This window comes from Engystomops pustulosus, chromosome 5 (assembly GCF_040894005.1).
Source record: "Engystomops pustulosus chromosome 5, aEngPut4.maternal, whole genome shotgun sequence".
NCBI classification, from domain to species: domain Eukaryota; kingdom Metazoa; phylum Chordata; class Amphibia; order Anura; family Leptodactylidae; genus Engystomops; species Engystomops pustulosus.
Genome location: NC_092415.1, coordinates 174,184,149 through 174,297,737, shown reverse-complemented (window position 1 = coordinate 174,297,737; position 113,589 = coordinate 174,184,149). Strand labels below are relative to the sequence as shown.

Genomic DNA, 113,589 nt, shown 5'->3' with positions numbered 1-113,589 from the left:
TACAATCCTGGAATATAAATATATTTTCACAGTTCTGCTGCTACTAAAAACACACACACCTACCTACCACTGTCTGCAGCTTTCTATGGTCAAAATTACAGGTAGACACTATTTACTTATTATAAATACGAGATATTATAATTGCACTTTCAGGTCTCCTGCCTTGTATTTATATAAGTGTTAATATCTAACTTTAACTCTTTAATTAACCAATTCTGGGTACTCCCCCTGTCTGATATCCGGAAAATGCTTCTGTGCAGTCCCACTGACTTTGGACTTTGTATATACGATGGCGGCTGATGGCTGGTTCAAGCAGCATCATTTTTATTTCCTAAATTGCGTTGTGGCTCAGTGGTTAGCATTACATCTTGCAGTGCTGGGGACCTGGGTTCAAGTCCCAGGGTCAACATTTGCAAAGAGTTTGAATGTTCTCTCCGTGTTTGTGTGGGTTTCCTATGGGTCCACTGGTTTTCTCCAACACAACAAAACATACTGGAGCCCCATGGGGACAGGGACCGGTTCGGCAAGCTCTGTGCAGCCCTGCGTAATCTGTGTGCGCTGTATAAAGAAAAATTAAATTATTTTATTTTGTTCCCTTATAAAAGAATGGCTGGACCATTATACAACCTCTGGTTTCAAGCCCTCATCCTCATAGACTGTAAGCTCTTGTGTCACCCCCTCATCCTCATAGACTGTAAGCTCTTGTGTCACCCCCTCATCCTCATAGACTGTAAGCTTTTGTGTCACCCCCTCATCCCCATAGACTGTAAGCTCTTGTGTCTCCCCCTCATCCTCATAGACTGTAAGCTCTTGTGTCATCCCCCTCATCCTCATAGACTGTAAGCTCTTGTGTCACCCCCTCATCCTCATAGACTGTAAGCTCTTGTGTCCCCTTCATCTTCAAAGACTGTAAGCTCTTGTGTCACCCCCTCATCCTCATAGACTGTAAGCTCTTGTGTCACCCCCTCATCCTCATAGACTGTAAGCTCTTGTGTCACCCCCTCATCCTCATAGACTGTAAGCTCTTGTGTCTCCCCCTCATCCTCATAGACTGTAAGCTCTTGTGTCATCCCTCTCATCCTCATAGACATAGACTGTAAGCTCTTGTGTCACCCTCATCCTCATAGACTGTGAGCTCTTGTGTCACCCCCTCATCCTCATAGACTGTAAGCTCTTGTGTCACCCCTAAATGTTGTTGTTTTTTAAATAAATAGCCAAGTTCCTTGAGGTAATTGTTTTAATGCATGAATAAGCAAACACAGCTATATTTCTGCTTGAGTCATATGTAATCATTTATAAAAATAAAACTGGTATGTGACCACTTTCCAGTAACCAAATGCAAAAAGTTTTGTCCTCTACAGATTTTGCTACATAATGTCCATTTCACAGAGTGTTTATTATTACAGAATAATATCCTATAAAAGTGTTGTCCAGTTTCAGCAAATAATTTATATTGATTAATGAAAAGTTAAAAAGTTTTCCAATATACTTTCGGTGTCAATTCCTTGGTCATGTGATGTCACACAGGTGCACGAGCCGTTATTGTCTCTGAGAGTAATCAGAGCTGTTTGATACTAACTGCTCCTGCACCTGTGTGCCGTCACATGATAAAGAACAGATTTCTATCCACTGGAAGTAAACATAGAAGCTTTCTATAGAAGGACAGCAAGCAGAGATCTAGAAAACCATGAGGAATTGATACAGAAAGTACCGTATATACTCGAGTATAAGCCAACCCAAGTATAAGCCGAGGCCCCTAATTTTACCACAAAAACCTGGGAAAACCTATTGACTCAAGTATAAGCCGTGGGTGGGAAATGCATTGGTCACAGCCTTCCCAGTATATAGCCTGCGAGACCCTGCCCCATAGTATATGGCCAGCACCTGACCCCCAGTATATAGCCTGCCAGCCCATATCCCCCAGTATATAGCCAGCCCCCTGCCCCAGTATATAAGCCGAGTTTGGGGTTTCAGCACATTTTTTTGTGCTGAAAAACTAGGTTTATACTCGAGTATATATGGTATATTAGAAAATTGTATAACTTTTCCACAAACCATATCAGTTATTTGCTGAAAGTGGACAACCCCTTTAACTTTATTCAATAAGTACAGCCAGAATTACTGATCTCCCATTTACTTGGAAATGGTGTAAACTTTAAATAAACCCATAAAGGATCATGAAAATGTTATATTATTGTGACGTCATCCAGATCAGGACTAGGATTGACTGTAAAGTAAAACCATTTGAACTTTGGCAAATCGATGTTCTTATAAACGAGTTCCTTTTTGATATCCTATAGAATCCTCTTCATGATCTTGACTATTTCCATATACAAGCTGTTCTTTTGGAAGGTTATGAGAGCTAAAAAAAAGAAGAAGAAAATTGACTCTTTAGATCTAACTGGTCACCATTGCAATCTGTGAGCAGCTTGTTATAGAGCAGGGAGAGCTGAGCAGATAAAGATGTTGTTTTGGGAGAATATAACATGTCTTTGCTCATTTATATGTTGCTCTTTTTTAGTGTTGCAAAGTCATGACATTTATTCTTTAACCTTTTAGAACAGTGGACCGAACCTTTTCGTAACCAAGGACCAGCTACACTACACACACCCCCTTTCCTGTAGCCACCCCTTATTATGCCCACTCTCTGTGGCCTCTGTACACGGCTCTGTAGTGAAGACATGATGATGTCATCACATTGTGCCATCTCCCGTGCCACATACAGCTCCTGCAAAACTAAAAAAGGGGAGAGAATTGGAGGTGGGCTACATAGAAAAGGCTGCAGGCAGGAGGGCATTGTAAGTGGGAAGGTTAGAGAAATGAGGGTATTATAATGTTCCCTTTTCTGTAGCCCCTTACAGGCCACTTATTTTTTACACAACATTTTTGGCCTTGGTGTTTTGGTGTTTTTTTTTGTTGTTCTTATTTGTTGCTGTGCCTTATCTCAATCACTTGATTGTTGTCTTCTGGTTGAATCCTGTCTGGAAATGTAATGGCCCGGAGGACAGGGCATTACAAACCAATTAGCTCCAGTTGGCCTCTGGCGAACTCCGTTAAGCCGAGCTAGGTAATTTTAGCCATTGCCAATGTATGCATTCCTTATCCTATGATACCACCAAATGACTTGCTTTTGTACTGCAGCTGACGTGTAATCCTGCAGGAAGTCACCTTTACATTTATCCATTTACCTGTTATCCACTGCTGTGTTTGATCATCTGCTGCATAAAGAGACTGTGAGTTTATGTTTATTATCCCTGTCTCCACGGATGATCCCTGGCTGCTGCAGTTAACTTCATGGGCCTCACCTTCACTTTCGGACCAGGGATCCCACACTACAAGTACACCAGCAGTTCCCCAGGGGAAACCCTTCCACTGCATTGCGGCCATTCCCTCTACTTGCATCCCCTTCACTGACCCTGGTGGGTGTGGATGAAAGCCTGTTCACCTGGACCAAGCCACCCATGACTTTGGCGCTAGGCCAGCCACTCAGGTACCAGGGAATCCAGCTGCCCCCACACCAAGCTCAGGCCCTGGTAGGTGGGCATTGCAGAAACATCCCTATGAGACTATCTATTCTTTGAGTGTTGTTATACCTGAAGATGTACTCTTGATCTTTCTGCATTTACTACCACTGATTATCTTCCTTATCACAACCACACAGATTATTTATGTATGACTTTTGTTATATAATTATATATAATAAACACATATGGTGAAAAAAAAACTCATTTCTTCAATCTTACGAGATTTTCACTCTATATCTCAATGCCTCATCACAGCAAAATAGAAGAACAAGAGCTGTAGGAGGCCCAATGGCCTGGGTGACATATTTAACATAATATATATAGTATTGAAAGTGCACTAAAACAAACCCCCAAAATTGCCAACTTGCTCAGTTTTTTCATCCCTACAAAACATGTCTTTACTGCAGATGATTGCATTATTTCTATCTATTATTTCAATAATATTTAAACCACCAAAAAAAAAATTGATGTAAGAATCAGCCCTACATTTCTATATATTGCATGTACCTTGGAATACCATTGGCCTCATGAGTATGGTCTTGAAGGTCCATATTCCGTGTCTCTGGTAACAGGAAGCAAAGAAGACCTCCAATGATGGGGCCACTGCCGTAAATTGCCATAGGTATAGCCGGGTGATATTTATCCAGAAGACTTATAAGTGGAGAGATTATCCCCGCTACTCGGGCTGTCATAGAGCACAGTCCTACTCCATTTTGCCTGGAATTAGACACAACCCCACAGTGAAACATAATAAAGCTTCAATACAAATGTAAAAAGCATATGAATAATAAAAAGATCATGTAAAGAATTGAAACAAATCATTTTGACCGCCAGAACAATGGGGCACATATAAAAAAGGTGTAGTCCACAACAACTAATTACAGTGCAGTTTTCATATTTCAATTAGAAATAAAAGCTGTACTATGATTGACTACGGTGGAAAACAAGGATACCTTGTATCATAGAAGAAGTTTCCTTTGATCTCAATCAGTGGAAAAAAGCCTGAGGCAGAAGCCACAAACCTAGAATGAGCAGAGTTTAGGCCTCTGGATCTCTCTGGCGGGCTGTGAGGCCTGCAAGCAAAACTGTGCCAGGTCAGACCTGGCTTTTAGTCTTGCGCAAAATCCAGGGAACAAATGTTTGCTTGTTTCGCAGGCATCGGGTGGTCTGCGCGCCCCTCTATGCCCCCTCCACGCTCACAAGGCGTGGATGTGGGGTATTCACGTTTTTAATTGCAAATTCTTGCACTGCACTGCAAGAATTTGTGATTATTCCACTGCTTCTCCACGAAAAACTGGCTTAGAAGCAGTGTTAAATCTCTCTCTATATATATATATATACAGTCCCAACACAGTAAAGAAGGTGCAGGTATAAAGAAAGTCGGGACTTTTGACCCCGAATTACTGTGCATATTATTGAATTAGGGACACATACACTTACTCTTTTTTTACCCCTTTTTTTGTACTATTTCATATACTTTATGCACTTTCTTTACTGTGTTGGGACAGTCCATGTACAAACAACCATTGTTCTTATGAACAGGGAACATAATTCTTCAGCAGTCACAGCATTAATTCCCTTCCCCTCTCCTCATTCCTGCATTGTTCAGGGTTAGTGGGCCGACGGTAGGGATGGGTTCCAGTCTGGGTGGCAGTCACTTAGGGCTGCGGCCCCGAGTTGAAGCTCTGTAGGGTGCACTAGGCCCCACCTTGGTCCCGATAGGGCGAAATATGGACCCCCGCACTCAATGCCCTACAGAGTGCGTCATCCTCACCACCCTTTATTTCTCTTTTTGTACACAAGCAGGGAGGACCTCTAGAAGCTTAGGAGGATACCCAGAAGCTTGGGATATATGGCTCCATTTGGTCCGTTTTTTCTGTATCGAAGACCCCCACTACCATAACTTTCTGTCCACCTGACAAAGTATGTGGTCTCTGCTTGAGAGGTTTTTGTGACATTACCTGGAACTTCGTTCTTTGATGATGGTATGCCAGTTTCTTTTAAATGATTGGTAGTCGGTTTATGACCGCGTATTTTAATATGATTTATTAAACGTTGTGTTTTATAAATTTGTTTTATCCACCATTTGTACTTTTCTTTAATACCAGTACCTAACTGAGACCTGTGTCATTACTCTCATCAATTGGAATCCAGATCTGTGACTCGTTACAAAAACTCTTAATCTATGGTTTTAATTTAGAGCATTGTATGGCATTGTAAGACAGTCTTCTTCCAAAGTTAGCCATTGTTTAGTTTTATGAATTGTTCCATGAGTTATCATCTGTATAAAAATGAGTGACTTTAAAAAAAATTGCAAAAAAGTAGCAAATTTTGGCTTAGAACTTAGACTTATTAGCTTAGAGCTGAATGTGACTTTAAAAGACTTTTTGCAACATGTTTTAAAAAGTCACAATTTGACTAACACCACATGTAACGAATAACGAAAAACCACTCAGATGCATCTGACCAGGAGAAAAGCCCCAAAAAACCCAGACAAAGCCAGGCTTGCGTAGTAAATTCTCTTTGCACACATGGAAATTTTGGAGTCTTCGTCTTAGATTCTCTCTAAGAGTGTTAAATATTACATTATTATCATTATATTAATAAATATTTTATTACATTTTGCATTTTACTCACCTGATGATGGTGGGGAACAACTCTGCGGCATAAATATAACATATAGAAAAGGAGGCAGCGATAGCAAATTTTCCAATAACTGCCAGCACCGTGATAACGACGGGCAACGCTTGAAAAAGAAATACATTTTACAACTTACAATCGCATCAATGCATTGTTACACAAAACAGACATAATAATATAAAGTTGTACAACTAAACGCAAAGACACTGACACGTGATACTCACAGAGGAACATTGATGCCCCCAATCCCTTCTTCTCTAGACATCATTTATTGGATAAGAGTCAACTACTTAGTTTTATGATTATATTTCAAAGCAGTTCACGTCCATTGTCATTGTTTACTCTCCCAAATGGTGCTTACAATTCTGATTCCCGATCAGTATGGGGCTTATTTACTAAGGGTCACGGATCGCACTTTTGGACTGTTTAAGAGTTTCAGGATTTGCACAACTTTGGCAGGTATTTAACAGGGGTTTGTGGTGGGATTGTGTCGCACGTGATGGAATTGTGGCGCAGCTGCACTGCTTCCATGCAACAGAAATCGGGGGCGTTCCATCGGACAATCTGACTGATTCGGACTGAGCGCGGTTTAGGATTCAAATTGTGTCGCAAGACAATGCACTTACATGCACCAGAAAGAAGAAGGTTAACTCTGGCAGATCTGAGCGGGGAAGCGACACATGCAGGATATCCAGCGCACAATGTTAGTGATTCACGCCAGAGTGCATGATCGTCGGACACTCTGTACTTCGTGAACTCCAGCGGCCTGATAAGTAAATGTGCCCCTATGTCTTTGTAGAGTTGGAAGAAACCCAAGCACCCAAAGGAAATACATACAAACATAAAATGAACACACAAACTGCACACCAAAAGACGACACCTTGTAACAACTACGAGTAGTGCTAAAGAAAAGTACAATCTGCCCTTTATTGCTAGAGCGTATAAATGTGCTTAGTGGTGGCCTCATAATGTGTGAAGGCCACATTTACCAGTCCACTATTTTGTGGACATGTCTAACCATATTATTTATATATGATGTAAGGAGCTGTAGTATAACTCAGGACAACAGTTTTATACCATAATCATGTACTCAGGACAGAACGGTTCCCCAAAGATGCAGGGACTCTTTGCATCATCAGTTACTATTATACTTGGAGTCTCGTTTTAGGATGCGGTCTATGAAATTCTACCACAATTCACAAACTGAGCATGTTGGTGTGTTTTATCCCTTACAGATATCTTCCTTTATGATCTATCCTTAGTTTTGGTTTCAAAAACTGCATCCAAATCAAGTCATATAAAAACATCCTACAAGAAGGAAATCTATTACATGATGATGATGTGATTTCTTACTTTTTGGTATGGCAGTAATGATGAGACAAACAGCTCCTCCTAATAAAAGACACAGGGATTGACTTATTCTTCGTCCAATGATTTGCACTATGAATATGGATCCGGCACGAGCTGGGATTTCTACTGCTCCGAATATAAGCTGCGTGAGATATATGTCTAGCCCAAAGCTACCAACGTTCAGACTTAGCCCATAATAGACCAGACTGTTCACAAACCTGTAATCAGATCCAAAAACGAACTATAAAACAAATATTAAAAGGGGTTAAGATTCTTTAATATCCTAGGGAATGCACAACTTCCCAATGAGGCCTAAGTGGAGCATTGGGAATTCCTGGTCACTTGGTGGGGGGTTTTCCATTTTCTCAATAGGAAATTCTTGTTTCCATCTTCTCATAAACCCAGGAGGCAGAGCAGTCTACAAATCTTAACCCAACTACAAAACAACCCTACTACACAAAGCTTCTCTGAGGGAGGAATAGGGAGTATGGGTAAACGATTTTCTGGGATTCTCCAGAATTAATAACAGGGAAACTTCACGGAACATTCTGGAACCTGATATAGGAAGCTTTAGCTCTGTTCTGTAAACGGGATTCAAACTCTGCTGCCCATATTATATTTAAAGAATGTGGATATAGCTGATACATTTCTACACTGATGCAATATACTATAGGATTAATTCCAAGGCGAATTTTTAAAATATTGCCTCAAATATTTAAGCATAACCATTTCTTTGAAGCAAAATGTTTTTATTTTTGAAATGGATAGAGCAGGTGAAAATAGTAGACTTTGTAATATACTTTCTTTTTTCTGCTCTTCTTTCTCCTGTAGTGAACAGTGTCCCTTCAAAACATAGGGATAAGGGAAAGAGGCTAATAATTCACTCTTTCCATACCTAGAGAATATTTCCATTGATAATGCAACTATCTGAGATGATTGGACGATCATAATTTAAGTAATTAGACACTTTATCAGGTTTCTTTATCTCTCAGCTGTCAGTGGACAGAAAGCTGATTTACGGAAGCTGGTTGAGGAAGAAAGGCAGAAGAAAATTAATACAGGTGGTCCCCTACTTAAGGACATCCGACTTACAGACAACCCCTAGTTACAGACAGACCTCTTTACTATCTGTGACCTCTGGTGAAGCTCTCTGGATGCTATTACTATAGTCCCAGGCTGCAATGATTAGCTGTAAGGTGTCTGTAATGAAGATTTCTTGATAATCCTTGTTCCCATTACAGCAAAAAAAAATGTAAATTCCAATTGTCCCTGTACCTCCAGAATTATTTTTTTTTTAAATAAAATATACAGTTCCGACAAATTCAACAAACCTATGGCACCTATTTTGTACGTAACATGGGGACTGCCTGTCTTGGGTATATTACAAAGTTTACTATTATCATCTGCACTTTGCATTTATGCAATTATGTTAAAAGTTTTCGAACAATTTAACTTTAAACCTTGACTGCAGTAAATACAATTTTTTAAAGTCTTCTGAGGCTTCTCTATAGAATTGGTCCCTATGACTCCTGTATGTGTTGAAGGTTGATACCTTCCATACCGGACACTTGTTGGTGTTCCATTAGTTATAACCACTAGTTTTGTCATGATGAACTACCTGTTTTACTACTATTTAGTTATGTTTTCCTTCCAGAAACCGTTTATTGATGATTGACCTAAGAAACAATGCTTAACTGGAGGACACACCATGGAAGCCTCCTCAGCACTACCAGGGTACGCTTCTTTCATCCATGTGTGATATATTAACAAGAATACTGTGTTAATGAGACAAAGAGGTATCAATTGTCTATGATGGTCTTCAGAAGACTGTGATACATGAAACAGCTTATGCATCAGTTTCTTCATTGATCAGAGACAGCAAACTAAACAACTTTGCAGAACCCTGACTAATCTCTCCTTAAGTATCCACCGTTCCTATGCAGAGGTATGTGTTCCTCTAGTTACAGACTACATTCAATCTGAATGTGATCTGATCTTGTAGTAAAAGTCATTTAAATTTTGTCACATAGATTGGGATAATCTGCTTAATGGATTCAATTAAGACATAAAGGGCAGATGAAATGAAAGATCGCTACTGGATTAGACTACATAAATGTGTTTGTAGTCTGTAACTGTGGAGACATAAAATGTTACAAAGACATAAAATAGAGACAAAAAATAGAGGCAAAGTTGTTTATCTCTTATTTTAGATACGCTGTAGCTATTCAAAGCAGTTTCCTCATCAAACTTAAAGGGGTTTTCCCTTCTGGGCATTTATATTTACTTTAATTCATTTGCCATATGTAAACATTTCTTCAATTGGATACGACCACCTCACATTTTGGCAGTGGTGGCCAGACATGCGCTATTGAGCCCTGCCGGACCATCTGGCTTCAGCGATCATTACCACAGGACGGCTGCGGGACATGCAGTAACCAGACATTTGATATACAAAACCTTTTGTTTCTTTGTGCAATCCCTCCAGCAGAGGTGGCCGTATCCTAGGAGTCAGTCTGGTTTCTATGGGACCATATCACTACATTTATGAGTAATTATCTTTTTTTAATGACATCTAATTGAAGAAATGTTTATATATGGCAGATTAATGAATCTGAATTTGAATTCCCAGACGAGAATACCCCTTTAAATAGTTATAGGTATTTTGAATCTCCATGGAACGAAAAGCTCCCACCCAAACCTGTGGTGAGAAATTATTATCTGTAGATCCTCATGAGCAAAGATTGCAGGAGAACTTACCATACAAAGCTCATGACGATGGTTACTTTTCTTAAACTGGGAATTCGGAACAGATCAAGCATAGTTCCAGATTTTTGCTTTTCTTCTTGTGACTGAGACAGAAATATTACAATTACATTTTTGAAAATTTACTATTACAGCAGTATACAACTCTTCTGTAAAGTCTCATCCATTTAAAGGAAACAGGTGACCATGTTTTACCCCACTAAACTACAAGCCCCCCTTCTGTGACACATGAAAGATAAGATTCTTATCTTTCAGATTACATCAGGCTTATGGTTCTGTGAGCTACAGAGCTGGACATACAGGCAGCTAAAAATAGGGATAAATAATAGAACTGACACTCCCCTGCAAATACTATACTTGACTCTACTCATGTGAAAATGAGGGGCGTAGCGTCATTTTTTCCTGGGAGAGATTTTTTTTAATAGGAAAATAAGTGAGATTTCATATAAAAGTGGGTATTCTAGAAAGTACTAATCATACCCTACCCCATGGGATTAGTAGTTTAGTGGGGTTAAACCTGGTGACTAGTTCCCTTTAAGATATGGATATAAAATTGCTTTTACTTTGTTACTTTCTTACAGTGCAACGGATAAGCCAACAGTAAACCTGCTATGGGTACGTCCTATATGGACCCAGCCTAGGAAAATGACATATATGAAATATAATCTACAGAGTGTAACAAAAAAGATTGGGACGGTGGAATATTTCACAAAATACACATCAGATAAAAAAAAAATAAAAATATACATGCACATTTTTTTAAAAAATCTATCCAATGATACCAAAATCGGCCTGTACCCCCACCCCGTGTGTGGGGTAGTGCTGGGGGGGGGGGGGGCTTAAAAATCTTGAATGGGGACCCCCATTTTTATTACAGATTCAGATTCCCCAGGAAAAATCACATTGATTTGACACACAAATTTGGTGACAGTTGGTGCTGTAATTGCCAAGATCCGAAATGTGTGTAAAAATGTTGAAAAGGGGGATATTTGGATTAAAACAAATCAGATCCAAAATCCAAAAATAAAAAGCTATCCAATGTTACCACATTTGAGCACTTTATGTAGAGCATTTCATATCTGAAAATTTTGTAGGCAACAAGAAAAGTCCCTATGTTCAGATGAGGAGGAGACTTGAAGGGATGTTCCTAGCCCGTGCTGCCCCATAGAGATGAATGGAGCAAAAACATGTGTGGCCGTCTGCTCCACTCTAGTTGGGGTTTCATCACTGAGACCCCCACTGACCAGCAAGTTGGCCCTATGCTGTGGATACGGCCTATGGTAACTTGTATCCTGGGAAACTCAGGCAACAAGTTGCAGAACGAGCTCTGCAATGTGAGTGGACAGGGACTCACATTAAACCAGCCCCAAAGAGAATGTATAAGGATGTAGTTTCTACATTAAAAAATTGATTCCCCCCCATCTTACACCTGGAGGGTAAAAATACAGTGTCAACTTTAGTATTATTAAATTGCTTTTTAAGGAATTATTTGTAACATATTTTTTGTTTTGGATCTAATATTTTTCGAGATATCCCCATTTATGAACTCTTTTCTACCCATTTTCAGTGATTACAGCGCCATCTATCAGTGAAAACTGACTTGTAAGTAAGTGAATGAATCGTAGATTGAATCAATGTAGTTTTTCCTGAAGAATCTGTAATAAAAAATGGGGGGTCCTATTTAAGATTTTAATGTCGCCCCCGCCCCAACCCCATTTTTGAAAAATATTGACGCATATATTTTTACTTTTTCAATCCAATATGTATTTGACAATTTTTCCACTGTCCCAACCTATTTGTTCCACCTGTATATGTAGACTACTACACGTTTTTTGTCTTCATGTACTGTAACTACCGGTACATTTTCCATTTTTATTCTGCCACATATTACTACTACCCATTCATGTCTACAGTTCCCATGGATGCCTCTTATGTTTCTGTGATAACAGACTATGTTCAATCCCTATGTGATTTGATAATGTAGCGAATGTCTCTTTCAATTTTATTATTATTATTAATATAATGATCAATGATATAATTCCAACCAGCCCAATATAACTAATTGGAAGTAGAAGGCAGTATCGATGCCGGATCAGACTACGGAGATCAGGGTTAGTGTACGGAGACATTTGTACATCAGTCAATGAGTTTTATTGCAATTACTGTATAAAAGTCCATTGGGTGGTTCTATGCACCTTACCCCCATAATTTTCGTATAATAAGTCTTGGCAAACATATTATCGACATGGTAATTGACTCAATTGTATGATCATGCTGACCTCTGTTATGTAACATTAGATGTCAGGGTCTTACCTGTATTAATAATTCCTCTGGAAGATTCTGTCTGTTGATAGATGCTGCTTTTTGAAGGATTTTTTTTGCTTTCTCATTTTTACCTTTAGTTAAAAGCCACCTTGGCGATTCTGGAAGCAACCTGTAAGAAAATACTGTTAGAGCCAGATCACACCTCAGTTATCAGAAAAGGTGTCAATCTTATTTCTGTTTAGTCTTCACTACTGGTTTTGGATCACAATTTGCTTTCGATCTATCAAACCAACCACATGCTTCATGCATCACAGAAAGGTCTTTACCACCCACCATTATAGAGAAGAAGTTGTGGTTATGACTGGGCATAAAGAAGAGCTGTGTGTATGTGTGTGTATGGATGTAGCAGCCCTGAATGTGTTCATGTGAGTGAATGTAGCAAGAGGTGTGTGAGTGAATGATTGTAGCAGAGCTGTGCGTGACTAAATAGATGTAGCAGAGCTGCTTGTTTGTGAGTAAATGGATGTAGCAGAGCTGCGTGTGAGTGAATGGATATAGCAGTGCTGTATGTGAATGAATGGATGTAGCAGAGCTGTGGGTGAGTGTAGGGATGTAGAAAAGCTGTGTGTGAATGTATGGATGTAGCAGAACTGTGAGTGAATAGATGTAGCAGAGCTGTGAGTGAATAGATGTAGCCGATCTGTGTGCTTTTCGCTTGTGTGTGACCAACAGGGAATTTTTAATTGGTGCCAAATATATGTTTCCTTTTCCTGGAGGACTAAATCTGAGGTGCATCTTATAGTTAGGTGCGTCCGAAAAAAACAGTATATCTTCATTATCACTAGGGCACCAATAAGAATAATTTCAATCTTATATATTTGCATGTTGACTTTTCTTACCAAATATAGAAGAATAATAATCCTGTGGGTGCAGAACAAGCTATTTGTAACAACCTCCAGTTCCTAATGCCATAGCCCAGTCCGGCCAGAACCATCTGTCCAACCGCAAAGCAGACATGACCAGTGATGGTAGCAAATGCACGGTGAGAGGATCCCACCCACTCAGCAACTGTAAAATAAAAATGTAATTTTTAAAAAATACCTTTTTGTCAATTGGTAAGAGCATTCGGCATAATGTGGATGTTATGGGGGTGTGTATCATAAAAGTTAAAGCTAGTTTTTGTTGTAAGTCATGTGTTCTCCTCCAAAAGGTAAATACGCCTCTTTCTAGTACCACCAAAATGAAGCCACCCTGGAAGTCAACTCAATCCTTGAACCATAACCAACAAATGGGCTCTGGTAACAACCCCCAGAGGCTGTCTTGCTCATTAGCATAATTTCAAAGTTGATTTTAGAAGGAAGGAGACCAGGGATAACAAATAAGATTACCACAGTCACAGTGGCTGGTTGCCTTTGTGCAGGGCGTGAAGTGAGGAGCATGACTACAGGTTCTAGCTATACAATGAAATTGAGTAATGCTCCTCCTTTCATGCCCTGTGTGATGGCCTGCAGGACGGGGCATTACGGACCAATTAACTCCAGTTGGCTTCCTGGCTAGCTAACACCGGCTGATTACCTCTGTTAAAGAGAATCCGTCATGCAAAATAACCCCCCTAAACTAAATATATTTTCATAAACTGCCATTAGAGAGCATTGCCTCTATCCCTTCATTGTCCCTCTACATGCCTGTAAACCTAAGCAATGAGGTCCTAAAGCTGTATGCAAATGACCTGTGAAATGTCCAATGAAGCATTAGCATATTCAAGCTGTCCAGCTTATTCATGACTGGGAGGCACAGCCACACCCCCAGTGCATGACTGACAGCCTGTATAATGATGTGCTTCCTGGTGCTGGTGGCCACGCCCCCTGCAGCCTGTGTGTGTGTTTAGGAGAGATACAGCAGCTCCAGGCAGCCATGTTACAGCAGAACATGTCAGATTCATGTGTGTGACAGGACTAGTGGCAGAGACCTGATGACAGGTGTCCTTTAAGTCTAGCCATCATATCTATTTCCACTGGATGCCTTTCTTTTATTCCTTATCCTATGCTACCACTTAGTGGCATTATGTTGAATTACATCTGCTATGTGCTGTGCCTGAGTTTAGAGGGTTAAAGTTCTTACTATTTATATTAATTGTTTAATTATGTTATTTTTGTCTGCAGCCAGTCATTAGTTAGAGCCTGGAAACCCTCTAAAGTTGGAAGTGTATGTAAATTCCCTCTAAATGGATTTCAGGGTCTTTTGTCCAGTCTTTCTTCAGTGTATCTAGAAAGCAAGCCTACAGCTGCCGTCTCCCTTCAGAGGGATACTACTCTTCCAGACTCTGCCCACTCGATGTGAAATTTGCGGCTGTTTTTATTTCTACAACAGGCAGGCTGACGTAAGAGCGCTGATGTATTATAAGTAACCCCCTATGAGTTTATTGTTCAACATCCCTGTCGCCACATGTGATCCCTGGCTGCTGCCACTAACACCACGGCCTCCCTTTCACTGCCTGCTCAGGGGGATCCATCACTACACCGAGAGTTCCCCAGGGAGAATCCTGCACTATTGCGGCTGTGACATAACTCTAGCGCTAGGCCGCACTAGAAGCCAGCCACTCAGGTACCAGAGAATACAGATGCCCCCACACTGCAGCCAGGCCCCGGTGAGTGGATGTTGCACCTGCACCATTCCTTATTCAATGAGTCATCTTTGAGGAAATCTACCATCAAATCTAGCATGATAAACCAGGGACACTTACTTATAGATCCATACACTGTGACTGTGGTAATCTTCTTATATTTGTTATCCATGGCCTCCTGCCTTCTAAAATCAACTTCTCCTTTGTAAAATGATGGTAATAAACCAGAAGGCCTATGGGTGCAGGTAACAGAGCCCATCTGTGTAGCGGCTTCACAGGCTGTTGCACTGTGCTGGAGGAGGTCTCTATCCACCCAGGGCCGCATCTGCCATGAGGCGAGATTAAAATATTTATATATGGTCCATATTCTTCTTATACCAGGGAGGCTGTGTATATTTATGTGGGGATAGATTTTTCTTATACTGGGGGGCTGTATATGGGATGGGTGCAATATATTTACACTGGTCAGGGTAGCACTGCATATAAAATCATATGTGACATAAATAACAGGGTGGAATATACAGGCAGTCCCCGGGTTACATACAAGATGGGGTCCGGAGGTTTGTTCTTAAGTTGAATTTGTATGTAAGTCGAAACTATATATTATAATTGTAGATCCAGACAAAAAATATTTTGGCCCCAGTGACAATTGGAGTTTAAACATTTTTTGCTGTAATGGGACCAAGGATAATCAATAAAGCTTCATTACGGATACCTTACAGCTGATCTGGGACTATAGTAAAGCATACAGAGAGCTTCACCAGAGGTCACAGTGGGTAGAGGGGTCCGTCTGTAACTATGGGTTGTCTGTATCCTATTATAGGATAGAATAGATTACTTTGCATCATGTAAACCAAATGTTTGGGGGTCTGTATTAATAAATTAGGGGTGTGCATGCTTTAATTCCAGTAGTGTATATAAATAAATGAAGGGATACGGTAAGTATCTGTGGTATTTTTAGGGACACCGGATGGAAATGTGCTGCACAGAGTTGAAGATATCCGTCCGTGAATTCACCTTTGATGCTTCATGGAACCCAGAATAAAGTCCTCCTGATGAAAGAGATTGTCATCTATAAGGTACTAGATGCCACTAATGACCTGTAGCCAGTCACACAGTGTCAGGGAGCTGTCTGTAGGGATGTTAATTGTTAGTAAGGTTTTCAGTATTTACTGAACAGGGAGCGGGAAGGGGGGTGTCCGATGGTGCAGCATTTTAATATTCGCCTCAGGCAGCAAATATGCTAGAATCGGCCCTGTATCCATCCCCCGCCTCCTGCTCCCTCAGCACTCCCTCTGCCTGCTGTAATCTCACACAGTGGGAGGGGACTGCTCCTGTACAGTGTAACAGCCTGTAAAGCTACAGCATGAGGGAGAAGAGGCTCTGGTAAAGCCCCTCCAGTAAATTTTCTTTAATGAGAAATTGCTGACTAAAACACTAACGCTGGAAGACGCCATGTGTTAACGTCAGAGGGAATTGTATGCTGTGGGGACCACTGAAAGGTGGATTATCATATCGGGGCATATTTATCAGGACCTGAAAAACCGCAAAAGCTAGATACCTGATGCAGAAAATTGGGGTGATTGGTGATTATGACTCGCCATATCTAGCACTGACAAGATACAACAGCAAAGTATAGGTAATAAGGAAAACATAGGAATAGTCGGCCAAACTAGAAGACTGACAAACTGCAACAAAAAACATTGAAAAAAGTGAATTTTACCTAATACAAGGTTATTAATCAGGACTCCTGACATTGCGACTCCCACTATACATCGCAGCGCTGTATAGACGTGAAAATTTGTAACAAACGAAGCTCCGAGTCCAAAGGAGAACATCAATAACATGGAGCATAATATAACAGGACGCCTCCCAATCCTTTAAAATACAGCAAGAAATATCCATAAAATGTTAATTGTTCCTAATTTACACACACAATGCTTAGCATTACATCCTGTCATAGATTTATGTCTGCACCGTTAATGTAAATCATAGACCCCAACTAGGCCCAGGGGATTCTACACTTGTAAAAATAGTCTTTAGTTAATTAAACATTACATTTGTGTCTCATCTATAATGAGTCCATTTACATTTTTATGTTCTTGGGGATCTACATTGATTAAGATTCCAAACATATTGTTTAAATTTAAGCAATTTGCTAATTTTTTAAAATATTTATTAAAAAATATATTTTATCTTCCAATTAAGACTCTCATTAAAAAATTAGTGTAGTAAATGTGTGCGCATAGTAATTATGTTATGCTAATGCAGTCATTGCAATACTTACCTGTCTCCTAAGGGGCCAAATATTATAGATCCAATAAGAAGTCCCAACATGTAAATGGCCTGGGAAATGTCAGTCTGCTCTTTTCTGTGACACACCAGGTTGAACTGAATTGCAGTACAAAAATACTTTAATTGTATTAAACATAAAACAATGCTGTATACCTTTTAACAACACTAAATATAGAATTTATTAAAGATGTATTAGCTGTTCTTAACAGAAACCTGCTTTGTCAAGCATGTTATAGAGCAGGAGGAGCTCAGCTGAGCAGATTGTACATAGTAAACTGCGTGCAGGGCAGCAGATTACAGTGAATGAGGAGCGGAAGAGATTGTACAGTGTTCTAGACTGTGGGCAACATGTTATAGAGCAGGAGGAGCTGAAAATTGTACATATTGTCCTATCTACAAACAGCATGTTATAGAGCAGGGTGAGCTGAGCAGATTTTACATAGTGTCTTATCTGCAGGCAGCATGTTATAGAGAAGGAGGAGCTGAACATATTTTACACATTGTCCTATCTGCAGGCAGCATGTTATAGAGCTGAGCAGATTGTACAAAGTTTCCTATCTACAGGCAGTTTCCTATCTACATAGTGTCCTATCTGCAGGTAGTATGTTATAGAGAAGGAGGACCTGAGCAGATTTTACATAGTGTCCTATCTGCAGGCAGCATGTTATAGGCCAGGAGGAGCTGAGCAGATTGTAGATATTATCCTATCTGCAGGCAGCATGTTATAGAGCAGGAGATGCTGATCAGATAGACATAGGGTCCTATCTGCAGACAGCATATTATAGAGCAGGAGGAGCTGTACAAATTGCACGTGGTGACCGATCTGCAGGCAGCATGTTATTGAGCAGGTGGAGCTAAGCAAATTGCACATGGTGACCTATTGGATGGCTGCATGTTATAGAGCAATGGGAGCTAAGAATTTTGGACAATCTATAATTTTTTTTCTTTCAATTGTGCAATCTGAACCAAATTCTAAAGGGGTATACTCCTCACAGGTATTTGGATGTCATTAATACCTCTTGGTACATAGAGAGGAAAAAAACACAGCAATAATAATAAAAACAATTAAAAAGCTATACAAGTATTACTGAACTAAGGATTGAGCCTGCTACCTGGAGATCAGACAGCATTTTCATGGTGACATGTTCCCTTTCTAAAATACAACCTGTATAGGTGTCTACAAAAAAATCTACTGATATTCATGTGCTTTGTATGTTCTGTGACACATGCAGCACTCATTCTAGAAGATTTCCTCACTGAAAAAGACTGCGATCACAAGGTTAGAAATATTTGAGACTTTTCCGCTTCCTGGATAGGGGGGTTGTTTATGGCTATAATTGGCAGGTGAGGGACATCTGCTTTGCCAATATCTTTGGTTAAATCCTGTATCTCAGCAGAATCTACAGTTCATGGTTTACAAGCGATGATGAAATGTGTACAGACCTCTGTGACCAGTGTGGACTTCTGCTGTGACGTATCGTACACCCATCCACTCCGGCAATCCTCCGTGTCGTTAAGTCCATACCTCCGGATGGATTCAATATCCCAATCCACTGGAGTGTACATGAGGCATTGCTCGTAGCTTCCATGTTCATCACGTGGAATAGTTAGATTCACCTGCTCCTCTTCTGTTAGATTTGGGCTTATCTCCAGGATCCAGCTGCTATTACAGTGGTGAGGTACAGAGATTCCCATAAACACTTGCCCAAACATGTGAAAGGCATTGAAAAAACTAAGAAAACACAACATAAAGACTAAAAACTTTTGAAACCGACCAAATTCCCCAACATGTTTAAGGATTTCCCCAAAGTCCGTCATTGTCAGGTGGATCCCAGGTTGTGCGAAAGCTCAAGTAGGGCAGGAAGAAATTAATGGTTAATCCTTGTCAATGTGCCACCTCGAATAAACCAAAGTCTCACATTGAGCCCTTGGTTTGTTTTTATGCAGCACTTAGTCATTTATGAGAACTTTGCCTGGAGAGACACAAGACGCTTGTCATTTTATAACTAGAGTGTGAAGAGAGATGTGAATGGAGCCTAACTCATAGATCCAGGGACCGTGTGTGTGGTAATCTTCTTATATTTGTTATATCCATGGCCTCCTTCCTTCTAAAATCAACTTTTACAATTATGCTAATGAGCCAAAAGTGCTATGGAGGGCTTTACCCCCATTACGGCCCTCGTGCTTCAGATTTACAGGCAGTTACACTGTGCAGAACAAGTCTCCTCCAACCACCTGCTCTCTCCCTCTGCCTGTGTTATCTAGAAGCAGCAGGAAGTACAATGCTCTGCTCATTGTAACAGCCTGTGAAACTACAGCGCTGAGGGGCTCCCATCCTTCCAGAGCCCTTCAGGCTCAGTAGCATAATTATAAAAGTTGATTTTAGAAGGACGGAGGCCATGGATATAAGAAGATTACCACAGTCACAGTGCCTGGATCTATGAATAAATGTTCCTGGTTTATCATATTGGATTTTGATGGTAGATTAGGCTATTGAGATGACAAGTACCAAGCAATTTACTCTATGCGGGAGATTTATCATCTAAGTCTAGTAGAGCAGAACTGTTTTAGTTGCCCATGGCAACCAATCAGAGCACAGCTTACATTTTCCCACAACTGTTTATAAAATTAAAGCTGAGCTCTGATTGGTTTCCATGGGAAACTAAAACATTTTTACCTCAGAAACGTGATGATAAATCTTCCCCTTTGTATCCATAACTATGGTAGCTTCCAAACTTCATATCTAATTGTGACTGTAACCACCAAGCCTTTGTAATTGGACCAGAACAAATATTATAGTATGAGGTAAGGTGCTGGGGATCCAGTGCCCTAACATTGCATAGTTATAGCTGATAGGACAATCAAGTAAGAGTAAAAATCCTGCAGGAAAGAAATTACAGGAACCTTAAGGGAACCTATCACCACATTAAAGTAACAGCCTCGTCAGGGAGGGAGTGATATATCCTTTCTAGAAATCCCTCTTCTATGTGAAATCTTACCCATTCACCTATACAATCTCCAAAGTAATGTAAAAATGAGTGGAGATGAGTCAAGTTTAGAGGCTACCGGTCTATGTGTGAAGTCAGATGCCTCCATCTTCGGTTCCTTAGTACTGTAGTAGTTATAATAATAATCTTTATTTATATAGTGCCATCATATTCTGTAGCGCTTTACAAATCATAGGGAACATACACTCACCGGCCACTTTATTAGGTACACCATGCTAGTAACGGGTTGGACCCCCTTTTGCCTTCAGAACTGCCTCAATTCTTCGTGGCATAGATTCAACAAGGTGCTGGAAGCATTCCTCAGAGATTTTGGTCCATATTGACATGATGGCATCACACAGTTGCCGCAGATTTGTCGGCTGCACATCCATGATGCGAATCTCCCGTTCCACCAGATCCCAAAGATGCTCTATTGGATTGAGATCTGGTGATTGTGGAGGCCATTTGAGTACAGTGAACTCATTGTCATGTTCAAGAAACCAGTCTGAGATGATTCCAGCTTTATGACATGGCGCATTATCCTGCTGATCATCAGATGTTGGGTACATTGTGGTCATAAAGGGATGGACATGGTCAGCAACAATACTCAGGTAGGCTGCGGCGTTGCAACGATGCTCAATTGGTACCAAGGGGCCCAAAGAGTGCCAAGAAAATATTCCCCACACCATGCCACCCCCACCACCAGCCTGAACCGTTGATACAAGGCAGGATGGATCCATGCTTTCATGTTGTTGGCGCCAAATTTTGACCCTAACATCCGAATGTCGCAGCAGAAATGGAGACTCATCAGACCAGGCAACGTTTTTCCAATCTTCTACTGTCCAATTTCGATGAGCTTGTGCAAATTGTAGCCTCAGTTTCCTGTTCTTAGCTGAAAGGAGTGGCACCCGGTGTGGTCTTCTGCTGCTGTAGCCCATCTGCCTCAAAGTTCGACGTGATTTGAGTCACTGTTGCCTTTCTATCAGCTCGAACCAGTCTGCCCATTCTCCTCTGACCTCTGGCATCAACAAGGCATTTCCGCCCACAGAACTGCCGCTCACTGGATGTTTTTTCTTTTTCGGACCATTCACTGTAAACCCTAGAGATGGTTGTGCGTGAAAATCCCAGTAGATCAGCAGTTTCTGAAATACTCAGACCAGCCCTTCTGGCACCAACAACCATGCCACGTTCAAAGGCACTCAAATCACCTTTCTTCCCCATACTGATGCTCGGTTTGAACTGCAGGAGATTGTCTTGACCATGTCTACATGCCTAAATGCACTGAGTTGCCGCCATGTGATTGGCTGATTAGAAATTAAGTGTTAACGAGCAGTTGGACAGGTGTACCTAATAAAGTGGCCGGTGAGTGTATACAAATATAATATTACATTACAGTGAGTGCCCTGCTCGCAAGAGCTTACAATCTATGAGGATGAGGGGGTGACACAAGAGCTTACAGTTTATGAGGATCAGGGGGTGACACAAGAGCTTACAGTCTATGAGGATGAGGGGCTGACACAAGAGCTTACAATCTATGAGGATGAGGGGGTGACACAAGAGCTTACAGTCTATGAGGATGAGGGGCTGACACAAGAGCTTACAGTCTATGACAGTGATGGGCAACCTTTTGAGCTTGGTGTGTCAAAATTCGCCAAAAAACCAAGCATAACTCGGGTGGTTTGTCACCTTGACAAAAAAACATAATTTTGTGATATTTATAGTTTAAATAAATATGTATACTATTTAACTTCTAGGGTACTTTAACCGTAGGTTGTCTGATAGATCCTACCATGTACTGCCATACTACAGTCTGGCAGTATATTGGGATTTTCCCAATCATCTATTACTATGTGCAAATCGCACATTGTAATAGATTGGTTACAATCAGACACGTGTGTAAATGCTTAGTAACCTATGAACTTTCAGTCATGAAAGTTCACAGGTTATAGCGAGGGTGCAGGCACCGCTGTCTGCATTTTCTTCATGCCCTCTTGGCATGGAGAAGGTGTGAGGAGCAAAATAATCACAATGTCTGGCGATTTGCAAGGCGTTGCAATTATTTCAGGGCTTCTACGTCACAAAACTGACACACAAGCCCAGATGACTGTCTTCTATCATACAGTGCACTCACCTTACTTACTGTATGATAAGAGTGGTTGTCCTCCCTGGCCCCTGCTGTGGAGATGGTCAGTGTAGAGGTGGCAGCTGCTGGGACATGACACAAGGCAGCAGTGATGTGGACTCTGACTGTGCTGCCTCCCTCCCCCCACCACAACTATCAGGAGCTGCAGAGGAGCCTCCTGGGTGCATGGCCAGGTCACCTCTCCATGCTGATACCTGTCCTGACTGGAGACACTAGGCACAGCCAGTGTCGGACTGGAGTACCTTGGGCCCACCAGAGAAAATTTTTTGGGGGGCCCACCCTTCATGTAATGAGAGACTACCTAACTACTCCTAATTGAAGTGTAAAACACGTTCTGGCGGATTAATTAGAAACATCTAACATTAGATGCAGGGCCAGAACAAAGCCCAGTACATAACTGCAGCATTAAGCCAAGTTCACTATATACATCAGAATTACAGAAATACAGCACCAAAATATGCTCCATACAAACAGAAGAAAAGCTTAGTTAGAAGGTGGTTGTAAATCCACTAACTTGTTAAAATGAGACACAAACCTAAGAACAACATCTAAAGGGTGCTAAAAAAAAGTGTCCACTGCAGAAAACCGTGACAATATGCAGTCAAATACTATGTCTACAAAGGGGGTTCTGCAGAGTGTTACCACACTAACCACTACACTCACCGGCCACTTTATTAGGTACACCTGTCCAACTGCTCGTTAACACTTAATTTCTAATCAGCCAATCACATGGCGGCAGTGCATTTAGGCATGTAGACATGGTCAAGACAATCTCCTGCATTTCTCCCGATCATCAGTATGGGGAAGAAAGGTGATTTGTGGCCTGTGAACGTGGCATGGTTGTTGGTGCCAGAAGGGCTGGTCTGAGTATTTCAGAAACTGCTGATCTACTGGGATTTTCACGCACAACCATCTCTAGGGTTTACAGAGAATGGTCCGAAAAAGAAAAAACATCCAGTGAGCGGCAGTTCTGTGGGCGGAAATGCCTTGTTGATGCCAGAGGTCAGAGGAGAATGGGCAGACTGGTTCGAGCTGATAGAAAGGCAACAGTGACTCAAATCGCCACCCGTTACACCCAAGGTAGGCAGAAGAGCATCTCTGAACGCACAGTACGTCGAACTTTGAGGCAGATGGGCTACAGCAGCAGAAGACCACACCGGGTGCCACTCCTTTCAGCTAAGAACAGGAAACTGAGGCTACAATTTGCACAAGCTCATCGAAATTGGACAGTAGAAGATTGGAAAAACGTTGCCTGGTCTGATGAGTCTCGATTTCTGCTGCGACATTCGGATGGTAGGGTCAGAATTTGGCGTCAACAACATGAAAGCATGGATCCATCCTGCCTTGTATCAGCGGCTCAGGCTGGTGGTGGTGGTGTCATGGATCCATCCTGCCTTGTATCAACGGTTCAGGCTGGTGGTGGTGGTGTCATGGTGTGGGGAATATTTTCCTACCTGAGTATTGTTGCTGCCCATTTCCATCCCTTTATGAGCACAATGTACCCAACATCTGATGGCTACTTTCAGCAGGATAATGCGCCATGTCATAAAGCTGGAATCATCTCAGACTGGTTTCTTGAACATGACAATGAGTTCACTGTACACAAATGGCTCCACAGTCACCAGATCTCAATCCAATAGAGCATCTTTGGGATGTGGTGGAACAGGAGATTCGTTTCATGGATGTGCAGCCGACAAATCTGCGGCAACTGTGTGATGCCATCATGTCAATATGGAGCAAAATCTCTGAGGAGCTTCCAGCACCTGGTTGAATCTATGCCACGAAGAATTGAGGCAGTTCTGAAGGCAAAAGGGGGTCCAACCTGTTACTAGCATGGTGGACCTAATAAAGTGGCTGGTGAGTGTATATGGGTGGATAAAGCTCTGTGCAGCAATAGTCACCGGACAATACAGATCTGACATCACTCCTGACATGTCTGTCTGAGTATGTCAGTCCATGTATTGCTGTGTACAGTGGCTGTAGCTCTTTAACCCCTTTCTGACGTCCGCCCTAACAGTATGGCGCACATCTGGAGAGGGAGGACAGAGATGGTTGACACCACATACACACACACATACACCGAAAAATATTTTAGCACCAGAAGATGGCAAAATGAAGAATTTTTGTTTTGTACAGGAGGTTTTTATTTTTGGAAATGTATGAAAACATTATAAAACCTGTACAAATTTGGCATATCCCAGTGATCGCACCGACCCAATGAATACAGTACATATGTCATTTGGGGAACACAGTGAAAGCTGCAAAATCCAAGCCCGCGAGAAAAAGCAGGAATATTATATACCATCACTATGAAGTGCAATTTGTTACCAAGAACACAAGCATCACACAGCTCTGTACATGGAAAACTAAAGAATTTATAGATTTTTGAAGGTGGGGAGCAAAAAACAGGAACACAAAAACCAAAAAGAGCCATGTCCTTGAGGGGTTAAGTAAAAGTCTTATTCTCCTCGTAGAAGTCACAGAACATGAGAGATGCTGCAGAATTGTGAGTTTAGGGGTAATACCAGGACCTACTCTAAATCTTACTTTCATCTTCTTCTATGACCTAGCCCTCCATGGCAGCTTCTAAGCCGCCAGGCCCTTTTTCTGTCGATTTTAGGCTCGCCTCTGTAGCCGGTATCCTTATCGTGGCCATTACAGTCACAGGTTCTCCCCCCCCCCCCCCGCCCCAGTACAGTCAAAGGTCCTCACCCCCGTCCTCAACCCCGTACAGACACAGGGCCCCCTCCCACCCCAGTACACTCACAGGGCCTCCCTCCCAGTACAGTCACAGGTCCTCACCCCCGTCCTCAACCCCGTACAGACACAGGGCCCCCTCCCACCCCAGTACACTCACAGGGCCTCCCTCCCAGTACAGTCACAGGTCCTCACCCCCGTCCTCAACCCTGTACAGACACAGGGCTCCCTCCCACCCCAGTACACTCACAGGGCCTCCCTCCCAGTACAGTCACAGGTCCTCACCCCTGTCCTCAACCCCGTACAGACACAGGGCCCCCTCCCACCCCAGTACACTCACAGGGCCTCCCTCCCAGTACAGTCACAGGTCCTCACCCCCGTCCTCAACCCTGTACAGACACAGGGCTCCCTCCACCCCAGTACACTCACAGGGCCTCCCTCCCAGTACAGTCACAGGTCCTCACCCCCGTCCTCAACCCCGTACAGACACAGGGCCCCCTCCCACCCCAGTACACTCACAGGGCCTCCCTCCCAGTACAGTCACAGGTCCTCACCCCCGTCCTCAACCCTGTACAGACACAGGGCTCCCTCCACCCCAGTACACTCACAGGGCCTCCCCCCAGTACAGTCACAGGGCCTCACCCCTCTCCTCACCCCCCTACAGACACAGGGCCTCCCCCCCACCCCAGTACAGTCAAAGGCCCCCCCCCCCAGTATAGTCACAGGGCCTCCCCCCCCAGTACACTCACAGGGCCCCCCACCCCCAGTACAGTCACAGGGCCTCCCCCCCAGTACAGTCACAGGTCCTGCCCCCCCCCCCCCAGTACAGTCACAGGTCCTACCCCCCCCCCCCCCCCCAGTACAGTCACAAGGCCAGTACAGTTACACGGCCTCTCACCCAGTACGGTCACAGGGCTCTCCCACAGTACAGTCACATGGCCCCCCCGCCCCCATTATAGTCATACCTTTGTTTATATAGCGCCATCAAATTCCGTAGCGTTTTACAGATTCTGGGGAACATACAAATAAAATAAGACATTAAAGAGTAACAACAGGCATGTGAGACAAAGGGCCCAGGTCCCCCTCCCCCCGAGATGCCATCAAAGGGCCCCCCCTCTACCAGAGAAGCCATTAAAGACCCCCCTGCCCCAGAGCAGCCATTAAAGTCCCCCCATCCATCCCCTACAGCAGCCATTAAAGCCCCCCCTCCCGTCCCCTATAGCAGCCATTAAACCCCCCCTCCCATCCCCTACAGCAGCCATTAAAGCCCCCCCTCCTGTCCCCTACAGCAGCCATTAAACCCCCCCCTCCCGTCCCCTACAGCAGCCATTAAACCCCCCCTCCCATCCCCTACAGCAGCCATTAAACCCCCCCTCCCATTCCTACAGCAGCCATCGAAGCCCCCCCTCCCACCCCCTACAGCAGCCATCAAAGCCCCCCCTCCCACAGCCATCAAAGCCCCCCCTCCTCCAGCAGCCATTAAAGCCCCCCCCCCTCCAGCATACATTAAAGCCCCCCCCCCTCCCATCCTCTACAGCAGCCATCAAGGCCCCCTTCCCCCTGGCTCTCCCAGAGCTGCCATGATGCCATCACAGGGCCGAGAGCTGCCACTCACCTCCGGCTCCGGGTGTAAGCTGTTATGCGCACGCGCTTCTGTCAGGTGCCGCACGCTACTGCCCTTCTCACAAGAGCTGCGGCGTCCGCGCTCTGATGCTGGCGGGGGCGGCGCTTGCGTACATCGTTGTGCGCAGCGCGTCTCTCTGCCAGCGGCCCTGCTGGGGAGTGTCCAACTCCCAGCTATGATCAGGTGCTGGCGGAAACAGCGTCCGCCAGCTCCCGGTGGCCCTGGCAGCCCGACTCCACTTCTGAAGTCAGCGTCGGTACTTAGGGCCCACCGGAGGTTTCTCCGGTAATCCGGTGGGCCAGTCCGACGCTGGGCACAGCTTACACATGGGGAGGGGCCGGCCCGGGGGTGGAGGAGGTGGCGAGAGTGCTGGAAGCTCAGTGCAATCTCTCAGCCTCCTGGCTACTGCACCTGGTCATGTAGGATGAAACTTAAAGGGGTATTCTCGTCTGGGCATTCACATTCAGTTTCACTAATCTTCCATATATAAACATTTCTTCAATTGGATGTTATTTTAAAAAATGTTCCTGTGTGAAGATAATTTCCTATAAACATAGCCATGTTGTGAACGAGATGGCTTCCTCGGTTACGACCACGTCACACTCTGGCAGCGGTGGCCAGACATGCGCTATAGAGTCCTGCCTGACCACCAGGATTCAGCAATCATGACTACAGTACGGGTGTAGGACATGCAGTAACTCCTGGACATTTCATATACAAAACCTTTTTGTTTATTTGTGCAATCTCTCAGGCAGAGGTGGCCGTATCCGGGGAAGCCATCTCGTTTCTAAGGGATAAAATGACTACATTTATGAGAAATTATCTTCACAAAGGAACATTTTTTTTAATAACATCTAATTATAGAAATGATTATATATGGCAGATTTATCAAACTGAATGTAAATGCCCAGACGAGAATACCCCTTTAACTCTCAGGCAGTCGCGTGTCAGTGAAAATGGCTTCGCGTGTCAGCACTGACACGCGTGTCATAGGTTAGCCATCACTGGTCTATGAGGATGAGGGGTTGACACAAGAGCTTAAAGTCTATGAGGATCAGGGGGTGACACAAGAGCTTACAGTCTATGAGGAAGTCAGTGACATGCCTCCTGCAGCCTCTAAACTTGCCCAAAATTTGCTGATTAACTGCACATTATTATTAGTATTGGGGGGGGGGTACTTTTATTCCTCATCCTGTGCTAGGAATTCATTTACGGATACTCTATCTCTCTGACCTATTGATCCTCACGAGTCAGATCTAACAATGAAGTTCAGGTCACCAGAGTTTCCTGCACAGTTATAACAGAGGTCATAAAACTCTCACCTAGAGTACAAAACAAGTCCATAAATATCTGCTTAAAACAATCCTGCAGATATGGCAAAAAACTGTAATATGTAGAAGTGTGCAAAATATTAGTAAGAACTTGATGCTGCATCTTCTACATTTTGTTCACAAGACATTTGGGGTTTATTCAGGCGGCTTTCTGGGGGGGGGGGGGGCGTACATGAGGCCGCAAATTTGCCAAATGTGCCACCGTTCCGCGGTGTACACCGGGAAAAGATAGAGCGTTGCTGTTTCTTATGGAGGGGAGAGGTTTTACCTCCTCCTCCTCTCCAGCACAAGACGGGCATACTGCGTGTGAATGCACCCTTATACTGTATAGGTATGACAAGGTCTTACACTGTGCGGATCACCTGGTGCATGTACGGCACATACCAGAGCGAGAGAGGACACCAGGATGCACTATGGGAAAAACACAAGCACTGATGCTCCAGGCAATGTTCCATGGAAGATCCTATTTCCTGTAAGTCATAGAGATCTTACTTTGACATTAAGTTTATACTCAAACGTTACACATGGACAAGGTAAGGCTACATTCACACTGACGTATGCCCGCGCAGCTACAGCCATGCATGTCTATGTGCTCTGCCCATGCACACACTATAATGTGATGGTGCTATCCTGGACATATCATTAATGAGGAGGGCCCTCCTGGAAATATCATTGAGGGGTGGGGCTCTCCAGTACATATCATTAATGAAGGGGGCACTCTCGGACATATCATTAATGAGGGGGGCTGCTGTGGACATTCTATGCTTATACTTACAGTAGGTCAATATGTTTTCACATTTTTTTGTGGTAAAATTGGTTACCTCTGCTTATACTTCAGTTGGTATATACAGTACCTTTATATTTTAGATACACTCACTGTAACTATGTGTAGTTGAGCTTTTTTCCCTAAAATAAAAGCACCGAATATAATGGTATAGTTTTGGGGGAAAAGGAGCAAAATATTTTTTTTGTTATAAACAACATAATACATCTCAATTTCTGTGTTTTTTAAGATTACAAGGAAACCGATTCCTTCTCTAAGAGAGATCTGATTTTGGTTATGGTTATCGATTAGGTGTTTGTATGTGAGATTTAGAGAACATTGCAAGTATGTTAAAACTTGCTAGGGGAGCCCCGAAATTGAATGACCATGATAGGAGGTCCCATCAGGGAAATGTGTCCCTTCTGCGGTTTTGTGGTTTAAAATTTGTTCCACCATTGAGAAATGGAGGAGATAGACAAAGAGCCGAAGAAGAAAGTCAAAAAATGGACCATTAAAACACACTACAGCCTTGCAGCGTTGGGGTCCTGCGTTCAAGTCCCATCAAAGTCAACATCTGTAAAGAGTTTGTATGTTCTCTCTGTGTTTGTACATACTGGTAGGTTGATTAGATTGTGAGCCCCATGGAGACAGGGACTGATTTGCCAAACTGCAGAATCTGTAGTTGCTATATAAATAAAGGAATTATTATTATCATCAACAAATAATAATCAACAACCAAAATGATGAGTGTTTTCCTCTGATTTGGCATAACCCACTTGCTATGATACTGTAGATCTTTTGCTGCCAGATTACAGGTTTTGTTCTGACACTTGGTGCGTATTCCATATATAGGCAGTCCCCGGGTTACGTACAAGATAGGGTCCATAGGTTTGTTCTTAAGTTGAATTTGTTTGCAAGTCGAAACTGTATATTTTAGAATTGTAGCTCCAGAAAAAAAAAAAAAAAAATTGTCCCAGTGACAATTGGAGTTTCAATATTTTTTGCTGTAATTGGACCAAGGATTATCAATAAAGCTTCATTACAGACACTTTACAGCTGATCATTGCAGCCTGGGATTATAGTAAAGCATTCAGAGAGATCACCAGAGGTCACAGTGGGAAGAGGGGTCAGTCTTTAACTAGGGGTCGTCTGGAAGTTGGGTGTCCTTAAGTAGGGGATCGTCTGTACAAATAGCCTGTATATATATTTTTATATTAACATATTTTGTACTATTAAGTTCTATTTTTATGATATGGAGCATTGGGGTTTGCTGCATCCCTTGTGATTACTGCTCTTTTCTTTGGTTAAAAAGTAATGTGTGCTTCAAGGGGGGACATGTATCTTTATTTCTGCTAGTTTAATTGTCTAATTTTTGCGACGTTTGCTGTCGTTTTTCCAAGTGCACCTTGGTCTGCACCTTGTGCCTTACTTATCTTTATTTTCCAGATGTTCCATGTGACTTCACTTATGTATCACCTTTTTAGCTTATTTTTGCAACTTTTTAGGCGCAAATCTGCACATGGTCCAGGGCAGGTGCAAAGGAAGGATTTTTTTTTCCATTTACCCTGTTTTAACATGTAAATTGGAATTATTTCACATACTTTAAATGTTTAACATTTTGCACATTAACCTGTTGAGCATCGAAAGTTTAGGCTGTTTTTCATAACTCATAAATTTTTGCATTCACGTTTTATTGAAATGTATTGGTTATTTCTACGGGTGCAGTCACATGTGGCACACTGGCCGTTTCAAACACAGATTTGCCTTATTACATTGCCGTCAACATGGCCTTTACAAAACACATGTGTTAATGCAATGTTAAAACGGTTAACACATTCTTGTATTAACATTATGATAACCTGGGTTATCAGATGCATTTTGTAAACACAAAGTTGAGGCAAATCTCTTCTTCTCAGCTCTTGTGTTAGGTTTGAAAATGCATTTGTTAACAGCACGTGTGACTCATAGGTTGTCTTCTCCCTGGGGTGTGACTAAAAAGTTCTTAAAAATGCAGGAAACTGTCTCAAATCTCGAAATGAACAGTACTGTCTACTCCTATATAGATTCCCCCTCACATGGCTTTTGTCCATGTGGATTTGAGACATTTGAAACAAAAAGTCTCGAGAAAAAAAAAAAAGCCAAAAGTAACACTGACAGATTTAAAGGAAACCTACCACTTTTTAAACTTTATAGCCGGCGCAGGGAGGTACGCTTTCGGCGCTTACCATGCGCGCGGCTCTCCTTCACTTCCTATGTAGCCTCGCGCACGGTCGCGCGCATGGTAAGCGCCGAGCGCGTACCTCCCTGCGTCGGCTATTAAGTTTAAAAAGTGTTTTAAACCACGATACCGCGGTTTAAAACACTAACAAAAATAAGCTCCGGCACCAGCTCACCCTGAGCTGGTGCCCGGTATTTCCATCTGAAACCTGCCACTTCAAGTGGTAGGTTTCCTTTAACATGCAGTGTCCGGCAGAATTGTGTTGGATGCCCCATGTTAAAGGTGCACCAAGTAGTTGCATTCTGTTAGAGCAGTGCAGGGGGCGCCAGATTAATGAAGAACGTGAAATCCTGAATCTGGCGCCCCCTGCACACTACACAGGTAACTGCACACAGTACAGACACGTACATGTGCTCGTTATTACGTAGCTCGTTGATGCTCATGTTTATCTTGCTTTGCCATACATCATGTCTTATTCAATTTTCAATGATTGTTTCTAAAGTATGTCATTATGTAGCTCATGTCTTAGTGTTGTGATATAAATACCTCAAATTTGCAGGAAGGTTTAGATTGTAGCATATCCGCAGTTATAGTGGGTAGGATGGTGTATGGGGGAGGCAGCATTACAGGCTCAAACCTTCATTCAGTAATACTTGTATAGCTTTTAAATTGATTTTATTATTTTTGCAGTGTTTTTTTTTTCTCTATGTACCAAGAGGTATTAATGACATCCAAATACCTGTGAGGAGTCTGCTCTATAACATGCCGCCATCCGATAGGTCACCATGAGCAATTTGCTTAACTCACCAGCTCAATAACATGCTGCCTGCAGATCGGTCACCATGTGCAATTTGTACAGCTCCTCCTACTCTATAACATGCTCTCTACAGACAGGACACTAGGTACAATTTGCTCAGCTCCTCCAACCTTCAAATAGGACACTATGTACAAGTTGCCCAGCTCCACCTGCTCTTTAACATGCTTCCTATGGATAGGACACTAGGTACAATCTGCTCAGCTCCTCCTGCTCTATACACACAGGACATGGGTCCCCACAAATAAGGAGTTTTATAAGATTATAAATAAATATCTATAGTGGTGTAACAAATCAGACAAATGGACACAAGCAAATTATTAATTGTTTTTATTTAGACTCTTTTCTGTTCACTTTAAATTAAAGCCAATAAAAATCAGATCCCCAAATTAATTTCTCTTTGCCTTGAGTGTTTAAGAGTGGTAGAAACCCATAGTTCCATACTCAGTAGTATTCTCAAATAAGGCAACAGTAACAAACAGGTATGAGAGGTGGAGCTGACCCCCCTGAAGTGACAAAGGGATCACCCCCCGTATTCGGAGGTGGCCCCATCAGCACTAAAGAAGGCAACTAACACTTTCACATAAAGATAAAAAGAAATCCAAATTAACCATGTGCAGAAACACTTTTGTTCGCTGTCGGTTACAAAGCTCTGACCCCTCGGTGCGTATGTCATTACACCAAGTTTAGAGACTTTTGTTAGACAAGATGGAAAAAAAAAAGTAATACACATTGTTACAGCTCCGAAACAAGCCAGAGTTTGATTCTTTGGCAGTAGTGGTTCTGTAGGCCAAGAGAAGCATTAGAAAGAGGATGAAGAAGCAGCTCAGAAGACAGCGGCTTAGCTGATACTGAGCTGTGCAAATCCTATGAGCTTCCCATCATCCGGAATGTCAGAAGGATCCACCCCAGAAGCCTGGAAAGAGAAGGTGGAAGAGTAAGGCTCTGCTGTCCAACATATAAAACTTGTCTAGAAATATTACAGAATTTGCTTCTCAAGTTCATGTACTACACATGCCGGTGTCCTGGCAGCAACCCAACTTCTGCCCAAAGGAAAAATCATCCTGGCGCTTCCTTAAAATCCAATTTCTTTATTCAAAAATACATTAAAATTAAATGATCATGTGCAGGCCGACACCTCTTGTGCAGAGTTTCATCCTTAGACATAGCACAACCAGGGATATGCTGTGCTATATTTCCCTCCCCCCCTTGAATGGACAGTGACAGCATTGCGGTCCGCCCACAGAGTACGCTCAGCAGAGGTCGGGAAGGCATACAATACTTTACATCCATCCCAGATAGGCTACAATGTCCTCCGCCGAGTGTATATGTTGTTTAGCAGGAGGGAAAGACACAGCTTGCCGTATATGACAAAAAGAATGGCTCCATCTGCTAATGTATGTCCATGTACAGGCAGTCCCCGGGTTACGTACAGGATTGGTTCTGTAGGTTTGTTTTTAAGTTGAATTTGTATGCAAGTCAGAACTGTATATTTTATAATTATAACTCCAGACAAATTTTTTTGGTCTCCGTGACAATTAGATTTTAAAAATGTTGGATTGTCATAGGAACCAGGATTAACAGTAAAGCTTTATTGCAGACACCTGTGATAACTGTTACAACTGATCATTGTAGCCTAAGGATAAAGTACAGTAAGTTACCAATTACTAGAGGTCCGTTTGTAACTAGGGGTCGTCTGTAACTTGCCTATACACACTCAGCGTTTACGTCGGGAGCTTTCCTGCCATATATCCTGAGTGCATGAAGGAAAAAAAATGTGGATGTAGCCTTGGTAAACTAAGCCCTGGGCACTTCGTAGAAAATGTGACCATGCCATTGCACTTCACAGCTAAGTAATTTTGGGAGAAATCAGTCTAAAGCCAAGGCAGGGTGTGTTTGTTTTCGATCAACCACTGCCACTATAAAGGGGTTGTTAAGTTTCAGTAATCAGATGGTATTGTTTATACAATGAGAAGTTATAGAATTTTATAATATGTGTTTCTGTATCAATTCCTTGTGGTTTTCCTCATGCTAGATGTCTACTTCCAGGAGGTTAAAAAAAATGTTCATGTTCATTTGATGGATATACAGTTTTTCTCCTGTGTAATCTTCACGATAATGGACTGGTTCTTGGGTCGGATCAGACAAACGCATCTGCTCAATTTACTGATACGACTGCTGAAATTATATCTATTTTGTTTCACTAGTGGCCACTTTCCTATATTTTATAGTAGAACATGCTGACTTCAGTTCAGTTCTCCTACATTCTGGCAGTCATCCCGGACATCGTGACCACCATCACCTCTATTTGGTAAGGACGGGTTCTAATACTGTTATATGTTTAAATACTACTAATTGCCTTATGTTGTTGAGAACAGTCCTCCCCCTTTGTTTATTACACTATACTGTCGTCATGTCCGGATATGCCTGCCTTCTTCCGCTATACACCATCTGACAACCCTGTTATATGTAATACAATGACCCTTTAACTTTTTTGCATATTTGTTGTTATTTGTATGCTAAAATAAAGTTTATTTAATTCTTATCTCCTTTTGACTTATCTTTGCCTCACTTCCTCCTCTCAATTTGAGAGGTACATTAGGTAGTACATTCTGGCTAGTAAATCCTGTGGACATATGTTCAGAGAGTCCTGCACTAAACAGTTACAGAGGGCGTAAAATTACCTACCAACTTAAAGGTGACGGATCTGTTAGTCTGTGGCTCTTCCACAATCTTCTGTAAATTAGCTGCAACTAAAAACAGAGTATAGATAAATTACAGTAAGTACATGACGTGCGACACATAGGAAACGTCATGGACATCATTGTTCTTAATTTGTTTAAGAATATGACAGACTATGGAGGTCTCCAATACAAATCACTAGACATGCACACAATCACAATGACAATTACCTATTACTAAATCTCTTCCATCTACAAGGCCAGCGGAGACCAGCTCTTGGGAAACACCATCTGCTGTATCTGTAAAACACAGTTGGTTTTTTCATTAAAGCTCTAACATACAATAAACTAATGTAAAATGAATAAAATTTGGAAATATACAATGACATATTTAGCAGCATATTATGGCCGCTATCATTATTATGTATATAGAGGTGGTTCAATTTGGTACAATTGCTGTATCGTCTTGCTGACTGATCCCATAATCAGAGGTATTCAGAGCCATACAAGGCCCAAATCTCTGTTTGTGTTAAAACTTTTGCTTAAACCTGGGCCTGCTATATGACCTCCAAGTAATATGCTGTAAGAAATACATTGACCAAGTCAAAAACATAATTCTAAATTACCGTTTTTATACGCATATCCTCCTACAAAAGTATACAGTTAGAAGGGCTGCTATAGTATATACGTGAAACTGCAGCAGTGTAATCATTAGCAGTAACCAGGGGCGTAACTACAGGGGTAGCAGCCATAGCAGCTGCTATGGAGCCCACAGTGTCAGGGGGCCCCGACATCTGGGGTATTTGGTGTGAATATGCTAAAAGTATGTACCTTATATACTCGAGTATAAGCCTAGTTTTTCAGCACAAAAAATGTGCTGAAAACCCCAAACTCGGCTTAAACTCGAGTCAAAAAAATAAATAAATCAAAACTCGCCTTTCTGGCGGCACCCGTAGATCTCCTGTGCGATCCATCCGGTATTGTTGTGCTGCACGACGGGGAAGGGGGGTGGGGCTATATACACTGGGGCAGGGGCAGGCTGGCTACATACTGGAGAGGCTGTGACCAATGCATTTCCCACCCTCGGCTTGTACTCGAGTCGATAGGTTTTCCCAGTTTTTTGTGGTAAAATTAGGGGCCTCGGCTTATACTCAGGTCGGCTTATACACGAGTATATACGGTATTTGTGATGTGTATATGCTCTAAATGTGTTTGCATATGTGATGTGTATATACTATGTATAGGATGCATGGGTATATATGGTAGTGTATGTTTGTGTGTACAGTATTTTTCGGACTATAAGGCGCACCATCAATAAATGCCTGCTAAAACGTCTAGGTTCATATATAAGGCGCACCGGAGTATAAGACGCACCTGATTATAAGGATGAATGACCAGCAGGTGGCAGACCTGTGCAGCTGTTGTCTGTAAGTACGGTTCATATATAACGCGCACTGGACTATAAGGCACACCTTTGATTTCCAAAAAATACGGTATATATGAAGTGTATATACTGTATGTATATTCTTAAGTGGTAAGTGGGGCCCCATTCAGAAATCAGCTACGGGGCCCTGCCTTTCCTAGTTACGCCACTGGCAGTAACCGAGAGTTTGTGGCCCCCTGTGAAGACTGTGTGGAGCCTTCTCATTCCTTGGGTGCCCAAGATTGTGACCTCCATAAAAGGGGTCGTCCAGGAATTGCGTGGTTGATTAGATTATATTCTCTCGGAGGTAAGTAGCAGTCTGGATAGGCGTAATAGTATAGACCAGGTCAGCCTCAGTGACGTCATTTATAAAATACAGAGCCCATCCAAACATTCCCCTTCCTCATTGAAACCCTACAAAGCTTCTCATCAGGGGTCTAGCCAGATGTAATGTTTCTTAGTGCCACTCCCCGCACTCAGTATGACACGGATATCGCCCTCATGAGTAGGCATCAGTACTGCCATGCCGAGTCCTGGAAGTACCACTATGTTATAATACAATCAATCCAACCCCTGATAAGAAACCGTAATAGTTTTTAAAAACACATTGGGGGGAGATTTATCAGAAGTGCCAGAGAACACCAGTCATAGCAACCAATCATAGCTCAGCTTTTATTTTCCCACAGCTGTTTATTACATGATTGGTTTCCATTGGTAACTAGAACTAGCCCAAGCACTTCTGATAAATCTGATGAAAAGGAATGTTTGAATAGGTTTTAGCCGGGCTCTTTATTTTACAGGAGGATTCAGATGCTACACTGACCTGGTCCATACCATTACCCCTAACCAGGCTTCTACTTAAAAGGACATCTACCATCAGGATGAAGGGCTGTATGAGCCTGAGGGGCTATAGGTTTCATAGGTTTTGATGGTGCCTGGAGCCCCTCAGGCTCATTTACATACAATATTTCATGTGGGTGGTAGATGTCCTTTAAAGGCGTCCCCTCCCTCAATGTTGGCAGCGCGATATTGAGTTCTGCCTATCACCTAATCACTCATCTCCGTCAAATGTGAGACCGAAGACATGAGCAGATGTCTACATGTATCGGTGTCTTATTCTGCTTTTAGTAAGTGAAAATGTAAGTTTTCAGAGTCTGAATTTTTCTCGGGGAAGGAGATCCACAACCTAGTCAAGAGTGTATGGCTTTACCTTCATCCAGTACTTGGCCATGCAAAAACTTACCTCTACCAGGAGTAAACTCAAACCGGATATCGTTCAGCTCTTTCTTTGTGTTTCTAAGAAAACGAGAAAAGATTGTGAAAATTCTATGCATTAATTTTTTTCTAAAAAGTTACAGAAGTGAAATATAATGTTCTAAACACAGAAGATGGGAAAACCCCTTTAATGTACAGCACTGCCTGCACTACCTACTAAAAATACCATATTTTTCACAAATACAACTAGTGACAGGTACCCATGGAGCCCTATTAACTAATAATCGTTTCCCTCATATCCCCCTAACTTCAACTTTATGTTATCCTACCTGTATCAGAGGGGGAGTATCCTGTTCATTCAGCCACTCCCATCTACTCCTCCCCACGTCTTATGCCTCCTTACTATTCAGCACTTCATGTCATGTGACCAAGGTGATGTCATCTAAGGTCCTTTACCCAATAAAGTTACTGGGTAAAGAAAATGTTAACATCAACCCCATGTATGTATCTGATCACATGAAATCACAGCGGCCTCCATGGACTTTCTACTCTTCCCCATCCTCCATGGAGGCTGCTGTGATTTCATGTAATCAGATACATACATGGGGTTGATGCTAATGTTACTGGGTAAAGCAAATGTTGTCATCTAAGGTCCTTTACCTAATATCAGCCTAGTCACATGTCATGAAGTGTCCATTGGGACAATGTCAATGTTGTATAGTGTGCTTTGCTTGAGAGAGTTTTTTCTACCTCTAATAATAAGTAAACAAAGCTGTATACATCTCTATATGAATATTGGTAGACGGTCCCCAAGTACTAGTTCCATACAGCAGTATGTCCTAGTGGCGAGACCTGTTAATCAGAAACCAGGAGGCAGGGACAATGCAAGTAAAATTTAATATGCAGAACCCCATTAATATCATTGGCTAGTTGCACAAGTTTGAAACTATTTATTTAACATTGCAGTCATGAAAATAAACCATGGCAATGCTTTTTAAATCAAAGTTTTTTAATGAAGTATTTAGTTTGGGTGGGTTAATTTAAATGGCAGACTCCATTTAAGCAAATGAACTGGTCAAAAAATACATTAAGAAAATATATATTGTAAAATATTTGTCCTGCTGTACACAAGGATTGTAAGTACTGTTAATTGCTTTTGCATTTTTAAAACCGAATTGATATTGAGGGTTTTGTATGTCATAATCTATTCGACCAGCAGGGGTCACTGTTGTAACTGAAGAGGATGAAGCAGAGTTGTAAAATATATCTGTATCTGTATCCAGATACTGAAAACACAGAACTATCAGTTCTTCGTCTAGACAAAAAAAAAAGAGTCATAAAACCAAGGGGATAGTCTGCATTCCTGCAATACTCAAGAACCTCTGATGTTTAAAACAATACAAAAATAACTACCTTAATCGTAATACTAAACTGATAACAGCTTTCGCTTCTTCAGGTGTAGGAGGCACAGTTGCTGCAAGGGTGGCCTGTAAAAGAAGATCGTACATGTCATACACATGGGCTTATAAGGCGACATACAGTGTACATACAGTAGGTAAGGAAGGGCCTTTAAGGAAATCTACCATCAAAATCCATCATGATAAACCAGGGACACATACTCATAGATCCATACACTGTGACTGAGGTAATCTGCTTATATTTGTAATCCATGGCCTCCTTCCTTCTAAAATACACTAATGAGCCACATGAGATGTTACCAGAGCCAAACTGTGCTGTAGATTCACAGGCCGTTACACCTCCTCTTCCCCCTCAGCTCTTCGACCTCCCTATGCCGGATATAATCTCACAGTGGGAGGGGGAGAAGTGCTCCTGCACAGTGTAACAGCCTGTGAAGTCAGAGCATGCAGGGGCTCTGGTAATGGCTTCTAGAGCCCTTTGGGCTCATTAGCATTATTTTAAAAGTTGATATTAGATGGAATAACATGAATAACAAATATAAGAAGATTACCACAGTGCCTGGATCTATGAGTAAGTGTCCCTGGTCTACCATCCTGCATTTTGATGGAAAATTTAATTAAATGCATAAAGAATGAGGTTCGCTGCTCACCTGTCCAGATGCTGGGACAGGGACAGACACTTGTGAAGGTGGAGCTTGGCCAGATGACTGAGGTAGATTGGCTGTAGGTGGTGCTGGAGTCTGGAGAAAAGCGGAGCTTGGCTCTGTTGCAGGAAATATCTAAGAAAAACACAAGCCCACTGTTATTATTTCATCTGTTTATTATATGACACGTAATATAAAAAAATAAGATCTTGTTAAAACATCAAGGGATCAGAGGACAGATCCCGACTCTGCATGATTCAATGGGAGTGGTTTGTCCAGTCTGCTACATTGCAACAAACCAAAATTGCAAACAGAACTGCACTGTAGATCTTCGACGCATAATATGTAAATTGTTAAAGCACCATAAAAACCTTTCCATTGCAGGAGGGGTTTTTTTTTTAAGCTTTTATATAAACCGCTTCCACCCATACAAATTTCTAAGAGTCACTAAGAAGCCTTAGAGAAGGCAGACGGCTTTCTACATCAGTCCAGCACAAGTACTTAGTACTGCACGGGTAACAGCAGAACCTCTGCTCTAACAGTCCGGATCGGAAAAAGATCCGATCTGGACTGTTTAGCCTCTTCGGTCAATGTTGACTGTGGGATCTACATGCTTTGTTGTCAATCTTTCTCCATTATTGCTACGGCCTCCGAGTTCACCATGTAGCAGACGATTAGGCCCTCCCATTCAGATGAGGTGTCTAATAAAGAAGTATTGAAGTTTATTATACAAGTAATTAAAAGATTGCATGTGGACTAAAAAATTTTTAAAATAATTGAAAAAAATAAGTAAAGCTTCTAAAAAACAAACAAACAAAAAAAAAAAAAAAAAAAAAAAAACCCTATTTTTATATTACAGATACGGTTTGTGTATCCAGTGCATATTGTAGAACCAAAGATATGAATTAGAAAAGCGACAACATTAGAAGTTCTCACCTCAGAGTTTGGTAAAGAATCTTTCACACGTGGAGACTGAGGGAAGAGACAGAACAAGGTTAGAGCACAACATTATCACATAGCTGTAATACACAGCTCCGTCCTGTCCGACTGGCAGGACACAAAAGAAAATGTGCTGATTTCTAGTGCAGGCTCCATATGTTACATAACAAGCTTTAAAGGGGTTGTCTACTGAAAAGTTTTACCATCTTCCAATATAGTTTCTGTATTAATTCCTAACAGTTTTCTAGATCTCCGCTTGCTGTCATTCTAGGGAAGCTTTCTTGTCCCTGGTCATGTGATGTCAAACAGGTGCACGGCTCATTATACCACAAAGAGTAATAAGAGCTGTGAGTTATAACGAGCCGTTCACCTGTGTGACATCACATGACCGGGGACAGGTTTATATCCACAGGAAGTAAACAATGAAGCTTCCTGTAGGAGAGATCTAGCAACGGATACAGAAAGTGTAACAAAAACGTATACAATTTTCCAATATAAACAATATGAAATATTTGCTGCAAGTGGACAACACTTTTAAGGTGGCTATTTACTTTCAGCTTATCGACTCCACATGTGCTTCTCTGATGGTGGATAAGCTCACCTATTACAATATAAATCGGACAAGTTAAAATTTAATACAGCCATTTTCCCCGATATCTTCATTCACTAGAGATTTGGCGAACATACTGTGTGTGGGCGGGCTAAGCAGGACTTTCACTGTCCATCACTGTGAGTGGGTGGTACTCAGGGCTCTCCCAGTCAATCACTGTGTGTGGGCGGGGTAATCAGTACTCTCCCAGCCAATCACTGTGTGTGGGTGGGGTAATCAGGACTTTCCCTGTCATCCACTGTGTGTGGGCAGGGTAATCAGGACTCTCCCAGTCAATCACTGTGTGTGGGCGGGGTAATCAGGACTCTCCCAGTCAATCACTGTGTGTGGGCAGGGTAATCAGGACTCTCCCAGTCAATCACTGTGTGTGGGCGGGGTAATCAGGACTCTCCCAGCCAATCACTGTGTGTGGGCAGGGTAATCAGGACTCTCCCAGTCAATCACTGTGTGTGGGCGGGGTAATCAGGACTCTCCCAGCCAATCACTGTGTGTGGGCAGGGTAATCAGGGCTCTCCCAGTCAATCACTGTGTGTGGGCGGGGTAATCAGGACTCTCCCAGCCAATCACTGTGTGGGTAAAAACTGTGTAATCTGGACTCTCAACATCTCTCCTTGTTGAGTCTTGTTGGGATATAATAAGCAGTAGAAGATCCAAGACAAGAATTTTCTACTCACCCTAAGTTGTAACACAGCTGCTTTGCCCTCCTCACTCTCCTCATCCAGCTCATCGTCGCTCCACTCCCATCCTCCATCTTCAGTTTTATGAAGCCGACCACTTGATCCTGGAACTCTCCGAACCTGTCAAAGCACAATGTAATGACACAGTTAATAGGAAAGTAGCACACAAAGCCACATTATCATTTCACTATATTTTTACTCTCTACAAAATTTCCAGCTTCATTTTCATGCAAAACCTTGAAATGTCTGTATATATAGTGGCAGATCTACTTTTTCAGACTTTGTGCCCCAATGCTGGATTCTGTGAGACAACAGGACAGACCGAAAGTGAACACATGGGTAGTCTGGAAGTTCTCACCTTTTTGGCTCTCTCCGTGATGCTGGGGGCCTTCTGGAGTAACCTCTCATGTAAGAATTCTTTGTTCTGTACAAAAAAGTAAAAATGGATCAGACTCCATCAAAGATCACAGCAGAGAATACGAGACACTGCAAGAACAATCTGTCAATTGTAAGTGAATACTTATTCCGTAATATCATGCGGCTCACCCACCAATGTCCTGCAGGCTACAAGGAAGGGTGCTCAGCCCATTGTTTCCTGGCCGGAAATTGCACATGGCCCTGAGCATGAAGCCATGAAGCTTAGTCTGCTAAGCATTTTCGCTACAGAGAAAGTCTTTGATTCTCTGAGACTCTATGCTATGAGAGGGGAGAAAGAGCCAAAGTGTGCAAACATCTACAGTGTTACATGGTGTCTGGGCACTTACAAGCAATCCAATATAAAGGCAGAAGAAAAACCAAATAGAGACTGCTATGGTGTTCACTTTTTGGAAAATGTAATACATTTACAGAAGATTCTTCTGGAGAGACCTCTCCTACAGATCTATGGATTGCCAGCAGATTTCTATTTTTAATAATATGTAGACTCAAAATGTAGGTGACATTTTTTTTTGGCTAACAATACAGTACATTATCCATTTTGATGCTAATAAGCTCTGCATTGCTTTTAGAGAGGCAGAATGTCTATTTTCCTGAAATAGATGTAATAAATGGATCATCTTTCACTAATAAGAGGATGCTGTCAGGATGGAGGCAATAACAGCAAATCTCAGTCTGTTCACAGTCCAGGGTAATTATAGCTGCAAGTTTACAGCTGAACGACCCACAAGATATTCCTCTATATAAACACATGACGTACCTTTGCTTTCTGGAAGAACTTGTGCTTCAAAAGTTCTGCTGCTGTTGGCCTACAAAATGCAAGATGTCCAATTATAGGAACACACCGAAATCACAGGTCAGCTGCTTTATAATCTATATATTCATGTATACAGGCAATATGTGGATGCTTGGCTCCTCATGGGAGGTAGTAGCGTATGGCTAGGTTTAGATATTGCTTTGATCTCTCCATTGTATCCTTACAATAGAGGGCTAAACGTATCCCAGGTACCTCCTCTGGTTCAGCCTCTTCCCCCCGGTAGTGTAAACCAATCAGTGTCTGTTGCGGATGTTCCAGGTATCCCCTTGAGTAATGTAACCATCCTTTTATGAACCAATACATCACCAGGGAAAAACACATAGGGGGAGATTTACTTACCCGGCCCGTTCGCGATCCAGCGGCGCGTTCTCTGCGCTGGATTCGGGTCCGGCCGGGATTCATCAAGGTAGTTCCTCCGCCGTCCACCAGGTGGTGCTGCTGCACTGAAAAGCATCTGAACGCGCTGGAGTTCACCGGCTCGGGCTGAGTGAAGGTAAGCGCGTCCCAACACATTTCTTTTTTTAAATGCGGCGGTTTTTCCGAATCCGTCGGGTTTTCACTCAGCCACGCCCCCCACCCCCACCCCCATTTCCGGGAAAACGCGAATCGGGCCCTTAGTAAATGACCCCCATTGTATACGCTCAGCGGAGGCCAGGGATGGATGCCATACAGTTTCATCACTTCTCCATTGGCCTCTATTTACCGCCATGAGAATATACGGTTCTTTTCAGCAGGATAGAAAGACACAGCTTCGGGCAACGCAGGCAAAAAAAAAAAAAACAAAAGATGCCTCCATCTGCCAGTGTACATCTATGGACACATGTAAGATATACACCAGGAGTTTTCTTGACCCACACACTTAACTTGTCCAAAAGCTGTAATGTGAATGTGGCCTAAGCGACTTGGACATTGAGAGGCTGTCCTTGTGATATGTATAATGACAACCCAGGGCCGCATCAGACATGAAGCGAGATGAAAATCATTTACATTTTCGTATTAGGCAGTAAAAAGGCTAGAAGCAGCCAAAAACTTGTCACCACACCACTTGGCGGCTAAGCTAGTCACCCAAAAGTTCTGATCCAAAGTTAAAGGGCAAAGATCATCTTCTGGTTCCGGTGCACCCCTCTCCTACCCATTTTCACCCCCAAGCACCTCACACTCAGTACCGATTGACATTCTTGCTACATTATATTACAATATCGATGTCAAACATCACATTCAAAGCATTGACAATGTTACCTCTTTTCTGGGTCTTTTTGAAGGCACGAAGAAATCATCTTCCTAAAAGACTTTCCGTACTTCTTCAGCATCTCCTTATCCTGTACACCAGTCTCTAGAGTAGGAGGATCATTCTGGAGTGTCAGCATTAATACCTGGGATAGGAAAGGCAAAGTATTACATCCTAGAAACATAAGCAAAAAGGGACAATAATTCTCTATTGAACAAAAGATTGCATAGAAAATTGATGGACAAAACACTAAGGCTACCTGCATACAAAACATTTTCTTTCCACCAATCCATCAGGACTTTTGTTCGTTTAGTGTCCTGTGATTGTGACTTACATAGAAACTAACAAATCAAGTCCAAGTATTAAAAAAAAAAAATAAATAAATAAATATTAATCTTTAGCGATAAAGACAAGGTTGCAGAGGCATCAGAGTCTATAGGGGGAGATTTATCATTAGTCCTATGTAGCTACTTGGTGTGTAATTGTCACAAATTTTTGTGCAAACATTTTTGCAGGGTTTTTTTTTAGCAAGAAAAAATGCAACTCTAAAGTCACGCAATGGCGGAAAAAATACACCACAGTGTGCAACACCACATTTATCAGCTGAGAATTTTCAAAAGGACGCAAATTTAATCGCAAGACTTGCTCAATTTTGAAGTTTTTGCTCAATTTTATGTTTGAGGTATCTGAGAATTTCCTGTGCAAAAACATCGCAAAAAGGCAGAAATTGAGCAGATGTTACACATATGTGTAACTGGTGCAGTCTATTCGCATAGAGCACACGCATCAGAAGGCATTTAACACTGCACATACACAGGAATATAAATCTGACTGGTGGAAACCTGCCAGTCTAACACATAGACAACTGCTCAAAATCCTGCCTAATGATAAATCTCCCCCTATGACTTATCTTCATCTCTCCCCATATGACTGCTGTCACTAGCAAGTGTTAGGGTCTCAGAAAAAAGATCCCCAATATGACAAGTTGCGACAAAGTTGGTAAAAAATATATGACAAACCATCAAAAAAAAAAACAACTACAAAAACATGTTTGTTTTAAAACCGGAAACAAAATGACACAAACAGATTGTGTAAATCCCATACCTTCATCGGAGGGTATTTATGATATGGAGCAGCTCCTGTAGCTAATTCAATAGCTGTGATTCCAAAACTCCAAATATCCGCCTTAAAATCATAACCTCGGACCTTAAAAATAAAAATGACACACAAAGGTTAAGAGGTAGCATCAAGATGTTTGGAAGTGATTGAGAGGAGCAGATGGGGGAACAGGTGAAGAAGTTGCTTAAAGGGAACCTACCACCACAAATCTACCTATAAAGGTAGATCGAGTGGTAGGTGGATCAATAGGACGTGAGGATAGCCCTTTTAAAGGGCTAATCCTCACGTCCCCACACTTTTTTGTTAACTTTTATTAGACATTTATGCAAATTTACTTATGCGGCTACTGGGGCGTGGAGTAGCCGCATCTGAGGTTACACGAGGCGGCTACTCCACGCCCCGGTAGCCTCTTTTCCCCTCCTACTCACCCATCTTCGGCGTGCAGCTCCGCGTAGCTGCACGCCCTCGTCCAGCGATCCTGCCGTCTGCGCAGAAGAGCAGGCCTGCGCCTGCGCGGTCACTGCTCCGAAACAGGCGCGGGCCTGCTCTTCTGCACATGCGCAGACGGCAGGATCGCCGGACGAGGGCGTGCAGCTACGCGGAGCTGCGCGCCGAAGATGGGTGAGTAGGAGGGGAAAAGAGGCTACCGGGGCGTGGAGTAGCCGCCTCGTGTAACCTCAGATGCGGCTACTCCACGCCCCAGTTGCCGCATAAGTAAATTTGCATAAATGTCTAATAAAAGTTAACAAAAAAGTGTGGGGACGTGAGGATTAGCCCTTAAAAGGGCTATCCTCACGTCCCATTGATCCACCTACCACCCAATCTACCTTTATAGGTAGATTTGTGGTGGTAGGTTCCCTTTAAATATAAGCAATGTAGTAATGAATATTAATGTTGTGACTAAAGGGGAACAATTCAACATCAGAAAATCATAAAACCCAATTATCCACATTATATCGCCCAGAACTACAATATAAATTGGAATTTGGAAGACTTTGCTACTATAAAACAAGCAAAATCTGCACTTTATTTGGATTGTGTTGAAAAATCCCTTCCCACAAATTTATATTCATTATTATAAGTTATAATCTGACATCTAGGGGGTCCCATTGATGCCAAATGAATTAGACTTAATTGAGAATAGTAGACCCATTGCTGCAGAATTGTGAAAATTGACAGCTACAATACCTGCTCCATGACCTCAGGTGCCATCCAACAAGGTGTGCCCACAAAAGTCTTTCTGACTTTATTCCTGGTGATGTCACCTCCTGTGGCTAGAAAAGCGCTGACACCAAAATCTGCAAAATAAGAGGATGTGTTTAAGCATTATATTGCCCATGAGTGCCAGAGGTGTCACCCAGAGCCAGCTCTCTGGGCATCCAGGTCATCACCCCAGCAGAGTTTGCCCGACAGGTTGAGTGACTTGAGGCCTCCTCCTGAAGTGCTGGGTAGCCCAGGATGTTCTGCATTCAGCGCCATTTCAAAGCAACACACCCTGGGCTTCCCAGGACTACATGAGGAGCAAGGAGCTGTGGACAGGGCTGGATCATATTCGCAGCTCCTGTCCTGTGATTCTTTATGTTCAAGGGGACCAGGAAGGGAAGCTATAATGATCATCCCAATTTCCCCTTCTTTCAACGGTATTGGTGTCCTCAAGGCGCAAATATGATTGAAAGCTGTGGTAGAGCAAAGAGACGAAAGCCGACGACCAAATTACTGCAACTGCACTATTTCATTTTCAAATTTCATATTTTATTTCCAATAAAATATTTCTTAAGAAAATGTTAAAAAAATAAATAAAAAAAATAAAAGTGGGTTTGTAGCTGTAGTTGGGCACTCGGCTCTAAAAGGTTCACCATCACTGAACTAGGGGGTCACTGAAATTGCTAGTGCCTACATTTTTTTGGGCCCGCCGCCAGTCAGTGCCCCGGCTGCCGATATCGCCCCATGTTAAGTTGACATGCTGTACATATAGATCTAGTTATATGTACATAATAAAACATGTGCTCTTCCAGTCACATGCATCTGATTCTATCACATTGAATACATAAACCATTCAGGTCAGATAGTGAAGTGGCATAGGCTGCTACTATGATCCAAATGAGAAGCGATCTAACAAATAATGGAAGACTGCGAATCTTGGCCGCTGGAATGTGTTATTTCTAAAGAATTATGACAGCCAGCAAAAAAAAAAATTAAAAAAAATTACATAGTCAGCATAGCAGGAATATTCAGTCAAGCACAGCGCCTTCACATCTAGCCAAGAGGAAGGAGGTTTTACTTCCCTTTAGGGATGAATGTTTAAAAAGTAGGATGTATGTGCATTTATACATACATTATATATACACATATATTACACACACACACTAAAAGGGATTTTCTGAATTGTTGGAATTTTTGACCCCACTTTAAAGAATGCTGTAAAATAAAAAATGACCCATCTTAGGCCCAGTTCACACCGATCTTGCGACATTTTCTTCAGTCAGAAAAACGATAATTTATTAAAATGTCCATTGATTTCAATGGACTTTTCCATAAATCTCTATTTGCACCGCTTACATTCATGCTTCCATTATGGAAGTGGGAAAACATCGTATATACTCGAGTATAAGCCGACCCAAGTAAAAGCCGAGGCCCCTAATTTTAACACAAAAACATGGGAAAAACTTGAGTACAAGCCAAGGGTGGGAAATGCATTGTTCACAGACCCGCCCCCCCCCCCCCCCAGTATATAGCCAGCACCTGCCTCCCAGTATATAGCCTGCCAGCCCATATCCCCAAGTATATAGCCAGCCCTCTGCCCCAGTATATAGCCAGCAGCGGGGGAAGCCGGAAAGGTGGGTTTTGATATATTTTTTCATTCGAGTATAAGCCAAGTTTGGGTTTTCAGCACATTTTTTGTGCTGAAAAACTAGGCTTATACTCGAGTATATATGGTACATACATATAATTTTTTTTTCATGTTATGTAACAAAAGCAAACAAACACTAATCCCCGACCCAGATGAAGCCAATTAAAAGTCCTTTATACTACTATCAAAATCGCTTTAATGACAGAAGAAAATAATGGAGGTCCAAAAGCAGATGTGAAGTGGACCACAGCTCCAAAGCCATGGCTCTCGTTACCCAATGACTCTGTACACAGAGACTACAGCAGTTACATTACATGGACAGATCACTACCAAATATATCTAGGGGGGGGGGGGTAGGGGGCTTACATTTAGAAAATATGTCATTTATCACCAATAATGTTCTCTTATTAAATACCTAAACAGGTTTCCATTTGTTCAATTTTATGTTCTATTTATGTATTCAGGATTTAGTTCTTTCCTTCAAGATGGACACTATGACAGCCAATAGAGGCCTTTTAAAGCGATTCTCTGTACCAATTTCTTTGGATTTCAGAATGTCCATCACTATGAAATTCCTTGTTTCTCTCCCACATGATCAGTATAGGACATATGATGAACATCACGGAGCTCGGCTTGTATGTTACATGGATACAATAACGGTGGGCCTACCCCTGCACGTTGTGCCACAAGTGCTGGATTACATACATTTAGTGGCAGTAGTTTAGCAGGACATACAGACATATACCGTATATACCGGCGTATAAGACGACTTTTGAAGACAGAAAAATCTTCTGTCTTCTCTGGGGTCGTCTTATACGCCGGTAATCGTCTTATACGCCGGTAATGACGGCGTATAAGACGATCGCGGTCGGATCGCGCTGCATGGAGAGGGCTCACGGGCTGAGCCCTCTCCATAGCCGGTAAGTCTTTGCTGCATATTGCAGCAAAGGCTTACCGGTAACACCCGCGATCGGTGCTAGCACCGATCGCGGGTGTTTTCACAGCGATGGCTGCCGGCAAAGCTGCCGGCAGCCTCAAAAAGATGCGCATGGGACATACTCACCGCGCCGTCTTCTTTCTTCTGCTAGGCGCCGCCATGTTTTTCCCCGGGTCGGCGCCTAGTATGACGTCAGCAGCGGCGCGTCATACTAGGCGCCTGCCGGGGAAGATCAATGGCGGCGCCCGGCAGAAGAAAGAAGACGGCGCGGACATCGGGGGAGCATCGGGGTGAGTATATGATTATTTTTTTTTAAATGCTGGGCTGTATACTACTGGGGGCTGTGCTGTATACTACTGGGGGCAGTGCTGTATACTACTGGGGGCAGTGCTGTATACTACTGGGGGCAGTGCTGTATACTACTGGGGGCAGTGCTGTATACTACTGGGGGCAGTGCTGTATACTACTGGGGGCAGTGCTGTATACTACTGGGGGCTGTGCTGTATACTACTGGGGGCTGTGCTGTATACTACTGGGGGCTGTGCTGTATACTACTGGGGGCTGTGCTGTATACTACTGGGGGCTGTGCTGTATACTACTGGGGGCTGTGCTGTATACTACTGGGGGCTGTGCTGTATACTACTGGGGGCTGTGCTGTATACTACTGGGGGCTGTGCTGTATACTACTGGGGGCTGTGCTGTATACTACTGGGGGCTGTGCTGTATACTACTGGGGGCTGTGCTGTATACTACTGGGGGCTGTGCTGTATACTACTGGGGGCTGTGCTGTATACTACTGGGGGCTGTGCTGTATACTACTGGGGGCTGTGCTGTATACTACTGGGGGCTGTGCTGTATACTACTGTATGCGTTGGAAAAGGGGTAGTCTTATACGGCGAATATATCTTAAACTCTATATTTTAAACAGGAAAGTAGGGGGGTCGTCTTATACACCAGGTCGTCTTATACGCCGGCATATACGGTACACAGAAAGTCCTGCAGACCGAGGGTCATGTGACTCGCCGGTAGCAGTGGCAATAATGGCCAATCCCTTTAATGTTACCCACTTTTACTGCAAAATATACCGTATAAAAAAAACATGTAGATCCTCAAATATCAAATAAAACATAGAAATCTTACCTGCTATTTGCACGGAGCCATCTTCACCCAAAAGTATATTACCAGCTTTAACATCCCTACAGACAAATATACACAATATGAGATAAGTTACTGTCCAATAGTACATAAAAGTGTGGTTATACAAAAACTTTAACTATGGGGTTTTTTTATAGAGGTTAGGTCACCGCTTCTGAATTGTCCAATTTAATAAAATCGGTAAATCTCAAAAATAGTAGAACTTCAAGTTGTGGCGTTTCGCTGTTATTTCTCCTAGGAAATTATGTAGTTAAGCCAAGTGCAGGGATCCGGAACAGGTCTTATTTGTACCTTTTAAAAAGTTGTCAGACTGCCTACCGCTGCTTTATACAGAATTCACAGAATAAGGAGAACACTAAACATAATTCGGATAGCAAGAGCATGTATCCCACCTCGATAAAACAACAAGATACAGGGTTTAAAGAGAACCTGTCATCACATTTTTACAAATACAGCTAGTGGCAGGTTCCCATAGAGCCCTACTAACTAGCCAACACCCTTCTTTTAGCTAAAAATTGTTTCCCTTACATCCCCATAAATCAACTTTATCTTAGATTACCAGGCATCGGAGGGGAGTGTCCTGCTCAGCATGGCAGGATGATGTCAGAATGTCGTCATCTAAGGTTCTTTACCCAGTGGGCCACTTCATGTCATGTGACCAGAGTGATGTCATTTAAGGTCCTGTTTGAAAAGTCTAGCCCGTGTTTGTATCTGATCACATGGCAGTATCAGGGCATGATCATGGCATGCCTCCGTATATCTCCACTCCTCCTCAGACAGTAGTTAGTAGCTGAAAATGTATTTATATTCCAGAATTGCAGCTGTACATTAAGCACTATGGTGCACAGGTGTGATGAGATCTCTACAATGCACTGCTGAACAGCTCCTCCCCCTGCTGTAGCAGCTTCTGTTTAAATACTACAGTAGTTGCTCAGGGGGGGGGGGGGGGGGAGGGGATATGCTGTCTTCATTGACGAGATCTCATCCACCAGCGTGCTTCAAGTCCAGCTACAGTTCTTGAAATAAATGCATTTTCCACTCTTGTTTCTAACAATATAGACAATGGATCTGTGACAACGCTCTTACATATAGGTGTGGATTTGAAGAACCCAATGCAAAAGGACTGCAATATTGCACATTACACATGTATGTAACAAACCTCCTACAGGTTCTAATTTCTAGAACCACATAATATATTATTTTATAGAAGAGAGTCCCTATGCTTGTATATAGTAAAGGTGGAATAGCTGCTGCCCACAAGCGTATCTAAAATTGTTTGGCCAGCTTAACACAAAATACTACATGACTTGTCACACGAGGACAGCTCAGTCACCTAAATTGCCAGTTATTTTAGGATTATGAGAGAAATGCTCTGTAAATCACTGGGACTCAGCAATGTCACCAGCCCTCGGTGGAGTTACATACTGCATTGTCAGAGAGATCCCCTAAGCTTCCATGTGGAGGACTAGTGACAAGTTAATTTCTTTGCATTTACAACCAATATCACAGAACAATATTTTATTTAAAGGGAGTCTGTTGGGTCTCAAATGCCTCCAAAACCAATATTATAGCTATGTAGGAGCCTTAAATCGGGAAAAGAAACGGTCCCCTTTTTATTCCCCTCCAATAGCCATGATGGAAAGTGGAAAACTGGAGTAAAGCCCTAATAAATCTCAACCCACTGACTATCCAAGAGGATTGTCTTTGAATTGCTCCATTGATTTTTGGCCAAAATTCTATGTTTCTGCTCCCTCAAAAGGCTCATACATAATATTAGTTTGGGAAGCATTAAATATCCTTTGGGCTCCCTTTAAGAATATATATTATACACACATATAAATATACACACATATATATACACTCACCGGCCACTTTATTTGGTACACCTGTCCAACTGCTCGTTAACACTTAATTTCTAATCAGCCAATCACATGGCGGCAACTCAGTGCATTTAGGCATGTAGACATGGTCAAGACAATCTCCTGCAGTTCAAACCGAGCATCAGTATGGGGAAGAAAGGTGATTTGAGTGCTTTTGAACGTGGCATGGTTGTTGGTGCCAGAAGGGCTGGTCTGAGTATTTCAGAAACTGCTGATCTACTGGGATTTTCACGCAAAACCATCTCTAGGGTTTACAGAGAATGGTCCGAAAAAGAAAAAACATCCAGTGAGCGGCAGTTCTGTGGGCGGAAATGCCTTGTTGATGCCAGAGGTCAGAGGAGAATGGGCAGACTGGTTCGAACTGATAGAAAGGCAACAGTGACTCAAATCGCCACCCGTTACAACCAAGGTAGGCAGAAGAGCATCTCTGAACGCACAGTACGTCGAACTTTGAGGCAGATGGGCTACAGCAGCAGAAGACCACACTGGGTGCCACTCCTTTCAGCTAAGAGAAGATTGGAAAAACGTTGCCTGGTCTGATGAGTCTCGATTTCTGCTGCGACATTCGGATGGTAGGGTCAGAATTTGGCGTCAACAACATGAAAGCATGGATCCATCCTGCCTTGTATAACCGGTTCAGGCTGGTGGTGGTGGTGTCATGGTGTGGGGAATATTTTCTTGGCACTCTTTGGGCCCCTTGGTACCAATTGAGCATCGTTGCAACGCCACAGCCTACCTGAGTATTGTTGCTGACCATGTCCATCCCTTTATGACCACAATGTACCCTGTAACATCTGATGGCTGCTTTCAGCAGGATAATGCGCCATGTCATAAAGCTGGAATCATCTCAGACTGGTTTCTTGAACATGACAATGAGGTCACTGGACTCAAATGGCCTCCACAGTCACCAGATCTCAATCCAATAGAGCATCTTTGGGATGTGGTGGAACGGGAGATTCGCATCATGGATGTGCAGCCCACAAATCTGCGGCAACTGTGTGATGCCATCATGTCAATATGGACCAAAATCTCTGAGGAATGCTTCCAGCACCTTGTTGAATCTATGCAACGAGGAATTGAGCAAGTTCTGAAGACAAAAGGGGGTCCAACCCGTTACTAGCATGGTGTACCTAATAAAGTGGCAGGTGAGTGTATATATACACACACACACACACACACATAATACACACACATAATACACACACTGTATATGGGAAAACCATTTTAATTATATAGATATGCTTAAAATGGTTTTCCCACTAAAAAAAAAAAAAATTCACTGTAAAATCCACAAGGCTGGCAGAGAGCTGTACTTGCCCATCTGGGTCAGTCCCACATAACTGGAGTAGTAGTCACAGACTACTAATCCATTTCCTGCCATCATTCAGGGTGCATTCGCACGTGGCGTACCATGCGTTTGGCTGGTTTGAAAGCGTTTTCATTATTGCTAGAAGTGTAATCAGCGGTGTTAACAATGAGACCCCACAGCTAACACTTCTAGCAATGAAGACAAATGCTTTCAACCCAGCCAAATGTATGAACGCACCCTGAGGCCCCAGAGCTTGAAACCCCAGGAACCACAAACTTAAAATTTTAGGAAAACCCACTTATTGATGTCAGGTCCCATGTATACAGCTTGCAAATTTATAGGGGTATTCTCATTTCAGCAAAGTAATGTTATTGTTTTTATGATAAAAAGTTATATAATTTTCCAATATACTTTCTGTATAAATTCCTCATGGTTTTCTAGATCTCTGCTTGCTGTCATTCTATAGAAAGCTTCTATGTTTACTTCCAGTGAACAGAAATCTGACCATGATCACACAGGTGCACGGCTCGTTAGTATCATAGAGAGTAATCAGAGCTGTGTGATGTAACGAACCGTGCACCTGTGTGACCATGGTCAGATTTCTACCCACTGGAAGCAAACAATGAAGCTTCCTATAGATAGACAGCAAGCAGAGATCTAGAAAACTGAGGAATTGATACAGAGAGTACAGGCAGTCCCCGGGTTACATACAAGATAGGGTCTGTAGGTTTGTTCTTAAGTTGAATTTGTATGTAAGTCGGATCTGTATATTTTATCATTGTAATCCCAGCCAGAACTTTTTTGGTCTCTGTCACAATTGGATTTTAAAAATGTTGGGTTGTCATAAAAATCAAGATTAACAATAAATCTTCATTACAGACACCTGTGATAACTGTTACAGCTGATTATTGTAGCCTAGGACTAAAGTACAATAAATTACCAATATCCAGAGGTCCGTTTGTAACTAGGGGTCGTATGCAAGTCGAGTGTTCTTAAGTAGGGGACCGCCTGTATATTGTAAAGCTGTATAACTTTTAATAATAAAATAATAACATTAATTTGCTGTAATGGAAATACCCTTTAATGTGCACATACTTACCAAGCAAGGTAATCTGCATAAAAAGGAAAAATCTAAAACTGCATCAAAATACTATAAAGGCTTCTGTGCTCACACGCTGACTACATATAACTCCATAGAGTAATTACTCTGGTTTCTGAAGAAACTTTCTCACACCCATAGCTCAGGTGTGTCACATACAATAAAGTTGTGTGAGCGGTAACTGAAGATGAATGGAGCACAGTACGGGTTACACCGGATCTCATGTTACGAGTGAGAGTTCTCACATTATTAAAGAAATACCAGGAGTAAAATACTACATGGGAAGAGAAAGAGTTGTGTAGAGTTTGTATCTAGATGCCACTACTAGAAGTGTGGAGGGCCGCAAATGAACGGTCTTGGTCCATGCAAACGGGACCGAGAGCTGGTCGAACCCGAGCACGTTGGTGGCCAGCTGACCCTAGGGGTGTGAAAATTTGGTAGAGAAGGCAGACTACTCGAGCAAGGTTGTCCATTGCCCAATCTGTGAACTGATGGAGAGAAGCAGAGCTTTGTGATAGGCAGAATTACAAAAGTAGGAGCAGAGTAAGGGTGATGTCACACATGGCGTTTTTGGGCCGTTTTTAGTCAGTGCGTTTTCAGACAGTAAAAAATGCATCCGTTTTTTAAAAACGCATGAGATTTCTTTTAAAAACTACTAAACACGGCCCAAAAAAGTGCCAAAAGCGCCATGTGTGTCATCATCCTAAGGAACATCTTGACAGAACTCTCAGGAGGGACTGAGAGTCCTGTCAGGATTTACTTTTTACTCTGCTCCTAATAAACTTATACAGACAGTTCATGGGTTATGTACAAGATGCGATTTTGTAGGTGTGTTCTTAAGTTGGACCTGCAAATATCACATAGGCAGACGCAAACAGCCTGGCACCACCCGTGTGACAGTAAAGATCCCAAAGTAATGACATTGACACAGTAGGGGCCCTCTTTCTAAGGTTTCTTAATTTTGGATAATCCCTATTTCTTAGATGTTTTCTTGACAACTAGGTGATTACAAAGGGTTTTCCTGCTGGAATGATCAATGATCAGTTGTGCGGAAACCTAGTAGCAAGTGACTAGTTTACTTCTGACACAATCTCAGGAGGAATTGTGCATTACACAGTAACAATACAACAGATTTTCTGTGCATTTCATGATAGGGTGGACCCTCTAAATATTAAAAAAAAAAAAGAATTAAATACTCAGGGTTTAGAGAAATTCTCTTCAGAATATCAGGGGATGCTTGTTGGAGCAGATTTCGAAGCCTCAATTTTTATGCAAACAATCCAGGGATGTTACAGTCTCCAATAAAATAAACAGGAGGCAGATTTTAGGTCCGTCTTCTGAGTAAATAAAGGTTTTTTTCTAACCCATACCAAAAATTCATATGCTGAAAATACAACATAAACCAACCTGTGAATCTGTCCATTTTTATGTAGATATTCAAGTCCTTCCAGAACTTCTTTGAGCATTGTGGCAATGCTTGCTTCATCCAATACCCCATTCTTGTGTTCTCCTTTTGCTACTATATGTTTGATGATGTCTAAGACGGATCCTGTGGAAAAGGGGAAAAAAAAAAAAAAACTTTAGTCATCCATAATTTTCAAAAATTTCATATCTCATTTCAATCTCCATGGAGCTGACGGAGAACACCAAGTGGCAAATGAAATTGCTGAAAGGTCCTTTTTAGGCAACAGATTTCTAGTTTTGTTTATTTGGTGAGCATAATTTTGCCATGTCCCGGTAAAGAACCCTACAATCCTCATTCTCTCTTTTGCCACCCGCCAGGTTACACATAACTTCTCTACATCAACATTGAAATTACCATATATACTTGAGCATAAGCCTAGTTTTGCAGCACAAAAAGAATGTGCTGAAAACTCAAACTCGGCTTATACTCGAGTAAAAAAAATTATAGGTTTTACCAGGTTTTTGTGGTAAAATTAGGGGCCTCGGCTTATACTTGGGTCAGCTTATACTCAAGTATATACGGTATTCTGAACTATTAGAGCTTAACCACATTAAACAGATTCTATATACGGAAGAAGTCCAGCTCAGCATTTTATCCCCCAAGACATGCAATACAATGTGCAAACTGCAGAAAGAAAAAAACAATATTAACAGGAACACGAGTATCATTAGTCAGGCCTGGCTGGGTATATGACTGCTGTACAACTCCTGCCACGGAGCACTTTACAGGTGGAATGAGGATAAACCGGGGCTGGAACGTCCTTCACTAAATTAATGTATAATGATTGTGAAAGAAAAAAAAAAACTGATGATATTTTTCATACCATCATAAAGAAGACATAACAAAAAAAAAAATGAAACCTTTAATTTTCTACTCTCCCTGTCCGTCTGATTCTCACACCCACAGATAACTGGTCATATCCACTGCAGCATCAGGGTTAAAGGGATCATTACTACCAACAATAGTCATTATCAGTCTAAATGATTAGGGATATGTGCCTTATGGGACTTCTCCACACATAAAAAGTGTTGTATATAGCTGGGGAAGGCGTGGCTTTAAAAGGAACCGGTCATCAGAAATTGGCCTAATAAACTACTTCCAGTATGTTGTCACGCAGTTGAACAGTTACTAGTTGACATTTCTTTAATGCCCAGTTTGGTGGCATAATCCACAAAGCAACTTTAAAGTGAGATGTCAGATGTATAAAGTCAGGGAGGCAGAGAGTTTAACACTGAAGTCAAGCTCTCCCTGCCTCTGAACACCTCCCCTGTGACTGACATCACACGGCGGACTTTATCTGCTAAATAAATGTCGCAGGACGCATAATCATTAATTTACAGCGAGCGGGATTTTCTAAGGCGGGGAAAGTCGACTTCAGTGTTAAACTCTCCGCCTCCCTGACTGTAAAACAATATTACATCTCACTTCAAAGTTGATTTTCTGCATGATGCCACCACACCAGGCCATGAATGAAACGCCAACTAGAAACTGCACAGCTGCTTGACAACATACTACTAGTGGTTTATTAGGCCAATTTCTGATGACAGGCTCCCTTTATAAAGAATAACCATCATACACTTATCTCCCGGCTTCTGCTTGGCACCAGCGTGCAGCCATCACTCCCGGGTCTCCAGAGGCCTGCAGCGCTATCCTGCCCGCTACAACATTTGTTTCATGCAGTAGCAAGTGCGCAGCTGTGGTCAGGAAGGCGCTGCCGACCGGCAGTTGAATGGGAGCGGGAGAAAGGTAAGTATATGCTGTTTATTATTTTTATAGTCTCCTCATCCAGATGTAAAACTTCTATATACCTGGTCAACCCCTTTTAAAACAGTCCTAACATGGCAGCAGTCCCATAGCAACATACGAAGCAGTGTCAACATGCCCACATTGACTGCTCTATCTGCACAAGAAACACAGGGACTGCAAGTTGGGAGCTTCGGTGCAAAGAGACACTTTTCTCCATCCAATGGGTAACACCAAGAATTTATCATGGAAAAATCCATTTAAGAGATCAGGTTTCAAAAATACCTCAACTAGGGATCCATCTCTTGGTTTTTATTTCAGACATCACTCACCTCCGCTCAGCAGCTTCATCACCAGCCAGAGCTCATCCTTAACCACAAACGACGTATAGTAAGACACAATGTTGGGGTGGTGGCACTGACTCATTGCCTGGATTTCTTTCTGAAAAAAAATACAGAAATAACGCAAATATAAAAATTGTGCTTATGGTTCATTTTAAATTTATAATTCTAGTAGATTACAGCCATAAAATATTGCACATTTATTTGCAAAATAAAAACAGAAAATGTTTATATTTTAATGTCTGTAAAATTTTACAGCAGTATAATTTTTGATAAATGCAACGTTATTTGGAGGCCATACCCACCCAAGGCAGTCCCGGGGTTACACACAAGATAGGATAGATAAAGCCTGAATAGGTCTGGTTATTCACTATTACTTGAAAGCCATGTCATATAAATAATAAAAATGATGTGACTTGTGTAACAGAGATTATATAAGATTATAGATATTGATCAGATGTCAGGCAGAAGTTATTGTTTTTTCCAATACTGCAATTTAGACGCGTTATCAAAACGACAGCAGGAAACCGCAAAGCACAGGTCATTGTTACGGGCTAAAAACAATGCAAGATTCAAAGTGACCATAATGGGGACATTTTACCAAAGAGAAATATAGCAAAAATCAGGGATGATTTTATCCTCTTCCAAAAGCAGCGTCACACTTGACCATGGGTGGTGTGTGGTATTACAGCCAAGCTCCATTCTTCCCGATACAGCAGAGATTCCATACCAGGCACAAACCATGGTCAGATGTGTAGAATTCATCAGATTTTGAGCTTCACAGATATTATCAAAACAGCAATTACACTTCTCTACAAATGGAAGATCTGGTTAACTGTCAGCAAGTCATGATAATAATAATAATAATAATTCTTCATTTATATAGCCCACACAGATTACGCAGCGCTGCACAAAGCATGTTAAATCGGTCCCTGTCCACATGGTGCTCACAATCTAATCAACCTAACAGTATATTTTGGAGTGTGGGAGGAAATCAGAGAACCCGGAGGAAACCCACAAAAACACGGAGAGAACATACAAAGTCTTTGCAGATGTTGACCTGGGTGGGATTCGAACCCAGGACCACAGCGCTGCAAGGCAGAAGTGCTACTCACTCAGCCACTGTGCATCCCACCTTCAAAAGAGCAGCTGCCGAACAGTTTATAAAGCCCCCTTATAATGAAGTCCCATTCCAGATGACATTTTCCAAGATTACGGTAGAAATGATAAATTGTGACAGGTTCAAATTGATGTTTTATGTTCAAGGAACCTGCTGAAAAGGAGTTCAAGAGGTCCAAATCCTTCCCTCCAAAGTATGTAGGGTCATAAACCTACTAAATGACGCAGAGAAACATTTTCTTATGTCTATGCAAATTAGTCAGTAAGTGTACTGGATGGGGGCCAAAATCGGCCACTTATTATGCATATGATGCCATGATTTTGGCTGTGGGGTGGAGCTGAAGTTTTGCATACACTTCAACACTACTGTATTTACACTAAACTTTTCCCCTAAATCCGCACGTAATACATACTGGGGCACATTTACTTACCCGGCCCATTCGCGATCCAGCGGCGCGTTCTCTGCACAGGATTCGGGTCCGGCTGGGATTTAAGATGGTAGTTCCTCCGCCGTCCACCAGGTGGCGCTGCAGCGCCGAAAATAATCTTAACGCCCCGGAATGCACCATCCCATAGAAGGTGAAGGTGAGCGCTCCCCAAGCGACACATTTTCGGTTTTTAAATGCGGCGGTTTTTCCGAATACGTCGGGTTTTCGTTCGGCCACGCCCCCCCGATTTCTGTCGCGCGCATGCCGGCCCCGATGCGCCACAATCCGATCGCGTGCGCCAAAAACCCGGGGCAATTCATGTACAAGCGGCGCAAATCAGAAATATTCGGGTAACACGTTGGGAAAACGCGAATCGGGCCCTTAGTAAATGACCCCCACTGTGTGCAGATAACAGTATACAGTCAGGGAGGCCCGAGCAGCGATACAGTGGGTATACAGTCAGGGAGGCCCGAGCAGCGATACAGTGGGTATACAGTCAGGGAGGCCCGAGCAGCGATACAGTGGGTATACAGTCAGGGAGGCCCGAGCAGCGATACAGTGGGTATACAGTCAGGGAGGCCCGAGCAGCGATACAGTGGGTATACAGTCAGGGAGGCCCGAGCAGCGATACAGTGGGTATACAGTCAGGGAGGCCCGAGCAGCGATACAGTGGGTATACAGTCAGGGAGGCCCGAGCAGCGATACAGTGGGTATACAGTCAGGGAGGCCCGAGCAGCGATACAGTGGGTATACAGTCAGGGAGGCCCGAGCAGCGATACAGTGGGTATACAGTCAGGGAGGCCCGAGCAGCGATACAGTGGGTATACAGTCAGGGAGGCCCGAGCAGCGATACAGTGGGTATACAGTCAGGGAGGCCCGAGCAGCGATACAGTGGGTATACAGTCAGGGAGGCCCGAGCAGCGATACAGTGGGTATACAGTCAGGGAGGCCCGAGCAGCGATACAGTGGGTATACAGTCAGGGAGGCCCGAGCAGCGATACAGTGGGTATACAGTCAGGGAGGCCCGAGCAGCGATACAGTGGGTATACAGTCAGGGAGGCCCGAGCAGCGATACAGTGGGTATACAGTCAGGGAGGCCCGAGCAGCGATACAGTGGGTATACAGTCAGGGAGGCCCGAGCAGCGATACAGTGGGTATACAGTCAGGGAGGCCCGAGCAGCGATACAGTGGGTATACAGTCAGGGAGGCCCGAGCAGCGATACAGTGGGTATACAGTCAGGGAGGCCCGAGCAGCGATACAGTGGGTATACAGTCAGGGAGGCCCGAGCAGCGATACAGTGGGTATACAGTCAGGGAGGCCCGAGCAGCGATACAGTGGGTATACAGTCAGGGAGGCCCGAGCAGCGATACAGTGGGTATACAGTCAGGGAGGCCCGAGCAGCGATACAGTGGGTATACAGTCAGGGAGGCCCGAGCAGCGATACAGTGGGTATACAGTCAGGGAGGCCCGAGCAGCGATACAGTGGGTATACAGTCAGGGAGGCCCGAGCAGCGATACAGTGGGTATACAGTCAGGGAGGCCCGAGCAGCGATACAGTGGGTATACAGTCAGGGAGGCCCGAGCAGCGATACAGTGGGTATACAGTCAGGGAGGCCCGAGCAGCGATACAGTGGGTATACAGTCAGGGAGGCCCGAGCAGCGATACAGTGAGTATACAGTCAGGGAGGCCCGAGCAGTGATAAAGTGAATATACAGTCAGGGAGGCCCGAGCAGTGACAGTATACAGTCAGGGAGACTACGCTGTGATATGGCAAGTATACAGTCAGGAAGGCCGAGCTGTGATACAGTGGGTATACAGTCAGGGAGGCCAAGCAGTGATACAGTGAGTATACAGTCAGGGAGGCCGAGCAATGATACAGTGAGTATACAGTCATGGAGGCCCGAGCAGTGATAAAGTGAATATACAGTCAGGGAGGCCCGAGCAGTGACAGTATACAGTCAGGGAGACTACGCTGTGATATGGCAAGTATACACTCAGGAAGGCCTAGCTGTGATACAGTGGGTATACAGTCAGGGATGCAGAGCTGTGAAACGGTAAGTAGATAATTGAGGATGCAGAGCTGTGACATTTCTGTTCCCCAGCAGGGCACCCGTATAGTAAAATCCATCATCAATCTATAACACAAGAGAAGGAGAGCCGCTACTTTGTGGATCCCATATAGCACTCCATGTTTTAATATGTTGACATTAATGTGCTGCAATAATTATAAGTGAGTGGGTAAAGGTGAGATATAATCTTACATATAGTAGTACATGAGCAAAGGATGAGTCATATGCTACACCCAGTAATGTAAAGGTTATTTTTGGAACAAAACATAACTGGCCTAACAGTGGCACCGGTCTTTACCCATCACTAGACGGATTAATGCCTCTCCTCTGTTCAGCATTGATGGGCATTGCTGGATAATGCCAGAAAGCTGCCTGGCATGTGTGGAGCTTGTACAGATCAAACTACTCATCGGAGGAATTTTCCTAAAATAGGCAGCTGGCTTATACCTGACAATAGGACACAAGCAAAGAAAAAAAAAAAAAAAACAATCCCTAATAACTGGACCGAGGGGCATTAAAAAGGAAAAAAAAAAAAAAAACACTATTTCCCTACCATAGACCATTAACCAATTAATGCTTGGAAAACACGGTACCGGAACCACAGCACTGGAGCTCAGCATTGTAGTCATCTAAGAAGGTGGGAGATTTGAAGGTTTATACCAATATATACTATGCTTTCACCAGGTTGTAGCTCTACCGGATCATGGAGATTAACTTATTGGACCATTGCCAAGAACACAAGTGGAAAAGTAGGTTTTTGAAAGTTTGATCAAAACTTTAACTTTTACCATTCTGAATAATTTCAGTACTTAATAAAAAACTTTCTCACACTACCTGCCTCTCTTCTAGAAGTGTGTGGCGAGTCCCGGGGAAGGGGCAGCTGTAGCAGCCTTTGTGTGCGCGTTTCACAGTTTCTTCTCCTCTAGACTCATTCAGGAGTGATGGAGGGGGGTGTTGTGGCCTAGAGGAAAAATGCATGAGGAGACCGAGACACAGGCACACTTGCTGCTGCAGCTGCTTCCTTACCCCCGTGACTCACCACATGCTGGCAGAGAGCAAGGTAATGTGAAATAAAGTTTTATTAAGTACTGAGCCGATTCAAAATACTAACACAGGCATTTTTAAACTTAGTATAACAGACTCTTGGAACCAGTCACCAGTTAAAAATGACATTCCTGGTGACAGGTTATCTTTAAAGATACCATTGTGAAGTGTATCCTTTAGGAGGTTATCCTAGGAATTTTACAAAGAATTTCTACTATTGGCTTCCTTTTGTCATCTCTAGTGCCATATATGCCATATGCTCCGCTCCTACCCTGACAAGCAGGGCAAACATTTTTATAGGTTGATATTGGTAGTTGCAAAAACAGCTCTCTGCTAGAGCAAACACAGCTTATAAAGATGGAAGTGCTCATTGCTAAGAACTTCACATCAATTGGCACTCTACAGGGTTAATAAATGTTTATTTTGTATATATCATTAAAAAAATTATTAAGTGCCATGATAGACAACCCCCTTTTAAGGTAAAACATTCTTAATAGGGGGTATGAAGCTATCAAATATCTGCTTATTTCCATAATAACAATATATAAAGGGCTGCAGCGGGCATAAGGTTACAGCATACAGTCCTCACCCGTAAATACCAATGCAATATCAATGGAAATATATGGAAACAGGGGAGTTCAAGGTTTTTTTGTTTTTTTTGTTTTTTTTTACATACACCATTTTTCCCCAATCTGCCAGTTTTCATATGACGACCAGACATCCCCTTTAATAGCAGCAACAACATTTATTAGACATAAGTAAAAAAAAAAAAACTGGCATAGACAAATCCCAGAAACTTCTACATAAGGTCTGTAGGCACTCAAGGAAAATAAACACAGCAAGACGCTTCTCCGATGCCTTCATCTGCAGCGTTGGTGGCTGCTTTTTATGGAGGGAAGTGACAGGTTCTGTTTAAATATTAATCATCTCAGCGCAGGTCTGTATTATATATCACAATTACATGGTTTTACATTAACTAAAAATTGACATAAACAACCTCATGTGATATGTGTAAATTCAATTTTTAATAAAAAATAAATAAATAAAATAAAATAAAAGAAGAAGATCAAAATCCATTTATTTTAGTATTAGGGGGAGTAGGAGGAGAATCAAGTTTACTACAGCCCTTTACTTCCTCCCTGCTGGTGTCAATTATAGGATCATAGAAAAGAGAAGGTTCTTGAATCGATGACCCAACTAGAAACATTGGGGAACGTTGGTGTGTAGGAAGGCACAAGGTGTCGTTGTGGATGGTGGATATTTGCTGTATTTGACAGCGTGAGGGCAGAAAAGGTGCACCTATACCAGTGGGGGTCGCACCCTCCCCCTGCCGGGTCGCACCCTCCCCCTGCCGGGTCGCACCCTCCACGGACAGCAAAAAAGACATCAGCTGGTACAGGTACAGCTTCGTATTATTTTTCGTCCCTATAAACATTATGATCACACTGGAAATTGCCATAGATGCAAAAACATTCACCCACAGCCAATTCAAAATTTATTGAGAAGTTGATCTAGAAAGCGGTGGATTGTGGAAGGAGACTGGAGCACGATGAAGACGCCTACAAAACCACACAGACATAACATACATACTGATAGTGGGCGTGCGAGTCACATCAGACCCAATATCTAGTTACAAATTACCATTTCATACCATATTTTATTGCAGCCGGTGATATTTTTTCAATACGATACACTTGTCTGCCCCTATGAAGGTGAACATGGTTCCATAAAGGAAGCAGGGGATATATGTAGGCCTGTGCTGCTACTGGAGGCTGCAAAGAGGTTAAATCCCGTAACCACAGAACGCACACAATGGAAATGAAAAATCAGCTGTTTGATGTGGGGTTGTAAACAGTGGCTGCCGGACGGGAATCACAAGGTCCATGAATAATAAACAGCATCACATTCCATTCACTTCAATCCATTTGATAAAGACGGCATGCCGGACGGCAAGAGCTCGGAGATGATGAAACAAAAGCACGGGCACCTCCCCTCCCCGATCAGCCGCATATAGGGAGCCATTCAGCCGCTCTACAAAGGAGCCAAGTAATCTGGGGTTTGGGAACCGGTGTCGCCTTAGTAAAACGAGATATTCCAGGCCCAGGGTGGACACTGCAACCACCACTACTAGATGGGAGACACCAGAATATCACTTCATTAATGTCACAAATAATAACAGCTATACAGTGCTATAGAGTGGGCTTTACTATAATGTACCACCAGGTTCTGTTACATGGGTGTAAATCGGGCTTATCCAGCTTTCTAGAATTTTTAAAGGCAAAAATTGAGACACGGACAAATCTATAGCAACACACAAGGTAAATGTTTCTGTATAGTTATGTGTGTTATAAGTGATAAAGGATTCCATGTTATACTATAACATCACTGAGGCCTGGAGCTATGACCTAACAATATACAATCTAGGGCTATATTCTGCTTATTCAGCATAGGATAAGATATTGGGACCGGTCACTAGCTAAAAATGACATCCCTGGTGACAGGTTCATATTAAGTCCCGTACTGAAGAGGACCAGCGTTCAGCAACGGAATGGGGAGTGCGGATATTGTTTGTTTGTTTTAAATAGGCTGGGCATACTCGGGGGCGTGAGATGGCTATATACCAGGGGGGGCATGAGCTGGCTGGCTAGCTAGCAAGCTATATATATATACACCAGGGGGGCATGAGCTGGCTGGCTAGCTAGCAAGCGATATATATACACCTGGGGGGCATGAGCTGGCTGGCTAGCTAGCAAGCGATATATATATACCAGGGGGCATGAGCTGGCTGGCTAGCTAGCTATATATATACCAGGGGGGGCATGAGCTGGCTGGCTAGCTAGCTAGCTATATACCAGGGGGGCATGAGCTGGCTGGCTGGCTAGCTAGCTATATACCAGGGAGGCATGAGCTGGCCACCTAGCTAGCTATATATACACCAAGGGGGGCATGAGCTGGCCGCCTAGCTAGCTATATATATACCAGGGGGCATGAGCTGACTGTCTATATACGAGAGGAACATGAGCTTCCTGGCTATATACAAGGGGGTCATGAGCTGCCTGGTTATATACCAAGGGCGCATGGGCTAGCTAACTATATACTGGGTGGAGACTGACCAATGAATTTCCCACCATAGGCTTTTGCCGGTAGTGTGTGGAGAGTCCCGTGCAGCCGGAGCTGGCTTGCTAGCTAGCTATATATATATATACCAGGGGAGCATGAGCTGGCTGGCTAGCTAGCAAGATATATATATACCAGGGGGGCATGAGCTGGCCGGCTAGCTAGCTATATACCAGGGGGGCATGAGCTGGCTGGCTAGCTATATATATACCAGGGAGGCATGAGCTGGCCACCTAGCTAGCTATATATATACACCAAGGGGGGCATGAGCTGGCCGCCTAGCTAGCTATATATATACCAGGGGGCATGAGCTGACTGTCTATATACAAGAGGAACATGAGCTTCCTGGCTATATACAAGGGGGTCATGAGCTGCCTGGTTATATACCAAGGGGGCATGGGCTGGCTAACTATATACTGGGTGGAGGCTGTGACGAATGAATTTCCCACCATAGGCTTTTGCCGGTAGTGTGTGGAGAGTCCCGTGCAGCCGTAGCAGCCTGTGTGTGCGCGCAAGTGTCTCTATCTCTTCTCCTCCATACTCCTCATCAAGCGCACCAGTCATGTGTATTGAGATGGCAGGGGAGGAGAGGAAGAATGCATGACTGAGACACTGGCACAGCTGCTCTACCTCCAGGGACTCGCCACACGCTGCTGGCATGGAGCCAGGTAATATGAAATAAAGTTTTATGAAGTACAGCATAGCGTAAGTTATTGGGACCTGTCACCAAATGACATTCCTGGTGACAGGTTCATATTAATGTTCTGTGTGTAGTGGTTGGCCCAGGAGGACAGAGAACACAGCTCGAAGTCTCACATGGTATTCCCGGGGACTGCTGAAATCAACCATTCAAGTATTAGGGGTAACTAATCCGATATGCATATGTAATCATTGACACTGTCCTGAAATACCTACCCCTTTTAAAAAGGTAAAAACATATATAAATAAAATATGTCTACTACAGGGCATTGGACAAAGTCATTTTCAGGGCAGAATTGGGATTTCACATTACCAGTAGTTCATCCATGCTGGTCTGGCATTTTTCTAGATTGATCCTCTTTATAGCCACTTTCTCTTTCTTGGGCATGCAGTATGCAGCTTGGACCACCGCGGTTGCCCCGCTACCTGTGGACCAAAAACATAAATTTGTTAGAATATAATATTTAAAAAATAAATAAATAAATTTGCAAATTTACATTGTAAAGGATCTGTGAAATCATAAATGTACAATATATAGAGATATAAAAATGTACACATAACAAAGCAGATCACTATAAAGACAACCTAGCACAAGACAGACTGCTGGGTCTTCCTACTGATACGTGACCCACATATGAGGTGCTATGTACACAGCCAATACAGAAGTAGATAAATAATGGATGGAGTCAATGACAGCAGGATCCAGCCAAGCTTCTTACTATACTGCCTGACGGAGAGCAAAGCATTATCTCAGAGCCCACTATAGTGGGTGATCCCCAATAAAATGTCACATAGTCAACCATGCTCTTCCGAAATAGATCCACCACACAAATTTACATTTCCATCCAATTTGTATTGCTAAAGGTGGTCAAATCAAATACATAAGCATTTCCCAAGCAGGTCTGTTATAAAACAATGAAGGACGACAAAATATATTTAGTTTTACAATTATTGTCTACTTTTGCATATAAAACAAGTATCATAAAATACAAAATCTACCATCAAAATAAAGCATGATAAACCAGGGACAATTACTCATAGAGCAGACACTGACTGGGGTATACTTCTTTTATTGGTTATCAATGGCCTTCTGCTTTCTTCTAAAATCAACTTTTACAATTATGATGAGAGTCTGAATGGCTCTGAGGGCATTACCAGAGCCCATCAGAGCTGTAGCTTCACAGGCTGTTACAATGCAGAACGAGTCTCAACCAACCAACTGTTCTCTCCCTCCTCCATCTGCCTGCGTAATCTAGCATCAGCAGGAAAGGCATTGACAGGAGACTCACTCTGCTCATTGTAACAACCCGTGAAGCTCCAGCTACACCCACAGAGCCCTTCAGACTCATTAGAATAATTATAACAATTGATTTTAGAAGGAAGGAGGTCATGAATAACAAATATAAGAAGATTACCACAGTCACAGTTGCTGGATCTAAGTGCACATGGTTCATCATGTTTGGTTTTGATGGTAGATTTCCTTTAATGAAGCATATAATCAAAGTTAACCATTATTACCCATATTACTAATTTCTGATTATTCTACTCTGTGAGGAGATAAGATTAAGCAAAATATACTCTAGGTTATGTAAAAGCATTACTCTTCAACCTCACATCCTTATCTATCTGTTTTGAACAGGCTTAAAAAGCATTCAAAAGACACTACTCACTACAGGAGAAGAAAGGAGCAAAACAAACTTTTCCTCTGTTAAATATTTTGGAAAGTTTGCTATTAATCACTTGCAAAATGAAATTCTGAAATATTAAATAAAAGCTTCAAATCATTTGTTACACTTCAAATATTCTGTGGCTCACAGATCAGCTTTGCTCAATAGACTGGGACAGTGCGCAGAGCCGTCTCCTCATTATTATGAGTAGAGGATGTGCAAGTCCGTTTTAAATTGACTGAACAACAGGAGCTTTAGTAAGGCTACATGCACATGACCATAGCTTGCGGATATATATACGTCCCCCATAGGTCGGCAATGGGCGCATGGATCGGTACGGATGCTCCATACCCAGGGAAAAGATAGGACATGTCCCCATTTTCTCCCCATATTACGGCGCCATGCGTCACGTATCTCTATCGGGAGGTTCGAGCAGATACAGCACAGCGGGCACACGTGAATGTAGCCTAACACTGTACACTAAACACATATACAGGCAGTTGTATTCTTAAGTTGAATTTGTATGCAAGTCGAAACTGTATATTTTATAATGGAAGTTTTAGACAATTTTTTTTCTTTTGCCCCAGTGACAATTGGAGTTTAAAAATTTTTGGTGTAATTGGACCAAGAATTATCACTAAAGCTTCATTACAGACACCTTACAGCTGATCATTGCAGTCTGGGACTATAGTAAAGCATCCAGAGAGCTTCACCAGAGGTCACATGGGGCAGAGGGGTCCGTCTGTAACTATGGGTTGTCTGTAAGTCGGGTGTCCTTAAGTAGGGGACCGCCTGTATAATTATGGGTATGCTTCTTCTGTCACTTTCTGGTCTGTGTGGGAAGCTGCAGCACTGTGGCCCTGGAAAATCAGGACTTGCGATTACTTGCTAATGTACACACTGGTAGATCGCAACAAACCAAGCCAAGATATGCCAACCCCAGGAGTATCTGGCACATGTCGTACTCCCACAAATGTAATATTGATGACCATGTCAAAAGGGTTGATCCTTAAAAACCCATTTTTATTCCCTACTCATCTGGTCTGAAATACAAAATTATGCCCACATATATTTACCGTAAAGGCAGAATCTAGCAGAATTATTTTTAGTAGTCAAAAACACATTATTTTGTTACCATGGACACTTTTTTGTAACCAGCAAAAGGGCCAGTGATTGTTCGGGGCTGTGTGTCGGACAGATTAATCTCTACTGACCGCATGAGATCATCGGATTTGTAACACACATTAAAATGTTCCCGGTATGGCTTCCAACTCAGATTTTCAAGACTTGTGAAATTATTTTTTTTTTGACACCTGAAATTTTTTTGGACTTTTTGAAAGGCGTAATATCAATATAATTGCTAATGTAGGCCTGGAAAATTTTGAACGAGGTTTAAGAGCCAGAGAGAAAGCTAGGAGCTAAAAGAAACACTTCTAGTGCTAGGTCCACCCAGTAATATACAAGCCTTGGGGTACTGCCCTCAGCAATTAGAATAGTGGTGTAGGTCTCTTTAAAAGGGGTTGGCCACTTTACCTCACATTTCTGTAAAGTGCGGGGGCAATGCCCTTTCAAGTTGATGATTGCTTTAGGTCTGATACTTAGCATCCCCCCCCCCCCCCCCCCAACCTACAAATCGCTCATCACACTTGCTATAATTTTACTACTGTTGTATATGCGGCCACTAGTTCCGGTCAATAGTTGTTAGGCCTCTATCACACTTGCGTTGCAGATCACGTCAGAGTCTGATCAGGGAGCGATCAGGATTTGGTCAGTGAAAAACTGACATTTTGCATCAGAGTTCAATCAGTTTGTTCAGCGTCTGTTTTTCATGTGCTTTTTTTGGGGCATTTTCAATGCGTTTCTCACGCGCAGATAACGCATGTGAAAGACTCAGGACTGCGGTCTATCATTTCTATGGCAAATGGTCAGTGAAAAACACATTGCACTTGCATATGTCTCAGAGTGCAGTGAGTTTTTTTGATGCATCTCCATAGACTTGTATGGTGCGTTTTTCCCGCGCGTGACTTGCAAAAGTAGAGCATGCTGAGATTTACATGCGCGTTAAAAAACCGTGCGTGTCTGCGTGAAAAAGATGCAAGTCTGAAAAAAAACATTGATTACAATGGGTCAGAGTGCAACGCAAGTTCTGCACGTCAAAAGCACGCGGAGAACACACGCGTGAGAAACACAAGTGTGAAAGGGGCCTTAGTTAAGATGCCATAGAATTAGATTTTCTTCAGTAAACCTGTGAAGGACCTGGTCAGCAAAGGGTTCACAGGCAGAATGATGCTGGATCATATCCCACGGGGCATGACAGAAATCCTGAAGGATGTGGCAGAGCCCCAGTTTGGCCAACGTGAGCACTTCCAGGCGGCATAGAGCTGCTTTTATAACAGAACGCTCCTGTTCTGTGGTTACATTCCGTGTTCTTACTGAACACGCTAGGGACGTGCGAGCGCCGAGGTAATGACATGTACAAAGCCAACAAGGCATTTTCCTCACAAAGTTTCTGTCACGTCTGAATGAATGCAATGCAAAATAAGAATTCTTTCATTTGTATTCCTCGATTAGAAAACAGGTTTTTTAAGCAAGAAAATTTAGATACCATCACAAAATGGGGCCCCATGGGACGGCGAGCTAAGCAACAGGGCCCACACGTTCAACAATCCCCTATTTATCCAGAACCAACACACTAAGAGTCATACAGAAGTCCCAGTGATGGGTGACATGATTGATTTTGCCTCGTCAGACATGAAGAAAATTGAAACTCGTTAACAGCATAGTCGTGATTCATCAGGATTCAGATAAGGATATTGATGAATCAAGCAAAACCAAAGCACTTACACAGGATTCTTACACTGCGGGTCAATACATCAGGACGACTACTGACGTACTGCAGCAGTCTCCGGACGCATAGGAAATTAGTTTTAGGATTACAGTGGCTATAGGAATGAACAACCATGGTTAAGAACCAAAACTAGCGCTATAAAGAGTTTTTGGTCATGTGACATGAAGATCGCTACTTTACATTTTTGCTTTTGTGGAAGAATCCAAATCGGGATGGATGTTAGTTTGTAGGTCACAATGTAACACAGCGTCAGAGTAGCACTAGCTTGTGACCGGTCTGTAATGTGGTTTGAGGTTGCACGACCAATGCTGCCGTGCCGTCCTAGCCGTATAGTTTCTTTATGGATCCTTTCAACAAGCGAACGCACGTCAAAAATCAACGGAAGCGACTTATCCCTATTAACTGATTCAGAAAGACAGAAAAAAAATGTATGTATATTCCAGGATTGTAGCTGTACTTTGAGCACTGGTGTGTGAAAGCTCTTGGAAGTACTGCTGCACAACCCCTCCACCTGCTGTGGCAGCTTCCGTTTAAAAAAAAAATATCGCTGTTAAGCAGGGGAAGGACCAGTGAGACCAGCAGTACATCCAATAGTTCTCACACAGCAGGGCTTAAAGGGATATTCTCATCTGGACATTCACATTCAGTTTCATTAATCTGCCATATATAAAAATTTCTTCAATTAGATGTTATTAAAAAAAATGTTCCTGTGTGAAGATAATTTCTCATAAATGTAGTCATATGGTCCCTTAGAAACGAGATAGCTTCCTCGGATACGACCACCTCTGCTGGAGTGAGTGCACAAAGAAACAAAAGGTTATTGTATATAAAATGTCTGGAAAATACTACATGTCGCACAGCCGTCCTGTGGTAAGGATTACTGAATCCTGGTGGTCCGGCAGGACTCTATAGCGCATGTCTGGCCACTGCTGCCAGAGTGTGACGTGGTCGTATCCGAGGAAGCTATCTGGTTTCTAAGGGACAACATGGCTACATTAATGGGAAATTATCTTCACACAGGAACATTTTTTTTAATAACATCCAATTGAAGAAATGTTTTCATAAGGCAAATGAATTTAATTAAATGTAAATGCCCAGATCGGAATACCCCTTTAAGAGTGCTCCAAATCCAGCTACAATCCTGGAATATAGATCATACAGATCTCTGGGGTGCTACCTAACATTGTCTGCAGGTTTGTATGGTCAAAACTGCTGACAAATTCCCTTTAACACTAAAGGAAATCTACCATCAAAATCCATCATGATAAAGCAGGGACACTTACTCATAGATCCAGGCACCGTGAATGTGGTAAGCATCTTATATTTGTTATATTGCATCCTCCCTTCAAAAATCAACTTTTAACATTATTCGAGTTAGATTGAAAAGCTTTGGTGGGTGTTTCCAGAGCCCCTCAGTGATGTCTTTTCACCGGTTCTTACAATGAGCAGAGCAGGTCACCTCCCGCTGATGCTATATTACACAGGCAGAGAGAGGAAGTAGAGAGCAGGGGAAGGGAGAGACATGTTCAGCACAATGTAACAGCCTGTGAAACTGCAGCACTGAGGGGCTCTGGTAATGCCCCAGATCCCTTCAAGCATTAGAATAATTTAAAAAATTTTAGAAGTTGATTTTAGAAGGTGGCGGCTATGGATAACAAATATAAGCAGATTACCAGAGTCACAGTGTCTGGATCTATGAATAAGTGTCCCTGGTTTATCATGATGGATTTTTATGGTAGATTTCCTTTAAATATGGATCATACAAAATTACTGTGCTCTAATGGCGGAACCGACAATCAGCTTTGGATAAAGAGAGGTGGTCTGTATACTTTACCTTTATAGGGTATTAGAACTTCATTTAGGGTCATCTATAGATGACAAAACACGTCTGTACGCGAGGGCTGAATGTGTCATAAAAGAGAAGGGACCTTTTTCTTGAAATGCTTTTGTGTTTACTGGGATATTGCGGCCATGTATCATTGGAGCCGATATGACGTTCCATCACATGTTGTGGTTTTAGGACTTGAGCAACGTTTACCGACCCCTCAACATACGATGCAACACGTCCTCCTTTCAGATGGATGGGAGACGCTTTATTTTCTGAAATAATCATGTAAACTGAAGGCATTTGTGTTTATTGTTAAAGCGGAAGGCTTTAACCAAATTTGGTTCCTACTACTAGGTAACCTTAATATTCAGTGTCCTTGCCTGTCTACTTGGTTAATATTCTACTTGGAATATCTTGTATTGTACAGAAAAAAAAAAAAAAAGTTTAATTCAGTAAGTGTCTCTGGGAAATATGAAGCCTACCGATGGTGGTCTCGTGAGAGTAGGATGGGGAAGCTAAAAAGAGAGTAACATCATCAAGTAGGGCTTAATATATAGAGTACTTGGCCAACCACAACTTTTGAAGACATGGTAGAAGCTCCTTTGACTAATATTAGGAATAACTTGCAGTCTCTGGGTCACCAAATACAAGCAGTCCCCGGTTTATGTAGGTTTGTTTTTAAAGGAACCGGTCAGCAGAAATTGACCTTATAAACAACTAGCGGTATGTTGCCATGCAGCTGAACACCTTCTCCAGATCATGTTTCTTTCATGACCCAGTGTGGTAGCATTAACCAGAAAATCAATTTTTAATTTTTCCTCAGGAAGCCCCTTCACTGTAATTGATGGTTCTGTATCCAGAGATTACTAACCAGATCTCCTGAGGTCCAATGCATGACCTCAGTCACAGAGGAGGCATAGAGAGCTCCCCACCTTGACTCCAGTGTTAAACTCTCCGGCTCCTTGACTTTATGCAAACAACTCACATCTCACTTCAAAGTTGATTTTCTGGATGATGCCCCCACACTGGGACATGAAAGAAACAACAACTAGAACAGTGATGGTGAACCTTTTGGAGATAGAGTGCCCAAAGTACAACCAAAAGCCACTTATATGTTGCAAAGTGCCAACATGACAATGTAAGCAGTAACTTATTGATCCCAGCTGTATCATAGGTTTCAATCGTATTGGTGTCCTGAGTTCACTAATACAATAGAAAGATGATTGAGAACTTGGATTCAGGGTCCCCTGAAGAGGAATAATCAGGGTTCCAAGAGCAGGCGCTCCAACAATAATCTGTCAACACTTTCTTGCTCCTCCTGTAGCCCTGGCAGCCAAGGATGTTGCTTTAAAAATGGCGCTGAGCTCGGCACGTCCTGGGCTGTATTGAACCGCAGGAGGAAGCCCTGAGTCCTGTCTGGCAAACTCTCTGTTGGGGTTAAGGCCTGGGTGCCCACAGAAAGTGCTTCGAGTGCCACCTGTGGCACCCGTGCCATAGGTTCGCCACCACTGAACTAGAAGATGTTATGCTGGTTATGCCGTTTGACAATATATTGGTAGTGGTTTATTAGACCAATTGCTGATGACAAGTTCCCTTTTAGTTGAATTTGTATACATGTCAGAATTTTGTGAGTGGAACTTCAGCCACAAAAAAATTTTTGGTTCCCTGTAAGGATATTCAAAATTTTGGGCTGTTATGGGAACACGGATTAAAAAGTTTCATAGCAGATTTGTGTAATCACTCTTACAATTGACCAGTGCAGTGTGGGGCTAAGCTTCTTTAAATCCCCAGCATCTAGAGATCTTCTGCAGAGGGCACAGTGGGAAGAGAGGTCCATGCGAAATAGTAGATTGTCATATATCAGAATTCGTGCCTTCATCAGGTGTTAACCTGCAAAGACACTCACCCATCAAAGCATGGACTCCCCAATCCCAATAAAGATGTCCCAGTTGTGGCCTACACTGTTCACACTGTTCTACCAAGCCCCCTTCCCACAACAAATTCTCCCCACGCTCGAGCAGGAATTACCCTTACCGAATCCAAAATCACTGACTTCAACAAGTCCATTGAATTCAGTCATTTTAGGTTAACTCGGGTAAATCCCGGAAGCCGACTAAATTCACTTGTGGGCAATAGGCTTTGGAAACATTTTACAGAGGTGGAAACTTGTAGCCTAAGTGATTACCAAGTTCACCAACATGTTACCCAAACCATGTGAAAATAGTCTCCTGTTCCCTTAAATATTCCCTGGTTAATAATATCAAACAGCCCCCCATGGTTATTTTATATAAAGCTCCCCTCACTTCCTATGGATCCATTAGACACAGCCCCCTCACCCCCATGGATTCCTTATGTACAGCCTGATGTGCCCAACCGCATCTAAGAATACACAAAGATTTGAAGTCTATGAGACGATAAAAATACCATGTCTACAACATAAGGTCCAACTCCGATAAAAGAGGTAAATCTATTGGGATTTAGATGTGTATTGGGTGAAGACAATCCCCACCCAAAAGCAGTATTTACCCGCAGTATTCTGTTCCATCACAATACGGTACCTCTCTTGCCCATTGGCCTCCGATAATATAATAGTATGGTAATACAGTAACTAGGTGGTGGAGATAAGATTGTGGTTACAAGGAACCATCTGGCATCAATTGAGTCATCGAAGTTTATACTCCACACTACTAAACTATAATCACAAGCAGATTGTGGCTGCTCATCCCTGACACTCGGCCACCCGGCAGCTGCTGGGATCTTATTCTTAGTCTCAGTATAGGAGAACAAAGCTGTGATACTCCCAGAGGGTTCCTACCAGCGAGCCCCTGCACCTGGACAATTGTCATGTGTTATTATGGAGAGAAAAAAGCAGCGGCATTACTAATGTAGCCCTGAACTACGACTACAGAAGCAAAAAAAAAAGTCTACCCCCTACGGACACTGTTATTTTTCGGTGTATAATCAAGATGTTGGCCCTCTACTAATATGATATCAGACCAATATCTCGCAACCTCACTGAAGAAACTACAACACTCTTTAATGCTTAACAAGCACAGCACCAGACATTTCATAGTGGCAGCACTCGGGATTACAGCTCAGGGCTAGTCACATGAAGAGACTGAGCTGCACACAGACTATAACCAATCCATGTAACCTGAATGCATGGTTAAAACTGCTGATAAGATTTCCTTTAAGCTAATGATTGGTGCAACTGATTAGATGGGACAGAATTACTGACACAAGTTATACATATTACAGAGCTTCTCTAAAATATTACAGAATTCTGGGGAATTAAATTGAGCAGTTTTGCAGATTCTTGGAAATCAGGCGACCCTTACCGATCCTAGCACTATGGCAAACTCCTTTACGTAAAAAACACCCATGCAGTCTAATAACTCATTTATAGATATAGTAAAGCCCCCAAGTCATCCGCACATGTAGCCGCTCTGCTGAATGCTCCAGTACAATTCTATGGATTGTGCCAAATTGTGAACCCTGGAAGAGGACCCCGTTTTGTAAATTTTTAGCTGACCCTCACTGAAGTCCAGATAAACAACATGATGTTTGTGGCTCACGTCATTCAACAATTACTATGGAGTGGAATAGAATAGCGTGCCCAAAATAATAACTTTTCAGAGGCTGAACAGGTCCGGAATATATGCCCGGAAAGGATCACAACAATCCATTTATATATCATAAAATTGGATTAACAAGACTCAATTAAAAGTAAAACTTTGAATATCTACATATATGAGAAATGTTAAAATATGAAATAGATAAGTTTCAGAAAATCTGTCACTTCCCCTGACGTGTGTCACTAAATACTTGTATTCCATATGAAAAAAGTCTGCATCAAGTCTGTGTATGCAGCCTCCTGGTATTCTTTGTAGAGTAAAGCCATGGGTTTACTGGCCTCGTTCACATGTTCTAGAACTTGGACCCAGACCACATATAGAGTACTTGTGGTCATGTGGTTTTTGGCTGCAGAAATTGGAAAGGTTTGTAGAACTCTATTTGTAGAAAACCTGGTCTTGTAGGTTTTAACAAGCCGTTCCTAGTGCTGTAGGTGCCAGGTATTAACCAAGGCTTTTTTAATGTTTTTTATTATAATTTTTTTTTAAATGCTTAAATCTAATTATTGTATTTTACACAAATTAAAAGGACATCCACCACCAGGATAAAGGATTGCAAACCAAGCACACTGACATGCTGGTGTAGAGGTGCAGGAGAAGTAGATCTAATTCATCCCTAATCTGTAATTTAATAATCCTGAAACATAACCCAACTTGTTAAAAGTTTTATTACTATCTTCCTTGTGTTCCTCCTCCTTGGACCGAGAACCGGTGACTTCTCTCCAAGGAAGAGGAACACAACGAGGATGGGGCGTGCATAATTAAATATCAGAGGTGCGCGGAATTGCCAGGGTGAGGTAAGTGAGCACCGAAAACCCATTTCTATAGATTATAGAATACTTTTTTTTGCCACAACTAATACATTTTTGGCCCTAAACAAAATATGTCCTGGGGTCAGTGGTATAGAGCCCAGAGAGTGGTGTGGTAGGTTCCCTTTAAAGCAAGTCAAAATGAGGCCCAGTATTGTGTGTGACCTGCATGTGCCTGTATGGCCTCAGCATGCTTTTGAGAAGGTTGTGCAAGGTCTCCTGAGGGATCTTCTCCCAGACATGGACTAAAGCATCAGACAACTCCTGAACAGTCTGTGGTACAAGACATGAGGACATGGATGGAGTGAGACATGATGTTCCAAATGTGCTCAATCGGATTCAGGTCTGGGGACAGAGCGGGCCAGGTCATAGCTTCAATGCCTTCAACTTTCAACTTGCAGTAACTGCTGACACACACCAGGCACCTTAGGTCTAGCATTGTCCTGCATTAGGAGAAACCCAGGGCCAACCGCACCAGCATATGGTCTCACAAGGGGTCTGAGGATCTCGTCTCGGTACATAATGGCAGTCAGGCTACCTCTACCGAGTACATGGAGGGCTGTACGTCACTCCAAAGAAATTCCACACCACACCATTACCAACCTACTGCCAAACCGGTCATGCTGAAGGATTTTGCAGGCAGCAGATCGCTCTCCACGGCGTCTCCAGATTCTGTCACATGTGCTCAGTGTGAACCTGCTTTCATCTGTGAAGAGCAATCTGAATTTGCTAATACTGGTGTCCTCTAGCAAATTCCAAGCGTCCTACACAGTGTTGAGCTGTGAGCACATCCCCAATCTGTGGACATTGGGCCCTATACCATCCTCATGGAGTCCGTTTCTAACAGTTTGTGCAGACACATGCACATGTGTGGCTGCTGGAGGTCATTTTGCAGGACTGTCAGTGCTGCTCCTGTTCCTCCTTGCACAAAGGTGGCGGTAGTGGTCCTGCTGCTGGGTTTTACAATCTGTTTTTCTGTAATCCAGTCTGTGGTAAAAGGAATATTCTTGAAAAGTGAGTTCTACAGAACAGGAAGCACCCAACAAACTCTAACTGTGCGTTGGATGCATTTACAGATGAATAAGAGTGTTGTCACATGTGGCATTTTGAACCCGTTTTTAAGCATGCTTAAGATAATTGGGAAAATGGACAAAAACCTATCAAAAACAAACAGATGCGTTTTCAAAAAACGCATGCGGATGTTAACGGACTGAAAGTGCATGCTAAAAAAATGGACTAAAAACTGGTTCAAAACGCCACGAACCAAAAACATTACACCAGGCTCGCCATGTGTGATGGCCATTATGCTTGTTGACCAGATGGAAATCTGCAAGATTTCAAGTTTTTTTTTTTTTTTTTTTTTTTATTTACTCAATACTAAAATATAGCAACGTGAAAAATAAAGCGTAGCACCAAAAATTCCCTTTAAATACTAATGCAAGTCAAATGCTTATCTACAAATTATTTAACCCCCGCCCCCCCCCCCCCACCACCTTTCCAGCAATACCTGCGCTATCCTAATGTAGACAGCCATGAAGTGTAACAAGTACAAGAAGCCTTTGTGAGTCATTGTGCATCCAGTTTAACATGATCATTAGATCCAGGAGCCGGAGCTTCTTGCCGTTTACAGATCAGCAAACATTAGATCCAGAAATCCTATGACTCCTCGCTCACGCAGAGAACCGCTGGGTTATTACACATCATCAATTATTAATTGCGTTGGAGGAGTAATAAAAAAAAAAAAAAAATCTACTGATAGCGATGGCCGATGCGTCATGAACATTACCTAGATATGCGGCTTGTGACGTTGGTGTGCGGCTGTCAGCGCCTACAGGCGGCCATAGAGGAGGATGATTTATTGCACACTCATCAATGAGAAGAGCAGCTGCAATGCAGAGAGGATGAATAACCTGAGCACATCACACACATCGGAGGTCTCATCCAACACACCCGGGGGCCAACTCACTGCACCTCTTACTTCATAGGGCTAGACTTCTATGAACCCAAATATAGGAGATTAGGCACCATTATATTTTTCATGCTCCTATATAAATATATAATGTGTTTCTGTATGATAAGTTGCACGTTAAAGCTTTAATTTGTGATTAATTACATTGGATTTTGTTGTATTCATTTATTTATAGCATTATTTTTTTTTTTTTGTAAATCAGAAGTTTTTATTCCCGGAATACCCCTTTAAATTTTATTTTAATAAGCCAAAAGGTCTCTGAGCACGTTGCCAGAGCCCTTCCATGCTGCAGCTTCACATGCTGTAACACTGTCACCCACTCCCCCCTCAGGACTTACTCCCGCCCTCTGCTTAATGTAATCTCCCACAGTGGGAGGAGGGGTGTGTAACAGCCTGTGAAGCCACAGGGCAGAGGGGCTCTGGTAATGCCCCCCAGAGCCGTTCTGGCTCATTAGCACAATTGTAAAAAAGTAGTCCTCTCTCCCTGTCCCCCCTGTTCTAGGTGGGGGTTTTCAGTTTATTTTTGTCATTTACTGGTGGCAGTGATCTGGACACCTGCTTGGGCACATTGTACCTCTTGACTTATATTTATTTTTTTATGGGGTTGCGACCCAAAAATATTGCTACCCTGTGGATACCCTAAACCAGTGGTGGTGAACCGGTGGCACTCTGGCCATTGTCCAAGGACAGAGTTCACCAAACACTGAATCTTCAACTTAAGAGATGCTGCTCTCAATGCTATTTTAAAGCAACACTTTATTGGCCGTTTGGAATTCCAGGGAAAGTGAGAAGGTGTTGACAGAACTGCATTATCTTTGGAGGTCATCTTACTGGACCCGCCATTTCCTCCTGTACAGAGAGACCCTAGAAAGAAGCTACAATGATAGTTTTAATGTGCCTTCCTTCTGTCAACTATATTGGTGGCCTCAGGCGGCCGATACAATTGAAAGACGTGGAAGAACAGGTAGCAAAAAAAAAAAAATTCCATGCTGGCACTTCAAGGTAAATAAGTGGATTTTGGATGTGGTTTGGGCACTCTGTCTGTAAAAGGTTCAACATCACTGCCCTAAACTCATGTGTTTATATGTTCTTCTCAATAAACTTTATTGAACCATAATTTTAAAAGTTGATTTTAGAAGGAAGGACCCCATGGATAACAAATATAACAAGATTACCACAGTCACCGTGCTTGGTTTATCATGTTGGATTTTGATGGTCGATTTCCATTAAAGGGCATCTACCACCAGGATGAAGGACTGTATGCAAATGAATCTGAAGGGCTCCAAGCTCTTTAGGTGTTAATGGAGCCAGGAGCCCCTCAGGCTAATTTGCATACAGTTTTTCATCCTGGTGGTAGATGTCCTTTAGGGATCCAAACTTATTCCTTACTTGTAACTATCAGAATAACGTTGTGAAAAAAGGACCCTTATTACCTCTAGGATTTTGCCTTCACCTATTTGTCCCTCTGTAAGTATTTTTCCCCACCACACTCCAAATAAATATATAGTAAAAGGATGTGTTTCAGATTTTGTCTCCATCATCTCTCTTCTTCAGGGGTCTTATTATTTATTAGTAAGGTGCCGTAGTGGTGTTCTGCCTTACATGCGTCTTCTAGTAAAATATACACAGTCACTGAAGTCACGGGAAGGGAGGATTGGGTCACACCCCATTGGGGAGAGCTGATAGCAGCAGTGGCCGAATAGTCTGCAGTCCTACGGCCACTACATATAATGTCTTGTACGTGCAGCTGACTTCCCATTGGGAGCACCGGCTTAAGGAGTAACACAGAGGAAAAAGAAGGAGGAGGCCGAACATGTGATGAGGAATAAAAATAATGACTGCTGAACGCACAGAAAAAGTAACAGCACTGCTGCTCCCCGCAGCTACAAGCAGCGCATTATCACTAATGTCCCTACACTAAGAATTATGCAGAGTCCCTCCAGCAGTGAAAGGTTTTAATGGAAGTCAAAATTACAGTATGTGAAACACTAACAAGCTTTCTTTCTCATACAAAATTTAAAAAAAAGTAATAACCCAATAGTATTCACAGAATTGTATGAGGGGCTATTTTTTGTTGCATAAGTTTTACTTTCTAACGGGACCAGGTTATATACAGTGCAATGTACTAAGGGAAGTGAAGAAACACTTTTTTTTAAGGATTCTGCTTTTACATTGTTAAAGACGTGGTAAAATGAAAAGTTCCCTTTACTCTATGGTCTGTACATACAGAGAAACTGTATAAAAAATTACCGGTATATCTTTTTTAGGGTATCAGTCAAGTTTTACAATAAGTAATAATACACATAAGACTTTTCACTGTAGAAGCCGTCCCCGGGTTACATACAGGATAGGTTCTTTAGGTTTGTTCTTAAACTGTATTTGTATGCAAGTTGGAATTGTATATTTTGTCACAGAGAAAAAGAAAAAAAAAAAATTTGCCTGGAATTACATTACATTTCCATCATTTTGTGGGTACAAGGATTATCAATAAAATGTTATTACAGACACCTTACAGCTGATCATTGCAGCCTGGGACTATAGTAACATCCAGAGAGCTTCACCAGAGGTCACAGAGGGCAGAGGGGTCCGTCTAAGTCAAGGACCGCCTGTACTTGAGGGGCACGGAGGGGAAATTTGGGGGAAATTTAACATGCCAGTTTAAAGCCCCATTACCGATATTTTTGTTGGTTTTCCACCCTGCACTCTACTTCGGGCATAACTAACAGAAGAGCAGTGCACCCAATAATCGAAAAAAAGAGATTAGAAATAATCCTTGAGCAATCTATAGTGTATCAGTAGATACCGGACCGGGTTTTGGAAGGATTTCCTGATAGAAGTAAGAGATGTTGGGAGGCGGATATAGGACCTATCGAGGAAGATCAGTGGAAAGAAACCTAAGAGTGCGCTCTTAGTGAAGCTCCCAGGGTATCACAACTGCACAGAGTCTATGGGACCCCCCAAATATACTGTTGGATCTTTCACAAACGTGAGGCCTCAAAGAAATTTTAAAAAATTTTGGTTGCCATGGATGGACTTTGGCTTAGCTTCCAGAGAGCTAACACACTACTGACTTGGTCTAATATGATTTTACATATTACGATTTATATTGGATTCCTGGGCCGGCCTCCATTGCATCGTGGGGTCCTCCACAGTTCAAGCATCTTAATCCTGGGGTGTGTATATTAACAATTTTGTGAGCCTATGAGATGCTCGGTTACCCTCCCGTGGATCTGATCTTTATCAATATAGAATGAGGAACGCTGAGACAAATGGACATATTGATCATTTTTGGGTTGAGCTCTGTTGGGTTCGGGGTTCTTGTGTTTATGAATGTTTGTTTAGTCTCTAAAAACGGAGAAAAAACTCAAAAATATGCTAATCAAAAAAAAAAAAAAAAAGAAGAAGAAAAGAACAGTGCAGATGGTGGCATCGACACCTCGGCATGCCATATTTTCTACAGTCTCTGGCGGAAAACCGGCGGAAACTACATCTGATATCTTTAGATTTGATTATGGAGGCAGAACACACCACCGGATATACTACGAGGCCGGAGCCTCTTCAGCCACTTGGGGGTAAATTACAATGGTAGTTCACTAACCCAGTATTAGTAAATCCCCGCCAATGTTTTTGGGAAGTAATTAGTAAGCCGTAAGTTTGCCGAGTCCCGGCTAAAAAAAATTTGTTGATATATGAAGTTCCACATGTATAAGTGGCAATAATTTGCAGAAATTTGCTTTACTGAAGCTGATCATCTCCACTTTGGGAATACATACATGTGGGCGCCCTACGATGGTCCTTATCGAAGCTTGGGCTCACAGTAATGCCAATAGAATAAAACTTGTGAAACTAGTAGACCTTTAAATAACCAATAAAAGGTTTATAATTGGGAACTGGTGACCACCACCATCAGTATTGTCAATATACAGTATTTTTCGGACTATAAGGCGCACCGGAGTATAAGGCTCACCTGATTATAAGGATGAATGACCAGCAGGTGGCAGACCTGTGCACGGTTCAAGGCAGCTGTCTGTAAGTACGGTTCATATATAAGGCGCACTGGACTATAATGCGCACCTTTGATTTCTGAGAAAATCAAAGGATTTTTAGTGCGCCTTATAGTCCGAAAAATACGGTACCTTTGGCAATCAATGGAAAGCCTAAAGGCATGCAAATAGTTGAAGCTTCTCAGAATTGACTAGACCAAGCCTCAAGACCAAGTGTGAAGGCTGAATACATATACAGAAAGGAAGCCACGCCCAACCCCACAGCGAGGAAATTCCTGAGATTCTCAGCGTCCAAAGTGGATTGAATTCTAAGACTTATTGATATTCTGCTGAGATCTCCATGTCATGGGAGCCGTGCTGGAAAGAAGCCAGGGGATTCAGAGAGGAGAACAAGGACCATTGAAAGGTGTACAGCACCCACCCCCGTGTCAGGACAAACCACACCAGGCGGCCCAGAGGCACGAAGCAGCGCTGCTTACCATCACAAGTGCTACATTCTCTGGTGGTCTAAAGAATCACATCCATGACGTGAATCAAACCTTACACAGAGAGCTTCTATGAGTGGACATATATTTTCCATGGCATACTGGTTATATAGCAGAAACATTTACTGACATAATGATTATTGCGCTATGTCCCCGGCAATGTTCACACTCTTCAATTCAATTTAAGGTCATTTTACTCAAAAAAAAAAAAAAATTAAAAAAAAAGCTATGTAAGGGTAGCAAAAAGAAGTCAACTCTGTGCGGGTGATGCCCTGGTCACAAAATATATGAATATTAGGCAATAAAGCCTTCATCAAGCACTCCATGTAGCATGTGGATTCCTTCAGCCATAAAACAGGCTTCCTCTAATAATTATTTCTATATTATATATAAATATATTATATAGCCCACATAGATTACGCAGCGCTGCACAGAGTTTGCCAAATCAGTCGCTTTCCCCAATGGGGCCCACAATCTAATCAACCTACCAGTATGTTTTGGAGTGTGGGAGGAAACCAGAGGACCCGGAGGAAACCCACGCAAACACACAGAAAACATACAAATGCTTTGCAAATGTTGACCCTAGGACTTGAGCACAGGACACCAGCACTGCAAGGCTGTAATGCTAACCACTAAGCCCCTGTGTTCTAGTTTTCATTAATTGGGCATCCTCTAGAATTTACCCTCATTCACCACAAGTATATATGGATCCTTAAGTCACACCCCACAAAGTTAGTGGAAGTAGTGATGAAGAAGTTGAGCAAAACGGTGAAGTGGTCAAATCGAAACAGGCAAGAAGAGAAGGGTCAGATATGACAGTATTAGTTATGGAAGAAAGAAAGGGCAGCACTCGCTTCTCACGATCCCATCAAGTTTATTCTAGTGGCAAAATCAGAAATATACACGCCGGGGTCCCAAGGTACAACAAGAGGGACCAAATGAGCAATCCCAAAGGAAAGGTGGGAACAAAATCCATGAACAAGGCCAAGATTATAATCCGGGCCAGTTAGGACCACCAACTATGTGTGCAAGTGATATCCACAAGTCAATTCAACTGAACGGTGACAAAAACGGAAGCCAGACAGTCCAGATGTACTATATCAGTAGTAACAAAGTCCTAAGTTCACACCTCATCAGTGTCCATGTGCTGGCCAGATTTTACCAACGTGGGGTTTAAGCATCATTGCAATGTGATGCAAAGAGTCCCTGCTTCCCAGCAGCACAGTAATTATACTAGTACTGACTAGTATGATGGAAGGGGTCCCTACTTCCCCGCGAAACACATCACTGTGACGCTCAGATTGCCAGACCCCGCACATAGTCTGTTTTTCACAGAACTTTAAGAAACCATCGCATTCATTAGTATGAGGTGACATCATCCATTACACATCACCAGGATTGGTGCGCTGGTAGTACACCGACTGATCCATGGTAACAGGATGTCTCCAGCATCTTACAAAACCTTGTACAGTGTACATACATTCCCATCTGTCTCCAGTAGAAGAGCAATTATTCTCTTCATAGTCCCTTCATGCACATATACGGATATTTACTAGGACACTAGGGGGGAGCGCTACGAGGTGCATTACATGTGTTTAATCCCTGTAATGTGTTTTCCAGGCACTTTTCATGTATTATGCATCTGCTAATATAACAACTTTGTGATGGCAGAGGGCAATGATAAGCAGAATATGCTGCTCACATTTTTGTGCCACTCCTGACAATAGGGTGGGATGTCCTGATATTTACCAGATTTATCCGGCTAAAAAGTCCTGTATCCAACATCTACAGGATCCTGTGGGCCCATATAGTAGTCCATCTGCGGTGCTCTTTTAGGCTTTCATGTGGTGCCTCATAGCTTCGTCCTACAGATCTATACGGGTTAGGGCCAATTTAAGTTTATTTACGTAATTTCACGTGGACGCACCCTGTACGACCCCCCCCCCCCCCCGGTGTCCTGCGTTCCCCATATTAATTACATGCAACAGTCAATGATCTATAAGAAGTCGCCACTGCACCCTGTATCAGCTAGATTTACAGATGGAATCGGAGTACAGACCAAACTACCAGTTTCTTAGTCACCCGAGACCCATCACTGTTCCCCCACATTTATCCTGAGGTTTGGATTCCTCATCCCTACACAAAGCCGCCCTATAAACCAAGACATTCATTGTAAAATTTTGAGCTAAAGTCTGTGTCCTCTGCTCAGTATTTCGGCCATCAGACAAATGCAGGAGTTTGCATGAACTCAGTCCACATAAAACACAAAGGTGTGCTTTTTTGTTTTTTTTTTGCTTTTTCTGCGCTCTCAACATGGTGTATTGTACGATCATTAAAATGTAACCTCATTATCTTCTATGAATTAAACTGTATCTTAAATACCTATTTTTTAGTTTCTCTACTGCCTGATCATCTAAAAAGTGATTGCCGGTTTTGTAGGGATCCGAATATAAAAAAAAAAAATGTACAAAAAGAAATATCTGAGCAGTGCCAAAGGGCTTGAATATGAAAAAAAAAAAAAAAAATATAATAATATATATATATATATATATATATATATATATATATATATATATAGATAGATATCAAGTGATTTGTGCAGACTCACAAATGGTATCAGAGAGGCAAGAAGGTGAAAATTCTTACAGCATTCAAGGCAGTGTCGGACCGGCCCACCAGAGAATCAGAGGATCCTTTGGTAGCCCCAGGCTTTAATACTTAAAGTCAGTAGAAACGTCATCTTACCTATTATAGGGTTATGGTTATTGCGACTTCACAGCCATGCCCCTTTTCTTAAAAAAGATTTAAAGCTACACACAAAAAAGATTTAAAGCCCCACCCAAAACCTGCAGCCAATGTGCCTGCAATACAAGTAAAATCACTGCAGATTTCTGCCCAGACTCTGTCCTGTGCTTGGTCTGTGAATCCCAGATTGTGTGGTGGCCAGACTTCACAGACTGGGAGTGAGACAACTGTCTTCAGCAGGAACCTAAGCCCAGTCCGCAGAAAGAGGAAGAATGCTGGGCCCTTCACTAACCCCATCCCAATCCACAAATTCTGAATGACTAAATTGGAACAGATAAACCAGAGGTACAAGAAGGTTTATCACAAAAATTAAAACATTTAAAAAAACTAAACTGATAATAAAAAAGACAAGCAAGTAGCCATGAAACTCAGAAGTGGGAACAGGAAGAGGAGTGTAGAATTTGTTTTGGACTGGATATATTCTGCAGGGTTAGTGTTCCTTGAAGTATGAGCTAAATGCACACAGAAGAAGAGCATGTGGGAAATGCACTACAAATAGGCCCCTAATCCATACCCTGTAACTACAAGAGAAGAGCAGCGATGAGCACCCAACTCATCTCCAACCTCACCGCATTTATGCCAATAAGAGGCGTCACACATTGCACAGGATAGGTCCGTGTGATTCATCCGTCCCTGTATTTATGCTGTACATGACCTCAGATTACTGCCTGATGTGAAGATGAAGTAAGAAGATAGCGCTCAGTATCACACAAGGGAAGTGCAAACACTGCGCTGCGATATTATTATTATTAATTCTTTATTTATATAGCGCATGCAGATTACACAGCGCTGCACAGAGTTTGCCAAATCAGTCTTGTCCCCATGGGGCTCACAATCTAATCAACCTACCGGTATGTTTTTGGAGTGTGGGAGGACACCCACACAAACATGGAGAGAACATACAAACTCTTTGCAGATGTTGACCTGGGGCACACAGGTATCCTAATAGGAAATTAAACAGGTTACCCCCCCCCCCCCCTCCAATCGCTGGCCGGGATGGGGCAGGTTAAAACTCAATTGCTGTGTTCTCTCCGGTCCGTGCCCCATGTAAACAAACAGGGGCACGGAAGCCACGCTGTGTACAGCTTCTGGCTACGCCCCCTCCCGTCCCGCATGATACAACGCTGGGAAAAGGGATGGATGGGTGTTTACATGGGGCACGGACCAGAAAGATCGCCAGGAGGTACCTACAGGTTTATTTTATTTTTTTAACCTGCCGCATTCTGGCCACCAATGGGTTTTATACCCTCGGATAACCCCTTTAACACATTCAAGCTTTCTTAGGGTAATCACAGGTGGGGAGGGGGAAATTTGGAATGCTACTTAAGTTTCCAGATAGAAAATTGTTATTCTTTGGGAAACCCTAGCGGATATATTAATCGAGTATTTCTGCTTTCACAGGCACCGGAATTATGTCACATAATGTAGAAGTTCTGTTTTTATCCCTTTTATTCTAGCAAACTGTAATTTTTGCCTTTTATGTACATGTCTGTTTATTTAATGGCCTTTTACATATCACCTTTTTGTTTGTAAGCACTGTTCTTTTAAGTTTAATAAAACTTTACTTTAATAAGAGCCTTTTTGTGTTCTAACAAATCTATAACCCAGAAGAAACTTCACCTAAATTATTTGCTTTTATGAGTAATGTTGAATTTGAGCATAATCCATGCAAGGTGTCTCATCAGCTGATATACGACTAGTGGTGGCAGCCAAAATTCACTCTAATGGGCGGAGAGCCGTAAGAGGGCGGTCCAGCAGGCTCAACCGGCTCCCTTACTGAGCCCGAATCCCTGATCCTTTCAATGTCCATCACAGCAGAGGGAGCCCTCTAAGGCACGGAGAGCTTGACTTCTGTATTGAACACTCTGCCTCTGAGGCTTTCCACAACAAATTTACATTACAAGATTTTCTGGATGATACCACCCCACTGGGCTATGAAAGAGACATGACCTAGAACAGTGATGGCAAACCTTTTAGAGGCTGAGTGCCCAAACTACAACAAAGAGCCGCTAATTTATCGCAAAGTGCCAACACAGAAATTTCATTTGTGATTTATACTCCCTTCTCTGTCACAGTTTTCATTGATACCAGCACTGAGGACACCAATAAAGCAGAAAATAGTCCCAGGTAGCGCTGTCACTTTAAAATAGCTCTGTGCACAGCAAGTCCTGGGCTGTCTGGGACTGCAGGAAGATACCTGGAGTCATCTCTGGTGATGGCCTGAGTGCCCACAGAAAGGGCTCTGAGTGCCACCTCTGGCACCAGTGCCATAGGTTAGCCATCACTGACCTAGAAGATGTGCAGCTGCTTTGCAACATACCAATAGTGGTTCATTAGGTCAATTTCTGCCCTTTAACTTCAATGGAAGCGGGTTTTAAACACCAGGCATAAAAGTATGGACAGCAGTAATACCATCTCTTAATAGCTATTTTTTTCCTAATACGAAGTAACTGTTGCATTCATTCTATCAGAACAGCAAACCCTGTTCAGTGTGAAGAGCCAATATTAGGAATGGGAGATCAACCACTTTTGGATGGGATTTGTTTTCTTTTACAAAGATAGGGGTTATATTAAAAGGGAAATAGAGGAATACGTAGGGGGCAATAATAGAAAAAGGTGAAATCCTAGAGAGATGGAGATGATAAATAAAAAAAAAAAAGATTAAAATCAAATATCGTTTTTTTTAAATACCAAAACGATATTTTAGCCCAAACCCTACATGAAATGTAAAAAAAAATTACAATATACTGTTGCTCAAAGTGTCCACAGGCTTTAGTAAATCTTTTTCAAAACTACAAAAAATTAGCCATGCATTGCAAGTTTCCACATACACCAGCTAAAATGAAAGATTTTTCTCATGCTACAAATAAAAATACAAGACCCCACATGTCTTTCCACAATCACCAGCAAATAAACTTGGCTGCTGCACAATACAAATGGATTTATTGAGAGACAGAAATATTAAGAGGTTCTGTGGGCCAGAGCAGTATGAAAGATGAATGAGCCCTAATAGAGACATTGTAGCCCCAGTAATATAACACAGACAAAGGCTATACTCACACGACCGTTTGGGGGACGTTTATACGTCCCCATAGACCGCAATGGGCGCACGGTGCCGTACAGTGCAGCACATCGGTGCTGCACCGCACCATTGCATAGCCGGGAGACAGATGGGACATGTCACATCTTTTCCCAGAATACAGCACTGTGCACCATATATCACTATGGAGAGAGGCGGGGGTGAGCAGCCCCAACACCGAAGTGTGCCTGCCATGCTACGGTTCATCATTCATCGTGTGAGTGTAGCCAAACTTGGATTTTTTGAGGGACATTCCTCTATTCTTTGACGTACTACTCTACTCACAAGTTCAAAAATAGATTTCGTGGCACAATGCTCAACAAATCTGCATTAAAAAAAAAAGCCCATTCTAAGGCCACATTCATACAGTGGGAGGAATTCATCCCTGTTTTCTGGCATAGAAGCAGTGAAAGAATCACTCCATGCCATGCCGGCGTGGACGGGGCGTAGAGGGGCGCAGCAGATGGTGAAGTGGGCGGGCAGGGTGCGTTACCGCCACAAGCCTCCATGATTTTGTAAAACCTGTGAATTATTGGTCAGAACTGGTGTAGTTTGGCCCAGCGGTCACGCTGCCCACCAGATACTTCAAGGGGGGGGGGGCATGGTCACTATCATATGTATGATAAATCTCCCCCACTGCCTTTAAAATCAATTTTGATACAACAATTTAAGCACAGGGGAGTTTCTCACAATCACATATATGTTAACACAATGAAACGCTTGCATTCAGGAACAAGCACCACTAGTTTTGCACATAAGCAATACAACATTCAGTGCTATTGTATAGCGATGCATCCTTGGCTGCCTAGGACTGGAGGAGGAGCGAGGAGATGTAGAAGGGGCTGTATTATTATTGGATTCCCCTGTAGGGAAGCTGCAACGATAATCCAAATTTCTCCTCCTTTATACTGTATAGGTGCCCTCAGGATGCCAATGCGATTGAAAGCTACTACAGACGAGAGAGAAAGGAGTCACTGCTTAAATTGTCATGTTGGTACAGTTTAATAAATAAGCGGGTTTTGGTTACAGTTTTGGGAACTAGGTCTCAAAAATGTTTGGCATCAGAGTCTTAGTAAATAAGTCCCAATGTGGGTAAAACCTCCAAGGGTCGCGGTCGCGGTATTTAACCCGTTAATGACTTAATGATTTTTACGGCGGTCATTAAGGGTACTTCTTCTGACGCGTACGGCTTTGTACGGTGGCGCGTCAGAAGAAGATTTCGGGACACCGGGTCTCGCTGGTGCCGGTGTCGGGCTGTGATCTTATAGCCCAGACCCGGCACTAACACCCGGGATCGGGAAAAACTCAGATCCCGGGTGTTTAACCCCTTACACGCCGCGGTCAAGCATGGCCGCGGCGTGCAAGCGTGTCCCGCGTGGATCGGACCCCCCCCCGGTGTGCTTACCGGGGGATCCGGCTCCTCTACCCGCTGGGTTCTGCCTTCCTGGCAGGACCCGGCTGTATGTAACTGAGCATGCACAGCATTCTCAGTTACTTACACTATACACTGCAATACAAGTGTATTGCAGTGTAAAGGCTTGAATAAGCGATCGGACGATCGCTTGTTCAAGCCAAGAAGTAGAAAATGTAAAAAAGTAGATTAAATCATTTTATTATATAATTAAATAAATAAAATAAAAGTCCCATAATCTCCCCAGTTACACATGAAATGCAAATAAAGTATATAAAACACAAAAACACGTACATATTTGGTATCACCGCGTCCGTATCAATCTGTACAATAAATCTAAATCAATCTTGAACCCGCTTGGTGAACGAGATAAAAAAAAAAAAAAAAAAACCCTCGAAAAACTTCCTGTAATATACAATTTTTCATCAAACACCATCACAAAAAATGTTCTAAAAAGTGATCAAAAAAGTTACGTTCCCTAATATGATACGAATGAAAAGAACAACTCTTTTCGCAAAAAATAAGCCATTCACGAGGTCTGACAACAGAAAAATAGAGAAGTTATGGCCCTAAAAAGTTGTCAATGGTAAAAACAATGCGATATTCTCCAATATTGGTTTTGCTCAGGAAAATTGAGCAAAGATAAGAAAAACTATATAAATGAGGTATCACCGCAATCGTAGCGAACCAGAGAATAAAGATAAAATATTATTTTTATGTTACGGTGAGCGGGGGGGGGGGGGGGGTTAGGCGGGTGAGGAAATGCTAAAAATCCAAAATAAAAATTGATGATTTTGTTCGTGTCCCCCTTGAAATAGTTAATAAAATCTCATGAATAAGCTATAGACCCCCAAAATTAATTATCTATACATTGTATCTCATCCCGTAAAAAATAAGCTGTCATATGCTTATGTGACAATACAAATCTGCTGTGAATGGCGCCTCCATTCATTCTATACTCGGCCGTGCGCCCGTACAGAAGTTTACCACCACATATGGGGTATCAGTACACTCTGGAGGAATTGTGCATCAAGCGTTGCAGTGCGTTTCATCATTTAAATTATTCTGAAACTGTCAGATTGGCCTAAATGAATGTATTTTCCAAAAAAATTCCATAGTTTCTAAATCGCAGGTCCATATTGTTTTGACCCATGTGAAACACTTAAAGGGTTAATAGAAACTGTTTTACATATGTTGAGGGGTGAACTTTCTATAGTGGGGTAATTTATGGGGTTTTACTATTAGTTAGGCCTTTCAAAGTCACTTGAAAGCTGAGTTGTCCCTCCAAATGTGAGTTTTGGCAATTTTCATGAAAATGAGAAAAATGGCACCTAAAGTTCTGCACCTCATAACATCCTAGAAAAATGACCGGAAGCATAAAATATCATCCCAACATAAAGCAGACATTCCGCAAATGTTAATTATCAAGCTTTTTTGGGTAGTTTTACTTCCTATCTGGAAAGCAGAACATTTCAAACTTGGAAAATGAAGAATTTTTACAAACTTTTGCCAAATTTTCACTTTTTTTCAGAACGAATCGCCAAAGTTATCACTTAAATTTTATAACTAACATGAAGTACAATGTGTCACAAGATAACATTCTCAAAATCACCGGGATATGTTAAAGCGCGCCGAAGTTCTAACCAATTATCGTGAGACATGTCAGATTTGAAAAATCGAGTCTGGTCATTGAGCTGAAAACTAGTGTCAGTGATAAGGGGTTAAGATGGGTTTGCGCTGGGATTGTGTTGTACGGGAGCGGATTGTGGCGCGGCTGCACCGGCTTTCATGCAACAGAAACCGGGGGGGGGGGGGGGGGTTTGCCATCAGACAATGCGACTGATTCGGACCGAGCACGGGATTTAACTTTGAAATTGTGTCGCAAGACAATGCACTTACATGCACCGGGAAGAAGGTGGTGTACTCTGTCGGTCCTGAGCGGGGAAGCAACACATGCAGGATATCGGGCGCACGATCTTAGTGAAACGCAGCAGAATGCAAGATTGTTGGACAATGCACTCCACAGGACCGGGTAAGTAAATGTGCCCCAATGTGTATCCCAATGTGTGCCCCAATGCTACGTGTATAAATTACAGTAAAATCCAGGTCTTCTTAAGATGGTGATTTTTTAACAAGGTTTATGTTCATTAACCCTTAGCTGGGGCTTAGGGACTAAAGCATCACACACAAAAATCTATAACCTTAAGTGGGTCTAGCAGGAAGATGTTCACACTGACCCTATAAATCACACTGGAAACCTATACACATGGATTAGTATGGATCTTTAGTTGCAACATTTTCTGTAACAAATCTAAAAATTAGTGAATATTTTTGAGAAGTTCGCAAAGGCGTAAAAGTCATCACCAGCAAATTACTGGCAACAACGTAGTTCTGCTGGAAGCGATACATCACCGGATTCGCTTTCCAATAAAATTTACTGCATGCAGGCGGTCCCCTACTTAAGGACACCCAACTTACAAACGACCTATAGTTACAGACGGACCCCTCTGCGCGCTGTGACCTTTGGTGAAGCTCTCTGAATGCTTTACTATGGTCCCAGGCTGTAATGATCAGCTGAAAAAAAAAAATGTTGAAAATCCAATCCAAAAAAATAAAAAAAAATTTGTCTGGATCTACAACTATAAAATATACAGTTTCGACTTCCATACATATTCAACTTAAGGACAAACCTATGGAACCTATCTTGTACGTAACCCGGGGACTGCCTGTATAAGTGAAATCTTCCATCCTGTGAATAATACATGGTGTACGGGCTTCAGGATTAATGGGGTTCTTGACATCCCGGCTGCTGCCATCAGAAAAAGATCTAAGCAAACATCTCCCCTGACTGACAGCGGTGACAATAGCCATAGAGAAAAGAAGACGGTGGGATATGACAACTCACCACAGGGGGCAGCGCATAAGGAAATTCCACAGACTGATTAACCTATTCATGACAGAGCCCCCCGCTTCATTGTACTAGAGTACGATATTTAGCTCTCCGTGTGAAAATGACGTCATGTTACGCATAACAATATGATAATAAAAGCGCGACAATGACAGATGGATGAGAAGGGCGAGGCACTTCTCCAAACAATCCAGATTATTGGTATATTAAGGCCTGTGTCACACAGGGAAGGGAGGGAGAGGAGCCATGTCACAGGTAACACAGCCTGGATCAGAGAGGAAAGCTGAGAATCAGGCTGAGTTCACACACTGCATTTACATTTTATTAATGGGGAGATTTATCAGAAGTGTCAAAGCAGAAGTGTTCTAGTTTCCCAAGGCAACCAATCAGAACTCAGTTTTCAATTTCCCACTGCTGTTTATAAAATTAGAGCTGAGTTCTGATTGGTAACCATGGGCAACTAGAACAGTTTTACCTCAGACACGTTGGGGGAGATTTATCCTAAGTGTCTGAGGTAGAATTGTTCTAGTTGCCTATGGTAACCAATCAGAGCTTAACTTATTTTTATAAACATCAGTGGGGAAATTAAAGCTGAGCTCTGATTGGTTGTCATGAGCAACTCAAACAGTTCTGCTCTGAGACTTTTCTGATAAATCTCCACCTATGTGTTTATGGAAACATGACCAAAGGACCTACACAAAAAAAAACATGCACCAAGGGGGAAATATAATAATAATAATCTTTATTTATATAGTGCCATCATATTCCGTAGTACTTAAATTTATCAAAAGCCTCAGAGAGCAAAACTGTTGTTCATAGCAACCAATCAGAGCTCGCCTTTCAATATACAAATTGCTATGGGAAAATGAAAGCTGAGCTTTGATTGGGTGTCATGAGCAACTAAAATAGTTTTGCTCTCACACACATTTAAGAAAACTCAGTCATAGCAACAGATGATGTCAGAATATTACACTTCTGCCCCACACCCAAGGTTACAGAATTGGGGTCCCAGTCCGAAGTCTCCTCCAACACAACTGCAGACTGATTAACTGGATGGGTGAATTAAAGAACTGGCCTTAAAGGGGTTGTCCAATAAAATAAATACTTATATATTGGGTGGGCAGCACGGTGGCTGAGTGGGTAGCAGTTCAGTTCAACATCTAAAGACCTTGTATGTTCTCTCCTTGTTTGTGTGGGTTTCCTCCAGGTACTCCGGTTTCCTTTCACACTCCAAAACATACTGGTAGGTTGTTTAGCTTGTGAGCCCTTCGGGACAGGGACCAATTTGACATGCTTTGGGCAGCGCTACCTAATCTGTGTGAGCTTTATAAACATAGAATTATTAATTTTATCTGACACGTACCTAAAGGAAACCTACCATCAATATCATGCTTGAAAAACCAGGGAGACTAACTCATAGATCCAGGCACTGTGACTGTGGTAATTTTATATTTGTTATCCATGGCCTACTTCCTTCTAAAATCAACTTTTTAAAATGATGCTGACGGGTGAGCATTACCAGAACCCCTCCAGACTGTAGCTTCACAGGCTGTTACAGTGTTCAAGAAGCACTTTACCCCCTCCCTTTGTGTGCTGAATCTTCCTCTGTGGCCAGAAGATTACAGAAGGTGGGTGGAGGGGGTGCTGAGGGAGAGCTGGAGACAGTAACATTTTGTGAAATTACAGCATGGAGGGGCTCTGGTAACATCCCCTGGTCCCTTCTGACTCATTAGCATAATTTTAGAAGGAAGAAGGCCATGGATAACAAATTATAAGAATATTACCAGTGTCACAGTTCCTGAATCTATGAGTAAGTGCCCCTGGTTTATTATGCTCGATTCTGATGGCAGATTTCCTTTAAAGGGTTTGCCCTGATATAGAACATTTTTGATATATGGCTCCAGGTGGTATAAAATAAACAGTCCATACTCACCCTTTTCCAGCAGTGATGCACGGTCATCAGCCATACAAAGTGGGGGTGCGCACTGTCAATGTGACATCCCCGCCAGCCTCTGAGTATAGAAGCCAGTGGTTGTGTGTGGCACGGTGGTTGAACAGTTTATTATTATACCTCTAGAGGTTGGTCTGAAATTTTCTGTAGCCAGATAAAACCTTTAACAGCAATCTAAGGTTTACAGCCCATGTAGAACTTCCTCAGATCTGGATAAATCTGCACAGAAGACTGAAATCAGCTTCATTTATCAAAACAGTGCAGCATGGGGTTTCAAAAAGATGAATAGAATAGTCACAAAAATTACTAAAACAAATCTCCTGTGTGTGAACTTACCCCAAGGTCAGTCAAACTATGGATTAATTCAGAAGGGCAACTTATGTTAGGAAGGGGATAAATTGGGCATCTAGAAAACCCCAGACTGGGAATCAGAAGTCCTCCTGAAGTTCCCTAATGAGATATCCAATGGAAGTCATTGGAGCAAAGCATTAGGTAACCCTGAACTCCACTGACTTTTAGGGTGGCCAGTTGTGGATATCCTATCGATTACAGGCCACATAAAGGTGTCGTCTGATCCCTGGTGACTAGTGCTGATGGTTTTCGGTGATCAGACACTTAGAGATGTGACATTAATCCTAAAGATCAATTATGTTAAATCCATTTCATTCTTTGCCTTCTCTGGATCATCACAGGAAGAAACAATACACTTATATTCCTAAGTACCTAAGGATACATCTAGTAACCAAGATTGGGAGGTTTTAAACCCATTTTGAACTTTTTTTTAATTTTTTAGTAAACCCAAAGGTTTCTCTAAGGCTACATACACATCTTAGCAGTTCTCCCTTTGTGTTCTGTTTCAATGGACTCATGCGCATGAAGGTGTTTTCTCACGGATCAACCTGGAGGGTATAGAAAACTCAAAGCAAGTCCTATTCCTGTCCATGTTTGAGAATTGGGGCTTGAGAAGTCAATGGGAGTGTGACAAATATTGACGCCACACGGTTGTGACATCTGTGTAGAATCCATATTTGTGGATCAATTTATAGGTAATGTGACCCTTTAATGGGTTGGGAAATGCTAGTTCCATCACTTGCAGAACCACAAAAACTGATTTGCAGTCTTTAGACGTTCAGAACTGAAACAAATGACACACGATCAGCTGTTTGCAGCAGAGAACAGCACATGTTCCTGTGCAGGGAACTTAAATTTGAGCCGGCACCTAACCACAAGCGCTGCATTCAGCAGGGGCTAAGCTGGACCTCCATGCTCAGGAGGAGACCACACTACCAACCCTCAAATTCTGCCTGTATGTATGTATAGTGATCAACAAGTGCCTTCACCTCCAGGAAGGGGACCTACCTGGAGAACCCAGAGTGTATAAACAAGGATGGATAGACTATAGATACATAGAGATAGATAGCGACTGTTTAACATAAAGAGACAGAGCTACAGAAAGCCATAAACAGGTAGAAGAATAGATAGATAGACACTGTAAATAGACAGATAGAAGGGATGGACTGTTGGTTACACAGACCTAGATACAGGAATAAATAGACACACAAAGGGGATAGACACTATATAAAAATATGCATAGATAGCAAGTATCACTGATAGCGGCTCTCTGATATAAAGCGATAGGTATTGTAAATGATCTGTGTGCACTATATGAAGAATTATTATTATTATCCATGACAACTACATAGATATTCACCTATGTAGATTCGGTGCCACAATCCCAGTTGTAGTTACAGCTCTTTACGTATATCGTAGAAAAGTGAATAGAAACAAATAGTTGGATATTGTGACATCTCTGTCATAGCCATCAGTCTAGATCAGAGAGGAATACAGTGTAACACACATTGCCTGCAGCCTCGTAGCAGGACACATTGTAACACCACAATCTTACCCCTGGTCTATAATGACACACTGTAACGACATGCTGTACATGGTAGAAAAGTGATGGGAAATTAATTCATGAATAGGGAGATCACTGATCCCCATCATGACATGTGACAGGTCACAGTGGATGGCACAGGGGGGTTGCCATGTTGTAGGGTGGCACCGGTGCTGTGCCTGGCAGGACATGTGGGTGTATAGGAGCCGCACACTGCAGGGAGCCGGGAGGAGCAGGCCATGCAGCGCCCTGTGCACACAGCGCGGTACTCACCGATCACCTCCTTCAGCTCATAGTCATCCCGGTTGATGGACCATGGCAGGGCGCTGGGGTCCGGCTCGGTCATGACTCTTGCCTCCGTAGAGGGGGGATTATTCGGTGCTGGTTCCGGGGCTCAGCAGCTCGCACTGTCTGTGGATACAGGAGGGTAATAATCCGGGGTCTCTGTACAGATGCGCTACAGTCGGTGATTCCCGGAGGTCGCCGCTCGGTGCTCGCCCCCTCCCCGGTGTCACACTCTCACTTCTTCTTCTGCACTCCTCACATTGCCAAACTTTGCCTTTCCCCTGCCCGGCCTGCCGTGCCCAGGGCCGCATGACGTCACCACGCGCCGGCGTCGCGTTCAGGCCGCCATCTTGCGTGTGGCACCGCTGACAATCCACCAGTCCTTGTATATAGAGCCTCAGCGCCCTCCTCCCTGTAGCAGCCACAGCTCCGGGCCAATATAAAGTAACACAGAGGCTTTCCTGGTTATCCTGTGGGGGGCATACTACTCATATCATGGGGTGTGCCTTCAGAAGGAGAACTAGCATATAGAAGTGGCAACTACCCAAATTGAAAAGTGGAAAAGTAATAGTGAAGTGAACCCCACAGGGCGTGCTGTTCTCATGCCACAAAATGCAGATCTATTATTCGGTTTTGCACAACTATTATTCGAAACGCACAAAACGCAGATCTATTATTCGGTTTTGCACAACTATTATTCGAAACGCACAAAACACAGATCTTTTATTCGATTTTGCGGTCGCATGTACGTCCCCATAGACGGCAATAGCGGCACAGCGGGGATCCGGGCCACACACCGCAAAAAGATAGAGCATGCTCTATCTTTCGGCGGATGTGCGGCCGTGTGCCGCTATTTCCTATGGAGGGAGGAGGGGTCACCTCCTCCTCACCTCCAGCACACGGCGGTATGCCCGCACGGCGTGTTGGTGAATAGACCAATGCAGATTTAGACTCCACAGTCTTATTCTACGCCAGACTACTTTACCAGCTAATAGTTGGTCTAGCTTTTGGTTGCATTTTCTGATGTCCAGTTTAGGACCTTTTTCTGAGAAAAAACGGTCTAAACCCCTCAATAACTGCTGAACGGGACATTTCAGAAGGAAGTTTAGTTTCTCCAGAATTCTGGTGTAGACAGGTTGATGAAAATCTCCCATTGTGTTAACATTGTACTTTGTAAACACATATGTTAACACAATGTAATTAGGCAAAGTAATTAGTCTCCTTTCCTTAGCTGTTGTATTGCATACAAAACCCATTGTAAATGCCACATGTGAATGCAGCCTTACACCAGAGGGAAAAAATGTAAATATGAATCTGGCGTAAGGTGGATAGTGGATTGCAAGCATGAGAGTGTTCCTCTAAACTTCTACATTTGGACATCTATGCATCCAACATCACAAGCAGTAGGTGGCTAGATTGGCACATTGCTGTAAAAAGGCACCTCCACCCAGGGGCATAAGGATTACAGTCGAAGGGGCTACTGGGCCCGGCTCTTTCCAGGGCCGGCCTCTCAGCTGATGTGGGCCCCAGACAAGGGAAGGACAATCAGTTCTATGTGTGTCATTGAGACACACATAGGATTGATTCAGCAACACAGCAGAGACACATGCTCTGCCTGTGTTCACTGTGTGCCGCAGTGTGACGAGGAGGTTTTTTTTTTGTCAATTAGCTCCGGGTCTGTATACAATAAGAAAGGTGGGGGGGATTTAATGGATTCCAGATATGCTGCACAGAGCTGAAGATATCTAGTGGTGATTTTTGTAGCAATAAGTAATTGCTGGAGAAGTTATCAATGTTCTGTACCTTATAGAGATTAATTGTCATCTGAGCCACCAAGATGAAGACAGATCAAAGGTAGAAGGCATGTCTATATCTGCCTTCTGGTAGACCTGAAGTGCAATACATTTTTTGGCGCTATATACTAATGTGCAGCTGGTATATATTTTTGTATGTGGTGCATTCATTACTGCAATATTATTACTATTGTGCAGGTATGTGGGTATATTCAGACCCATTTAAATGTTTCACTCTTTGTTTTTATTGCAGCCAGTTGGTAAGATCAAAAAAGTTATTTTTTTGCTCATTTTGGTACTCTGCCCCCATCTTGACAGAAAAAACAGAAAAGTAGATATTTTTTAAATCATTTATTAAACAAGAGAAACTTAGTGCAGTAGCAATGACAGTCTGTATGTAAGGTTTTTCCTTGAGAAAAAATTAAGGCTCATCTTGTATCCTTTGTGCCCATCGTTTGCTAAAATGGCCCTATGTAGCTGCATTCATTTCTTACCTCTGAGAAGCTCTCGAGGTTGTCTGCTTTCATACTTTGCGGGTTTTTTTGTTTTTTTTACCAATTTCACCACATTTGGATTTTTTTCCCACTTCCCAGTACAAGGCATTGGATAATAAATACCATCTAACTCAGTATTACAATTTGTTACGCAGAAATAAGCCCTCATACAGCTCTATTAAAAAGTTATAGATTTTTGAAGGTGAAGACCATAAATTAACCAAAAAAAGGCTGTGTCCTTAAGGGGGATAATACTTGATTGTAAAAAGGACTAGGGTGGAAAGGTGAAAAGAGACTTATGGCGATTTCAGACAACCATATAAGGCAGCCATACGCAAGCCGCATTTGGTCGCAATAGAAGTGCATGGTGAGCATATTACGCCATTGCAGCAAAAAATATACAGCACGCTCTATCTTTGGCCGTGAGTATGGTGACACCAATGTGTGTATTATTCCTGTACTGTCAAATTGTTGTTTGTGTTATTACTGCACTGCGACATCACTGTGTGTATTATAACTGTACTGTGACATCACGGTTTTTACCCCTGTCCTGGGACCTGTGTTTATCATACTAATTCTGTGACATCATTGTAGTATACACTCACCGGCCACTTTATTAGGTACACCATGCTAGTAACGGGTTGGACCCCCTTTTGCCTTCAGAACTGCCTCAATTCTTCATGGCATAGATTCAACAAGGTGCTGGAAGCATTCCTCAGAGATTTTGGTCCATATTGACATGATGGCATCACACAGTTGCCGCAGATTTGTCGGCTGCACATCCATGATGCGAATCTCCCTTTCCACCACATCCCAAAGATGCTCTATTGGATTGAGATCTGGTGACTGTGGAGGCCATTTGAGTACAGTGAACTCATTGTCATGTTCAAGAAACCAGTCTGAGATGATTCCAGCTTTATGACATGGCGCATTATCCTGCTGAAAGTAGCCATCAGATGTTGGGTACATTGTGGTCATAAAGGGATGGACATGGTCAGCAACAATACTCAGGTAGGCTGTGGTGTTGCAACGATGCTCAATTGGTACCAAGGGGCCCAAAGAGTGCCAAGAAAATATTCCCCACACCATGACACCACCACCACCAGCCTGAACCGTTGATACAAGGCAGGATGGATCCATGCTTTCATGTTGTTGACGCCAAATTCTGACCCTACCATCCGAATGTTGCAGCAGAAATCGAGACTCATCAGACCAGGCAACGTTTGTCCAATCTTCTACTGTCCAATTTCGATGATCTTGTGCAAATTGTAGCCTCAGTTTCCTGTTCTTAGATGAAAGGAGTGGCACCCGGTGTGGTCTTCTGCTGCTGTAGCCCATCTGCCTCAAAGACATACTGTGCATTCAGAGATGCTCTTCTGCCTACCTTGGTTGTAACGGGTGGCGATTTGAGTCGGCTCGAACCAGTCTGCCCATTCTCCTCTGACCTCTGGCATCAACAAGGTATTTCCGCCCACAGAACTGCCGCTCACTGGATGTTTTTTCTTTTTCGGACCATTCTCTATAAACCCTAGAGATGGTTGTGCGTGAAAATCCCAGTAGATCAGCAGTTTCTGAAATACTCAGACCAGCCCTTCTTACACCAACAACCATGCCACATTCAAAGGCATCAAATCACCTTTCTTCCCCATACTGATGCTCGGTTTGAACTGCAGGAGATTGTCTTGACCATGTCTACATGCCTAAATGCACTGAGTTGCCGCCATGTGATTGGATGATTAGAAATTAAGTGTTAACGAGCAGTTGGACAGGTGTACCTAATAAAGTGGCCGGTGAGTGTATATTATCTGTGCTGTAGAAAGCCAACTCTCCAATTCCTGATATGATCACTGTGCAGCTGAAACCGATCTTGACCTTGGATCCAGTGAACCAAATAACAAAGGGAAAGGGGGTTCCAGCAGCAGAGGAAGATTTAAAATTTAATCTTCTACTTGAATCCATGTTAGGCAATATAGAACATAATAATCCATCCCATTCAGGGTCAGGATGGAATCGATACTTCCCTCTTATATAGCCTAACATAGATTAAAATAAAATAATCTTCACCCGGGTATTCAACCAAGGGGTATTAAAACAGCAATACATCTTCTGCCCACAAAAGTCCACATGCAGGGGGCCCCTTTATGACAGGGGACCCTGAGAAAATGCCCAGTTTGCTGCCCCCTAACGCTGGCCCTGCATGTAATTGCCAACATAACTGTCTTTCTTAGGACTTCTTTAGACATATTTTCAACAGCTAGAGCCCTGTGTATTAGCCGACTGCAAATGAAAGAGCATTTCCTATTCTTTATCATATTAGCATCCCCGGAGGACTTTTTAAATCGTCATCCAGACGTGAGTAACATTACCGTGTGTATTATCCCTGTACTGTGACATCACTGTGGCTTATTCACCAAGGGCCCTGCGGCCGCATTTTCGTCAGGTTTTCCGACTTTTCGGGGATCACGCCGGCAAATCCGACTGATTCGGACAAACCGCAGGATTTAACATTTAAATTGTGTCGCAATACCAAGCACTTACATGCACCGGGAAGAAGAAGAAGGTGAAGTTCGGCGGACCTGAGCAGGGGAGCGACCTTAGTGAATCTCGGCAGCTGTACAGGATCGTAGGACAACGCACTTCGGGGTTCGCACATGGACAGGTAAGTAAATGAGCCCCACTTGTGTGATATCCCTGCATAATGACATCGCTGTGTGTATTATTCCTGTCCTGTGACATCACTGTGCATATTATTCATGTACTGTGACATCACTGTGTGTATTATCCCTGTACTGTGACCTATGTTTATAATAACAATTCTGTGACATCATTGTAGTATATATCATCTGTGCTGTGACATCACTGTGTTTAAGAACCCTGATCTGCAACATTACAGTTTTGATCATTTGTGTTGTGTCATCACGGTATCTGTGACCTCCCTGTATTTTTCAATCATCATCCACACGTGAGTGGCGCTCACCCGGCAATGACGTGCGGGATGCATCTCATATAACTGTGCTTGTTATAGTAGGTGCAGGAGGCATTAGAGCGTGACAACAGGTTCTCAAAGGTTCTTGATAACGGAACATGGCACTTTGGCCCGGCACTCTCAAAGTCTCTGGATACAGACAGGGGTATTTCCACCAAAAATATTCTCTGCTTCCTGGAAGTAGAAGCTCCACTAGTTCAGGGATACCAAAATGGAATACCAACAAGCCCATAGATAACATACAGGAAAAGATAAGAGCGGCATATTTTAGATCAACACCACTAGTATGACTGACTGTCTGGATCCTATGTCACTCTCACAGCCTGATAGTAGGCGCAGCTCTTTGTTAATCTGGCCCGTCACAGCTACTTATATGTCACAACTTACACAAGCTGCACAAAACAATCTATATATATATATCTGAACCCACTCTCAAAGCAGCCATTCTCAAGCATCAGAACCTCTGGCCAGAACTGTTAGACCCATGTTTTCAAGCTTAATATTATAACCAGCATTAAAATGTTAAAGGGATGCAGCATATGCCAGGTGCTAGATCTCTTTTCTCAGCCAACTCAGAAAGTATTCAGACCCCTTAAAATTTTTCACTCTTTGTTTCATTGCAGTCAATTGGGAAGATCACGTTTTTTGCTCATTAACACTCTACACCCCATCTTGACCAAAAAAAATGAAATTTAGAAATTTTTGCTAATTTATTAAACAAGAAAAACTAAAATATTCCTGAATACCCTTTGCTGTAACACTCATATTTAACTCACATGCTGTCCATTTCCTTCTGATCCTCCTTGAGATGGTTCTACTATTCATTGGAGTCCAGCTGTGTTTTATTAAACTGATTGAACTTGATTAGGAAAGGCACACACCTTTCTATATAAGACCTCACAGCTCACAGTGCCTCTCAAAGCATGTGTGAATCATAAGGTCTAAGGAACTGCTCAAGAAGCTCAGAGTCAGAATTGTGGCACAGGTCTGGCCAAGGTTACAAAAGAAGTTTTGCAGCACCTAAGAGCACAGTGGTCTCCCTAATCCTTTAAAGAAGTTTGGGTCCACCAAAACACTTGCTAGACCAGAGATGCAGTAGTGAGATGGGAGAAAGTACAACAAAGTCAACTATCACTGCAACCCTCCACCAGTTGGGATTTATGGCAGAGTGTGTTCTGACAGAAGCCTTTCCTCAGTGCAAGACGTATGAAAGCCGCATATAGTTTGCAAAAAAACACATGAAGGACTCCAAGACTATGAGAAATAAGATTATCTGGTCTGATGAGACGAAGATTTAACTTTTTGTTGCTAATTCTAAGCGGTATGTGTGGAAAAAAACAGGCGCTGCTCATCACGTGCCAAATACAATCCCAACAGTGACACATGGTGGTGGCAGCATCATGCTATGGGGGCAGGGACAGGACCACTGGTTGTAATTAAAAGAAAGATGAATGCGGCCAAGCACAGACATATCCCAAATGATAACCTCTTCCAGAGGCCTCAGACTGGGCCAAAGGTTCACCTTCCAACAAGACAATGACCCTAAGCACAAAGCTAAAATAACACAGCAAAGGCTTCAGAACATCTCTGTGACCATTCCTGACTGGCCCAGCCAGAACCCTGCCCTAAACCCAATTGAGCATCTCTCATAGCTTCCACCAATGTCCACCATCCAACCATCAAGGAAGAGGCAGACGATCTCCAAATTCAGGTGTGAAAAACTTGTTGCATCATTCCTACTTACGGCTGTACTAGCTACAATGCTGCTTCTACTCAATAATGATCAAAGGTGCTGAATACTTATGACCATGTGATATTTCAATTTTTCTTGTTTAATAAATTAACAAAAATATCTACATTTCTGTTTTTTTCTGTCAAGATGGGGCGCAGAATGTACATTAAGGAGCAGAAAATCAACTTTTTTAATCTTACTAATTGGCTGCAATGAAACAAAGAGTGAAAATTTTAAAGGGGTCTGAATACTTCCCATACCCACTGTAACTCACTAATGGATCTTCTTTATCCGTTAAGTGGAATTCCTACTCCTAAGTGAGAGCTTCCCTGCATGTATACATTACAGTCATGCGATATGTGTGATGAGAAGAGAGTTGGACAAGAGATGTACACACTGACGTATGGAGGACGTATATACGGCCGATATATACGTCCTCCATAGACGTCAATGGGCGCATGGCGCCCTACGGGAGTGGTACGGTGCAGCAACACGTGCGGCACTGTACCGCTCCGTACCCGGAAAAAGATAGGACCTGTCCTATCTTTCTTCGTAGTACGGCGCGGTGCGCCATTACTTCCTATGGAGAGGGGCGGGGGTGAGCTGCGCTCACCTCCTCCTCCTCTCCCCGTACACTGCCGTTGCCTGGTACGGTACGGGCGGGCAACGGCAGTGTGAATATAGCCTTAGGCAGAGGATGAAGGGTCACGTGTGTGTCTCTGTTATAAAGAAGAGGTTTTTTATATATATATATATATATATATATATATATATATATACATATGTATATATATATATGTATATACACTCACCGGCCACTTTATTAGGTACACCTGTCCAACTGCTCGTTAACACTTAATTTCTAATCAGCCAATCACATGGTGCATTTAGGCATGTAGACATGGTCAAGACAATCTCCTGCAGTTCAAACTGAGCATCAGTATGGGGAAGAAAGGTGATTTGAGTGTCTTTGAACGTGGCATGGTTGTTGGTACCAGAAGGGCTGGTCTGAGTATTTCAGAAACTGCTGATCTACTGGGATTTTCACGCACAACCATCTTAGGGTTTACAGAGAATGGTCCGAAAAAGAAAAAACATCCAGTGAGTGGCAGTTCTGTGGGTGGAAATGCCTTGTTGATGCCAGAATTCAGAGGAGAATGGGCAGACTGGTTCGAGCTGATAGAAAGGCAACAGTGACTCAAATCGCCACCCGTTACAACCAAGGTAGGCAGAAGAGCATCTCTGAGCGCACAGTACGTTGAACTTTGAGGCAGATGGGCTACAGCAGCAGAAGACCACACCGGGGGCCACTCCTTTCAGCTAAGAACAGGAAACTGAGGCTACAATTTGCACAAGCTCATCGAAATTGGACAGTAGAAGATTGGAAAAACGTTGCCTGGTCTGATGAGTCTCGATTTCTGCTGCGACATTCGGATGGTAGGGTCAGAATTTGGAGTCAAAAACATGAAAGCATGGATCCATCCTGCCTTGTATCAACGGTTCAGGCTGGTGGTGGTGGTGTCATGGTGTGGGGAATATTTTCTTGGCACTCTTTGGGCCCCTTGGTACCAATTGAGCGTCGTTGCAACGCCACAGCCTACCTGAGTATTGTTGCTGACCATGTCCATCCCTTTATGACCACAATGTACCCAACATCTGATGGCTACTTTCAGCAGAATAATGCGCCATGCCATAAAGCTGGAATCATCTCAGACTGGTTTCTTGAACATGACAATGAGGTCACTGTACTCAAATGGCCTCCACAGTCACCAGATCTCAATCCAATAGAGCATCTTGGGATGTGTTGGAATGGGAGATTTGCATCATGGATGCCGACAAATCTGCGGCAACTGTGTGATACCATCATGTCACTATGGACCAAAATCTCTGAGGAATGCTTCCAGCACCTTGTTGAATCTATGCCACAAAGAATTGAGGTAGTTCTGAAGGCAAAAGGGGGTCCAACCCGTTACTAGCATGGCGTACCTAATAAAGTGGCCGGTGAGTGTATATATATATATATATATATATATATATATATATATATACACTCACCGGCCACTTTATTGTATGTGTGAGTGTATATATATATATATATTTTTTTTTTTTGTATATGAAATGATTTGGAGATACTGCATGCCCCACAGTCGTCCTGTGGCAATGATCGCTGAATCCAGGTGGTCAGGCACCTCAATAGCACATGCCTAAGTTTGTGGAAAGCGGTGGGGGTCCAGTGACTTGATTCCTCTTGGAACTCCAAGTTCATGATAAACCAGGAGCACTTACTCATAATCTTCTTATATTTGCAATCCATGGCCTCCTTCATTTTAAAATCAACTTTTATGATTATTCTAATGAGCCTGAAGGGCTGTAGCTTCACAGGCTGCTAGATTATATAAGCGGAGGGAGAGAGCAGGAGGTTGGGTGATACATGTTCTGCATGTATCAGTGCATCTGATGGGCTCTGGCAATGTTCTCAGATGCCTTCAGACTCATTAACATAATTTTAAAAGTTGATTTTTAGAAGGAAGGAGGGTATGGATAGCAAATATAGGAAGATTATAGCAGTCATGGTGCCTGGATCTATCAGTAAGTGTCCCTGGTTTATCATGATGGATTTGGATGGTAGATTTTTTTTTATCCAACAACACACAGATTTGACCCAAGTGTCCTTAGTTTATCATTCTTAGTAGTTTTTCTTTAAATTGAATAAAAACTGTTAACTGGCACATTTTATGCAATGAAACATTTTGAAATGCGGAGAAGAGATTATCCTTGATCATTAAGGGAAGGAAGGGGGTGGGCAGAAAGTCAGACAAAAAGACGCTGATGTGAAATGTTTTTCTCTCTGGTACAAAGAGATATTCAGTGTCACAAGTGATGTGCTAGATGTCAGACATGATCCCATAGAAAACAATAGGATCGGTTTTAGAATCAGTTTTTTAATGTGTTTGTGTTACATGCAGGAGGAAAAGTGCTGGGCTCCTATGAACCTGAACTTACAGGTCATGATCTTCCTTCTTTTCAACTTTCCTTTCTCTCAAGCTCCTATACAGACAAACACAAATCAGAAAAGAAAAAAGTTTTTATGCTGATCCTCATCTCCAAATGAGTGCTGCGCCACAAAAATTGCACCTGAAGTACAGATAATACACCTATATATTCCTATAGCTCCTATTTTATCAAATAAACCCAAAACAAATATAGAAATGCTACAGATATTATGAGCCATAACTTTAAAAAGAAAGTGTTATCAGTACTCTTTAATATATACAAATATAAAGTTCATTAACACGGAAGATCAAGGGAAGCCAAGGACGCCCTTCGCAGGAAAAGAAGAGAATCTTTTTTACCCCCGTTCCACAAAGGGGAAGGGAATTTTCTTCTGGCACCAGACTCCACCCCCTTCCCACAACACTGCAAAAGTAAAAAACACCTTTTAAACATTTAAAAAGATACATTTAAGGTACATAATAGATACTGAATATAAAGTGTAACTAAACTTTCAACAAAATTACATAAATGAATAGTGCAGTGTAATATCCTTTATTGAAGAAATCTGCCCCAGTTTCCTTCTTTTCCCTCGGCCTTTCTTCCTGTATTAAGCAGTTTGTGTAAATCAGCTTTCTGTCCTGTATCCACTGACAGCTGAGAGATGAAGTAACCTGATCAGGGGCGTAACTACAGTGGTAGCAGCTGCTATGGGCCCCAGAGTGTAAGGGGGCCCCGGTATCTGACCTGACACATTAAAGAATGGAGGATGTTCACCAGTATCTACATATTATGATGCACGTTGAGCAGTGCATAAATGTGTGCATGTATGTAAGAGTGTATAAATGTGTGAGCATACAGATATGTATATTTTCTGAGGGTGTAGGGGGCCCCATTCAGACATCTGCTATGGGGCCCTGCCTCTCCAAGTTACGCCCCTGAACCGGTTAATATTCCTAATGACTGGAAGGGAACCTGTCTCCTCACCTGTTCCCCACAAACCCCAAGTAGCACCTTATTCTGTACTTTAGTACTGTCCAATTGCTTCTTTTCTTTATTCTTTTATGAGGAGGTGAGAAGATCAACCATATAATCGAGCTCCCTCCGCCTTCTCACACCGCGCTCCTTGCACAAGACTACAGGAGATGAAGGGCGTTGATAGAAAGCAGAGCGGCTGTAAGAAGGTGAAAGGAGATTGTAAGGTTGAGGTCCCCTTCGACCTTGGCTTTATCTTAGCAATGGGAGAGGGAAAATAAAAGTGGATTTTTGAAGAATGATGCAACATAAAAGTCTATGGAAATAAGCAATTGGACCCTATAAAAATACAGAATAAGGTTCTACTTAAGGTTTGTGGGGCAGAGGTGAGGTGACAGGTTCCCTTTAACTCTTTATTGACAGTTCTTTGACAATATAATCTCCTCAGGGAGCTGAGTCATCAGAGGAAATATTCTCTAGGGATAGAAAGAGTTAAAGCAAATCAACCAGTTAAAAAACAAATAACAGCGAAAGCAAAGAGTTTGTATGTTCTCTCCATGTTTGCGTGGGTTTCCTCCGGTTTCCTCCCACACTCTAAAACATACTTGTGAGCCCCATTGGGGACAGGGACTGATTTGGCAAGCTCTGTGCAGCGCTGTGTAATCTGTGTACCCCATATCAATAAAGAATTGTTATTATTATAAAGATACTCACCTCCAGTCCTCTTCATCTTTATCCTGGCGCTGTTCTTCGCTAAACTTGACACACCAGGATTACCTAGAAAACAACGTATAATTAACATCACAGAGCACGGGGACAAGATGTCCAGTGCTCCGGGCAGCTAGTTATGCACGCCTCCGCACCTTCATCTTTCATGCTGAGATCATAGGAGAAGGAGGAGACATCTCACAAGAGCCATGAATTTACGCCTCTTGTATGACGGAGGCATGGGAGAGGGAGGTGAGAAGGCGTGCATAATTAGCAGCCCGAGGTACCGGCCCGAGGTGCCAAGACAGCGCTGGGATCAAGATGAAGAGGAACAGAAGTGAGTATCTTTAGCTGTTTTTGTTTTATTTAACTGGTTGATTTCCTTTAATAATTATCCCCCTTATCTGTCTGAAGTGGATGTCTTTTATAGTCTCTGCTGACTGCAGGAGAAAGAGCAGAAAAAGATACAGAGAAGCTGCTTTTCTTCATGAAGTACATTACAGTTTGCTATTATAACCTGCTTAAAAGGTTTAGTTCTGCTTTTACTTGAGGTTGAACTATGGAAACAAAAAGAAACCATATTTTGACTTTTTGAGAATATTTTGAAAACCAACTTGCAGTCCAAAAATTCATTGACAATTATTTTGCACGATTGATATGAAACCGCCCTGTCTTGCATTTTATTAAAGTGTTGGGGTCATACCACTACTGCCTTACGCCTGCGATGAGGGTCTTCATCCTAATATTCAGAAGTGAACCTTACAGAAACACATTTACAATCCAAGGTTTCTCGGACTAAATGATAATCACAGATAGATTAGTATTTATATCTTGCACATTAAATGTCAGAAGTGTACAAGTAATTGGCGGTGGCCTCTGAGGAATCCTATAATTAGCACATGAACCTTACACATATGTGATAATTATATATTGTAAAAACTTAACCTCCCACTTCATTTCTGCAAGGCAACAGCAAACTGGTATTTGTATATGTTGCTCTACGAAGAGTCAACTTTTTACACTAAGTAAAAAAAACCTTGCAGAAAATCGGGGTTCAGTCATTTCCACAACTCACATACATTTCAATAAAACTCAGCATGAGACTAGTATATTTTGTAGAATGAGTTTAGTGAGATGCTGGAGGGTAGGACTGAAGGTGATAGAAGCCTTGCTGCCAGGGAACAATGGAAAAAAGAAGAGAAACAATGAGCATCACAAGGTGGAGACAATTTTAAAGTCACTTACACACGGAACCTGTTACCAAAGGTAATATACAACCCAAGAACCAAACCACTCCTACGTATTTAGCAATGCAGAGTTATATTCTTTTGAAACGGATTAAGGGACAAGATTAAAGGGAGACTGTCACCAGGTTTAACACCCCTTAACTGCCAAGACTCTCAGTTTGGGTATGAAATGTAATGCAATTGATGCGAGAAGGTGAGTCATATTTTGTCTGAGATGAGTCACTTTTAAAAGCTAGAGGTGAGTGCATCACTTCAGATGCCCATGTATTTGGTTTTTTAGTACCTAGAAACATATTGGTATTGCATTATAGATATGAATATAATTTTTCAGGTCGCATCAGACTTGTGGTTCTGTGAGATAAAGAACAGCAGATAACAGCAGAAAAAGAGAAAATAAAAATACTTATTTTGAAAACTACTAGAATATATTGGGGTTTATTTACTAAGGGTCCGCAGACCGCACTATCGCAGAATAGTCCGTCGATTTCTGTCTTGGGCTGATTTAGCCGGGTTTTTTGGCGCACGCGATCAGATTTTGGCTTTCATGTAACACAAATCGTGGGGGGTGGGCAGTTGGAAGATCCGACTGATTAGGACTGAGCGCGGGATTTAACATTTAAATTGTGTTGCAAACCATGCACTTACATACACCGGGAAGAAGAAGGTGAACTCCGGCGGACCTGAGCGGGGAGCGACAGGATATCCGGCGCACGCTCGTAGTGAATCGAGGCACAATCCATGATCGTCGGACATTCCGTTTCGGGGACAGGTAAGTAAATGTGCCCCATTATGTGTGCTCTTCAAGGCCAACAGTACATGGGGCTGAAATGTTGCAGCCAGGTTAGCTGCAGCGGATCTGCCACAGTTAACCCTTTACACTAACCGCATAGATTATACAAATCGCATCCATATGGCATGTATAAAACTCAAAATCCACAGCATGTCGATTACAGCACCAGATTCCTAGTGCAGAATTCAACCTGCAGTGCAAAGGTTTATCTTCCCCTTTACTGCTAATAAATTGAGGATAAAAGCCCCAGCAGAAATCCATTGTTTTCGACTGGTGTTTGCATGGGAGGAATCTGCTGTGAACATTCCACAGAGACTCCAGGGAAAAGCATTTATCACCTTTTCTCTGTATAAACATTAAATATTTGAGCCTTGTTCCCCGTTACCTGCCACTGCATGACATAACGTGCAAGGAAGCATTAGAGTGGGCAAGTGGCCAAGCCTAAGGGTGAAGACACACGTGGCGTTTTTAGGCCGTTTTTGTGCCGTTTTTAGTTAGTACGTTTTCAGATCTTTAAAAAACGCATGCATTTTTGAAAACGCATGCGTTTTTGTCCGGTTTTCCTAATTTGGGCAATCAAAAACGGACAAAATCGCATGCGTTTTTAAAAAACGGATGCGTTTTTTAACGCATGCGTTTTTAACGATCTGAAAATGCACTAACTAAAAACGGCCCAAAAACGCCACGTGTGTCTTCACCCTAAGCTCAATTGTTAAAAGCAAAACTAAACTAACACGATAGTGCAGAAAATAATAATGAACTTTGTAATATCATAGTACAGTGGTGGCGAACCTATGGCACTGGTGCCAGAGGTGGCACTCGGAGCACCCCTTCTGGGCACCCAGGCCATCACCCCAGAACAGAGTTTCCAGACAGGACTCAAAACGTCCTCCTGCAGTCCCTGGCCACACAGGATGTGCTGGGATCAGTGCTATTTTAAAGCTACACATCCTTAGCTGCCTGGGACTACAGGAGGAGCATGGAGGTGCAGACAAGGCTGCGTTTTTATTGGAGCTCCTGCTCTGGGCCCCCGCAATTCTTCCTGTTCAGGGGATCCTGGAAGCTACAATGATAGTCAGAATTTATCCTCTTTCTCTTAATTGTATTGGTGTCCTCAGGATGCCAATACAATTAAAAGCAGTTGCAAAACAGGTAGCAACATGTCACTTCTTAAATTGCCATGTTGGCACTTTGCATTTAAATAAGTGGGTTTGGTTGTAGTTTGGGCACTCGGTCCCTAAAAGGTTCGCCAACACTGTCATAGTATATACGCTGGAAAAAGACGCAAGTCCACCAAGTCTATCATTTAAAGGGGTTTTGCCAGGAACAAAACTTAGGCCCTATCCACAAGATAGGGCTTAACTTGCTGATCAGTGGGAGTCTCAGTGATGAGACCCCCATACATCACGCAAAAACAAGGTGTCCGATCTGTTCTATTAATCTCTATGGAGATGACGGAAATTGCCAAACGCCGCGCTCCAAGATCTCCGTCAGCTCTGTGGAGATTAATAGAGCAGAACGGTCATGCGTGGCCATCTGCTCCATTAGTCTTACGGAGCGACGAGGGGTCCTCTTTTTTCGTGATCTGTGGGGGTCTCATCTCTAATCACACCCGTGGATAGAGCCTAACTTTTGTTCCTTGTCCTGACCACAGGCCTTGGTATAAAAAGATCTTTGGAGAGATCGTTTTGTACATTGTAATGAGGTCTCCCCTCAGCCGTCTTTTTTCTAAACTGAATAATCCCAAATTATGTAATCTGTCATTTTATTTTGGTCCCCCCATTCCCCTAATAATCC

General features: G+C 42.6%; 2 protein-coding genes across 2 annotated transcripts; both read right to left on the bottom strand.

Annotated features, from left to right (window-relative positions):
* Nucleotides 1-1,254: 1,254 nt before the first annotated feature.
* On the bottom strand, nucleotides 1,255-19,448 carry LOC140133549 (solute carrier family 22 member 13-like). Its single transcript, XM_072153855.1, has 10 exons — nucleotides 18,904-19,448; nucleotides 17,453-17,556; nucleotides 16,889-17,043; nucleotides 13,442-13,610; nucleotides 12,591-12,711; nucleotides 10,272-10,363; nucleotides 7,518-7,732; nucleotides 6,162-6,270; nucleotides 4,032-4,241; nucleotides 1,255-2,362 (listed from the first exon to the last, which is right to left on the bottom strand). Exons 1-10 carry the CDS (start codon nucleotides 19,276-19,278, stop codon nucleotides 2,269-2,271), a joined length of 1,644 nt encoding a protein of 547 aa, XP_072009956.1. The 5' UTR covers nucleotides 19,279-19,448; the 3' UTR covers nucleotides 1,255-2,268.
* A 12,904-nt stretch (nucleotides 19,449-32,352) lies between these two features.
* OXSR1 (oxidative stress responsive kinase 1) lies at nucleotides 32,353-98,421 on the bottom strand. Its single transcript, XM_072153854.1, has 18 exons — nucleotides 98,065-98,421; nucleotides 66,815-66,927; nucleotides 58,015-58,123; nucleotides 55,882-56,023; nucleotides 50,172-50,227; nucleotides 46,432-46,541; nucleotides 45,229-45,330; nucleotides 44,136-44,269; nucleotides 42,840-42,888; nucleotides 42,003-42,068; nucleotides 41,642-41,764; nucleotides 40,355-40,390; nucleotides 39,425-39,553; nucleotides 38,770-38,843; nucleotides 37,385-37,437; nucleotides 34,950-35,018; nucleotides 34,726-34,790; nucleotides 32,353-32,953 (listed from the first exon to the last, which is right to left on the bottom strand). Exons 1-18 carry the CDS (start codon nucleotides 98,135-98,137, stop codon nucleotides 32,879-32,881), a joined length of 1,578 nt encoding a protein of 525 aa, XP_072009955.1. The 5' UTR covers nucleotides 98,138-98,421; the 3' UTR covers nucleotides 32,353-32,878.
* Between the last annotated feature and the right edge of the window lie 15,168 nt (nucleotides 98,422-113,589).

Excerpts from the sequence above, each read along its gene's own strand:
- LOC140133549 (XM_072153855.1), bottom strand. The coding sequence starts at position 19,278 with ATGACGGACTTTGGGGAAATCCTTAAACATGTTGGGGAATTTGGTCGG. Across the intron at positions 17,044-17,452 it reads TTTGGCCCCTTAGGAGACAG|GATTGGGAGGCGTCCTGTTA; the intron begins GTAAGTATTGCA and ends TGTATTTTAAAG. Across the intron at positions 2,363-4,031 it reads GAGGCCAATGGTATTCCAAG|CTCTCATAACCTTCCAAAAG; the intron begins GTACATGCAATA and ends TCTTTTTTTTAG.
- OXSR1 (XM_072153854.1), bottom strand. The coding sequence starts at position 98,137 with ATGACCGAGCCGGACCCCAGCGCCCTGCCATGGTCCATCAACCGGGAT. Across the intron at positions 56,024-58,014 it reads GATGAAGCTGCTGAGCGGAG|GATCCGTCTTAGACATCATC; the intron begins GTGAGTGATGTC and ends CCTTTTCCACAG. Across the intron at positions 35,019-37,384 it reads TGAGTTTACTCCTGGTAGAG|ATACAGCAGATGGTGTTTCC; the intron begins GTAAGTTTTTGC and ends TGTGTTTTACAG.